Source organism: Columba livia, chromosome 29 (assembly GCF_036013475.1).
Source record: "Columba livia isolate bColLiv1 breed racing homer chromosome 29, bColLiv1.pat.W.v2, whole genome shotgun sequence".
Classification (NCBI taxonomy): Eukaryota; Metazoa; Chordata; class Aves; order Columbiformes; family Columbidae; genus Columba; species Columba livia.
In genome coordinates, this window is record NC_088630.1 from 787026 (window position 1) to 927222 (window position 140197).

Genomic DNA, 140197 nt, shown 5'->3' on the forward strand with positions numbered 1-140197 from the left:
ACCCACAGACGACTTGCCGGCCGGACAGACGGACGCTCAGCGGCGGCGGCCGAAGCGCTGCGGTATCGCCATGGTCCAGAACGGGGCGGCCGGGGGGTCCCAACTGCGGGGGCTGAGCCGGGACAGGACCCCCCCCTGCGGCCCCGGCCCCAACCTGCCACGGGGACAGCGCGGGTGACACCGCTGGCCGGACAGACGGACGGGGACATGCGGGGACAGACAGATGGGGATGGATGGAGGGATGGATGGGCACAAGTGGTGACGGACAAAGGAGGATGCAGAGGGATGGACAGAGGGACATGGAACAGGCACAAGGGGGACAGACGGACAGGAGACAGACTGAGCGCCGTGGGGACAGTTGGGCGGACGGGGAGGGACAGACGGTTAGATGGGACAGACGGGAACAGGCTGAGGGACATGGATGGACACGTGGGACAGAGCCAGACAAAAACTAATAGGGACAGACGGACTCGGGAACACAGGGACAGACACGGGGACACATGGACACTAACAGGGACAGATGGACACTAAGGGAGGCAGACACAGGGACAGACAGACACAGGGACACCCATCCCACTGTCACCTCTGGGTGCCCATAAACCCACAAGACCCTCCCCAATCCTTTGTCCCCCGGTGTCCCCAAACCCCCGGGTTCCCCTGCCGGTGACCCCCCCGAGTCCCCCCCGGTGTCCCCCCGGTTCTCCCGGTCCCGCTCACCTCTGCGGCGGGGGGGTCCCGGGGGGGCGCTGCAGGGACCGGAGCAGCGCGCCCAGAGCGGCAGCGGCGGCGTCGGGCGGTCCCGGGGGGGCAGCAGCCTGTGGGGGGTCAGACGGGGTGACCGGGGGGGGCCACGGCAGCGCCGAGCCCGGGGGTCCCCCCCAAACCTCCCCGGGGCCGCGCTCACCGGGTCGGGGTCCCCGGGGCAGCAGCGAACGGTCCCCAGCAGCAGCAGCAGCAGCAGCAGCCGCGGCCCCGCCATGGCCCCCCCGCCGCCATCCGCCGCCGCTTCTTATAACCGGGGCCGGGCCGGGGGGGTCCCGGGGGAGCGGGAGATCGCGGGGATCAATCCCGGCCCCGCCGCCGCCGGGCGCCGCTAATGAAACGCATTTAACACCCGCCGACAGCCGCTCCCGGGGACGCACCGATGGATGCGGGGGGGCCCGCAACCCCTCCCGCGACCCTCAACCGGGACCGGCGGGGCTGCCCGGGACCCGCCGCCCGGCCCCGGGACCCCCCACCCTGCACAGGGACCCCCCGAAAGCGGGGAACCCCCCCCACGCCCGTTCGGGACCCCCGGCGTGACTCGTTGTCTCCACCGCGTGGCCGCTTCGCGCTCCTGCAGCCCCGACGGAGCGGCCGCGGGTCCCACCCGCTCCCTCCGACCCAAATCCCGCTGGAATGGCCCCAAACGCTCTGCCCGGGGGTGTCCCGGGCCGCTGCGGGTCCCCCCGTGTCCCCCTCCCCGAGCGGGCTCACCTGGTGTGTCACTCAGGTTGGTGACAGCTCCACGGTGTCCCCATTAAGCTCCAACAGCCGGACGGTGTCACCCAGGTTGGTGACAACCCCGTGGTGTCCACATTAAGCTCCGATCGCTGGACGGTGTCACCCAGGTTGGTGACAACCCTGTGGTGTCCCCATTAAGCACCAACAGCCAGACGGTGTCACCCAGGTTGGTGACAACCCTGTGGTGTCCCCATTAAGCACCAACAGCCGGACGGTGTCACCCAGGTTGGTGACAACCCTGTGGTGTCCCCATCAAGCACCAACAGCCGGACGGTGTCACCCACATTGGTGACAACCCTGTGTTGTCCCCATTAAGCACCAACAGCCAGACGGTGTCACCCAGGTTGTTGAGAACCCTGTGGTGTCCCCATTAAGCTCTGATGGCCAGACGGTGTCACCCAGGTTGGAGACAACCCCGCAGTGTCCCCACTGAGCTCCGATGGCCAGACAGTGTCACCCAGGTTGGTGACAGCTCCACGGTGTCCCCATTAAGCTCCGATGGCCAGACGGTGTCACCCAGGTTGGTGACAACCCCACGGTGTCCCCATCAGGCTCCGATGGCCGGACGGTGTCACCCAGGTTGGTGACAACCCTGTGGTGTCTCTAATGGCCAGACAGTGTCACCCACATTGGTGAGAACCCCACGGTGTCCCCATTAATCTCCAATGGCCGGACGCTGTCACCCACGTTGTCACCGCCAGCACTGTCACCCTTCCCAGTGACCACCACCCCGTGTCCCCCCGGCAGGTGACAGCCGCCCTGTCCCCGGCGCGGGTGACACCGGGAGGAAGCAGAAGCCGCAGCCACCGTGTCCTGGGTAATATTTTAATGTTATATTTGCAGCATAAATAAAAGGCACATTACATGTTTGGTACGAGGTGGCGGGGGGGGTGGGATGTGTCCCCCCGTGTCCCCCCGTGTCCCCAGGTCCCTGTGAGGACCCGCTCACAGGAGCCCGTGCCGGGGGGGGACACTTGGGGGGGGTCTACAGCTCAAAACCCAGCGTAAAGAGCTGCGCATCCGTTCGATATATGTCTATATAGTCTGTATATACGCATAGATATGTAGGTTTTATAGATACTACACCCTCCTGGTTACACTTTTTTTTGGGGGGGGGGGTCATTTTTTCTTGGCTTCTTCCATTATTGATCGTCAAAGCTCGTGCTACAAAGCAGCTGGGGGGGGGACAAGGGGACACGGGGACCGTCGGTCCCTCTGTCACCTCCTGGGTGTGTTTTGGGGCCTGAGAGCGTCACCGCTGCCAAAATGGGGGGGGGACAAAGAGAAACGGGTCCACAAGTCTAAAAGTGACACGTTCCCCAGCTGAGCCACTGGAATGGGAACCAAGGGGCCGGTTTGGGGGGAGACGGCGGCACTGAACCCCCCAAAAACCCCACAGACCCCAATGCTGAGGGATCTGGAGGCCGGCGAGGGGCGGGGGGGGCCCTGCGGCACCAACCTGTTGGAAACCCCATCTTTCCAACCCAAAATATCCCAAAGTGAAGCGTGTCCGTGCGCTGGGGAAGTCGGGGGGGGGGAGGAGGAGGAGGAGGCGGCGTTTTCAGTGGTTCGCGTGTTTTCAAGGCGAAAAACATGCAATGAGGGTTCGAGGGGACACCGGGGACATTGGGGACACCTCCAGACCCCCCAACCGCTTTGGTGGGACACACGGCTGCTCTCGGCTCTCCCGTCACACAAAACCGGGTCGTTTTTAGTCCCCAAAGGTAACAATAAGAGGGGGAAGCTGCTGCGTTCCACGCAAACGCTGCCCTGAATTGTCACCTCGCTGTCCCCTCGTCCCGACCCCACAAAGGACGGGGACCCGACCGGCTTTCCATTGCGTTTCCGTCATTCCCGCTCTTATGGACAGACAGACGGACGCTTGGTTCCGAGCGCCTCGTAAATCCTTTTGCTCAAAACGGGGTGGTTTTACCTCTTTTTTGGGGTGGGTTTTCTGCACCCCCAGCCCCTAAAAAGCTCCCGATTCCCCTTTTATTCCAGCTTTAGGGTGTCCCGATCCCCCCCCATGAACACGAACCCATGGGGGTGTTAAGAGCTGAAATACATTAAAGCCGAAAACGCTTTAGAGAAGCAACCGGCGGGTCCGGGGGGGTGTGAATGAAGCAGAAGCGCCAGGGGCAGAAGTGACACCGGTGACACTTAAAGTGACAATGGGGACGAGCGAGAAAAACCAGGGAGAGCGGAGAAAAGGAACCCGGAGACACCGCGGCTGGGAAACCTGGAGAAGACGGAGCCCACGGGTCAGGAAACCGAGCGCTTTGACCCAAACTTGGCGCAAAAGTGGCGAGTGCGACCTGAGGAGGAGGAGGAGGAGGAGGAAGAGCGGGTGGCTCCGGCGCCGCGGGTTTTACCAACGGCGAGGGTGGTTTTGCCGCCGGCGATGTGGAATTGGAAGCGCTGCGGGTGCTCCGGTTGGGGAGCGGCGGCTGCTCCGTCGCCCAGAGCGGGAGATAATGGGGGAAAAAGAGGGAAAAGTGGGAAAAAGAGGCGCCACGGGGTGCGACAGGCGAGGGATTTAAGGCACCGATCCTACGGTCGTTGAGGTTACGGAAAGGAGACGATGGTGGGAATGGGGTTTGTGGGGTGGATTTGGGAGCAGAATTTGGGGCTCGTGGTATTCCCAGCTCAGCACCAATTGAGCGTAGGGGAGCCCGAGCGCTGCCAGGACAGACGGACGGTCCCTTTTCCTTCGGTGTCACCAGCACGTTGACACCAGCAAAGCGTGTCCCCCCCACCGCCAGCCCCGCGTCCCCAACACAAACCCATTGATGGCGATTTGTTGCTTCCAAAACAACCCGTTGGGATCTCGGGAGCGAGTTTGTGGTGGGATGAACCTCAATCCTTCGGCCTCCGGGGGGTTTTGTTCAGGTGGTGGAGCCGGAGCCTGGAAGCAACACGTTGTTCCAATTACAACACACCGACTCAACGTCACAGCCGGGTTTCCCGTCACCGAGAGGACAAGGAGGGACGGGGGGACGCCCCAAGAGCGGAAGCGCCAAGGGGGCTCCCCCAGGCTTGGAGGTTTTAGTGTTAACGCAACCGCTGCTTGAAAATGACCCTTTTTGGGGGTTTTCCAAGCGTTTGGGTCCGATCTGGCGGCTCGTGGAGCGGAGGGTGGCGCCGCGGTTGGAGCCGAACGGTAGGAGAAGCCGTAGCTGCCCTTCAACTTGAAAAAACACCAAACCAACCAACAAAATAAACCAAAAAGAAGAAGAAGAAGAAGAACTGGATCCCGGCGGGGTTGTTTGTGGTGAGTCTCTCCGGTGGGCTCTGCCGGGACATCATCTACCGGCGGATTGGGACTGTGGGGCCATGATGACCGGGGCCGGTGCCGGCGCCGGCAGCGCCAGTTCTGTCCTTTGCGTGGCCATCTGCGCCAGCACCGAGGTGGCGACGGCTTCGGCGGCCGAGCGGGCGCTGAGCCCGTTGGGGGCCGAGCTGTGCTGGATGACGGGCGCCGGGGAGCCCGTGGGCTCCGCGCTCTCCTTCGGGCTCTCTGCGCCGCGGGAGGGAACAGAGGAAAGCACGTTAGAGAGGCCGCGGGCTTAGGAGAAAGCTAATAGGATGTAAATAATACATTTAGATTATGTGTACATGATATGTATGTCAATGAGATGAATACAAGTAAATAAGCAGCAGTTGACTTTCAATGGGGGAGGGAGGATGCGGCTGCTGCCCAAAAGACCCCACGGTGAGGCTTAGGAGAAAGTTAATAGTGTATAAATAATACATTTAGATTATATTTGTATTATATAGAAATATAGGTAAATGAGATAGAATATATAAATATATAAATATATATAGGTATAATATCGAATATAGGTATAAAATATAATATAGGTGTAATATAGGTATAATATGTAATATAGGTGTAATATACATCATATAGGTGTAATATATAGGTATAATATATATAATATAGGTGTAATATATAATATAGGTATAATATATATAATATAGGTGTAATATACAATATAGGTGTAATATATATAATATAGGTGTAATATATAATATAGGTGTAATATATAATATAGGTGTAATATATATAATATAGGTGCAATATATAATATAGGTATAATATATAATATAGGTATAATATATATAATATAGGTGCAATATATAATATAGGTATAATATATATAATATAGGTATATTATAGAATATATAGGTATAATATATATAATATAGGTATATTATAGAATATATAGGTATAATATATATAAATATAGGTAATATAGGTAAAATATATATGAAAAACAGGTAAATGAGATAAATATAAGTAAATAAGCGGCAGTAATTGACTTTCAATTGGGGCGGGAGGATGTGGCTGTTACCCAAAAGACCCGACCATGAAGTTAATTAGAAAGTTAATAGTATATAAATAATACATTTAGATTCTATTTGTATTACATGTATAGGTAAATGAGATAAATAATGAACAGCAGTAATTGCCTTTCAATGTTCGTCGCTATTTGTTGCACAATCACCTGGTTGGCTCTTTATCGGCCCCCAGAACGCTCAGATCAATGAGGGTTGGTACGAAATGCCATGGTTTAATCACAGAGGGCATTAACAGCCTTCCCGGGCACTGCAAAACGTCCTGCAGGGCTGTTTTCTACCAGGTGTGCGAATGTCGTGCCCTTTCCCCAATTGTTTTACCTACTTTGGGCAGGATATTTGTCCTGGGTTTGTTACAAACCAAGTTTCTCTTTGAGTGAATTTGCCTGTCAGCTAAAGCTTCATATCAGCTGCATTTTCCTGGAGAACCAGATACATGTCTTGGTGAACCTATCAATGGAATGCAAACTTATTGATAAGGACAGATGGACATCTCACGAGAGGGACAACGAGAAACCGGTGACCAAGAAACTGACCAACGGTGTATAACATCCCCTTCCTGTGATACTTCCTATAAAAGTGGGAGATCACGAGGATCTCGCCCCTTTTCCCTTTTTCCCCTTTTTCCCTATGGCCGACATTAGGAGAGGACCTTGCGTGTCGTCCCTGCAAACTGAGGCCAAGTGAGAGACTGAATCCAGCTCCGCTTGGCTGTAGAGTCCAGTCCAGGACTTCGGGTGCCTGCCCTGCAGTTGCTGAGACTGTCAAGATTGGGTTTGTATATTTTGTGTTATCTTCTCTATTCTTATCAGTAGCGTTAGGAAAACATCTTTAATCTTTTCCAACTCTCTTCTCTCTGTCCTCCTTCCCCTCCAAATCGCCTGAGCTGAGTGGGAAGGGGGGAGATGGAGGGGCAAAATGGGGAAGTGGGGGGAGAGGAGGTTAACAATACATCTGCCAGGGTTTTATTGTCACCCCGCAATCTAAACCCTCGACAATATTGAAAGATGCGGCGAGCGCGCATTTAAAAACCCACCCGGCGGTGAGAAAAGGTCGAGCGGAGCCATAGAATCGCTTGGCGTCACCCCAAGAAAAGGAGATTTACAAGGTATTAGGAACAAAACAAGGCGAGCGTAGGCGAGGGAACCTGGTGGGTTGTTGTTTAAGGCCCCGCTTAGTCACAAATCTCAATAATAAAAACGGCAGCCGGGAAGGGGAGGGAGGGGTGAATTTTATATGTTATTATTCAGATGTGTGATGAATTCCTGTTGTTGGAAGTGTCAAGTTTGGAGGCCAACAGGATGAACCACATTGCGGAGCGAACACCTGGGGACACCGAGGGTTTCACAACCATTCGAAGCTCCGCGTTGGTCTAACGAGGGGAATAAACGAGCTGTGCCAGGCTCTGTATCTCTGTCTCGCTGCACAAGGTGTTTCTGAGGCCAAGAGGGGGGAAATTGGGGAGGAAAAAGCCTATTTCCTGTGTTTTTTTTTCTTTTCCTTCCTTATTTTCGTGCTGTTAATTTGGGCAGCGTCAGGGGCTCCGTCGTCCCCCCAAAAACCTTCGCGCAAATAACTGCGGGGTGGAATTGTTGCTCTGAGAACCCAGACAGAACGTTCAGCTCCCGGGTTGATTATAATGAAATAGGCATTAAAAAATGTAAAAAAAATATATAAAAAGAGGGTTTTTTTCCTCGCAAAGCTGAGCCGACTGCTGTGAACTGCAGGGAATGAGATGCAGAGCCCCGCGGTGTCATCTACAGTCTGGCCCTTACCGACTTCGGCTTCGCTTGCGATGGTTTCTTGCTCTAAAGCGAATATCGAGCGCTCCCTGCGCTCTGGGGATGGGAGACGCGTTTCTGCAGGTATTCCATGCTAAATACCCGCTCTGACCTCCCTGCCTCGCTTCAAAATGGTGTAACGTGAGTTCAGGTCCAGCCTGGGTGATGTTCTGTCTGGTCCTGCCAGGACTAAGTCCCTCCCTTCACGATTTGTGCGGGTTTTGTGCGCTTAGAGCTAATTAAAGGATAATAACGAGCGGCGCCGTGACTCACCGAGATAGCCCTGTGTCTTCTTCTGTAGCGCAGTGACCGGACAGTCCTTGTGCGCCAGCAGGAGCTGCTTGAGCTGAGCGACTTCGTTCCTCAGTAGCGTCACTTCGTTCTGAGATGGAAACACAAAGACATGGATCATGCTCAGGACAGCGGCCTCTAGCAGGATCTTCATTTACGCGTCCTCAAATCTGTCGTCTCGTTTGTCTTGTGCGGTCTAAGAGAAGTAAATAGTTTCTGGGGTTGGGGAATTAGGGTGCGAGACACGGAACGTGGCGTTTCCCTGGCTGGAAAGCCTCTTGCTACGTTAATCATTTAATCCTGGACATATATTTGCCTGAGCGCTCCTGTTGACCACTCTTGGCTCCAAAGGAAAAGGAACCAGAGCGACAGGCTGAGTCTAAACCTGAGCCTCCGTGAGCTTAAAACCGGGTCTACTCCCCTGAAAACTTTGTGCGGCGGATTATTCTTCTATTGAAAAGTTTGGAGAAACAGCTGAAACTCTGTCAATTCTGTATTTTGGAATGGCCTGAGGAAAAGGTCTTTGCGGAGCCGTCGGCCCTCGGACAATGCTGAGGGGGAACGGCAATGGAAGCCGCGTTTGCATTTCAGACGCACTGGCAGCGTTGCTGTTGAGAGTCTTCGTGCAAATAAGCGACAGGATGAGAGGAAATGGCCTCAAGTTGTGGCCGGTGAGGCTGAGGGTGCAAATTTGGGGTGATTTCTGCCCCAAAGGGCATTGAACAGGCTGCCCAGGGCAGTGCTGGGGTCACCATCCCTGGGGGGGTTAAAAGGTGTTCAGATGAGGTTTAGGGACATGGGTTAGTGCTGGAGTTGGGTTCTGATTGGATCGATGATCCTGAGGGTCTGTTCCAACCAAAATTATGATTCTGTGAAATTAAGGTGATGATGGAGTAACTGAGAAACACCTTGTAGAAGAGGAAACGGCTTCAAGTTGCACCCAGGGAGGCTGAGGGTGCAAATTTGGGGTGATTTCTGCCCCAAAGGGCATTGAAGAGGCTGCCCAGGGCAGTGCTGGGGTCACCATCCCTGAGGGGGTGAACAGATGAGGTTCTTGGGGATGTTTTAAGTGCCAGCATTGGGTGAACGGTTGGATCAATGATCTCGAGGGGCTTTTCCAACCCAAACTGACCCTGCGACCGAACACCCGCGGCCTCCGCGGCGCTTCCACACTCACGCTCAGCTGGATGTTCTGCGTCGTGAGCTCCTCCGCTTTCTTCTCCAAGGAGGACACCCAGAGCTTGCGCTTCTGGCGGCAGCGCGAAGCGGCCGCGCGGTTGCGCTCCAGGAACCGCTGTCGACGCTCGTCCGGGTCCTCGTCGACCGTGCGTCTCCGTCTCCCGCCGGTGCTGGGGGTGGGTTGGGCGGGGGAAACCTGCACGGAGATGGAGAGGTTTGAGATACAAAGCGCTGTGCGTATGGGAGACACGCAGTGGCGTTCAAAGGGTTTGGGAAGAGACGTCAGGTCGCAGTTGGGGTGAAAAAAGGATTTGGGTTTGCACGGTGGGGATGGGGAAAAACCCCGTTTGTGGGTTGTCCTGGGTTTGTTACAAACCAAGTTTCTCTTTGAGTGAATTTGCCTGTCAGCTAAAGCTTCATATCAGCTGCATTTTCCTGAAGAACCAGATCCATATTTTGGTGAACCTATCAATGGAATGCAAACTTACTGATAAGCACGGATGGACATCTCGCGAGAGGGGCAACGAGAAACTGGTGACCAAGAAACTGACCAACGGTGTATAACATCCCATTCATGTGATACTTCCTATAAAAGTGGGAGATCACGAGGATCTCGTCCTTTTTCTCCCTTTTTTCCTTATGGCCGACATTAGGAGAGGACCTTGCGTGTCGTCCCTGCAAACTGAGGCCAAGTGAGAGACTGAATCCAGCTCCGCTTGGCTGCAGAGTCCAGTCCAGGACTTCGGGTGCCTGCCCTGCAGTTGCTGAGACTGTCAAGATTGGGTATGTATATTTTGTGTTATCTTCTCTATTCTTATCAGTAGCGTTAGGAAAACATCTTTAATCTTTTCCAACTTTCTTCTCTCTGTTCTCCTTCCCCTCCCAATCGCCTGTGCTGAGTGGGAAGGGGGGAGAGGGAGGGGCAAAAGGGGGAAGTGGTGCCAGAGGAGGTTAACAATACATCTGCCAGGGTTTTGTTGTCACCCCGCAATCTAAACCTTCGACATGGGTGTTTTTGGCAGCCTGGAGTGTCCTGTGAATTTACAGTGAGAATCGCTGTGAGATCCTGAACCCCGTGAACGTGTGGATATCAGGGGAATTAATGAAAACAAACTCCTGCGCGCCGGTAATGGCATTAGCAGAAGTTTCCTCCTCTCAGCGCTGAGGAGCTAATGCACTAAATGACCACGGGCGACGCAGAGGAAACCGCCTTCCTTTTAATTCCACTTAAGATCATTTAAAAAGCACTTCACACCGTAACGGTTGAGAAGATTCCCCCATGGAGGGGCTGGGAGCGTCGATCCTGCTCTGACACATGTAACCAAGCACCGTCCCTATTTGGGTTGAGCAACTCGCTTCACGAAGCACAAATGTTTTAGAGCGTGAGATTTGCTTTAAAAATTAACATGGGTTAAATTTTCCCCGGGCGCCCTCAGCTAAATGAGGCGAATGGGATGAAAACATCTCGTAAGGCGGCACTTGAAGTGGTTTTATTTCAGGACAACAAAGGGAAAGTCATCAAGGGTCCTGCAGACGTGGCCGTGCCCTCCGCATTTACACCTCGGCACTCGCTGTCGGGCAGCATATGGATATTAAAGTTCTGGAGGCCACTGAAGCGCTGGAGCAGGTGGCCACGCTGATGGCCGCTTGGCATTGGGTTTGCTGGCAGGAGCCGACTGCGTTTAACCTCAGTAATTGAGCGGGGAGAGCGAAATATCCTTTCGAAACTCCCGAGCTCGTCAAGCAAATTAACGCATTGCGCAAGTTTTCTGCCTGGTTGGTGGCTGAGAGCCTCGCCACTAAAAACTGAGGTTTTTAACCCATTCTGCGAAGCGGGAAGCTGTGAGATTTGCCTCTTTTTTCCCCAAAGGCCAGAATCATAGAATCCAAGAGTGTCGGGGGTTGAAGGGACCTGGAAAGCTCATCCAGTGCAATCCCCCCATGGAGCAGGAACACCCAGATGAGGTTACACAGGAACCAGGCGGGTTGGAATGTCTGCACAGAAGGAGACTCCACAACCCCCTGGGCAGCCTGGGCCAGGCTCTGCCACCCTCACCACAAACAAGTTTCTGCTCATATTTAAGTGGAACCTCCTGTGTTCCAGTTTGCACCCATTGCCCCTTGTCCTGCCACTGGTTGTCACCAGAAGAGCCTGGCTCCATCCTCCTGACACTCACCCTTTATATATCTGTAAACATGAATGAGTCCCCCCTCAGTCTCCTCTTGTCCAGCTCCAGAGCCCCAGCTCCCTCAGCCTTTCCTCACACGGGAGATGCTCCACTCCCTCCAGCATCTTGGTGGCTGCGCTGGACTCTCTGCAGCAGTTCCCTGTCCTGCTGGAGCTGAGGGGCCACAACTGGACACAATATTCCAGGTGTGGTCTCCCCAGGGCAGAGCAGAGGGGCAGGAGAACCTCTCTGACCTACTGACCACCCCCTTCTAACCCACCCCAGGTCCCATTGGCTTCCTGGCCACAAGGGCCAGTGCTGGCTCATGGTCACCCCGCTGTCCCCAGGACCCCCAGGTCCCTTTCCCCTACGCTGCTCTCTAACAGGTCATTCTCCAACTTATATTGGAACCTGGGGCCGTTCCTGCCCATGCAGCATCTCCAAAGTAGTGGTTGAAGGAGCAGCAAACCTGGGGTTGAGCCGGGGAAGGGGCATCTGGGTGCTGGACGAGGATCTGGCTCTGCTCCGGCCGCGCCGGCACCAGCGTGCTGGCTGAACCCACCACCAGGTTGCTGCCGTTGAGCGAGGAAGATGCCGTCAAGCTGGCCTTCAGCCTCTGCCAAAGGACAAAAGAAGACATTAATGGGTCTGTTCTCCGTGCTGTTAAGGCTTAAATCGGTTTCTGCATCATCCAAGGTGCTGGGGAACGGGCTCTTTGGGGACTGTGGCTGTTTTGAATCCAAGGAACAAGCGACAGGACAAGAGGAAACGGCCTCAAGTTGCACCTGGGGAGGCTGAGGGTGGAAATTTGGGGTGATTTCTGCCCCAAAGGGCGTTGAACAGGCTGCCCAGGGCAGTGCTGGAGTCACCGTCCCTGGAGGGGTGAACAGATGACATTCTTGAGGACATTTTAGTGCCAGGGTTGGGTTTGTGGGTGGATTAATGAGCTTGAGGGGTTTTTCCAACCAAAATTATTCTACAGTTCTATGTAAGAGGTGGGTTTGCAAACACCTCAACCCCATCTCAGCCAAATAAAAGGAGGTTGGTTGGCCACTGTTCACAAATTAATTTTGCTTCCCCCCTCTCCGCGTTCCCTTAATTTGAGCCACGAAAGGAAAATTCTTCCCTAAACTTTAAATTGAAGAGCTGTGCGTGACAAACCGTTCCCAGGATCCTCAGATTACAGCACAACATCTCCGCTCTTGGCGCTGCCTTCCCCGTGCCCACCTCCAGCCCATCTGTTCTCTTGGAAGCAGAAGCTGCAGCTTTACGAAGCGGCCACGGTTAAGCTGGGCCCGAGGTTTTGTGTGGACAATAAGCCGCGCCTGAGCCTGCCAGAGCCGCAGCGCACATTAGGCTGATGCTCCTGGTGGCATCTGCGACACCTGCTCTCGGTGCGGGGCGTTTTGGAGCAGCAGCGGCTCCTCGCGAAGGCAAAACACAGAAGATCTCTTCTGGAGGAGCCGGTGAAGCCTCAGGGACACCACCGTGGAGGTGACACCTCTGTGGCGTGCATGGGGACACTCACCATTTTGGCTTCGGAGTGAACCGGGAGTCCCGACGGTGAAATGGAGCCGCTGGTGTTGATGGGTGGTCCGGGGATGCCGGGAATGTTGGGCACCATGGGCATGGGCCGCGCCAGCTGTGGGGAGGGAGCGACACGCGGGTGTATTGGAGCCAAAGGTGCTTTGGCAGGCGCGCTGCGTGAGCGGCTCCGTAATAATTCCCCCCGCCGAGCACATTTATAAATCCTGACAAACGCTCAGCGTTTAACTACCGCCATCCATTACGCCGGCTGTCACCAAAGGCCACCAGCCGCTTCTTTGGTGGCCGTATCGGAGTCGTGCGTGGGGATGGGAGGGCAGCTCCGAGCCTCCTTCCTTTCCTCCTTTCCCTTTCTTTTTCCCCTTTCCCCTTTCCTCCTCTTTATCTTTCCCTTGTCCTCCCCCTTCCTTCCCTTCCCTTCCCTTCCCTTCCCTTCCCTTCCCTTCCCTTCCCTTCCCTTCCCTTCCCTTCCCTTCCCTTCCCTTCCCTTCCCTTCCCTTCCCTTCCCTTCCCTTCCCTTCCCTTCCCTTCCCTTCCCTTCCCTTCCCTTCCCTTCCCTTCCCTTCCCTTCCCCTTTATCTTTCCCTTTCCTCCCCTTTCCCTTCCTCTTTCCCTTCCCTTCCCTTCCCTTCCCCTTCCTTTTTCCCCTTTCCCCTTTATCTTTCCCTTTCCCTTCCCTTCCCCTTCCTTTTTCCCCTTTCCCCCCCTTTCCCTTTCCCTTTCCCTTTCCCTTTCCCTTTCCCTGAGGCTGAAGGTTTTTGGCCATTAATGTCTCAAACCCCAAGCCGCGCTCGGCAGGACCCACACGGGCGCTGGAGCGCCGGGGAGACGCACAAACCACCCACCCAACGCAAAACCTGCCCCGAGTTCTGCAGAAACCGCGAGTCGTCCCGCGTGCGCTAAGCACAGCCCGCGAGGCCGACACCGCGCGGGTCTTTAGCAAGCTGGCGACGTTAGGCTTGGCTTTTCCAGCCCGCAAAGACCAACATGTTCTCTGCAAGCTCGACTGGTTTCAGAGCAGGCACACGCTGTTCCAAATGGAAGCGGCTAATCAGGGATCCAGCAGCTCCAGCCCTGGACCAAGGGCATGAGCCATCTGTCCAGGCAAAGCGTTGTGCTTTTCCAGACTTATTGCCCTCTAGTGTGATCCACACGTTATTACCGCCTTGCCAGAGCTGGGCCGTCCGCCCCCTCCTCCTGATTTTGCGCGGAGGGGAGATATATGTTCATTTTTGCAAAATGGAAGTGTCTGTGCGTATTTGGCAGGGGGTAAACTCCGTCCCCTCCGCTGCTGAGCCGCGGTGGAAGCTTTTCTTACCGATATAACAGAAGGCATCTGTACGGGAGGGCCTGGGAGGACGGGCATGGTCTGTCCGTTCGCGAGCTGCACCACAAGCGGGAGGGAACCTGTGGGAGACCTGGAGGAACAACAATTAGTGTTTCCATAGATGATTTCATGTTGTCCTGGCTGTGGGAAACTGCAGCGGGTCTGTGGAATCCTTGACAGAAGATATGGGAGTAGAGATCAGCCTTGAAGATATTAAGATTTACCCTTGAGAAGGGTGGGAGTAAAGGAGTATCCGGAGATATGGAGTTGTACCCGTGAGAGAGAAGGGGATAGAAGAATAACATGGATGACAGAAAAATTAACCAATGAGATGTTAGTGCTGTAACTTGTAACCAATAGTGAAAAGACACATGAACTGGTAGAATTGTATAAAAATGCACTTGTAGCAATAAATGGCATCTATTACTTTCATCTTGAAAGAATTTGGTCCATGTCGTTTGTCCGTCTCAACCGCGACACCTGGCGGCCCCGGGAGCTCGGGGGTACGTGTGTGAATTGATTCGGGTTGGAAGATTTGGGCTCATTTTCCCGGGGGACGGGAAGGGCCCCGCTGGCCGCAGGTTGGGGAGAAGGCGATGGCACTGTGGCAAATTCAAACCACCGCAGGTCACTTTGCGGCGAGAAGCGGCGTTTCCGCGCCTGCCGACACACGTGTGCACCCCGTCTCCGTTCCGGGGCGTCACCAAGCCCACCGCGCTCCGGCCGTTGACTTTCTGGACTTGGCTTTTCTAGGAGAGCGGAGGAAGAGCCGGAGATGATCCGCTCTGGGTGTTGGGGAGGGAAAGGAAACGGTGTTTGCTCGTCCCGAGTCGGTGACAGCGCAGCCGGGAGCCGAGTGGAGGCAGAGAAGAGCCGCTGCGAGCCTGACTATGGGGAGGGAGGAAAAGACATTGCTGCTGCTTCCAATAATTTGCTGCTGCCAAGCGCAGGGAAGGGGACGGACAAAGCGGGATCCTGGCGCTGGCACGGGGTGACACAGGCTGGGGACAAAGAGCGGCCGCGGGTCAGAGTGGGGAGTTCAACGCGCCAATAACTCAGGCTGGAACTTTTAAGGCTGCCTGGGGAATGCCAACGTGGCGGCTTCTCGATTCATTTCTATGGGGCGGCCCGAATCCTCCGAGGAGGCTTTGAAAAGCTCAGCCTAACGAGGGCGAGTTCCAGGGAGGTCACAGCCTCCCCCTCCATCTCTGTCACGCTGACAACCCCAGCGCGGCCATAATGAAGGGACCCTCGTTAAATCCGCAGCCTGAGCTCTCTGCAAAGCCCGTTCTAGGAGGGATCTACCCCCACAGGCAGATAAAATCCTATTAAAGCCCAGCTTACTCCAGCTCTGATTTTTTGTGCTTTTGAGCTTGAGGAGACTCGGTTCCAACCTGCTCTGGGTTAGAAAAGGAGCACAATGCCCTTTCCAAACCCCAGAACAATCACTTAACCCCTTAATGCCTCCAGACAGGATTTAAAACTTTCTGTCGGGAAGTCTGGATTGATGGTGCCAGAGGGGTCAGGGCAAAAAACACACGCGAAAATATGAACTGACAGCCAAAATAATATAAATGGCGCGGTTAATGTAAGGAGCCAGCCTCAAAGAAGGGTAATTAGAGAGAGGCCAAGAGCACAGCACAAAAGCAGCATCCTGACACTCAAAGAAGAGAAGCGCAGCTCAATATGCGTCTCCCGAGGGCTGCGTGTAATGTGTTTCCTGCATCCTCCAGGCTCCTCGCTTTGATTTGCGGGGCCGGGGCTGCCTGATGCGCCGCAGCGAGAGCTCCGGAGCCGCCGCCGCGCATCGTTACGCAGGGAAAGGAGCAGAGTCATTAGATGTGCGGAAACAGAACAGGTCCCGAGGCGGGAGCTGAGCAGGGAGGATGCGGGAGGTTGCACTTCAGAGGCAACAGCTTGTTGGAGAAAATCCCAAAGCCGTTAAAAGATCCAGACGGTTTCCTACGGCCGCCAAAGCGACTTGGGAGCCCCCGGTCAGGCCGCGCTCCCGGCGCAGACAACGAGTGTCGTGTCAACGTGTTTGGGGACTGGGTTTAATTTCTCCCGGCGGTGAGTTTCGCCTCGTTTCGTTCCGCTACGACAATTAGTTCCCGCTTTCTGTACTTCCACCCCCATTCGGCTTCTGGAGGCAGCGCCGCAACGAGGCCCTTATGGCCAAGCAGCCGCAGCGGGAACCGCGGCACCTCGGTCGTTGTGATAATCAAGGAGCTTATTTAGGTAGCTAATTAGTGGCCAGGAAGCCTGACGATGCGCACTTACCCCAGCTGTCTGTTGGCGGGGGGGGCCTGGGTGATGACGGAGGTCGGGGAGGGCAGCGTGGGGTGCAGGGGGTCGTACCCCAAGTGCAGCGGCAGCGAGCCCGGCCGGACGATGGTCGGAGTCGGCGTGGAAATGATGACGGGCTTGGGGACGATCTCCTAGACAAAAGGAGACGTGCTGTTACTCGTTAGCGTCACAATCGCCCGGCCGGCTCTTCCTTTTAGGGTGTTAAAAGAAATTCAGTGAAAATGAAGGCAGCAACTGAGGCGCAAGGGGAGCCAAAGTCACCCTGACATTCAGATTCGGGGATTCAAATTTGGGGGATAATCCCCCTCTCCAGCCCCACGAGCGTCTCTAGGGTGGGGAGTTATTCAGACTCGTGTGTCCCCCGGGCACAGGGACATCTTGGAGAGGATACGTGATGCGTTTGGCACTTTGGCCCCAGCAGAAACACGTTCCCAGGGTGAGCAGCAAGGTCTCCCCATCGGCCAAACCCACGGCGAGGGCTGAACGCAACGTGGCTTTTAGAGAAGCAGCTTTTCTATTCCCTTCTAAAATGAGATGGACCTCACAAGCCCAAATCAGGCCTTGGCACCCAACTAAGAATCACAGAATGGTTTGGGTTGAAGGGACCTTCAAATGTCACCTGTCCCATGAGCAGGGACATCGTCACCAGCTCAGGTTGCTCAGAGCCCCGTCCAGCCTGGCCTGGGGTGTCTCCACCACCTCTCCGGGCAACCTGGGCAGCACCACCCCCTCAGCGGCCAAAACCTCCTTTTATTTAACCCGAATCTCCCCTCTTTTCGTTTAAACCCATCACCCCTTCCTACCACAACAGGCGCTGTTCAAAAGTCCGTCCCCATCATCCCTTTGGCCTCCTCCGGCCCCTGTCTCCCCAGAGCGGGGTGGGGGACAGCAGGGACCCCTGGGGACACCCACCTTGTCCCTGTTGTGCGGGGACGGCGGGCGGGAGGCCGGGCTGTCCGGCGGGGACGAGTCCACCTCCACCGGCTCCTCCTCCTTGATCTTGACGTCCGGGGTGGACGGCAGCGACATGTCCAGGGCTCCGGCGCTCTGCGGGGACACCAACAGGGCTTGGAACGGGGACAATGAGCTCGAGTTGGCTGCGAAACACGCGGCGGCTCCCGGAGGAAGAGCCACAGCTCCGAGTTCTTGCCAAATCGTTATTATTTCTTCGGACCGAAGCAGCATCTGGGAGCCCGAGGCGGAGAGCGAGGCCTCCGTCTCCGTTCGGAGAGCAAAGACGCTCCCTGCCCCAGATGGCACCATTTTGTGGTTTCTCAGTAACACACACACAATTCTTTCCATGGGTTGGGTGGCTTTTTCCCCCCTTTTTTTTTTCATAAAAGCAGAACAGGTAACAAAGCCAAACGCCTGCGAGTTACAGAAGGCGCTTTCATTCACAGAAGAGCCGTAAAGCATTGTATAAATCAGCCTGAATTATTTTATTGCCCGATTATCAAAAGCAAACAAAGAGCCATGCAAGTTATTAAATATCTATGAGCGCCCCATTAAAATAAAACCCGACCATATGCCTGAACCTGGCGACGAGCCACCGGCCCCGGTTCCCGCAGCGCACACGTGCCCCATCGTAACCAGTTACCCGTTTACTGGGGACGGGGGGAAAGGGGCAGGGGGACCAAACTGAGCGGGGACTAAACTGAGCAGGGACTAAACTAAGCGGGGACTAAACTGAGCGGGGACCAAACTGAGCGGGGACCAAACTGAGCGGGGACCAAACTGAGCGGGGACCAAACTGAGCGGGGACCAAACTGAGCGGGGACCAAACTGAGCGGGGACTAAACTGAGCGGGGACTAAACTGAGCAGGGACTAAACTGAGCGGGGACTAAACTGAGCAGGGACTAAACTGAGCGGGGACTAAACTGAGCAGGGACTTCTCCCCAAGGAGGAAGAGAAGACGTGGGAGACGCCAGCATGTGTGACCCCGACTGCGGATGCTGCGTTGGACCGGGATCCACCAAACCTCTCCCTCAATCAGTCCTAACGGCTGTTTGTCCGTCCTGCGCCCTCCACAATCAATCCTTGAGCGTCCAAGCTCAACCTCCTCCGCTTTGCTGCAGTTTAATTCTCCGGAGGGAGGGGAAAATTGCGGCAAGGGGGTGAATCCGGGCGGCTGCGGCCGCTCTGGATGGGGCTGCGGCTGCTCCGCTGTGATTTACGCGGGTGGTGGGTGCGGTAACCGTTTACCTGCCCTCTGCAGCAGAGAATCGCGGCGAGAATCACAAAAGGAGAAGGGATTAACATGCAGGGAAGTCTCGAACCACTTAAAGCGCCTCCAGGGAAGCTCCCGCTGCGCCTCTGGTTTTAATTAACGCGCTGGTGTCGAGACCACCCTTGGAGCCGAAGGACAAAACGCACGAGAGCGGCAGCGAGCGGGTTCAGCGCGGCCGAACGGCCAGAAACGCGGCTCGGGCCAGAGACAAAGCACAGATTCAATTTGGGGAGGGATAAACCCTTCTCCTAACGCCCGCAGAAAGATTGAGACTGCAGTATTCCTAAAGCAAAAAATAATCACAAAAAGAGGGAAATATGTGAGCGGGACGGAGCTGCAGCCCCGGGGCGGGAGGTGGGTGGTCTTAGGTTTCAAATGAATGGGTTGCTCAAGCGTTTGGATGCGAAACCACAAAGGCAAAACCACCTTTCCGCAGCGCTCGGGGTCTGGGCTGCGGAGAACAAAAGGCAGGGAGTCGAGAGCATAAAACGCCCCTCGGCATAGCAAGGAGAGATCAATTCCTGCTTTCAAGAGCCCCGTTAGGAGGAGAGCGGCTGGAGAGCCAGGGTTCGGCTTGAATTCTGAATTCCTCCGTCCCCCATCTCGGCGAAGATTTACGCGGCCGCGCTCCCGCAGTTTATTTCCGAGCAGCGCCGCTGACTGCGAGCGTATGGACGGCCATACATCAATTTAGTAAATGTATGTGCCAGCCTAAGAGCCCAACACGCATCTGCTGCTCCTGGGGAGGGGTGGAAACGGCCTTAATTAGCTCCTATCTGACGAGATCCCGTTGTCCTTCAGACCCGGGGCTGGCGGGGGCAGCGGAATCGATGCCGTTTGCGTACGAGGCGGCTCTTTGTTAGAAAAAGCCCTTTCTCTATGCGAATGTACCCGATACGGCTCCAATTTGAAAGGCGGGCGGCTGAGCTGGGTGCTGTCCCTGCCCATCGCACCCCAGGATCATCATAATTGAGGATTTAGATGCCTGGGGGAATTTTTGTGTTTAACAGCATCCTGTATCTCCCTCCCAAGGTGTGAGGTATTTCGGGTACCGCCTTTCTTCGGTCTTATTTAAAGCCAAAGGAACAATAAACCATTAAACCCCGCTCTGGCCAGGCTTTGGGTTGCAGAACACGCGGCCAAAATCACCCGAATTCATCAACTAAATCCCCGTGTGAGGCAGAATATGAAATCCAAGCCCACACTGTGTTATCCTACACCATGTGAGTGGCACTGGCCCCAATTCCATCCCCCCAAAAACGCTCCTGGATCATTTTCCAGCCCCGTGGCCCCCGGTTCTTGCCTTTTTGTCGTCATCCTCGGCCGCCCTCTTGAAGTCGTGCTCGAAGGAGCCGGCCAGCTCGTTGAACAGCCCCACCTCCTCGCAGTTCTTCAGGAACCGCGTCGGGGTCGGCGTCTGATCTGGTTGGGGCAAAACACCGAAGAGCGGGTCAAAAAAGAGGCTGCAAAATTCACATTTAACACCCCAATCCTCTCCGGGGGGTCTATAACAAGTGTTCTCTGCTTTTGGGGGGGGGAGATAGTTCTTCACTAAGGTGTCATGTTTGCAAAGCAAGCGACAATTCCCAAAGGGGAAAAGAATATATTTGGGATTTTACTTGTCTGTTGAAAGAAATGAAGGTAGAGGGTGGACTAGATGACCTTTAAAGGTCCCTCCCAAGCGGAACTATTTGGTGGTTTAATGAAATAAGGGTTGCAGCGAGTGCCATGCAGTGATTTCTGCAGAATCCCCCGCCCCGGCTTCTGTATCGATTCAGCTGAATTGCGGCTGCAAGGAAAGAATCGGGAGGTTTGATGTCACCGAAACGGATCTGAAAGTACAGAGTGGTGCTGATGTGAAGAGATTTGGGCCCCCGGTGCCGGCTCCGAACATTAAAGCACATCCCGAGACAGACGCGTTTTAGGCACAAAGATCCCGGGGATAGTCTGAGCCTGGGCTGCTGCACAAACCAGTGGCGCAGATGAGCTTGAGCTACACAAAAACCTCTGCGAGTCCCTTCCAACCCTAATTCTTGTGTCGTTCTATGAAATAGCCCATTAGATGTCACACCGGGCAGTGGCAGAGTCCCCGCAGCCTTCGGGAGTGACTCGCTGCGGCAGGACTTAAGCTTTACTTCCAGCCTAACTTCAAACCCTGCCTCTGGGTTTTGTTAATAAAGCCAAAGCCTCTTCCGAGCGCACTTTGGTTCCCTAAAAATCTCTCTTTGTTAAACCAGGGAGCTTTAGCAACTCAAGATCTCAGCCTAAGGGTGTTTTTTCCGGTGCTTTAGTAGCTCTTGGGATCTTCGTGGACCGTTCCCCGTTTAGGATCAACTCAGGGCCTAAATCTCCAGCACAAGTTTTCCCAAAACTGCAGAACCTCCCTCATCTCATTGCTCCCTGATTCCTAATTCCTCCCCCCTGGAATTTCGCCCCCGAAATGCACGTTCCTGTTTCAATGAGTCTCTCTCGGAGGGAGAACAATTCTTTACGACTCTTGTTAGCTTAACGAAGGATCCTCTTGCTCGTTAAGGCTCGGCACAAAGCAAGAGAACAAGAAAAACCCAGACGCAAAATGGTGGCTTAACAAAGAAATACATGAGGAATGTAGGGCAGGGAGTCCACACAAAAGCCTGGCAGCTCCAGAGCTCGGCCTAGGAAAGCCTGGCTTAACTAGGCTTGTCTTGCACTGACCACGGGAAATAAGTTCGGGGTTTATCTCGTTTAACCCCAGATAAACCCACCAGTTAGCCCAGAGAAGCTGGGGAGGGGTAAACCTGACCTACTGCTGCTCCTTGCGCTAAACCCGACCCACCGCTGCTCCTTGCGCTAAACCCGACCCAATGCTGCTCCTTGCGCTAAACCCGACCTGATGCCACTCCTTGCGCTAAACCCGACCCGATGCTGCTCCTTGCGTTAAACCCGATCTGATGCCTCTTCTTGCGCTAAACCCGACCTGATGCCATTCCTTGCGCTAAACCTGACCCACCGCCGCTTCTTGCGCTAAACCCAACCTGATGCCGTTCCTTGCGCTAAACCCAACCTGCCGCTGCTCCTTGCACTAAACCCGACCCGCCGCTGCTCCTTGCGCTAAACCCAGCCTGTCTCAGCCCAGCCGCAGAACACGCGTGTCTGGGACCACGAACAGGAGGATTTTTAATGCTGGGACCTGAGCTGCAGATGAGACCGCACCCAGTGCTGCTCCCCCTGATTTAAACCCAGCTTTAGCGAGCTAAGCCGAGCCTCCCGCTCTGCGCCCTCTTTAGAGAGGGGGTGAGGGAAGGACAAAGCTCTCGAAGTCTTTTAAGGAACGTGAAATACAAGGGACCGAGGAGGCAGGAGAATATCTGCGACCGGCAAGGATGCGCTGCCAGACATATAGAGATGTTTAGAATGGATTTGCTCCATCTTATAGAGGCTGCGTTGAGCGGCCAATCTGCAATCACACTCCGCAGCCTTTTAATTTATTAACTGCCGGCCTAAAAGCTCAAGAAAATTGACACCTGGGCCGAGGAGAAGAACCCGGGTTTGTCCGACTCGGTTCATCGTCCTCAAAGCACAAGCGGCGACGCGAGAGGCCTCCCGGCCGTAAATCTCCCAGCATTAATAAAAAGGGCGAGCGCTAAAAAGAAATAGAATTAAAAAAAAAAATGCAAAAATCCCCACAAAACTTGATACTACCATAAAAAAGGGGAAAAAAAGAGCCTTGGAAGCCTCTGGCTTTGCTCTCCTCCTGATTAAATGCAGATCACAAGGGGTTTTATGGGCGGTAGGGACGTGTTGCAGTGCATCTGGTCGCTGGGATTAATCTGGCGGTGCCGGTGTATTAATGGGCACATACCTGCGATGATGACGGAGTCGGTTCGAGCCGGGCCGAATTTCAATGTCATCTCATGCTTGTGTTTATGAACCGCCAGGTGGTCCTCGTTTGTAAACCTCTGAAACGAAACAATTGCCAAAATGGGGGATAAATGGCGTTTTTTGGGGGGGCGGGTGGTGTTTTACGGGTCCGTCCTGGAGCGCAAATTGCTGCCGAGCGTTGAGCAAAACCAGAGCGGGACAGATTGCTTTAAAAAGCCGCCGTTCCGTGGGGTTTCTGGGGAAGAAATGTTGTTAATGCGGCGGGTTTTAAAGCGCCGGGGCCACGAGGAGACGCGGTGAGACGCGCCGCTTTATCGCCGGGTCACCGGGGGGATGAATTCGGCGCTATCGGGGGGTCACAAAGGGTGTTTTCGGATGGTTTCCGCGCTTTTACGGAGCGGAACGCAGGCGTTTTATTCGCCGCAAAGACGCCGTCGGAAATCCCACCTGCGGGACAATTCGGGGATAAGAAGCACTCGGGGTTTTAGGGGGGAAGGCGGACAAAGGGGCCGAATCGCCCTTGGGAGGCGGAGAGGATCGAGGCAGGGAGGGGGTTAACGAGCAGCATCCTAACGACCCCGCGATGGATTGGCCTCTCCTAATAGACTGCGACAAAGCGGCCGCCGCAGCGTTTTCCTACCGCAGGGTCTTTGTACCGCAGCATTTGACGCGGCGTTTCCAGCGCACGATTCCCCTTTTCCCCTTAGTTTTCTTCAATCCTCTCTTTAAACCACCCACCAAATGAATCAACCCAAAGCCACCTGTTCCGGGGAACGAGCTGGAGCGCGACCCCCCTGTTTTCACTCACTTCCCGATGCTTATTTATGATTTAATTGCGGGTTTTTCCTTCATTTCTTTTCTGGGGACACATTTGGGGACGTCGCATCCATCTTCCCCTGTGCCACCGTTACAACCGCATTATGCAAAGTGTCCCTCAAACACACCGACGGCGACTCAGAACCGGGGCTCGAATTCAACGAGATTAAAGACATCATGGTGTTTAAGGGCGAAAAACAACGAGGTTTCTGCCCGCAGTCCGGCTTTGCCGTAAATAAAGCTTAAATAACCTTTCCCAATGGTTTTGCTAAATACACCCCGACTCGGTTCCGCTCCTTTTCTGAAATAGCGACGCAAATCTCGGCGCCGCCGAACAAAGGGACAAAAGGAAAAGGCGTCGTTTCGCATTGTGCGGTAAAGGGGAGCGGGAGAGCCGCTCCGGCACCTTCCCGGCCCAAAAGCACCCTGGGGTTTAATGGTTTTGGCTGTTGAGAAGGAAAATAGGTGGGTTGGGGCGAGCGGAGAGAAAGGAATCGGGGCGCGAGGAGCGGGTTTGGGGTGAATATTGGTCACAATGCACAGGTTGGGGGCGAGGGAGGGAAAGGGAGCGAAAAGCAGCAAAAGGCAGAATATGCCCCATTCTCCGACTCGTTTTGGAGCGGGCGAAGGAATTTTTAGGGAGCAACCCAGCCTTGCTACCTCTGGATTTATTAGGATCGTTCATTTTGCTCCATCGCGGGGGTTTTTATGGTATTTTTGGCCGTTTTTTGCTTTTTCTAGGGCGCTTTTCCTTCTCGGGGTGCGGTTACGGCTCTATTTAACATCTTTATGCGGCTCCCGGCTCGGGAGCTCTGCGCCGCGCACACAAGCGCTCACAGACACCATATATCTTTCCGCACGCATTCGCAAGCGCCCGGAGCCGGCGGCCGAGTCTGGCACCGGCGTCCTAAATCATGTCATTTTACACACAGCAGCAAGCGGGGGGGGTGGAAAAAACGGGGTGGGGGGGGGGGGGAATGGAATGAGTTAAAGCCGCAGCGCCGGCTTTAATATTTAATCTCCCTCCATCAGCGGCTGACACGCAGCAGTGTTATTTCAGCCGCTATTTTGCGGGCGTTGGGATTAAAAAGATGTAGACGGGAAGCTCTTTAGGGCTCGGAAGCTTCGCGCTGCGGAAAATCAGCCCCGATTTGGGGGTTTTTCGCCAACCGATGGCGTTTGGGGTTGATTGGATTTGATCTGGGTTTATTTAGGCTGAAAGGATCAATGCTTTTTGGAAGGAGGCGCGAGCTCGGGTAGAGCGAGGCCGGGCGAGCCGCATTCTTTACTCACCGGGCTACGACAGCTCCATGAATAAATGCGCTCGTTTAAAAAGTATTTAATAGGACACAAGACTTCCAGCTGGACCAACACACCAGCTCCATTAGAACAAATGCAGGAGGCTCATCTTTAGTCGAGATTTAACAATAAGAAGGGTTTTTTCTGGCTTTTGTCAAACCTACGAGTGTGTTGGGTGTGAAAAGGATGGTTGGATATTGGGGGTGTCCGGGATCGTTGTGGCTCCCAACAGCTTTTTAACCTTGACAGGGATTTTCTGAGCGCACGAGGGTTTTAATAGAGGGCCAAGTGTGGGGCTTGTAAAATAGGGGGTTTTTACCTTGGTGAGCCCCGGTACAGCTGGAAGGGGTGAGGAGCCAAACCTGCCGCCGTCAGGCTCATCACACGGCTGAATTAATAACAATTAACACGCCGTCGTTAATGCAGGGAAGCCAAAGCGCCGCTCCAGCCGTCCCTCCGGCGCAGAAACGCGGTCCAAACACCTGGATCCGGGGAGGGGAACAAAAGGCAACGGCACGTGCGTCGCGACCGCAGCGCCGGAGGTGAAGGCGCCGCGCTACGTGTGGTCCGGCGTGGATAAGCCGAGCTTAGAGTCACCGGATTTAAAACCTCGCGTGAGGTTTGGCTTGCAAAGCCCGTGCTGCCCATCCATCTCGCCCCGACGGGGCTCGGATGGATCCGCGGCCCCCGTTCGCTCGGCTCGACGGCCGCGGTAACGAATGCGGGGTCACGGGCGCCCCTGGGGGCGCGAAGGTGACGGCGCTGAATGATGTGACCCCCTGGCAACCCCCGGGTTCTGGCGCAGATCTGGGCTCCGTCTCACCCATCTGAGCAATGACAACGATAATTCCCTCCCTGGCGGGGAGGCTGTAAGGATTAATTCGCTAATGCGCGTAAAGTGCCCCGATACTGGAGTGATTCATAGGTTTTAAAGGCCGGGGGGACCATTACAATTATCTACCCGGGACCACGTGAATCCCCAGATGGGCCCCTTTCCATCGGCGAGGAGGCGTCGCGAGATAACGCCGCTAAAGACTTGTTGGTTTGAAAGAATGCGCCGCGACCGCGGCCAAACCGGCTGGTTTTTTCACACTTACGGGAGACGACACACAAAGATTTTAGAGCCGGTTCCTCCCGAGGGTTCCCCAGGTTTCCAAAGAGCTCGGAGCCCGGGAAGCGCTCGCGGTGATGTTTTTTGGAGGTGGCTCCGGCTTACCGAGCGCTCCTGGAAAGCTGGTTTTGGTGGTAGCGTCTTATTGCTCGAGGAGGGAAGAGCCGGCGCCTCTGCGAGGATGAGAAGAGCGAGGGTTTAAGAGCCATCGGCCCAAGTATAAGACGTTAAGCAGATCGTGCGTTGCACGTACAGGTGTTTAAAGAGCCGCGGCGCTTCGAGCACAAAGGGTTTTGCGGGAGGGGGAGCAGCTGCAAGCGCAGCGCAGGTTTTATAGCCAGGACGCCCGAGCCAAGGTCATTTCAGCCCCGTTTGCACGGGGGAGGAACACAAAGGAACCTGAGCGGGAGGTAAAGGACGGGAAGGGCGGCTCAGCACGGCGCTCGCGGCGAAGCGATAGGGAATGAGACCCCCGGTGCCTTCGCGAGTCGGGGGCGGCAGGAAAAGCTCGTTTGTGCTCGCTCGGTGCTGCGGAAACACAAAAGGCGGCGAAGTCGCTTTGGAGGGGAGCGGGTTTGGGTGCGTTTTGTGCAGGGCAGCCCCCAAAACCACATGGAAGAGAAACCCTGAAGCGTTGGTTTTGGCTGGGGGGACTGCGGGGGCCCACGTGGTTGTGCCTCTTGCTTTACAAACCTGTGTACATACAAACCCGCGCGCACCCAAACCTGCGCGCGCACCCAATCCGCTGCGCGCACCCAAACCCACGCACATACAAACCTGTGTGCGCACCCAAACCTGCGCGCACGTACAAACCTGCGCGCGCATACAAACCTGCGCGCACACCCAAACCTGTGCGCAACACCCAAACCTGCGCACATACAAACCTGCACACACCCAAACCCGCGCGCGCACCCAAACTTGCACACATACAAACCTGCGCACACCCAAACCTGCGCACACCCAAACCTGCGCACACCCAAACCCGCGTGCGCACACGAACGTGCGTGCACACCCAAACCTGCGCACACCCAAACCTGCGCACACCCAAACCTGCGCACACCCAAACCCGTGTGCGCACACAAACATGCGTGCACACCCAAACCTGCGCACACCCAAACCTGCGCACACCCAAACCTGCGCACACACCCAAACCTGCGCACACACCCAAACCTGCGCACACACCCAAACCCGTGCGCGCACCCAAACCCACGCACATACAAACCCACGTGTGCACCCAAACCTGCGCGCGCACCCAAACTTGCTCATGTGCTGCCCTGTGATTAACTCACGCTCCTTTCCTTCTTTAAAAACAAAATAAGAAGAACAATCATCACCAGAATGTATCTGCAGGCGGCGTTCAGTGCTGGTACCAGCAGCCACAACCAAACAGCCCCAAAGCCCTTTAACAAGCGCTTCCGTTGGGGTGAACGTTGTGCAAACCACCACAATTTGCCCTATTTTTCCCCCCAGTGTTTTGCTCCTACCGAATTAACACGGAGATACTCGGGTTGCTCCACAAACCTCCCCGCAATTTGCAGGCGGAGCTGAGCGGGTTCCGGAGCCCGTCGCGTCCTCCTCGGGCAGAAGGGCAAAGCGTTTCGCCGCCAGGGGGGAAATAATTCCATTGCCGTTTCTATAGCTGCGCTCATCCCAAAGGGTTTCTCGTGCACATGCCCCGCGCCGAAATGCAGGTGTTGCAAAGGGGGGGGCACAGCAACCATCTGGCCTCGGCACACGGAGAGGAGCGTTCGGCCAAGGACACACGGGGCAAACTCTTCAATAAACCCTGTGTTCAACTTTTCTCCGTTATAGAAAGAAATGGAATGAAGTCTCAGGTGGTAGAGAGTGTCCCCGTCACCTCCAGAGCACTTGAGTTGAGCAGCAGGGTGCGAAAGAATAATTGTTAACCCTATGGAGCCAACCGGCCCGGCCAGGAAAGCGTTAAATCCGGCTGGATTTAACCCAAAATGGACAGTGGGTGCTTCCAAAATCACAGCCGGCCCTCCCGAGGGGTTTCTCTGCCACGCACCGAAGGGCCACGACCCAGCCGTCTGTCCTTTTTAAATAGGGGTACACATAGAAAAAGCACCGGGTGCTTGAGGGGGTTTATGGGAGGGAAAAGCCACACGAGGAGCCCTTGGAGGCGCAGCCTAAACCTCACTTTGCAAGCCTAAGCAGGGACCATCAGGCTCCTAAATCCCTAACGGGGGGGTATTTTAGGGCAGTGACAGCGTCCTGTGCTCCAGGGATGCTCGAGGGATGCTCAAAGGACGATCGAGGGATGCTCGAGGGACACAGATCACAAAGCCCGCGGCGCCGGAACCTGGAACGGCGCTCGTTATTTACTTCCACACGGTGGAGCATTTTTAGCCTCGTTTGGCGCAAAGCGAAGGTTATTAAAGCCCCGCGTATTAATTACCGCTGCCACATAAGTTAAGAGGAGAGGCACAGCGGTAATTAAGGGAGGTGAGCGAGGGGGTGGAGCCGCCGAGCGTCAGCGACTCGGGATCCACACCGGCCCCCCCGGGAACCCCCAATAGCTCCGGCGTGGCCGTGAATCATTATTACGTCCCCGAGTCGAATCCCAGCAGCGCATCCACTCTTGAGCGTGACCTTGGGCGAGCCATCAATTCCTTCCCTACCTACCGGGCGGCGCAAATACAAAGGGAAACGGCTCCATCCTTCACGGGGGCGTTGGGAGAGGGAGCCGAGCGCAATGCGAGCGCCGGGAGCTGCGGGAAAAGAGATCAATATGTTAACAAAGGCAATCACAGCGGCGTTTCAAGGTTGGGGATTCGTTAGCTCAGCGTTTCTTCTTCTTGGGGGATAGAGAGCGGGGAAAAGGGGCCGGGAAATCCCTGTCCCACCGCAGGGCTGAGGAATTGGGGAATGATGGGGCGGGGATGGGGGGAACGGGGAATGATGCGGTGGTGCCGTTCGCAGGGCGATGCGGACAAAGAAACGGGAGCAAGCGGTGGAAGGGAAAGGGTGGAAAAGGAGAAGGATTGCAATAAAAAGTCCCCCCCTCCCTCGCAAAGACTGGAGATGTGGCACAGAAACGCAATGCGGGCGCAAAGCTCCGCAACGGCTAAAGGAGCCAACGGCCCCCGTGCGACTCGCGCACCGGAGAGATCATTCATAGAGTGAAAAGAATAGCAGGAAACCCCTTCTCGGCGTGACCCCGAGAAACCAGAACGTAAAAGTAATTAAATGTGAATGGAGCGGATTGATTTGGCCGCAAACCCGCGGGGTTGTGTTTCGGGAGGGTGGATGTGGGTGCCGCAAACCCCACATTGGAATGTGGGTGACAACGGGGACTCTGGGTGTCCCCGCAGTGTTGGGGACACGGCGATGCCGCCCCAGCTGTTGGAACCGCGACATGAGCTTCAAAATGGCCAAGGAAAGGCTTTGAGCCAGGGGACGAGGCTAAAACCAGGACTAGGACGTGGCCGCTTGGTCTTTGTTGGGCCAAGGGGGACGGTGACACATTCCCAGCTGATCCTTAATTAAAAACCGCATCGTTAGCGCATTGTGCCGCGGGCTGAGAACGCGGCGCGACTCGGCCTTGACCCCGAGCGCCACCACGGGCCCCCCATTCAGCTTTTTAACGCGCTGGAAGGTCGATTTCCTCCAATTCTTTGCGATTTTGGGTGCGCGCCCGCCCATTCATGGACCGCGAGCCGCTTCAGCGCCTGAAAAAAGGGGGTTTTGGTCTTTATTTTGCAGACCTGAGGCCAGAACTCCCCGGAGAGGCGCCACGTTAAATACAATTCAAATTAAAGCAGCTCGGGGTTTTATCCCCCATTTGTTAATTAGCGGGAATGAGCTCTATGCAAGCGCAGCCCCGCACAACCAGAGGCGCGGGGGCACAAATTAAAGCCCCACCGCCTAAAATTCCTCATTCCCAGGAGCACAAAGAGCTTCCCGGCACCAAACCGCTCGCTTTGTGCCTCTCCGCACCCTCTTCCCGCAGATTCGGGCCACGCTTTGCTTTCCCGACGCAAAACCAAGCCCCGTATTTCACCGAAGCCGCCGCGGGGTCATCAGAGCTGGGCGGTAATTAAGCTTTTAAAAGCAGAAAGGCAGCGGGAAAGGAGGAAAGCAGAGCAGGCGTTTGGCTCTTTTTGCGCCTCCGAAGAGCCACCTGTTTGATGGGAACGGGCGATTTATGGGCGATTTCCCGTGGCGCTGCTGCTCCCGCCCCGATGAGGCTCCCGTGACCCTCTTCTCGGCTCTTTTTCCCCCGAGATTGATGGTTTGCAGCGGGTTATTGCGGAGGGGTTGAGCTCCGGCTCCATCCTGCAAGCAAGCTCTGCGTCGTTATTATCGTCCCCCCCCTCTCAATTCTGGGTTTGAGCCTCCCCTGCAAGTCGCGTTTATGGGGAAGCAAAACCTCATGGGTTTTACCCCATTCGTTTCCCTGGGATTCAGCCCCCGACACACCGCTCAAGCTTCTCTATGCACTTAATAACCAAATTGAACCCCAAAACCAGCCTTTTTGTGCCCAAATCGGCCTCCCCGGTTGCGCTTTGCGGCACTGCGGTGCTCTGGCTCGCTTCTAATTGCCTCCTTTTGCTCGCTTCTAATTGCCTCCTTCCCCTCGCTTCTAATTGCCTCCTTACACCGCTAAACCCTTTGAGCAACACATTCCGCTTGCAGCCCTTGATAGAAACAGGCGGATAAAGCATTGAAACGGGAGCAGAAAAGCGCGGAGATCGAGGCGAAGGGACCGCGAGCGGCTTCTCCCCCCGCGCTGCTCGATGTCCCCAACACCAAAACGATTCCCCCGCGTCCCCTCCGGGGCTTTGCATTTGTTCCTCCCACCTTATGGGGCTGTAGGTAATAAAACCCGCAGCAAAATGCATTGAATTTGGGCTTTTTTGTGTGTTTCTGGAGCTTACAAATATTAGAGGTTTACAGCAAACGAGACAAAAGCCCAGCTTAACGCCCGAGGAGGCGAATTAATGCAGGCGGTAGAATTAAAGCCGGAAATCTCAGCGCTGCGAATATTCGGGGGGGGTTGCAAATATTTGGGGTGGCAACGCAAAGCAACCAAGACACTCACAGACAAGCTGCTCTATACTTTAAGCCTAGCTTAGAAGCTTAAAATCCAGCCCGTTGAGTATCTATTGTTATAAACGAGCTTTGTAGAGCCCGAGCTGCTCGTCTCTATATCCAAAGGCCACACTAAGGGGTTTAAGCAGATAAATGTGGCGATGGTTTGAATTGCCGACAATGACCCCGGTGGCCGTAAAACCCTCTCCGCTCGTCCCCCTAATAAACCCGGCTCCAACGCCTCATTTATAATGAACCCGCGGTGCTTCGGCAGCAAAAAACACCCTGAACCGCCCCAAAGCCAAACTGACTCGGCATCCTGCAAGAACCTCGTTTGCCGAAGTGGTTTAATTGAGCGGGGCTTACTGCTGAGATTAATTTATAGCTTGTTTGGCGCTGCTGCGGACTCTCCCACCCCGGCCCCTCCGTGCGCGGGTCTTTATTGTCTCCGTGTTTATTCTCGGGGGGGATTTTAGGACTTTAATGTTTTTATTGTTTTAATCCGGCGTGTAAAAGAATTATTGGAGGCAAACAGCTGGCGCAGGGGCCGGGAAGCGGTTTAGCAAGGCGCAGGTGTTAAACAACCCCCCGATTTATCGCGTTTGCGGGGCATCTCGACCCTTTTTGCTTTTCCACCGGGACGCGGTTTGGTCTAAAACCAGTTCTACCGACCCAGGGAAGGGCTGAAACGCGGCAAAGCGAAAAGAACGGGTCGCCGCTTTGTGTGCGCAAAGGGGGTTCTGCAACTCGACCATGTGTTGGGTTTATGCACGGACAAGAAAAAGCCCTAAAGGTGCTTTGATTCCTCCCTTCCCGGCGGGTCTTTGTGCCCCCGTCGCTCCTTCCTAAACCCTCCCCTTCCTAAAGAGCTGCTGGGAATAATGTATATTGGGAGCTTCTGCACCTGGGCTCAAGCATCTAGAAGGGACCTGAGGCGTTAAAGAGGATGCTCGGGGGGTTTGGTCCCCGTAGCAAAAGCCGCAGGGGGCGGAGCGGCCAAGAAACGGCGTTTTGGGGGAAAAGCGGAGGATTTGAGGTGTTTTCTCCTTAGCGGGAGCACCCCCAGCCGCCTCTTTGTACCGTTGCAAAGCTCGGCTTTTGTAAAGCCGCGGTTTGAGAAGCCAACGGGGATGAGAGAAGCACCTCACGGGAATAAAAGAATCAAATGAGGCGAGTTAGATAGCGAAATAAAAGCGGATCGCAGGCTTGTTGGTTACTAATCACTCCACGTGCCAAAAATACCCTGTTAGCGTTTGTCCCAAAGCGTTTCGCCCCAGGCTCAGTCCCCACGGTATTTTTTGCCTTTAAGCGACAATTCGACTGGTTTTTAGGCAGAAAAACCCGCAAATCACGCGCCGTTTGGGAAACAAAAGGTACTGTAACCAAAGCTGGGGGATAAACCTGTTCATGCAGGAAAATACAGAGCGTTCTGGGTTTTCTCAGCGATGAGGAGACACGTAGCGATGAGGTTTGACCAACAAAAACCCCGCAACGCCAAACAGCACCCACGAGGTTGTTTGGAGCATCAGGAAATCAAGACATAAAACCCCCAGAGCTCCAAAGAAGCAGGAAAAATCCAACGCTGAGCTTAAGCCGGGCTTAAACTGCAGCTTAAGACCTCGCACCTTTGCTGAGTGACCCTCTAAAACCTCCAAACGCGGGTGACAAACGGGGTTTCCTTGCGCTGGAAGATCCCGCAGAGTTAAACTCAGCATCAGTTCGCGTTGATCTAGAGCTTTAGGGCTGAGATTAATCGGCCTGGAGGGGAAACTACGTGGTTTTAAAAGTCCTTTACAATAAAAAAAGAGGCAAAAGGGGTCCCTGCAAGGGCCCTTTTTGGGTGTTTTTGCAGCGTTGTCAAGAAATAGGAAAACCCCCCGTCATTATTCCACTGCTGCCAACACGTCCCTTACGTACGTTGCACCAACAGCCCCAATAGACAAGGAATGGGAGCCACAATATCTTCATATTAACATATAGATATGCATATATGGCTGGTTATATAGGAAGGATCCCGGCGCACGCGCGCGCTCGCTCTCATATAATTTATAGCTGCTGAGTCTGCAAGTAGCCCCTGGAAAAGCAGCTGTGCCCTCCCGCCGGCCCAGGGACCTTAAACTCGGTTTTAAGCGGCTCTGAAGGGTTACGAGGCACGGAGGGGCGAACCACGGCTTACCCCCTCGAATCCAGATGTGCCATCGCTTCTCTCCATCGCCGCTGCGGTTAAGAAACCCGAACGAGGGTTTGTGCCCAAGAGCCATCGCGGGGGCAAAAACCCCGAGTTACAACGCGGGTAAACCCGACCTGCAACGGAACTAATGTGAGCTCAAGGTGCTTTTCACCTCTTCGGGCTCAATTTTGCTGCATCCATTGACGGTTTAACAAAGAAACCAGCGCAGAAGATGTCACCCCGACAGACGAAGGCGATGACACAGGTCTCTGCGCCGCTCTAACGCAGCTCCATCCCGGGGGTGTTGGGTGATGGGGGAAGCTCATTCACCTGCAAAATGAAAGGGAGGAGCGCAAAAAGCAGCGGGAAAAGGGGGAGGACACCCCCAGTTAAGTTCCACTTGTATTTATTGTCTAGAATTCGGCAGTTTGGGGCCGTTTTCTGTCGGACAGACGCGCGTCCGCGCGGGCTCCAAACACAAAGAGCTGCTGAATCCCGGCCAGAGCGGCGAGAAAAGATTCCAACCTACAGGAAACGCCGCTATTCAATAATATTTAAGTCTTAATTATATTTTAAAGCGGCCATTTTATATATATATTAAAAAAAAAAGAAGTTCTATGATAGCGCTTTTGTAGTTAAAGGTCTGTCAACATTTCCATTTTAAACCTTCATTTCTAGGGGGTTTATAATTTGGTCATAAAAATTCATTCTAGGCTGGAACTTGGCATAGAGGGGCTCAGCCTAGGAGCAGTATTTTTTATTATCCAATTTGGTTTAAATTGGTTTGGCCATTTTTAAGTTATAGGAGTGTAAAAAATAAACGTTTACTGGTTTCAGATGCCTCGCCGAGCTTGTTATTATTCAAAATTAGCTTTCCTCTCCCCACCTCCAAAAAACACCTTCAGCGAGAGGTGGGAGATCTCATTTCATCCTGCTGACACTCCATGAGTTACAATTCACATTAACTCCCTTCTTTCCACGCTAACAACCCGACGAGTCGCTTTTCCGCGGCCCCGCCGCATCTCGTGCCATCTCGCGCTCCACGTACAGCTGCAAAGGCCTTAATTTGGAATGAATAATTAACTCTGGAAACCCGCATGCCTGTAAAACAACAGCCGACCTTCGAGCGAGATGTTTCTCTGTAGAATTGTATTTCGGCTGCGGCAAATAAAAGAAGCTGCAGATGCGAAGCGCGGCCGGCTCGGGATTCCTCGCCGCGGAGTTTCAGGCGTCTCCTCCCGTTTCAAACACCGGAGGAACAAGCGGAGCTCGCGGCTCGGCTCTCCGAATCGCTCGGGTGCGGGAGGGACACGAGGCAGACGTGACTTTGCATTCTAATGGCTGTGGGTTTAATCCTCGCCCCGTCGTTTGCATCCGCGGCTTTTCGTGTCGGTATCCGGCTGCTCGATGTGTCCTGGGGATCCGGCCCGTTGCTCGGGGCCCTGATGACAACGGGGTTTTGGGGTCACCTGGGGACCCCCGGAGCTGAGAGCCGACGCCGATCGTGCCCCATCGCCCTGCAAGGGGCGGCTGCGGGTCCTGCTCTTGTCCAGCCTCGGTGACCAGCACTAATTACCCTGATTATTAAAAGTCCAGTTTCCAACAGCTCCTACCTTGTTAAATCGGAGGGTGTGAGGAGCCTCAGTTCTTCCAGAAAACACCAAGCGCCGTCCCGCTGCGGCCCCAGACAGGAACATTTCTACTGGAGGACAGGCCGTTATAACTGTCTAATCGCCATTTCCATTCCTTCTTGCTCTAACAGGTTAGATCAGGCTGCAGCTTCTCAAACATTCCATTTTTACCTTTCCGAACGTTCTTAGGCTGCTTGTCTGGCTTCCCCACGTAAGCGTCGGGAATCAGGTCTCGGGAGACAGACCCCACAGAGGCCGCTCCATCAACGCACAAGTGTCCCTGTACACGCTCACATTCAAACCGAACACATTGGGGGCTGGCAGGGAGCTCCGCAGGGCTGAGACGTCCCTTCCCATCTTCTCGTGGGAGTACAGGAGATGAAAGATGTCCTTACCTCGTGCTTTATGCCATGGCTGGGAGGAGAGCGGGACGGCAGCAAAACAAACCTTCGATATCAGAGCAAAACAAAGATGCTTTGTGGTAAAGCAAATGGGCACAGGCGCTTTCTTCCTCTCACCTCTGGGTTGCTCGACACACCTGCCCACCTGCTTCACTACGTTGTTCTGCTGCTTTTAATCACCATCTCTTGTCTTGAACGATGTGAGGAGCTTCAGCCACTGACAGACCTGCAGAGACGAGACTCGGTCCTTGCGCTGTGGAGCTGGTCCCTACCCGAACCTGGGACGGAGATACACGGGTCCAGAGGGACGGAGACACGCGGGTCCAGAGGGACTGAGACATGCGGGTAACCAAGGGATGGAGACACAGGGGTAACCAAGGGATGGAGATACACGGGTCCAGAGGGATGAAGACACATGGGTCCAAAGGGACAGAGATACATGGGTAACCAAGGGAGGAAGATACACGGGTCCAAAGGGATGGAGACACACGGGTAACCAAGGGACGCAGACACACGGGTAACCAAGGGAGGAAGATACATGGGTAACCAAGGGAGGAAGATACACGGGTAACCAAGGGAGGAAGATACACGGGTAACCAAGGGACCAAGATGCACATGTACAAAGAGACCAAGACGCATGGGATGAAGACGTTCAGGTACAAAGGGACGAAGCCGTATGGGCACAAAAGGACCAAGATGTGCGGGTATGAAGATGCACGGGTACCAAGGGATGAAGACACACAGGTACAAAGATGCACCAGTACAAAGGGATGAAGATGCAGGGGTACAAAGATGGGTACAAAGGGATGGAGATGCAGAGGTACAAAGGGATGGAGATGCCCGGGTACAAAAGGATGGGTACAAAGGGATGGAGATGCCCGAGTACAAAAGGATGGAGATGCCCGGGTACAAAAGGATGGGTACAAAGGGATGCAGATGCAGGGGTACAAAGAGATGGAGAACCAGGGGTACAAAGGGATGGAGATGCCCGGGTACAAAGATGAGTACAAAGGGATGGAGATGCAGGGGTACAAAAATGGGTACAAAGGGATAGAGAAGCAGGGGTACAAAGAGATGGAGAACCAGGGGTACAAAGGGATGGAGATGCCGGGGTACAAAGGGATGGAGATGCCCGGGTACAAAGATGGGTACAAAGGTATGGAGATGCAGGGGTACAAAGAGATGGAGAACCAGGGGCACAAAGGGATGGAGACCCAGGGGCACAAAGGGATGGAGACCCAGGGGCACAAAGGGATGCAGACGCCCGGGTACAAAGACGCGGGGTATGAAGGGACCAAGCTGCGCGCGCCCAAACCGCAGCCCAGGCTGCCGCCAGCACTAACGCCCGTCTGGCAATGCCACGACAAAGCGCCGCGGCACCGCGCGTCCCCGTGCACATCTCCACCGGCGACGAGGACAGAACAGGCCCATCTTCATCCGCTCCACACCAGGACTCATGTAGAAGGAATAATCTATATTCGTTTGGATTATACAAGCTACAAAACACACCTAAGCTTCAGTTCCACATTTACCCAATCGCAGAAGCCATTTGTTGCCTCGTATATTACAAAGCAATAGAGATTTAAGGGATAATGGTCATGGCAGCAGAGTATACAAAGCAATAAACTGCTTTTGAGGTTGGTTAAATGCCAAGTGATGCTGAGGCCTCAATGCCATAAACATTATTTCTATTATATGACAAGATAAGAGGATACAATAAACCACAAAGAAGAAAAATCATTTTGTGGGCTCGTGAAAGTTGTGGGCTTGGCGCTTCTCGGACCCGCGCCAGCGGCACCGCGGCGGCCCGGCTTCCCGGGGAATCAATTGGTAGATTAAGGGGGGGTTTAAAAAGCAAACGCTTGTTTGAGGAAATGGCCTGTGTAACTGTAGCGCGGGAATCGGGACCTGAGCCGTGATTTGTGTCACTTGTAAAAAGCAAAATGGCCCGCAGTGGGGAGGCGGCACTGGGGCAAGTCCGGCTCCCAGCGGGATCTATTCGGTGTTATGGCCCCTCCGTTAGTTTGGGCAACAGGAGTGGACCAACGGTTTTATTAATCAAGATATTCCTCTGTTCTGACACTTGGGAAAGCCTCAAGCACCCAGCGCCTTCGGCACAGCGCAGAGGCACATCTGGCTATTAAGCCACGTTTTAGGCTGCCTGCATCAGCCACCGGGCACTTAAGCTGGGTTTAACTCCAGTTTATAAAGGAAAATACGGAGCCGCACACGCAGTGACTTCCCTCTGCTCGTGGTTAACGAAGCATCCGAAGCCGCCGCCTGCCTTCCAGCCCTTTGCTCTAAACGCCTCAGCCGGGCCGGAGTTTTAATTACCTTGAGTTAATGAGTGAGAGCCGTACTTCGCTAACACCTTTCAGCTTGAACGGCCACGCTGAAGTTCACGGCCAACACCCGCTCGCCTTTCACTCCCTGTGTTCTAATTGGGGTTAGAAGATTTTAATATCGATTAGATTCCTTTCACCAAACAGGTTTGACGAAGGCATCGCGGTGGGTATTTCGGAGGTGGATTTACCCCTGTTTGTCTTCGGGGGGAACACGTCCCTGTTGGGGAGCAGAAGAATGTGTCACCTGTCCCCCCGGAGCAGAGGAATGTGTCACCTGTCCCCCTGCAGCAGAGGAATGTGTCACCTGTCCCCCCGGAGCAGAAAGCAGCCCGGCGCCCTTGGGAAGAATGTGTTTTAAAAGCGGCGTACGCGGCGCATTTGGACTCGCCGGTGGGGAGCGATGGCGTCCAGAAGCCAAAAATAACGACCATTCAAGCCCTAGCAACCAAAACATGTTTACGCACGAGCCCAGATGATACGGGGGGGACAGCGAGAGCTGCTCGTCTATTTTCGGTGGCCGGTCCCTCTTCCCCTTCCCTGAAAAACGCAGCCTCTTTCTGCATAGAAACAGCAAAGGGAAGGGAGGAAGAAAGGGGCATATGGCATAAAAGACGAGGTTGGCATCGGCTACGCCGCAAAAGAAGCAACTAATGGTTCGAAGAAATTACACCCGGAAGAGAAGTCTTTTTCCTACACAAAACGCAACCAAAGGTCTTAAAGAACCTTAAAGAATGAAGCTTATTAAGGCGAGTCCGCACGAAGAGGCCGGTTGGGGTGGGTGGTCCACGGCGGCTCCTTGGGGGTCGGGGTTTAGTGCCAAAAGGCAGCGCGAGCTGCTGGGGAAACAACCGCAAATCTGGGTTATTTGTAACAGTCCAAGCTACCGGTTGCGTTGCTCAACAACCCGATTTGACTCCACTTGCCCCAGGAAGCACAGACCCAGCGCTACCCCGAGCTGGTCCATCCACGAGGGTTTGGACGGCTCCGGGTACCACTGCGTGCTGGTAAAAGCTCTTTAAAAGCTTCAACGTGGAGCTGATGCGCAGGATAAAGGGCTAAAAACGCACCTAAAGCAGCGGGACTCGCTGGGAGAGGCTTGAAGTTTGATCTGCAGGGATGAATTGAGCGGCCAGAAACGCCTGCAGCCAGCAGGAATTACAGTATCACAGTATCACAGTGTGTTTGGGATTGGAGGGGACCTCAAAAGCTCACCCAGTGCAATCCCCCCATGGAGCAGGAACACCCAGATGAGGTTACACAGGAACCAGGCGGGTTGGAATGTCTGCAGAGAAGGAGACTCCACAACCCCCTGGGCAGCCTGTTCAGTGCTCTGTCACCATCACTGAGAAGAAGTTTCTTCTCAAATTTAAGCGGAACCTCTTGTGTTCCAGCTTGATCCCATTACCCCTTGTCCTATCATTGTTGGCCACCGAGAAGAGCCTGGCTCCATCCTCATGGCACTCACCCTTTATATATCTATAAACATTAACGAGGTCCCCCCTCAGTCTCCTCTTGTCCAGCTCCAGAGCCCCAGCTCCCTCAGCCTTTCCTCACACGGGAGATGCTCCACTCCCTCCAGCATCTTGGTGGCTGCGCTGGACTCTCTCCAGCAGTTCCCTGTCCTGCTGGAGCTGAGGGGCCACAACTGGACACAATATTCCAGGTGTGGTCTCCCCAGGGCAGAGCAGAGGGGCAGGAGAACCTCTCTGACCTACTGACCCCCCCCTTCTAACCCACCCCAGGTACCATTGGCTTCCTGGCCACAAGGGCCAGTGCTGGCTCAGCCCACAGCACCCGGGATTCCCAGCTGGTCTCCCATCCAAGCACTGACCGGGCCCGACCCTGCTTAGCTTCCCAGATCAGATGAGATGGGGCATTCTCAGGGTGCTGTGGCTGTGTATATTATATATTTATACATATATGTTTGCCAAGTATATCCTGATAGTATCCGAACTAAAACCTGTTTACAGGGGCAGAGCAGAGGGGCAGGAGAACTCTCTGACCTACTGACCCCCCCTTCTAACCCACCCCAGGTCCCATTGGCTTCCTGGCCACAAGGGCCCAGTGCTGGCTCATGGTCACCCTGCTGTCCCCAGGACCCCCAGCTCCCTTTCCCCTACACTGCTCTCTAATATGTAATTTCCCAACCTATACTGGAACCTGGGGTTGTTCCTGCCCAGATGCAGGACTCTACGCTTTCCCTTGTTAAATTCCATCAGGTTATTCCCCGCCCAGCTCTCCAGCCTGTCCAGGTCTCTGATGGCAGCACAGCTCCAGTGTCACCACTCCTCCAGCTTGGTGTCACCAGCAAACTTGCTGACAGTCACTCTATTCCCTCGTCTAAATGTTAATGAATATATTGAATAATATTGGCCCCAGTGCTGACCCCTGAGGCACTGCACTGGATACCAGCCTCAACGGAAGATCATCTTCCACGGGAAGATCTTCTAACAAACACAAATGAACCAGATCGGCAGCCGAGCACGTTCAGATTGGAAATAAAGCATCATTTCGCCTTCCCCAGCGAGAGCGATTAGCGACGAGAACAACTTCACCGAGGGCTGCGGCGACCCCTCCGTGGTTGGGGATATTCCGCATCCAGCTCGGATCATCATTATTTAACGCACGCTCCGGTTTGCAGAGGATTGAAGGACGTTCTAGGAAAGCGTGTGCGAGGTCAGGTTAGATCACCATGAATCACGGCGCTCTGAATTACCCGGATTCCAACATTTCAATATTAACATGAAGAATTGTCAGAATTACCCATAAGCAGCAGGCTGGAACAGCGAAAGGAGGAAGCAACCACCTTTATATGCCATTTGTGGGAGATTGGGGGAGATTAAATTTAAATACATTGTTGTTTGCCTTAATTGCTTGTTTGAATCCGATTTTAAGGTTGTATGATTGAAGTCCTCACATCATTAAGTGCTCAAATACAGCTAATACATTTTATAAATGACTTGCGCAATTTCACAGGCAAAGAAGTTCGAGATAAAAAGCAGCCTGCAAAAAATAATCAGGAAAAGAGGACAATCAGCTGCGAGTGGGTAGAAAACGCTGCACATGAGCCAGAATGGCCAAAAACGGGGACGTTCGGTGTGTTTTTAAAGAGCCCCGAGTCCCCACATGAGATTTTTTGGACCCGTTTCTGCGCTATAAAAACCAAGCGTCACCAAGTTCCCGCACGGCCTCAGGGACACCGAATTATCATTGATTTCAATCAAGAGATGCACAAAAGTGCATTGGAAACACTGAGGATTTAGTGCAGGGGGCACTCCGGGGTCCATTGGACCCCAAACACAACAGTTTGGCAACATGACGCCAGCCGGGGAAACAAAACGCGTGCGCGTCGCTTAATAACTAATTAAAAGCCGTAATCCCGCGCGGCAAACAGCATCTGAGCGTCTTGAGGCTGAAACGCTTCAGAACGGATTAAACCCAAATTAAACCCAATTAATTCTCCCAGTTTTGAACGCATCGCGGTAAAACATCCCTGGTTATAATTGCACGGTAGCGCCGCTAATACGACGCGTTGAGCCGCCAAGAGGCTGCGCCGCCGGGGAGACCTTAAGCTCGGCTTTGGGAAAGCACCAACGCAAGACCAAGTAAAACCCAACGGGTTTCTCAGCCTAGAGAAAGGTCGTATGGCTGGAAACGGGACGCGACTCATTCCCCGCGGTCACCGTTGGCCCCGGGAAAAGCGAGCGAGAGTTTGGTGAGGCCGGAGCCAACCCGGAGGGAAAATTCACAATGGGGCTTTTATTTTGGTGCTTTTTTTCAGAAGCTTAAAATAGACCGAGGCGGTTTGGGGTTCGCGTAACACAAACCGGCAAGCGCCGCATTCTCAGCTGCTTTAGCGAAGCCGCCGCGGCAGCTTCACCGCGAACGCCCGTCCTTTGGTGAAACAGCCTCGAGAACACAAGCGTTACCAGGGAATATTAACGGGAGATGAGCGTTTTCTCCAGGAAAACGCCAGCGGAATGAAACGCGCCACAAAGGCGGCGGGTTTCGCCGCTTTGGAGCGGCCGCGTTGGGTCGTAACCGGGATTTACACCCCGCGAATGCCGCGATCTGATTAGCCGCGGTGATGGCGTAAAACACCCGCTTTAAACTCTTCGCCTGAGCGATAAAACAGCCGCTTTGATTCACGGCGCCGCGTGCCCAATAAAGTATCCCGTAAAGGTACCTGTCCGCAGCCGGGGGCGTTGCACACGAACGGTCTGTCGTCTCCCATGGTTCATGTGATGGGCTCAGCTGAGGAGAGAACAGAAGGAATTGTTAAATAAGCTCAAAAAACTACAAAATACCAAGAGCAGAAGCTGTAATTAACCAACGCGGCGCCGCCACGCACAATAAAGGGGAATTAACCCCAAATTCAACCCGAGTTGGAATCAGATTTTGGAGGGTCCAGGTGCTTCTTGTTCGCGGCTCAAAGGGCTCGTGGACACCAAGGAGGAGCTTTCCGCGCTTGGGTTCCCATCAGCAACGCTACGAAGGGCCAAGGGGCTTTGTGCACGTCGCGTCACCACCCGCGGGACGGGGACAACGCTCGTCGCCGCGAAATTACAGACCCCGCTTCGCCCTCCGCTCCGACCGCCCATAGAAATCACCGTCGCGCAAGCAAAGCCAGTGACAACCTCCGTGCGGGGGGGAAAAACCACGCGAGCAAGAAGCGATCAAATAAATCCAAGTCCTCTCTATGTACAAGTTATATTTTCAATGGGAGCGAGCTCAAATTTGTCATTTAATTAATTAAGGGATTATAGGAGTGGTGCTCCGTTTTACAAGGCAATAATCTGGCTCCCTAGTGGGTAAACTAGGAGGCTGATGGCAGGAGCAGTTTATCACAGATTATAGCCAAGGATAACAAAACGCTCCGGCCTATTATGCCACGAGTGAAGCTATTCTTATTAATAAAAAATAAGAGTAAATAAAGTAACCCCCACCACCTCCAACTCCAGAAGCAACGGTTCCCTCCGCCCGCCGATGTTTTTATAGCGGGACTTTAAAAAGCCATCAGGAAGCCAACGCGACCTCTTGGGGCTTCGCCGCACAAACACGCTCTGGCTCTTGCTCCGAGTTGGGCCGGTTGCCGCGGCCAAGAGCAGAAACGAGACCAGAACGCGGCCAAAACGCAGACACAGGCTCCTTTAGTCAACTTGAGCGCGTTTCCAACCATTAATCCACGCAGCGAGAGGGTGGGGAGACTTGTTATTTATAGGAGCTACGCGAGAAAGCGCTCCAAGAATGCGGCCTCGCGGCAGCGCGCGCTGCAGAAAACGGCCCCGTTTTGCTTGTATTAAGACACAATTAATCAATTATCGCTTAATAAGGAAAAAAAGATGATTTTTCTATTACCGTGCGGCTCAAACCGGCGGCTACAAGGGGTGGAAATCCCCTCCGCGAGGCCGCGGAACGCGTCGGTAACAACCAAAAGCTGCGGGAAAGCGGCTGCCAGGTTTTCTTGGGCAAAAAGGGGCGAGACGGCCGCGGCACTTCAGCCTATGTTTGGATTTATTAAGCGAAACTGCAGGGCCTGTGCAAACAGCACCGCACAAAGGATAAACAGCCCTCTCGCAAATGGAACGGGCCGGCAGCCAAAACGCTCCCTAGCAGAGGAGAAGCGTGGTAATAAAGGGAATAAAGATGGGTAAGAACATCACCAAACCCCTGCAGAAGCGACACGGGGCTTTGCAGAGCTGGAGGGTGGGAGGAGACGACAGCAGCTTTGCAGAAATAGATGGGATCCTGGCAAATGTGGCCCTGGAGGTGACGGTGACAGCGGAGTCTGAGCGGGGACGCGTTAAACAGATGGGACTTTTCACACCGTCCTAAAACTTCACCGAGGTGGAAAAATAACGCGGCCAAACCTTCAAGTTTGCGGCATAAAAAGCTGCAGCTCTGAATAAACCAAGATGCTGAGTCCTTCATCGGCCACCCCGCAATCACTGCTCCTGCTCTAAGGAGAGAAATCAGAGCAGACGCAAAGGAAACATCAACTTGATGACTCTTGGAGTTATTTTACCATCACCTGCGCATTTGGTGGCTGGTTGGACGATGGTATCGGGACACAAACCAAATAAAAGCCAAAACTTGCCATCTTGGAGCTTGATTTTCCCCGTCCCGGTCTTACTTTGCACCCATATTCCTTATGCATAAGAGACAAGGGACCGGGAGCTGCCGCTGGCGTCGTGTGCCAAGGCGAAGCAGACGCAAGAGTCATTAATTCAAGACTTCTTAATCCCCATTTAATCAGCGGTTTGGTGAGTTACCTGCCTAGAAAGCGAAGGCCACAGGTTTGCGCTCCTGGGGGTTCAGGGGTTTGCGTTTAAACGGCGCTTTGGTGTCTTACTAAATATTAAGAGCCCCAGGAATGAGCACGTGGAGGTGGCAAACGAAGCGAGGCATCACGTTTTAGTTTGTTCTGCAACTAACCACAAAAAACTGCCAGCGCGGTGAGGAATCAGCTCTGAGATGGCAGCGAAGTCCCCAAAGTTCAGAACAGTCTGTTTGAAGATGGTTCAAATCACTGGGTTGTGTGGGCTGAGGTTGGGGATGTGTTGATTCCATGGACAAACAGATCTTATCGTTAAACACGCAGCGTGATAACGAGGGAGGGAGAGCGCCCAGGGCACCCAGCCTGATGCTGTTTTAATTAACGGGGGTCAGAGATCCGTCCTTACCGCTGTCGCAGCCAACGGGAGGAACGTCGGGGTCTCGCCACCTCATCTTTATGCTCCCGACGCATACAAAAGCTATTTGAGAAATTAAAGAAATGGATCAGCTGTCACTCCCAGGGCTTTGAGAACACGAACTGAAACGGGGAGCTGGACAACAAACCCAAAGCCAATGGCACTGCGGGCCGCCCGCCAGCGGCTCCAACAGGCGAACAAGCAGCTCCATCCAAAGGTAATCAAAAGATTGGGACCAACACGCTGCAAAAACCCTCAGTTCGCTTCATCTTGCAAAGCGTCAGGAGGATTCGCTCATTCTTTAAAGAAAGATTTAGGTGCTTGTTCGCTGCGGAGTATGACTGGTGTGTACATCCACGTGCTCAGATTTATATCGCATTTAGGCAGGATAAATTGCTTCAATAAATTCTGTTCTTAAGAACAGGCGGAATAAGCAGATGATTGGATACCGGGAGCACATTCCCATTCCTCTCCCTGCAGCCGCGGGACAGTATTTCACCGTTCTGATGATTTTTAGCAGGTTGGAAAGCAAAGAACCGCAGACGGATCACTGAAGCGTGTGCTTCAAAGTTCTACCGGCGCAGCCTTGACGAGCAGCTGCAAAACGCAAAAGGTATTTCCAACCAAAACAGCCTGTGCTCCCCAAGTCTGGATGCGGTTTGTTTTCTCCCTCTCTTAGCTTATTAACTCATGCAAACAACCTACAGGGTGCGTGTCTTGCATCTGGGTAGGAACAACCCCAGGTTCCAATGTAAGTTGGGAATGAGCTGTTGGAGCAGTGAAAAGGGAGCTGGGGGTCCTGGGGACAGCAGGGTGACCATGAGCCAGCACTGGCCCTTGTGGCCAGGAAGCCAATGGGACCTGGGGGGGGTTAGAAGGGGGTGGTCAGTAGGTCAGAGAGGTTCTCCTGCCCCTCTGCTCTGCCCCTGTAAACAGGTTTTAGTTTGGATACTATCAGGATATACTTGGCAAACATATGTATGTATAAATATATAATATACACAGCCATAGCACCCTGAGAATGCCCCATCTCATCTGATCTAGGAAGCTAAGCAGGGTCGGGCCCGGTCAGTACTTGGATGGGAGAACAGCTGGAATCCCTGGTGCTGTGGGCTGAGCCAGCACTGGCCCTTGTGGCCAGGAAGCCAATGGGACCTGGGGTGGGTTAGAAGAGGGGGGTCAGTAGGTCAGAGAGGTTCTCCTGCCCCTCTGCTCTGCCCTGGGGAGACCACACCTGGAATCTTGTGTCCAGCTGTGGCCCCTCAGTTCCAGCAGGACAGGGAACTGCTGCAGAGAGTCCAGCGCAGCCACCAAGATGCTGGAGGGAGTGGAGCATCTCCCGTGTGAGGAAAGGCTGAGGGAGCTGGGGCTCTGGAGCTGGACAAGAGGAGACTGAGGGGGGACTCATTCCTGGGGATCAAGATGGAAAGGGGGAGTGTCAGGAGGATGGAGCCAGGCTCTTCTGGTGACAACCAGTGACAGGACAAGGGGCAATGGGTGCAAACTGGAACACAGGAGGTTCCACTTAAATCTGAGCAGAAACTTGTTCCTGGTGAGGGTGGCAGAGCCTGGCCCAGGCTGCCCAGGGGGTTGTGGAGTCTCCTTCTCTGCAGACATTCCAACCCGCCTGGTTCCTGTGTAACCTCATCTGGGTGTTCCTGCTCCATGGGGGGATTGCACTGGGTGAGCTTTCCAGGTCCCTCCAACCCCCGACACTCTGGGGTTCTGTAACTATTTACCACTTTGGACCCATTTTGTCCTCTCAAAGTTCAAACCGAACAGAAGGAGGTCTTCATGTTTCAGAACATATTCCTATTACCTTAAATCATGTATATCTAGAACTAATTTTAAACTAACCTGTTTGTAACTCCTGGCAATCCAAGGCAGCCGCGAGGACCCCTAATCCAGGCAACGAACCACCACCTCGTTATGAAGCTGTAGAGAGGTTAAAGCGATGCCCAGGTTCACAGATAGGATGATGTTATCTTTAGAATTAAAATATGTATTTTACCCACTTAAACAGGCTCTGGGTCCTTGCAAGAGCTGGAAGGGAAGAGGCTGAAGGTCTCCGCTGAAAGGTGAAGCCTCAAATGAATGGATTTGCCCACCAGACCCTCTGGTTTTGATGAAGAACTCGACTGGGACACTGATCTTGGGCTAAGCTGGTTTTGCTCACCTCAATAACCAACATTTCCACTTATTTCCAAGTTTAAATTCTCCCTGCAGCTATTAAAGTCAGCCCATATGCTGCTTCCCCTCCGGTATCTCAGTCCATAAACTGAAGTGGTCCCAGAGCGTGTTAACTAAGCCATTAAGACCAAACTAGGCCTGTTCTCCTAGTCTAGACAGACACCTCGGGGTAATATTTTAACTCCCTTAAAAGGAATTAGACAGATTACACGGTCAACAGCAGCAATCAAAGCCCAGCCTTCCCGAAAGGGATTTCCCCCAGGACGCGTTGGCACCTCATGGAACCGCTTGAAAACTTCCATTTGGAAGCGGTTTCGCGAGAAGCAGGACGCCCGTTCGCAAAAGCACGTTTGGAATTGACCGGTCCTTCCATCCGCGATGCTCTGTAGCCTTTAAAATCCTCTGGTTTAGCTTTAGAGACTCCGAGTAGCCGCGGTTTTGATGGGCGGCGTTAGTTGGATGCCATAGACTCAATTGACTCGAGTATCGCCACCCACCGCCTCGCTTTCCCAAGCACAGATCACTACAAATCCCCCCATCCTGGGGTAAATAAACCAAGGGATGAGCAGCCTGCGGTTTCTGTTCTTCGTCGAGCTTTTCCGGACCCGTTCCAGCCGAATCCCTGAGGTTAGGAGCAGCTTAAGGCTGAGATTTGTACATCCAAGTCAAGACTCTTCTGGTTCCCAAGAACCAGGAGCAACGGGTCGCTCATCCCCTCCGGGGACGTCGCTGGGGCTCCCACCAACTGGAGAAGCGCTTTGTTTTCACGAGCAACTCAAGTTTCCATTCAAACAAATAATAATACGCTTCTTCCTTAAATCTCAGCGTTGAGATGGAAGGAACTCCCAGGTCATTAATGTTGGGGGATAGAGTTGCGACGAAAAATGCTCTAAAAATAAGGTTCTATTGTTGTGCTCACATGTGACTGTTGTTATTGCTGGAATGCTGCTGCCCAAGGCTCTTCCATCCGCGCCTCGCACGACGAGCTCGGATGCTTCGCATCCCAACGAACCCGCAAAAATTGTTCCGCTGCCCGTTCGCCGCAGCACGAACGCGCCCCGAGTTTACCAGAACAAGCACGCTTATGGTTTATTCCTATAAATCATCAGGGTAAACTTTGCATTAATACGACCACAAAATTAAAGCTGGAGGCTGCAGCGACTATGAAACAAAACCAAAAGAGCTGCAGAGCAGCCTCCTAAAAATAGGCTTGAAGCAGAAGAGGAAAGCAAAGCAAACCGCACGCTCCACTGACAGGAGTCTCGCTCCGCTAAGATTTACTCGCCCAGGAAGACCCGAGTGAAGAACGAGCTGCAAAATGAGTTCGAAAGAGGAAAATTGCTCGAAATAGGGGCATCGAGAGAAAGGAGGCGCCTGGGGAAGCGGCTGCAAGTTCAGCCTGGCAGCAAAAGGTGCGGCGTGGAAACCAAAGGGCTGTTTCCAGCAGATAAAGTGGTGCCTGCAGGTACCATCGAGCCACCTTCACTCCGTATTCTGCCTGCGCATGAGTTTATCTATGGTTATTTTTCAGGTTCTAGCAAAAGGCTTCAAGCCCCCCGGCACCCTCTTACCCCTCCGATTTGCAGCCTCCAAAAGAACAAGTGACTGTGTTACAAAAAGGGGTAATTTAGGGAATGTCAGCGTCAGGTTTAAGAAGTCCGCCAAGCTTGCGGTGATGATGGAAGGAGATGCGGCGAGGAAAAGCAGGATGGGTGCCGATGTTGTGGTGACCGCAGCACCCAGAAAAAGGCTCTTCCAGGGGCGTGAGGATGAGGGGGCTCAGTGGAGATGGACAATGTCACCTGCAAGCAAAGAGGGGACCTGGTGGTTCGGTGTCACCGCTGTGCCACTGCAGGACTGAGATTGGAACCGGTTCACTCTCCGAAATAAAACCCACCCTTCAGAGTCAGGTCTAAAACCCCTCGTGGACACCAGAACAAGCCCAAAGGGGCAACCGATGCAGAAAATGTTTGCCCAGGCTATTAAACAAAGAGTTTAAGAAGGGTGGAGGATGCAGGGAGGGCCTGGATTGGGAGGAAAATCACAGCATTTAGCTGGCGGCAGGAGAAAGGCGGGACTGCAGCAGGAATGGTGTTCTTATCCTAATCATATTTAGAAGAATAGGAGAAAGAAGCCTTCCCACAGAAGCCTTTGTCACCTGGGGTTATCGCGGGCGCCGCGACGGCTCCGGCAGACACGACTCGTTCTGTTCGTGATCAATCACCGCGCCAGAGCGCAAAAGCTACAACCAGCGCTAAGAGTTCGCTTGTGACGAGCCGGAGCTACGTGGGATTAATTCTCGGAGACTAATGAGTCGCGAGGCCATCCCAGATCAATTTGGGTAACGCGGTGGAGACCTGGGAGCGATGCCAAGAGCGTTAACAACCGGAGCCGCGCTACAAACAAGCCCATTCACACGCAAACGGCGCTCAAGACGCCAGAGCGAGCCCCAAGGACAGGCCGTACACGCTGCAGCGGGGGGGGGGAAGAGATAAAACCCACAATAAATGAGATTATTATAGATGGGGCACGGAATGTGGGCTGTGGAATATACAGGACGGAGCGCAGACGGAACCGTGATTGCCGCTGGGAGCTGGAACTGGAATTTGTCGCAATCAGAAAACAAACAGCTTTTTGGGGAGAGAACGCCAGAGCAAGGCGTTTCTACTCGCTAAAAGAGAAGGAAGTAAAAGGCACCGGCCCAAGCTCTCCAAAATAGTACGAGATTTCCCACTAAAATGCAAGGAAGGAAACGTGCTGCTTTGAGACCGTTCCAGGAAAGGCTCTTTATTATGCTGCTAAGTGCGCTCATTAACAGCTCTCCGCTTCTTCCTGCCCATCCAAACGAGTATTCGGGGCGCTCAGCGGGTTGTGATCAGCCCAGAAAACATGTGGAGGGGACCCCAGTCCTGCCTAGACCGCTAGGCCGGGCTTTAGCGTGCGCATTCCCACGCTAATGATGTGAAACACCGCGGTGGTGACTCACAGCACCATAAGCCATCCTAAAGCAGGGTAACTAACGAAATAGGCCGAGTTCTTCCTTAAAAAGAAGAGAAAACCAAGAAATGAGGTTATTTTAACATCTCGGCTCCTTGGCGCAGGGTCAGCTCTACAGACAGAGGGTGAGGTGCCCAACCTGCTTCTAGGTGGTTTTTAAAGTCCGTTTGGCACTTAATTTCCACTGGGGAACGACTGCGGACTCTCAAACTAAATTAGGGGCTTGGGAACAACCCTCGCTCCGCACCTTTGGGTGCCCGGGTCTCTGTTTGAGGTGTTGCGAAAGGCTGGAAGTTTGACAGGGAGAGGTGACCGAGCTTGCTGCAAACACCCAGGCTGCCGTTAGTCCCGGGTTTTGCCTTTAAACTTCTTTTTGGGCTGCGGGGGAAGGAGTGAGAACGTTTGCTTTGCAACCAAAAAGCTACAAGAGAGCTTGAAATTGGCTGGGAAAGAAGGGCCAAAAGCTGACGCTGTAAAACCTGCTTTAGAGGCAGAACGTCCTCACGCTTTATAAGCTTGATAAAGCAAACGCGACTGTATAAACTGGAGTATAAACGTTTCCTGAAGGAAACGTCCGACATACACAGCACTGAACAAGCGGTTCGGAGTCAACCTGCAGCACAGGGTAGGAGCAAAGTCCAACCACTCACTGGCTGATTGTGTCTTTCTGGGTGCTCAGCACAGCTCTGGATGGATCCCCATCCGCAAGAACATCCCCAAATACCATAACACCCGCCTCAATAGCACCAAAAATGTTCAGCGTCCTGGCTTAAAACAGCCCTGGAGCTTCACCAGCTGCGGTCGCTGCCGTCAGAAGGATTTTTGCTACCAGACGTGACAATTGGCCCTAAAATGACTTCAAAAGCATCTCAAAGGGGAGCAAATTTAAGAGAGGAAAGGGTCAAGCCTCCCGTGAAGCCACGGGCGCGAACAAGGGTCCGAGCGATGGGCATTGTCGGCAAAGGGAATAACACAGGGCCCGAAGCAGAAAAGCTTAGAGCAACAACCGAGAGCTCCGGGGGCTTCTCCCAGCATGGTCCTCCCACCTACACAACGGAGCTGTTTATTACCCTCTTGCAAACAGTGACGAGTTCACCGTTACCGTAACAAAAAGTGTCACTTGTGAACGCTGCCTCTCCACGCGCAGGACAAAAACCATTAGAGAAGCCCCGTTGTCCGAGCGGCTCCTGGCGCTGGCCGCCCTCCAGATCTGATCTGGCCCGGGCTCCCATTTCGGAGGAAGGTGTTGGGGAAAGTCTCGTGTCATCTCACACACCACGGGCAGCGCTAAGGACGGAGAGCGTGGGGTTTTTAAACATCTATGGGGAGCATCAGGGTGAGAAAAGCAAACGAGACCGACCGCCAGAAGCTCGAGGGGTGTGGGAGGGTCTTCAGGAGGTTCTGCTCTCCGACGTCGAGCCGACGGACGCTCCTCGGGTTCAGTCGCGCTGACCGCACGTGTCCTCCTGCTGCTCCTTTCGCTGTCGGATTCCTGAGGGAGAAGAAGCTGCTGCTCTTCAAATACCTGCTTTAATCCTGCCAAACATCGCCGAAGCAGCCGTAACTTGGCAAAACGGCCTCCGACGCGGGCGAGGTTTCTCTAGTGAGGTGCCAAGTGTCAGATTTCTAATGCGAAAAGGCATCTGCCCAAAGGGTTTCGAAGCCTTTGATGAAGACGAGGTGAAATCCAACGTAAAGCAGCAAGTCAGCAGCTTCCCCAGGCAAGAAGATGGAGAGAGACCGTCCCTAAGTCACCGTCCCATTACTCATGAGCCAAAGCTGTGCTGCTTCTCCCCATTTCTGGAGGCAAGATGGACTCAGTGGGATGTCCCCAAGATATTTACACCAAGACGCAAGGGAGAGACCAAACTGCAAGAGCCCAACGGAGCAGAACTCCCTGGCAGCCCTTAATCAAGTCTTTGGTGGGGGCGCCTTGCCAGCTCGCATCAAATACAACAAGCAGCAAGGCCCCAGGCTCAGTTTATCACCTAGTTGTTCCTAAACCTCCTCCTCAATGGGAGGAACCACCTGGAAATCCCCACGCATTTGCACCGGGGTCGGATGAGCGTCCACGTTGCTCCCACCACCCCCAAAATCAGGCTGGACCCCGTGGTTTTAGCGAGACGCAGATACACCCGCCACCAGGAGCACGGTGACAACCTAAGGCCACGGTGACAAGGTGACAACCCGCCCATACCCAACTCCAGCCAAAGCCACGTGGCACAAACCATCCCCACAACCTCAAGCAAGAGTTTCTTCCCCCTTCACCCCACAACCAAGAGAAGCCTGGAGGAAAAAGCCGCTCCAGGGAAGGTCGCCGGGTAGGAACCGTTCCTGGCGGCGCTTGCAGCGGGGTGGGATTTGCGGCTCTGAAAGCGAAACCCCCAACGCACAGACGCAGCCTCGGGATCCCGGGTCGCCCGGCGCTGCTTCAGTAGCGACGATCCATCTTCAGCTGGAAACGTCCTCCCAGCAGGGACAGCGGATTGCGAGAGATCTACTACAGCACAGAGAAATAACTCACGCTTAAGAGAGGCAGGAAAAGCCTTCGAGACCCACTGTTGCTTGCTGAGCGGGGACAATTAGAAGAAAGGCATGACGAGCCTTAGAAAATGCATTATTTTTACCTAGGAAATGCCTAAGTGAGCTGGAAACCGGAGTCTCATTTCCTGAAATTATTCAGCCGCTTAAGAGCCCTTGTTTCAATGAAAAAGAAAAAGCTGCTGGAAATGGGACATAAGAGCCCAAGTCAAGCTTGAACATATTTTCCCCACAACGGTGCGTGAATAGTTTTAAAGGAAGATCAAAGTCAAGGCTGTGCAGGTTAAGAACAGAAGAGTCTCTTATGCAAGCGACTACCTATGGATAAAACTCTTTGTCGGTGAATTAAAACCACCCAAACGGCACCGGTGGGTCGGGACAGAACGGCACGAGGCTCCCGCGTGTACCTGCGGGCATCAAGGAAAGGTATCTCGTCTCACCTGTGATTATTCACATCGCACGTGGGCAGTTTTATTTATCCAGCATTCAAAGGCGCACGCATTTTATGGGCTCGTTATCTGATACGTGAGCCCTAAAATCAGAGGGGAGCAAGAAATATCCCAAATAGGAGCAATGGCTAGAAAGCCGGTACGTTAGCGGGGTTGCTGAAGTGGAACCGTGTGCTGCCGTCGGGATGATTGCGCTTTAGCGGTGAACAAAGCGATGATTTTCTATATATAATAATTTCTATAATTCAAAATCTTACACAGGTGAGGATACGGCATCCTAAACGTGGCTCATACAAACGGGCGCTCTGCGTGCATTCAAAATAGAGAGCTTGGTGAACATCGAAAGGAAAAGAAAGGAATACGGGGTACAAAGGTGATAAAGACGCACTGGCAGAAGAGCGAGCATCCCTCAGGAAACTCCTCACCACCTCCCGCAAAGAAATACAGACTTGCTTATTGAAAACGTTGCCAACACGGGACCATAACAAGACTCCTAATCCCATGAAGGCTGTAGATGAACTTCCTCAATTCCACTTGCACGTTTTTGGGACCCAACGGTTCATTCCAGGAGACCCCTGGTGACAATTTGCCTGCGGATCTCAGCTCCCTCTGCTCCTTCTCCGCCTCTATTTTACCAATACTCAAATGAAAGAGGAATGTTCCTACCACCAGAGCAGCGAAGCCGTGGCCGGCTGCCAGGTTTACCTTCAGATCCCGCTCAGCACGAGGCAGAAAGAACCTTCGTATTCGGCTGCAGGATGAATTGGCAAAGCTTCCCCTGCCCACACGCAACCGACTTCACCTTTGTTTCCCAAACCTCGGAGCGTTTCCAGCATCTTCAGCCGCAGACGCGACCAACTGTACCGCTAGAAACACGTCTATTTTATGCTCGTTATGCTCACTAATTGCGAACATCACCTGCGTCGTGATCTGAAGATCTGTCCCCTTCGCCTCAGCAGCCTCAGCACCAGCGATGGGTTTTGGCAGCGGAACCGAAGAGTTCTGCTCCGCGTCTGGTTCGCTCGCTTTGGAAACGGTTAAAGGGCACAGGGCAGCTCGCTATGGTTATTATGATTACTGTTATTGTTTTAAATGGTGACAATGGTATCCAGAATGAGGCCTCTGCCAGCCAGGGCTGAAAATAATCTCCACGAGCAAAATAATCTGTAAGAAAGGCAAGATGTGCAAGAAACGCAGCGCGTCCCCAATGGGGTGAACCTTGCGGCTTTACACCCTATTGAACTCCAGCCACAACCTGTATTTCCTACTAAAGGAGCACAAATAGCTTTTTTTGGGGGGGGGACAAAGGGAGGAAAACTTCATGCGGCTTTTCTTTGAGGTGCTTAGGCTGCCGTGGCTCACAAAGAGCGCGCGGAGCAAAGGCTGTTTATTCATGAAGCGGCTTGCAAGGGCTGGCACCGCGGCCCCAGGGCGGGACGGCGAGTGGCGTTCCAGCCCCGTTCCAACCCCCGCCAGCCAACAACCGTTCCAACCCCCGCCAGCCAACAACCGTTCCAACCCCCGCCAGCCAACAACCGTTCCAACCCCCGCCAGCCAACAACCGCGGCTTCTTCCTCACCACGACTTCACGAAGCGGCCGGTGTCGCCGGGAGCTCCGCTGGGCGCTCGGCCCCACGCGGGACGGCGGCAACAACGAGACGGGGAGGGAGGAAAACCCAGCCCAGCCGAAGGCGCAAAGAGCTCAGAGCCAAAAATCCCGCTCCGCTAAAGAACCCCCCCGCGGTTCAATCCCGTTTGGGCTCGGTGGAACCGCACGGCGGTTACGGCGCTGAATTGATCCCGGTTCGAAAAGCAAACGCTGAATTTTGGTGTTTTAAAGCGTGTGATGTAAAGGCGGCTGCGCTGAGACAAAACAGGCAAGAAACCTCTTGGATTATTATGAAATTGAACTTCAGAGGAGCAACAAAGCCAAAATCCCACGAGCCAAGACTAATTGGAGCAAAACACACTGTAAATAGCAGCTCTAATAGGGACAACAAACCCGAGTGAGCAAATATGAGCTTACAGAGGAACCCCAGCAGATCCAGCACCTCCAATGGCTGGAAACTGGGAAATCCTGATGCAGAGGATAACATAACAATAAATAGTGAAGTTACAGGGGTAATAAATAATGAGGTTAAAGGAAGAAACAGGTCCCCAGTCCTGAAGGTTGATTATTTAAAAATAAAGGCATTTTGCCTTAAAATGCATCATATTTGGGTGCTAAATGACATGGGGAAGAACGGTTTGGGAAATGCGGCCTCAATTCTTGGCGCTAGAAATGCAAAAAAGGCCCCGAGAAAGTCAGAAGGATAAATAAAACCAAACGGAACGCCAAAGAAAAGCATCGCACGTGCCGCAGCAGAACACGAGCCCAAAACCGACGCCAAGCAGCGACCGGCGCCAACAACGCTGCGAAAAGCCGGCTTTACTAAAACCCGTCTCAAAACGCTTCCACCGCAAAGAGGCGCCGACCGGATCCCAACGAGGACGCGGCCCCGCTGCGAACCCTCCGAAAAGCTCCGTGTCCTCTGAAGCGCCAAGAGCTCCGGCGCTTTGGCGGGGCCAGGAGGAGGATTCGGGTCCTTCCTCCCCAACCATCCTCTTGCGCTTCCTCTCTGCGACTTCCCCATCTTTCCTGCCTCGAGCTATGGCCGCAAAGGCCCTTTCACCATCCTGAGAGCGTCCTCCGCAGTCGGCGCCTCCTCCGGTCGGGCACAGATAAATAGGAATAAAGACATTAATAAGAAGCTTAATATATATGTATTTTTAAGCCACATCCTTGTCTTCTCGCCACCTTCCCGCGCGGTGTATCTAAGCAACAACCACACGGATTGTACGCCGCTTACAAGTTAATTCAGATTAGTAGCAGCGCTATCAAACAGCTTAAAAATATATAACAACACTTGCAGGTGTTCTTCTGGAGAAGGTTGGAAAATAAGGAGCCTTGAGAGATAGAAAAACAGGTATAAATTAATACTAGAAATACACCTAATTGGGGAAAGTTAAGATAGAGTGAAAGGCAAAATACAAGTGGAAGGTTTAACACCTTGGCAAAGTTTTCCCGCCTGGAATCCGAGCGGAGAACACGGAGGGAACGTCCCGCTCGCCGGTGCAAACGGCGCTCGGCTATTCGGTATCAGGAGGATATCGGCAAAGTGGAAAGCGTTCAGGAAAATACGGTGAAGCAGCTGGAGGGACTGATTTACAAGGAAAGATTAAAATGACTGAGCGGTAAATACGGTGGACATGATGATTTTTAACAGTTAGCTGACGGGCAGGTGCCAAAAGGGAGAGGAAGCGCGTAGCATGCTACAATCACGTATAACCAAAGGGCTGGCACGTAATTAAGGAAATTCACGGCTGTGTAAAGTTCTCAAAGCATCCAGGTCTATCTGATACTAAAAGCCTCCCACTCCTCAACTCCCAACCAACTTATAGCACCAGAAATAAAGCGCCGGTCTAAGGAAAGCCCAGCCCGGCCGCAGGAATCCCTACAAACCTCGCGGGTGCCACGGAACCCACAGCTTTTCTCTCCATGTTTTTACCACTTGAGAGCAAACAAGCTCTCCAGCGGCCTGCAGCCCGCAGAGTGATTAACCGGCAATGTTAATTACGCCGCTCGTGTCACAGGAGGTGAATGCGAGCGCTCGCTGGAGGGAAACGAGGAGCGGGGAGGTGAACCCAGCTCGTTTTCCAAAGGGGAATGTGGCTGTTGAATTCACCCACCTCCCACAAACTTCCCCTCCGCGTTCACACAGCGAGGTTATTCTTAGTCTCCGCTGAGAAAACCCCCATCCAAAACCAGCGTCCAACAAAGCCAGTGGTTGAGAGCTGCTGCTGAATTCCTCTCCAGAAATGACTGAGTTTTAGTGACAACTATTTTAAAACCGCTTGCAAAGAAGCAGACAAGCCCTTCAGACCGTGCCCGGCAGAAAGTCCCTGCCCAACAAGCACCGTCATAAGGCAAAATAGATTGGCAAGTCCACCCAAGTGTTAACGAGACTTTTGTGCTGTACTCCCAAGCGTTAAACTGATGTCTTTAGAGGGACCTGAGCAGGGAAAGAACTTCATACAGAAAGGTAACGATGGGACTCGGTGAAGAAGAGGCGGCAAGAAAGGGGTAGAAAGAGCAAAACCGGAAAAACCGAGCAGAACAAGGAGTTTTTGTTGTCGCACGTGTTTCATGTCCCACCTGAAGCAGCCGCTCTCTTTTCCTCAGCAAGGCTGAGGGGCTCCGGCCCAACCTCCTGGCAGCAGAAACAAAATAGCTCTGAGACGTGACCGGGTTGTGCTGGCAAAGCCGGAGTGTTGAGACACTGTGGCCGGGGTAGTTTTGGCAGGGGCGGGGGGAGCTTTAGAACTGAGGGAACTTGGGGGGGTCTTTGGAGGTTGTAGATGTGGAGGAACGTTTGGTGTGCAGGTCCTGGGGGACCCCGAAGAGATATGGGGTGTCCTGGGGGACCCTAAAGAGATACAGGGTGTGCAAGTCTTGGGGGCCCTAAAGAGATACAGGGTGTGCAAGTCTTGGGGGTCCCTAAAGAGATACAGGGTGTGCAAGCCTTGGGAGACCCTGAAGAGATATGGGGTGTCCTGGGGGACCATGAAGAGATACGGGGTGTGTAAGTCTTGGGGGGACCCTGAAGAGATATGGGGTGTGTAAGTCTTGGGGGGACCCTAAAGAGATACAGGGTGTGCAAGCCTTGGGAGACCCTGAAGAGACACGGGGTGTCCTGGGGGACCCTAAAGAGATACAGGGTGTGCAAGTCCTGCCGAGAGGCGAGAGCACGGTGAAACCTCAACGCTCCCCTGAGCTCTCAAAAGTCCCCCCCCAGTGAGAATTAACGGGTGTTTCACACTTGGGGAGAAACTATTAGTTCTCTAATTCCTGCTGTTTGCATTTGGTCTGTTACTCGGTGCTGTGCGACCCACTGATCCTCCTGGGACAAGGCTGAGTCCCAAACCCCCCCACACCCCGCACACCCCAACCTATACCCTTTACCCATAGGCACCGACAACCTCTCCGCACCTTTCCCACACCAGTTTGCCACTGGGAGCTCCCCCCCCCAGGCCTGGACAAACCCCCCAGCTGCCCCAAAACAAGCACAACCCCCACACTGAGCCCCTCTTCATGCAGAGGGGGACAGAACCCAAATTCAAGGGGTTCCCCTGTTTAACCCCTGAGGGCCATGTATCTTCCATGCCCCAGGACAACCCCATTCTCTTCAGGGTCCCCCCAGGACACCCCATATCTCTTTAGGGTCCCCCAGGACACCCCATCCATCTTTTGGTCCCCCAAGACTTGCACACCCTGTATCTCTTTAGGGCCCCCCAAGACACCCCATATCTCTTCAGGGCCCCCCCAAGACTTGCACACCCTGTATCTCTTTAGGGTCCCCCAGGACACCCCATATCTCTTCAGGGTCCCCCAGGACCTGCACACCAAACGTTCCTCCACATCTACAACCTCCAAAGACCCCCCCAAGTTCCCTCAGTTCTAAAGCTCCCCCCGCCCCTGCCAAAACTACCCCTGGCCACAGTGTCTCAACACTCCCCAATACCTCTCCACGGTTCACCCCCACAATCCCACCACAAGACCCCCCCAACCCTTTAAAACCCCCCACGTTTACAAACCCCCAAGACATCCCCCCCATTTGCAATCCCTCAAATTCCCCCCAGGGCCCCCACCCCAGGGGTGCCCCCCACACCTCGTGGCTCCCCACACTCTTGACGCCCCGTACCCCGCTGGTCTCCCCAAACTTCGACCCAAACCCCCCACCTCCCCGGGTTTCCCCACCCCGGGGCCCCCTCGGCCTCCGGGCTCCCCCCTCCGGCACCGCCCGGGCCCCTCGCTGCCTCCACCAGCCCCGCCCACTCGGGGCGGAGCTTCCCCCATCGCGGCGCCCCCTGAGCCCCCATTGGCCGCGCAGCCCGCCACTCCGAGCTTAGCCGCGCGTCGATTAGCCGAAGGAAGCCGTCAATCATGCGAGGGGGCGGGGGTGGCAAAGCGGCTGCCTTCACGAAAACTCGGGGAGAGTTGTGTGGGGGGAGGGGTCGGCCGGGGCTCCCCGCGGCTCCCCCCGGGGTGAGGGGGGGGCTGTCCCGCCGCTTCTCTCGCCGTCTTCCCCCGCCCGGGGCGGCACAACCGAGCCCGGGCGCTGCCGGTTACCTGAGGGACGGCCGGGCCGCGCCGCCGCCGGGGCCTCGCGCTGGTGCCTCTCGCGCTGGGGTTCCCGCCCCCCGCCCCCCCCGCACCGCCTCTGCCCCGCGCCTCCCTGCGCGCGAGACTCTCGCGAGACCCGAGGGGACTTAACGACGCGGGGACCAATCAGGGGTGTCGGGGGGCGGGGCCTCTTGCTGGGGTGGGGGCTAAGGAGACCACGCCCCCAGGCTGCGGGGACAGCGCGACACGGGGACACCCCGACAGGGGGACAAACCCAGAGCGACACACGCTGAGCCCAGGGCACCCCGATACCCGCACCCCAACACGCACGAACACCCCAAACTCCCGGCCCTGCGGGTGCCAGGTCCCCAGTCCAGGTGTCCCCAAGGGGATGATGTCCCTGGGGAGGGACAGAAGGAGGTGACAGGCTCCCGGGTGTCCCCAGGGATCAATGACATCCCCAGGGATCAATGACATCCCCGTGGGGACGCGGCTGAGGGCTCAGGGTGGCAGCAGGGCTCAGCCCAAGGGGACAGTGACCACAGGGCAGCACAGTCCCCAGCTGCGCTGTGCCCCAGTGTCACCCGCACACAAGTGACACCGAACGAGGACACAAGGACACGAGGAGCCGAGACCCCGTTATCAAACCGTCTTTATTCCCCTCCCGCCTGCACGGGGCCGGGGTTGGGGTTCTCCTGTGCCCTTCAGCCGGGATTCTCGGCTGGGCAGGGGACGGGGCGCAGGGGCAGCGGCTCTGTCACTGTCACTGTCACTGTCACCGGCTCCATCACATGGCGAAGAGGATGAGGAAGGCCACCATGAGGCAGAACAGCCCCATGGCCTCGGAGAGGGCAAAGCCCAAGATGGCGTACGAGAAAAGCTGCTGCTTCAGCGAGGGGTTCCTGCGGGGACACGAGAGGCCGGTCAGCAGGACACAGCGGTCCCCAACCCCCCCATTGCCACCCCCCGTGCGTCACCCCCCCAGACCTGGCATAGCCGATGATGAGGCTCCCGAAGACGGTGCCGATGCCAGCGCCAGAGCCGGCCACCCCCACGGTGGCAGCGCCGGCGCCGATGAACTTGGCGGCGGTGTCGATGTCCCGGTGGGTCGCGCTGGTCTGGATGGGCCGGGGGGCGCCCGCCTGCACCTGGGGGGTGACAATGCGGTGGGTTTGGGGGCTATAACCTCACCCCAGCCCCCTCCAGTGCCTCAGTTTCCCCAAACTGAGCTCCTTGCAGCCTCTCGGGGAGCCCCAGAGCAGGCGGGGGGCACAGTTGTGTCCCCATGTCCCTCCCAGGGCACCCCCCCTGCTTCCCAGTGCCTCCCAGTCTGAACTGGGTGCGTTACCTGTTCCCGCCGCGCCTCGGGGCTGCTCAGCACGGGGGCGGAGAGGGGCTGGCACAGCACCCGCGAGCTCCTCCTCACCTGCAAGGCACAAAAATCCACCCGGCGTCCCCTGAGGCCACCGCTGTCACCTCTGGGACTCCCCAAACCTGCTCAGCGCCTCGGGGCGCCCTGTAATTAGCAACCATCAAGGGATGCTAAATGAACTTTAACCACAGCAGCTCCGGGCTCCACGTGGCCCAGGGTGGCTCTAGACCTGCAAAAAGTGTCCCCAAACCTCTCCCCCCGCTGTCCCCAAGGGGGACACGCGGAGGGGACCCCGAGGACAACGGGGTTTGTCGCTACTCACTAGCGCAGGAGCGGAGACGAACTTTGCGCAGGCGTACATGGCGAGGGGACCGAGGGACACGGAGGGAGGGACACACGGGCGGGACACGGCTGGAAGAGACAGACAGACGGACACCGTGAGGAGACGGGGGATCCGGCGCCACGGCTGCGGGGTGGCCCCAGGGGGACTTGGGGACACACAGGAGGTCAGGTGGGGCAGGTGACAGCTCCATGGTGGCAGTTTAGGGCTCAGGAATTTGGGGTCCCAGGGGGGTTCACATGGCCGGGGGGGCAACAGGAGCTCAAGGGGCCCCTGGTCCCCTGGGGCGGCTCTTGGGGGGGTCACAGCCTGGGGACCCCCAGCCCTGGCAGGGGACGTGGGGACTGGAGAGAACAGAGAATGAGGGGGACCCCAGAGTGGAGGGAGGTCACCCCAGAAGGCAGCGTGAGGGGATATCGCCCCAAAACGGGGGGGGGGGGGCACCCCAAATCTCGAGGTGTTCACCTCAAAAGTCAGGAGATCACCCCAAAACTCCGGGGGAGGAGGTTGACATCCCAAAATTCAGTGTGTGTTTGGGGGTGTCACCCCAAATCTCAGGGGGTTGACACCAGAACCCAAAGCAGCTCCTTGAGGGGCGATCGCCCGCCTCTGTCCCCACACAAAGTGTGTGTGGGGGTCTCTCTTCGCTGTCCCCCCCCGCCACGCCAAGGGCCTCCCGTCCGTCACCCCCGAGGGGGCCTCCCCTCCCGTGTCTCTGTCCCCCCCCGCCCCGATGGGGTCTCTCCCCGCTCCCCGTGTCCCCACCAAGGGGGTGTCCCCGGGTGTCCCCCCCTCACCTGCCGGACCGGCGGCGGGCAGGTCGCGGAGGCAGCGACTGCGCATGCGCCCCCGGAAGCGCCAGCCGGAAGCACCATTGAGAAAGCGCCGCCTGCGGGCCGGGAGGTGGCGGGGCCGGGGGCTGCGCGCCCTCTGCGGCGGCGGGGGCGTGGCCTAGAGCGAGGGGGGCGTGGTCTAGAGGGAGGGGCATGACCGCGCACAGCGCCCCCTGGCGGCGGCGAGGGGCGCTGCGGGCGCGATTGGGGGGGCACGAGTGTGTGTGTAGGGGTGCACGGGGTTGGGGGGGGGACGTGTCTATGTGTACACGCGTGTGCACGTGTGTGCGCAGTGGGTGCTGGGGAGGTTGTGTCACTCCAGAGGGTTGGGGGCCCCCCCAGGGTTTTGGGGGCCCCCCAGGGTGATGGGGGGTCCCCAGGGTGATGGGGGGTCCCCAGGTTGCAGGGGGGACATGGCTACCCCAGGGTTCTGGGGGTCCCCCAGGGTGATGGAGGGGTCCTCAGGGTGATGGGGGGGTCCCCAGATTGCAGGGGGGGACGTGGTCACCCCAGGGTTCTGGGGACCCCCACGGTGATGGGGGGGTCCCCAGGTTGCAGAGGGGGACAGTATCACCCCAGGGTTTTGGGGACCCCCAGGGTGATGGCGGGGTCCCAGGTTGCAGGGGGGAACAGGGTCACCCCAGGATTCTGGGGGCCTCCCAGGGTGATGGGGGGTGCCCAGGTTGCGGGGGGAGACAGTGTCACCCCAGGATACTGCAGCATTGGGGCACCCCACGATCCTGGGGTCACTGTGACACCCCAGGGTGCTGAGGAGTCCAAGTCACCCCATGGTGCGGGTGGGGGACAATGTCACCCCAAGGTGGTCGAGGACCAGGGCACCCCATGGTGCTGTGGGGCCCCCCGGGGTGCGGGGGGGGGCCAGTGTCACCCCCGGGGGGTGGGGGCGCGGGGGCTGTCAGGCAGCCGGATTGATGGGCAGCCCTAATGCGGGAAGCCATAAAGGCAGAGAGAGCCGCTATTAATTAAATCATTGGTATAATTAACTTTCATTAAAGGAAAATCAATAACGAGGAGCCGGGATTGAAGGGAGGCCATCCATCAGCACCCCCCCCAATAGAGGGGACACGGGGGGGGCGCGGGTGTGCGGGTGCAAGGGACAAGTGTTCACAGGGGTGGGAGTGCACAGGGGGGTGAACGTGTGTGTGCACATTGGGGGGTGCGCACGTGTGCGAGTGCACGCGGAGGGTTTGCACGGGGACACATGTGTGTGCAAATGAGTGTGTGTGCACGTGTGCACGTGGAGGGTTTGCACGGGGACACGTGTGTGCAAATGGGTGTGTGTGCACATGTGTGCACGTGGAGGGTTTGCACGGGGACACGTGTGTGCGCTGGGTTGTGCGCACGTGTGTGTGCACAGAGAGGGTTTGCACGGGGATACGTGTGCGTGTGCACAGGGGTGTGCACGTGTACGTGTGTGTGCACGTGGAGGATTTGCACGGGGACACGTGTGTGTGCACACAGGGGGTGTGCACGTGTGTGTGTGCACAGGAAGTGTTTGCATGGGGGCACAAAACCAGCCCCACCGCCCCAATTCCCCCTTTTACCCCCAAACCTGCCCCAATTCCCAATTTACCCCCAAACCTGCCCCAATTCCCCCTTTTACCCCCTAAACCTGCCCCAGTTCCCCCTTTTACCCCCAAACCTGCCCCAGTTCCCCATTTACCCCCAAACCAGCCCCACCACCCCAATTCCCCCTTTTACCCCCAAACCTGCCCCAATTCCCCATTTACCCCCAAACCAGCCCCACCACCCCAATTCCCCCTTTTACCCCCCCAAACCTGCCCCATCGCCCCCAGTTCCCCCCTTAAGCCCCCCAGGTTGGCCCCCCCGCGGCCTGTCCGTCCGTCCGTCTTTGTCCGCCTTTCCTCCCCCCCTCCTCTTTTTCCTCCCTATTTTATTTGTATTCCCTGATTTAAACCGCGGCTCCATTTGCTGCCACTGACCTTAACGGCTTAAATTAAAAAGCAATGTTCTGTGCGCGCCTGCGAAGCCGCCCAGCCGGGAGGATTTGGGGGGGGTTAAGGGCCCCCCCCCGCCTCCCCACCCCCCCCACCTCACCCCCCTCCTCGGGCTCTGATGGTTTTAATATCAGCGTAATGGCTTTGACCTTGCGATTAATACCGGGATTTGCGAAGCCGCCGCGGCGTGACGGCAAAGCCGCCGCTTTGAGGGGGTTTTAGGGGGGTGTTGCACTTTTTTTGGTGGGGTGTCGCACTTTTTGGGGGGGTGTCGCACTTTTTTTGGGGGGTTTTGGGGTGTGGGGGGGGTTGGTGGGGTGTGGGGAAACTGAGGCACCTGTGGGGGAATATGGGGGTGCTGTGAATTGGGGGGGAAGGGGATGGGGGCTGGAGAGGGGTTTGGGGGGTACTGGGGGTTGCAATAGGGGGATGCATGGGGGGGTGGCACATACGGGATTATGGGTACATATGGGGGTTCGGGAGGGGCACAGGGGCTGCGGGGGTTACCGGGTGCCCTCGGGGTGGGGGGTACCGGGGTGGGGGGGCGGCCCCAGCTCTGTCCGCTCCTGGTCCCCGTCCCTGTCCCCGTGTCCCCGTGTCCCCGGTCCCGGCGCTGGCGCAGTCGCCGCCCGCGCTGCATCCTAATGAGGCGGGGGGGTGGGGAGAGGAGGGGGGGTGGGGAGAGGAGGGGGGGCGGGACCGGGACCGCGGGGACACCGGGGACAGGAATGGGGACAGGGATGGAGGTGGGGACAGGGAAGGGATGGGGACAAGGGATGCAAAGGATGGGGAGCAGGAAGGGGATGGGGACAGGGATGGGTACAGGGATACAGGGACAGGGATACAGGGATGAGGACAGGGATGGGGATGGAGATACAGGGATACAGGGACAGGGATACAGGGATGGGGACAGGGATGGAGATGGGGACAGGGAAGGGGACCAGGAAGGGATGGGGACAAGGGATGGGAGGGATGGGGACAGGGCTGGGGATGGAGATACAGGGGTACAGGGACAGGGATACAGGGATGGGGACAGGGATGGAGGTGGGGACAGGGAAGAGGACCAGGAAGGGATGGGGACAAGGGATGGGGACAGGGCTGGGGATGGAGATACAGGGATAGGGATACAGGGATGAGGACAGGGATGGGGACAGGGACACAGGGATGGGGACAAGGGTACCAGTGGGGGGGGCAGCTGCTCTTTTGCCGTGGGAGGGTAGGGGTGGTGGCAGCGCAGCCACGCTGGGACAGTGGGTGACACCGGGCTGTGGGTGACACCGGGCTGTGGGTGACACCAGGCTGCAGGTGACACTACGAGATGCGTGATCCTGCATCCCGCCCAGATTCAGGCAGCACCCAGGCAGGGGGACCAGCTGATGTCCCCAGGGTGGCATCCAGACAAGGTGACGCATCACAAATCCACCTGGGTGGATGCTACACAGGAGCAGAGCAGGACTGGTCACCCCACCACCCCCAGAGCACCCAAGACACCCACAAAGCACCCAAAATCCCCCTATGCCACCAGAGGAGCACCCTTGGGTACACCCTTGGGTGCTCCCACCTCATCTGTGGTGCTTGGCGGGCAATATTTCCCTACCACGTTTGCACCATGGGGTATGACCAGCATCCCCAGGATGATAACCAGGACCCCTGGGGTGACAACCGGGACCCTCAGGGTGACAGCTGGAACCCATAGGGTGACAACCGGGAGCCATAGGGTGGCAACTGGAACCCATAGGGTGACAACTGGGACCCTCAGGGTGACAGCTGGAACCCATAGCGTGACAACCAGGACCCATGGGTGACAATCAGGACCCTCAGGGTGACAACCAGGACCCATAGGGTGACATCCAGGACCCATACGGCGACAACCGGGATCCTTAGGGTGACAACTGGGACCCTCAGGGTGACAACCAGGACCCATGGGTGACAACCAGGACCCATAGGGTGACATCCAGGACCCATAGGGTGACAACTGGGATCCTTAGGGTGATGACCGGGACCCTCAGGGTGACAATTAGGACCCATAGGGTGACATCCAGGACCCACAGGGTGACAACCGAGACCCTCAGGGTGACAGCTGGAACCCATAGGGTGACAACCGGGACCCTCAGGGTGACAACAGAGACTCATAGGGTGACAACCGGGACCCTCAGGGTGACAACCAGGACCCATAGGGTGACATCCAGGACCCATAGGGTGACAACCGGGACTCTCAGAGTGACAGCTGGAACCCATAGGATGACAACCGGGACCCTCAGGGTGACAACTGAGACCCATAGGGTGACAACCAGGACCCATGGGTGACAACTGGGACCCACGGGTGCCACCGAGGCGGGCGCCGTGGCCGGAGGGACGTGCCGGTGGCCGCCTGGTGCCACCGCGCACCTATGTGTGAAATATCACCCCATAAATCCACGCCCCGTTGTGTCTTATCGCTTAATTAGCCTGTGGAACGACGTGATCCCGAGGAGCCCAAGGGGCTGGCGTCATGGGGGGCGTGAGGATGGGGGGGATTAGCGACTGGTGAGGCGGGGGGGCGGATTTTTGGGGGGAATTCAGGGGTTTTTGGTCTCCTTGGTGATAAAGGGTTGAGATGCGACAAATTAATCCCCCGGGATTTGGGGCGCGCACCGAATCGTGCCGCAAATCGCCCTTAACCCCCCCACTGTGTGCCTGAGCCATCCCTATCCTCTCATCCTAACAGCAGCTCCATGGAGCCTTTTTGGGGTGAAAAGGGACTAAAATGGGTCCCCCCACACCCACAATGATGAGCAGGGGGTCCCCAAACACCACCCAACACCTCTGGGTGCCGCCGCGCTCGGCTCCATCTCCCGACCTCCCTCCACGGGGTATTTTCTTCTTCTTTCTTTTTATTTTTACAGGCTTTTTTTATGACAAACTTTACTTTACATCTGACATTTAAAAGCTGATCGGATCTTCCCTCCAGGACAGCAGGAAATGGAGATATTTATTGGGGTCTCGGCGATGCTGGGAGAGCCGCGAGATTTACTCCGACAGCGCGGCAGGATTATAGATCTCGTCTGCCCGGCCGGTGCCGCGGGAGGGGACGGCGATTTACTGGGGACCTGGAGCTCTTTGGGTCCCCTTGGAGGGGTTTTGCTGGGAAGCGAGAGCTGTTGGCTTTTCCGTGTGTCCCTCGGTTCTTTGGGGACGTTCCGCAGCTTGGGGACAGCACCCAGGACTTGGGGACACGTCCCATGGTCATGAATGAGGGGTTTTTTGCACCCGGGGACCATTTCTTGGACCTACAAGTCTCTGAGGTTGGGGACGGTGTCTCAGAGCTTGGGTTGGTGTCTTGGGATGGTGACTTGGAGTTGGGGACATCTTGGATGAAGGGACAACATCTCAGACCTGAGGATGGTGTTTTGGGAGAGACTTGGGCTGGAGGATGGTGGCCCTGGTTGGGGACAACAGCTTGGACTTGGGGACATGGTTTGGCTTGGGAGGTGGCGTCTTGGGTCAAGGGGTCTTGGAGCTGGGAATGATATTTGGGGATGGGGGACGGTGTCTTGGGTTGGGGGACAGTGACTTGGACCTGGGGTCACATCTGGGGTGAAGTGACAGTGTCTCAGACCTGGGGACAAGCCCAGCGTTAAGGACACCCCCTCATCCTGGGGACATCTGCGATGTGGGGACATCTGTGATGTGGGGACACGCTTTGGGCGAGGGACGCTGTCTCAGAATGGTGACAACACCTCAACCCTTGGGGACACCCCGAGGCCCAGGGCGGGTGTTTCCAGCCCTTTGGGGACACAACAGCTCCCAGCTTGGGGACACCAGCAGGATGTGGGGGGACACGGGGACCGGCCGCGCGTTCCTCCCGTCACACTCACCTCTCCGGCAGCCACCGGTACATCACGGTCCCTCCTCGCGCCTAAAACCGCACAAATCAAACATTATCGCTGCCTTTTCGCGCCCCCAGCACTCGTTTTCCATCACTAACAAAGGAGATTTCCCCGGCCTGGGAGGGAGGTCACCGCTTGGGGACCCCCCAGGGACCCCAAAATCCTCTTCATTTGCTGCATTTGAGCACAAATATCCCCGGGGGGAGTTTAACCTGAGAAGGTTCTTTGGCTTCTGGGCTGATTCAGCCCCAGCGCTTCACCCCCGAGCCGTGGGGGTACAGGGTGAATCTGGGGACAACCCCCCCAAATTGGGCCATCTCTGAGCCCGAACGCCCACCTCATTCCCAGCAGCACCAGGAAAGCCAGGTTGAATTTGGGGTTCAAAACTATTGGTGTGAGTGTGACCCCCATATGAGTGTCACCTCCATATGAGTACAATGTCCCCATATGAGTGTGACCCCACCCCATGTGAGTGTGACCCCCCCATATGAGTGTGACCCCCCATATGAGTGTGACCCCCCCCATGCCAGTGTAATACCAAGGTGGGGTCCAGCGGGGCCGGGGTGGGGTGACTCTGCAGGAAGGGGGATGCTGAGGGGGGTCCGGGGATGCTGAGGGGGGTCCAGGGATGCCATGGGGGTGGCAGGGATGCTGCAGGTCCAGGGATGCTGTGAGTGGGGGTTCAGAAATGCTGGGGGGGGGACCTGGGATGCTGCAGGTCCAGGGATGCTGCAGGGGGAGCTGGGGATGCTGCAGGTCCTGGGGATGCTCGGGGGGGGACGGGGATGCTGCGGGTCCAGGGATGCTATGGGTCCAGGGATGCTGCGGGGGGACCCGGGGATGCCGGGGGGGGGGGGGCCCGGGGATGCTGCGGGCTCCATGGCGACGGTTGCCGGGTGACAGCGGAGCCGGCGGGGCGCGGGGAGCGGCGGGAGCGGCCCCAGGAGATTGATGGGAGCGGAGCGGCCCCGGGAGCCACCGGTGAGTCACCGAGTCACCGCCCGGCGCGCCGGCGGCCCCGGGGGCGGGGGGACACGGGCAGGGGGGCAGTGCGCGTGAGTGGGTGTGCGTGAGTGGGTGTGAGTGGGTGTGAGTGTGATGCGTGTGTGTGCATGAGTGTGAGTGTGCATCTGTGTGTGTGTGTGTGTGTGTGCATGTGCGTGAGTGCGATCTGTGTGTGTGCATGTGAGTGTGCATCTGTGTGAGTGTGATCTGTGTGATCTGTGTGTGCATGTGTGTGTGTGTGTGTGCGTGCATGTGTGAGTGTGCAGTTGTGTTTGTGCATGTGTGTGAATGTGCATCTGTGTGTGTGCATGTGAGTGTGATCTGTGTGTGCATGTGTGTGAGTGTGCATCTGTGTGTGTGCATGTGTGTGAGTGTGTTCTGTGTGTGTGCATGTGTGTGAGTGTGCATCTGTGTGTGTGCCTGAGTGTTAGTGTGCATCTGTGTGTGTGCATGTGTGTGAGTGTGTTCTGTGTGTGTGCATGTGTGTGAGTGTGCATCTGTGTGTGTGCCTGAGTGTTAGTGTGCATCTGTGTGTGTGCATGTGAGTATGTGTGAGTGTGTGTGCATCTGTGCTTGTGCATTTGTATATGTGCATGAGTGTGAGTGTGCATTTGTGTGTGTGCACGTATGTGTGCATCTGTGGATCTGTGCACTTGTATGTGTGTGTGTACATGCGTAAGTGTGCATGCATGTATGTGCATGTATGTGTGTGTGCGCATGTGCACGTGTGTGTGTGTCTGTATGTGTGTTTATGTGTGTATGCAGGCATGAGTGTGTGTGTGGGGGATCTGTGCACATGTACCCCTGCACACGCGTGTGCACAAGCTGAGCGTGCAGCCTGGGTCTGTGCACGTGTACCCCTGCACACGCGTGTGCACAAGCTGAGCGTGCAGCCTGGGTCTGTGCACGTGTACCCCTGCACACGCGTGTGCACAAGCTGAGCGTGCAGCCTGGGTCTGTGCAGGTGTACCCCTGCACACGCGTGTGCACGCACATGCTGGTGCCACCACCTCACCATTTACACCCCTTCTCCTCCTCGTGCACACATGACGCTCCCCCCAGCTCCACCGTAACCCCGATATTTTGCCTCAGCTGCACTCCCTTTATTTTTTGGGTGAAAAGAGGGGCTTTTGGGGGGCTGGAGCTGCTCTGCGGGTGGAGGGGGGGCGAGCTCTCGGCTCTTTCTTCCTCGTCTGCTCTCTGCACTGCACCACCATGCTACGGAAAATAATATCCCCGCAGCGGCGAGCGGGGGAACATAAAATAAATGGGAAAAGAAGAAGGCAGCGAGAACCGAGGGAGTGTGAGGGGGGGCAGAGCTGGGAAAGGTCACCCCCTCTGGGAAAAGCCACTTGGGGACCATCCCTTACCATGGCATGCCCCTTTATCCAGTCCCCCCCATCCTGCAGCTGGGAACCGTCCAGAGCCCCAAAACTGCCCCAGCAGAATAATAATAAATAACAATAAATAATTAAAATTAATAATAAGTAATAATAGATACCGCCACCCCATGGAGCAGATGGTTTGGGTGCCCGCGGGTGGGTGTCGAGGTGCTGGCGCCGGGCGCAGCTTCGTTAAGGGCCCCCAGTTCCAGCAGCGGAGTGAGGAGCAGTGATTTATAGGCACCAAGCTCCCCCATCCGTCCCCTGACCCCCCTGCCCCGCAAACCTGCAACAAAATGCTGGGGGGATTTGGGGAGGGGGGGGGGGAGCAAGAATCAATCTGGCGTCTTTTCTCCCAATATTTTCTGCTGTTCCTTTGTTCTCCCAACGAAGGTGTCGGGGCTGCGGGGGCCGCCTGCCGGCTCCTCGGCTTTTCCCACCATTTCTAGATGATTTTCCTTCTCCTTTGGGGTTTCCACCTAAACTGGGATCTTTTTTGCCCCCCGTTGGCCCCTCTCTGGACCCCCCATCCCTATTGGGGTGTTGGGAGTGGAGAGGAGATATGGGGATGGGTTGTGGGATGGGGTGATGGGACACGGGATAGGGTGATGGCACATGGGGTGAGGTGATGGGACATGGAATGGGGTGGTGGGACATGGAATTGGATGGTGGGACATGGGGTGGGAAGGTGGGACACAGGATGAGGTGGTGGGACATGGCATGGGTGGTGGGACATGGGGTGGGGTGATGGGACATGGAATTGGGTGGTGGGACATGGGGTGGGGTGTGGGACATGGAATGAGGTGGTGGGACATGGGGTGGGGTGATGGGATGGGGCTGCATCACCAGCCGGGCCACAGACACCCCTGGGTGCCCCACAGGGCCAGGATGGGCCCCGCAGCACCCAGGGGTGCTCAGGGGAAGGGCTACAGGACAGGGGGGCACCCATGGGTGCTCGGATGGTCCCAAGGACGCGGTGCGGGGCAGAGCGGGGTCCCCTGGACTGGGATGGGCGGGGGGGGGGATGGAGCCAGCAAATCCCCATTTTCGGGCCAATTGCTCCCCCCTCCGGGCTCGGCCAGGAACGCAGCGAAGCCACCGCCCCGGGACCCCCCCAGGACCTGTCACCCATCCGGGGGATCCCCAGCGCCCCAAAACCCCAGCGACCTCAGTCCCAGCATGACCCCCCCAGCACCCGCCCCCAGCGAGCCCCTGCTGTCTAATAAAGGTTCAGCTCACTGGCCTCTTTGCCTAATTCCCCCCAAATTTGCCCCAATCGGCGCACTCTGCGTGTTTTCCCCCCATCTCCCAAATTTGCTTGAGAAATCCCCCCAAAAAGGGCAAAATTTATTTGGGGGGGGCGGGAAACTGGATGTTGGGCTCAGGGGGTGCAATGGGGTCCCCTCCTGCTGTCACCCCCATCCCAGCTCAATGTTGGCATCCCCCAAGCCAGGGCAGCGGATTTGGGATGACACTGAGTGCCCGGGGGTCCCGCGGCCACCCCGGTGTCACCTCGATGTCACTGGGAAATGGGATTCGTTCCACCAGCCCCGGTGACAAAAGGAGGGGACAAGAGCTGCCGCAAAATGAATATTCAAAAGAGAAGGAAAACCCATTAAAACGGCTTCGTTTTCATCCCCATTACAGCCCATTAAATCAACGCCGAGGCAGGGAGGAAGGGGGGGACAACCCCGCATTGGGGGAACACAAATTGAGCCACAAGCTCTGCCCTGGGGACACCTGTGACAACACGGCCCCTCCAGCACCTCCCTCCCTTCCGTGCCTCAGTTTCCCCACGTGCAACCCCAGCTCGTCCCATCTGTCCTTGTTTTCCCACCCAAAGGGAAATGCGGGTGGGGTTTAGTGGGGGTGAAGCTGCTTTGCTGCATTTTGGGGCTGAAATTTGTGCCCCAAAACCCCCAGAACTTCGAGGCCGCGGTGCCACCCGAACCCCAAAGCCGATAGAAGTGGAGCTACCACCGGCTCCGTCGCGGCTTTTATGGTGCCGAACGCCAATAGGGGTAATACAGGGAGGTCGTAAAGCTGCCACGGGCAGAGCTGCAAAATGGCCGGGGAGACCCATTTTGGGTAAAAAATGGGCCAAATAGGGAGCGGTGCCCTTGGCGCTCTCACCCTTCCCTGCGGGAAAGTGCTCTAAGGGGGGTTTATCCCCTGGGGGTGCTCTGGGGATCAGCTCCTGAACCCCATTTCTCATTGTCAAGGTGGGGGGCACCCAATGTGACACTGGTGTTGGGGACCCAGGCATCTGGGGGGCCCAATGTGCCGCCCGGCGCGTGGCGTGTCCTCGTCCGGTGGTGCTGGTGTCGGGCACCCAGGCGTCCGGGGAGCCCAATGTGCCACCTGGCATGTGGCACGTCCTCGTCCGGTGGTGCTGGTGTTGGGGACCCAGGCATCCGGGGGTCCCAATGTGCCGCCCGGCACGTGGCGCGTCCTCGTCCTTCCTGCCGTCCTCGGCGGGTACCGTGGGGACCACTTTCCAGCCCAACGGCCGCCGCGTTGGCCAGGGATGCTTGGGAAGGGGAAGAGCAGCCGAGGGAAGGTTTCCATGGCAACGGCCAAAAAAACCCCCCAGGAAAGCTGTCGGTTGTGCGGTTCGGGTAAGGGCCGTCATTTGTATGCAGGCGGGCGCGCTGCGCCTTGCAAAGAGCAGAAAATCAAAGAGGCGAAGGCGGGAGCGTGGCTGCTGGGGGGTTATGCGGGAGGTGGGGGAGCGGCGTGGCCCCCCTGGTGTTTAGTGCTGTCCCCGGTGAGGATGGGATGGAGATACAGGGATGGGGACAGGGATAAAGGGACACAGGGATGGGGCAAGGATACAGGGATGAGGATGGAGATACAGGGATACAGGGATGGGGACACAAGGACACAGGGATGGGATGGGGGACAGGGATAGAGGGATGGGGACAAGGATACAGGGACAAGGATACAAGGATGGGGACAGGGATGGGAATGGGGACAGGGATACAGGGATGAGGATGGGGACAGGAATACGGGGACACAGGGATGGGGACAAGGATACAGGGACAGGGTTACAGGGATGGGGATAGAGATGGGGATGGAGATACGGGGGGATACAGGGATGGGGACAAGGATACAGGGACACAGGGATGGGACTGGGGACAGGGATACAGGGATACAGGGCTGGGGACAAAGATACATGGACAGGGATACAGGGATAAAGGGATGGGGACAGGGATGGGGACAGAGATACGGGGATAAAGGGATGGGGACAGGGATGGGGACAGAGATACGGGGATAAAGGGATGGGGACAGGGATGGGGACAGAGATACAGGGACAGGGATACAGGGATAAAGGGATGGGGACAGGGATGGGGACAGAGATACAGGGACAGGGATACAGGGATGGGCACAGGGATGGGGACAGGGACAAGGATACAGGGACGGGGATACAGGGATAGAGGGCTGGGCGATGCCGCAGATCCCCCCCCCCAGGAGCGCAGATGCTTTGCAGGGGGTGTCCCCAGATGTCCCCAGATGTCCCCAGGATCAACGTGATTTACGGGCCAGACATCTGGCTGCTGCCAGCGCTTTGTTCGGCGCGGGCGCCGCAGCCCTTTGTCCGCAGCGCTCCCAAAACGGGCGCTTTTCGCCTTTTTTTCCCTTCTCCCCGCAGTGTTTTAGCCTTTTCCTGCTCATTTTCTGGGAAAAGGGGGGTGAGGACAATAGGGACACGGGGGTGTGAGGTGCCGCGATCGGGGTGTCACCGCAGCTTTAAGGTTCGGGGTGACGCGGCGATGCATCCCAGACACCACAATGAGGGGCAGCTGTCACCTGCACCCCCAAATTCACGTCTCACCCTTCACCCCCCCCACCGAACAAACGTCCAATTTGAGTTAAAACCACCCCAAAACACAGCAGAGAAGAGCTGCCGAACGCTCACTTGGCCAAAAATGCTCCATTTTCTCCCCAAAATCAACTTAATTCCCTCGCAGCGACGCCCCGGGGAAGCAACAAGGATGACGGCAAAATCACCTTTTTCCCATCAATTTCCACCATTTCTTTCCTGTGTCTCATTTTTGGGCAGCGCCGTGTTCTGCCACAAGCACCCCCGCCCATAGCGATGCCTCTTTTTTGGTGGAGAAACCCCCAATTGGAGCATTTTCAGCCTTAACGTGCGAAATGCGGGAACATCCACCTGCGGGTCCGGTTGGAGGAGCCTCGACCCCCCCATTTCAACCCCAAAATCCACATTTTCCCCCAACGCCAAGCGCATTAAAGTCCATTTTTAAGCCTCAATTTTACCCAGGGAGGATTTTGAAGCATCTCGGGGTGCGGCTGCTGGTTTGGGGTTATTTTGCCATTCCTAAAAATCCACTTTACAACTCACTTTAAACTCCCCAGCTTGAAAAATGACCCAAAATCCCAAATATTCACCCCAACCCGTATTTTCTCCACTTTCTATCTATTAACCGGCGTTTCTGCTCCTTGCGGGAGGCGATGGAGCCTCAACCGATGCCGGCTACGTCGCCCTAATATATCATCTTTATTTCCCGTTATAAGTGACAAATTGTTCTGTGTTTTACACCCGATCCCTCCAGGCAAAGGGGCTGCGGGATGCGCTTTTTCCCCCCTTTATTTTTCGGTATTACCTGGGGAGGCCCAAAAAAACCCCATAAAATCAAATAATAGAATAAAACCAAGTTAAAACAGTCCGAACGAACAGACCTGGTGGTAACGAGCACCGCGGAGATGCTCTATAAACCTCAGCAATGCTGCAGGGATGGGGAATAAAATGCGACCGGGAAAGGATTTTCCCCCTTAAGTCGTGTTATTCCCCCCCAAAAAACCACCAGGGTGGGGGGGGGTTCCCGCATCCACTTACACACCCAAAATCCCGCTTATTTCCCCACAAAATGCTGCAGGGAGAATGAAAACCCCTCATTGGAATAAATGATATGCTTTTCTGTATTATTTGCCGTGCAAAGGTTTGATTATTCTCCTTAAAACGCCGTTTCCGGAGGGATTTTAATTGTCTTTGGAAAGGTCATGATGATGCTTTTCCCCCCCACCTCCCCGGGTTCTATTTGGTTTTATTTATTTGCCCCCCGGGAAAGCGGCGTCGGGCGCGTTCGGCTTGAAAATCCGCCGCTTCGGTATAAATAACGTGGCTAAAACTCCAAAGAAAAGGGGGAAAAAAGGAACATAAAGAGCTTATTTTCCGGGCTGAAACCCTCATGTCTTTGCTGTTTGCTCCGCGCTCCCCGCACTGCAATTTATTTCCTTAAATCCATCTTTTTCGACCTATTTTTTAATAGGTTTAATTGTGGGGGGGGTTAATCAAACCCGTCGCTGTGGAACAACGAGACGGGCAAACCCCAAGAGACCCAAAACCCCCGCGAATCGCCCCATTTGGTGCTCATTTCATCTCATTGCAACCCCCGGCTGAGCCGCCGCATCCCAGGGCATCATTTTGGGGTCCAACTTGCCTTTTCGGGGCAGGTTTAGTGGCCATTGCTCTGCTTTCAGTAGCCACGCAGCTGGGGGTATATTTGGGGGGGTGGGGTGGGAGGGCAAAGATGCGTTTTCCACCCTGAAGGCGCAAATTTGGGGGGAAACGGGCTAAAAATGAGCAAATCATCTCCCGACACCGCGCGGTCGGGGGATGCTGCAGGTTTTTCTCCTCCCGTTTTATGGGCGATTCGATCCGTTTCTGGGCTGTTTATAAATATCTTTGTCTATAAAAAAAGAAGGAAAATATATATATAAAAGGGAAAGGAGCCGTCGGCCCCGGGCGCTTCCATCGGTTAATAAATTAAAGTAGGAAACGAGACGCGGGACAATGGAAAATACAGGGGAAATAGGCTTTTAATGGGATGTAACGCGGCTGGGAAATGTCACCCGTGGGAGGGACGTTCGGGACTGGGGAAGGGGACCAAGGCCATGGGGGTGGCGGTGGCAGAGGGGTGAACCCCCTGCTTTGGTTCGCCTGGCTCAAAAGAGCAATTAAACGGTTGCATCGAGGGAAAATGAGCAATTAGGGATTCGACGCAACCTGTGAATATGGACACGGGGACCCCCAAGAGGTGGGAAAAGCCCCATATCCCCCCCAGACACCCCAAAAGGGGCTTTTAGTGCAATTCATGTCCCGTTTCCAGGCTGGATTCCCCCCCCCCAGATGCTTTATTTCTTAATTCTATGAGATGCGGCCAAGTCCGAACGCTGTAAATTTGGGGGTACCGGAGCGTTTCTATAAATCACAAAGCCCTTTGGCAGTGGATGCGATGATGTTTTGGGGTCACCCCCCCATCTCCCCAACCCCATTTTCTCCCAGCTCTGCAGCACCACGAATAAATCCCGCTTTTCCAGCCCGATTCTCCATCCCGCTTCGTTTTCCATCCCGGTTTTCCAACCGCTTTTCGACAGGGGGAGCGTTGTGTCCGCTCATCCAGCCCTTATTCCAGAGCACCTCGGAATATTCGGAGCGAGCTCTCTCGCCTCCTCGCCAAAATCCAACCCGATTTGGCCAATTTGATTAATAACAAGGAGGAAACACTTAAGCGGTCCCGGAGGAGGCGGCTGGGAAAGGGGGAGACGCTGCAGCGACGGCTTCTGCAAAACACTGGAGCACAAACTCCATTAGATATTAAAGCCAAGCAGAGGGCAGCGAGCCCCGGGGAGGCGATTCCAGCTTTGCAACCTGGCCAAATTGGGTAGAATTCAGGCAAATCCTGCCAAACCCTGTAAAATGCTGCAAAATCCTCCGCCGTTTGCAGAGCAGCATCACCCACGGATGCGGTTTTGTTTTTGCACCAGGACATCCCAATCTCAGCTTTGCTTTTGCACCACAACATCCCCACCTTGGCTTTGCTTTTGCACCACAACATCCCCATCTTGGCTTTGCTTTTGCACCAGGACATCCCCATCTCAGCTTTGCTTTTGCACCATGGGAGCATCCCCATCTCAGCTTTGCTTTTGCACCAGAACATCCCCACCTTGGCTTTGCTTTTGCACCATGGGAGCATCCCCATCTCAGCTTTGCTTTTGCACCACAACATCCCCACCTTGGCTTTGCTTTTGCACCAGGACATCCCCACCTTGGCTTTACTTTTGCATCTTAGTTTTGGTTTTGCACGGGGCGAGAATCCACGTTGCAGCTTTGATTTTGCACCAGGGGAACCTCCTGATCTTGGCTTTGTTTTTGCACCACAACATCCCCACCTTGGCTTTGCTGTTGCACCAGAAGATCCACCCCTTGGATTTGCTGTTGCACCGGTCATTTCGGGCGGAGGAAAGAGAAGGAAAGAGGAGAAATACGAATTAAAGAGATTTAAATCAGCCTGTGTGCTGACAGTGGAGAAAAAAACCCCAAAGAATTAAAAAACCCGGGGTTAATTCTATTCTACTTGCTGATCAAAAGGCAAACTGGCTGCAGGCGAGGAGGGAGCGGGTTTGTTGGGTGGAAAAGGCGGCGGTTTCGCACAATCCGCAAGGGTTTTACCTCTCCAGGGTGCGTTTTCTGAGCAGCCGCCTCCCGTCTGGGCTTTGCTAGTCCCGGCTTGCCGCTGCGTTTCGGGCTCCGCGCTGGGTTGGGCTCCTTTGTACGTTTTCCAGGGCAATGGAAAAGCCGCGAGGGCGCCCGGGGAAAAGGCCCCGTGTGGAAATCGGGGGTTTGTGCAGGGCTGGGGGCGCTGAGAGCCCACGGGGGCCTTTTGGGCTTTGCTTCTTATGGAGGAACATCCCAGCCTTGGTTCTGGTTTTGCACGGGGGGGAGAATCCACGTTGCAGCTTTGGTTTTGCACCAGGAGAACCTCCTCATCTTGGCTTTGCTTTTGCACCAGGAGAACGTTCCCATTTTGGCTTTGCCCTTGCACCAGGACAGTGCTCCCATCTTGCCTTTGCTTTTGCACCAGGAGAATGTTCCCATCTTGCTTTTGCTTTTGCACCAGTAGGACGTTCCCATCTTGGCTTTGCTTTTGCACCAGGAGAACGTTCCCATCTTGGCTTTGCTTTTGCACCAGGAGAATGTTCCCACCTTGTCTTTGCTTTTGCACCAGGAGAATGTTCCCACCTTGGCTTTGCTTTTGCACCAGGAGAATGTTCCCACCTTGGCTTTGCTCTTGCACCACAGGAACCTCCCCGTCTTGGTCTCACTTTTGTACCACTGGTGCATCCCCACCTCAGCTTTGCTCTTGTACCGCTGGACCATTCCCATGCCAGCTACACTTTTGCACCGGGGGAACATCCCCGCCGTGGTTTGGCTTTTGCTTTTTGCACCTTTTGCAGCTTTGCTTGAAACCTCTTCACCTTGACTTTGCATTCGCACCAGGAGAACATCCCCATCTTGGCTTTGCTTTTGCACCAGAAGAACATCCCCACCTCAACTTTGCTTTTGCACCAGAACATCCCCATCTCAGCTTTGCATTTGCACCAGGACAACATCCCCACCTCAACTTTGCTTTTGCACCAGAACGTCCACATCTTATCTTTGCTTTTGCACCAAAACATCCCCACCTCAACTTTGCTCTTGCACCAGGAGAACATCCCCACCTTGGCTTTGCATTTGCACCAGGAGAACATCCCCATCTCAGCTTTGCATTTGCACCAGGAGAACATCCCCACCTCAACTTTGCTTTTGCACCAAAACATCCCCACCTCAACTTTGCTTTTGCACCAGGAGAACATCCCCACCTTGGCTTTGCTTTCGCACCCCCGCACTTCCCCACCTCGGTGCACCCAACCACCACCACAACACCCTCACCCCTCTCCCGCGCCCACACGGCACCAACCTCCCCACCAGCTCCGCCGGGCGGTTCTTTGCACGAATCGCAGGGGATGCCCAAGGGAAACTTCACAATAAAAGAGAAACAATGCGTGGAGAGCACGGTTTTCCCTGCGCCCCGTCCGGGCGCAGCGGGCGGCTGGAGCCGGGCGGCCCGGCCTGTCGCGGCATGTTCCGCGCATATTTGGCGGGTGCGTTGGTGAGCTGGCGCATCCCTTTGGGGCTCCGCGAGGCTCCGGGGGCTGCAGAGCAATTACCCCCTTCTCGTTGCTGTGATTTCGCCAAAACAAACCCCCAAATTTCCCTGCCCGCCCCAAGCGCGGATGGATCCCGTCTCCATCCTCCACCCGCATGGAGGAGAGAGGAATCCTGTGCCTTGCGCTTTTTTCTGCATTAAAATTAATACAAAACCTTAATGAAATGATGAAAAAGGGGCCGCCGCGCGCCCGAGCCGCGGCCGCCGCGTTAACCTGTAATTAACGCCGTGATGAAATCCAAACAGGTTTCGCTCTGCAGCGAGTCCATCTCGCCTCCCAGTAAACTCTATCTTGCTTTAATTGGCTCTCATTTGCATGAAGACAATTATCGGCCGCGTTTTTGCCTCTGGAAAGGTTGGGAAAGTTAAACGGCTGGGATTTGTGAATCACCGCGTCGCATGTGGGGAGAGCTGGGGCTTTTGGGTTTTGGGGTGTAATGAAATGGCCCAGGAGGTCAGAAGGGAAGGGGGAGCCTGAGGGATGGGGTTTGTCTGGGGAAAGAGTCAAGGTTTGGGGTCTTGGGGGGGAAATCAATGCCCTGATACCCTGGTGATGGGCTGGGCCCAAGCATCACCATAATGGGTTGAGATGCATCAAGCCAGTGGGAAAACACTCCCTTAACCCCCACATGATATTAAAGGGGGGGAGAAATGCTAAAATGAGGGTTCGCCGCGGTGTCCAGCACTCGCGGGTGCATCCCCAGCCCCGCTGCACGAAGCAATCCTTGCAACTAAAGCACGGCTTTGCCTTTTTCTTCCGTCATTTACTTGCTTTTTAAAGCCAAAAAAAGCACATTAAAATATAATAATAATTTTAAAATCTCCCTCCTACATCCCATTGGGGTTTCGGGGGTCGGGGCGGGCGCCCACGGGAGCTGGGCCACGTGGCAGCGTTTGGGCGAGAGCCGTAAATCACAACCAGCCGCCGAGTGGGAAAACCGAGGAGAAAACCCCACGGCGGCTGTGGTTGGAGCCGCTTCAAGCTCAGGGGCACCCAGGGCCAGGACGCCTCGGGGTGCCCCTAATTTGGGGACGCACGAGGGACGGGACCCCTCTGGTCACACAGCTTTTGGGTGACATCGCATGGGTGCTGCATCCAAGCGCTCACCCAAAAGGTTTTGATTTTTGGGGGGTATTTTCCAGGAGCTCTTGATCCATCTGGCGTTCTTCCAGCTCCTCGAATAATTTGGGAGCATCCCAAAGAATTCGCGGCATCGTTGCGTCTTGCTATGCGTGCTGTGGTCACTAGATGGGGAGATAACAGCTTCGCATGAGCTGCAGGAGCTGCTGCCTGCTCCTGCCTGCTCCTGCCTGCTCCTGCCTGCCTGCCCGAGCTGGCATTTCCAGCCAGGAGCTGGAGTTGGATGGGCGCTGCACCCCAGCACCCATGCAATGGGCACCCGTCAAACCATGTCCCAGCATGCCCAAGCTGGTTGAGATGGGAGATTGTGGTCTAGGGCTTGTCCTGGCCCCACGGCCACCTGGATCCTGCTGCTTCCAGGGGTGGGAGATGCTGGAGGGTCCCCCCCAGCACCTAAAGATCCATCCTGATGGGAGAAGCTGTGGGAGATGCAATGGGGTGGTGACATGGTGCTGGGAGGCGAAGAGGACGGCAAAGCCACCGCACAGCACCCAGATGGGATGCTCAAACCCAGCACCCCTCCCATTCTCCTCATCCTCATCTCCCCCTTCCCACGGGGGTCCCCGTTTTGGGGCACTGAGTCCCCCCCTTGGTGGCAAGTGGGGAACAACCAGCTGGAGCTGTATCTCGCCGGTGCCACGAGCCTCCCCTCTATCTCGCCTCCCCAGGCATGAGTTATAATGTGCAATAAAAAAGGAAATCAGTGCATTGATGCCAGTTAGTGTGACTAATCCCAGACCCAGCCTATTAACTGGTGAGTGGAGCATCCGTCTCGGCTCTCATTAGAAACTCAGCCAACTACCCAGGGATAAATCTTGCGGCGCATGTGGGCGCGCGGCTCAGTGGTCACAGCGGCCAGGTTGCCGGGGTTTTGCTCCTGGAGGTGGTTTTTGGGGCTTTGAAGGAGCCAAAAGGGCGTTTGGGCTTTGGATATTAAGTGCAGGATGCCCAGGGGTGGGGAAGGACACATGGGGCCTGCCCCCAGCATGGGGTTGGGAATGGGGGGCTGGTGTGTCTCAGTGGGGGGTGAGGAAGGGGGAAGAGCTACAGGAGCGTCCTGTGCAGATGGAGGTGAGGGGGGAAACTGAGGCATGGAGCAATCGGGCATCGCAGCACCAGCAGCATCCCAGCGCCAAAACATCAGTACCAGCAGCATCCCAGCACCAGAACATCTGAGCACCAGCAGCATCCCAGCATCAGAGCATCTGAGCATCAGAGCATCCCAGAACCAGCATCATCCCATCACCAGCATCGTCCCAGTACCAGCGTTGTCCCAGCACCAGCATCATCCAAGCACCAGAGCATCTGAGCACCAGAGCATCTGAGCACCAGAACATCCCAGCACCAGCAGCATTTGAGCACCAGCAGCATCCCAGAACCAGCACTATCCCATCACCAGCAGCATCTGAGCACCAGAACATCCCAGCACTAGCAGCACCCCAGAACCAGCATCATCCCAGAACCAGTAGCATCCCAGAACCAGCAGCATCCCAGAACCAGCAGCATCCCAGAACCAGCAGCATCGCAGAACCAGCATCATCCCAGAACCAGCAGCATCGCAGTAACAGCAGCATCCCGGTAACAGCAGCATCCCATCACCAGCACCATCCCAGCACCAGTATCATCTTGTCATCAGCATCCTCCCAGCACCAACAACACCCCATCGCCAACCACCTCCTATCACCACCGTCCCAGTCCCCGTCCCCTGAAGGACACGGTGGCTCTGCCGGGCGCTGCCGCTCCCACACGTGCCCGTGTTTGCTTCATCTCCAGCTCTCGCCATGAATCTCTGTGCGATTTATGGCGATGCGTTATTTATCTTTTCCCTCCCTCATTCGCCAGGCCGGACGGGAAGGTCCACACTTTTTTATAGCACAATAAAGCCCACACAGCGAAGAGAGTGAGTTTGAGGAGCTTTTCCAGCTACGGGGATGTCGCAGGAGGCAAAGCAGAGACCTGGGACATCACAGCCACCCATACGAGGAAGAGAGGACTCATGGATGGAGATGTAACCCACCCAAACCACCTCCCGGAGACGTTTGGTGGCATCTTGCAGAAGACTGTGGCTGGGATGTGGGTCCTTGTGCCTCAGTTTCCCTCCTGGCCTCGTGCATTTGGGCCTTGCAGCTTTACCAACATGGCCATCAGGGTGACACGGTGGGGACACCTCTCAGCAATGACCATACTGGTGTGGTCACCCCTCTCCCCATCCAAAGCCAACGGAGCTTGGGCTGGACCCAAATTAACTCGCTTAAATTCCAAACCCTTCCACAACCCCTTTGTCCTGGCAAAGCTCCACCTCCAAACCCCACCTTCGTCTTGAATTTTCAATAAAAATCCCATTAAATTCGCTCCCAGCCCAGCGATGGCGCAGACGCTGGCTTCCAGATGCCTGGTGCTTTACGGGAACACCTCCCCGTTAAGCTGCCAGCACCGCGTTGGCCGGCGGCGTTGATTTAAAAGCACCTTACGGCTGTTTAACATAAAGCCGTCGTCTACTGCCTTGAGCGAAATCAATAGCAAAGCAGGTTGGGATCAATTTGAAAACACCCAGATCCAGGGCCTGGCCGCCATAAATCAATATCAAGATCAGGCGCGGAATTAAACAGGCACAATCTGAGGGGAGATGGCGAGATAAGATTTTCCTGTGTGTTTCTGAGTACGGCCAAGAGGCGGACGCTGCGGTTGCATCGTCCTGGTGTTGCCCAGAGAGCAGTCGCAGGGTTTGGAGGCCAATGCGGGAGGTGGAAAGGGACCTCTGGTCCCTCCACACCAACCATGAGACAAATCTGGGCTCTAGTTGAGTCTCTTTGGGGTGTCACAGTGGGACTGGGCTCAGCTGAGGCTGCAGGGACCAGCGACATTGGCAGGAAGGGACCTTGAAGGACTCTTGGCCAACCTTGGACTGTTAGAGATGACCAAGGTTTGAAGACATCAAGGATGGAGATGCCAAGGATGGAGATCATCCACTTGCTCCCATCCTCCTTACCCCACACAAGCCCTTGGGGCTGGGCCAGAGTCAACAGGGAGCACAAGGACCTTCCTGGTGGCTCCTCAGACCTGGCTTCAATGTCACCCCTCCAATGGGACCAGCTGGAGGATGCTCTTGGCTAGAAACCACCACCGAAGATCAGGGAATTGAGACCCAGCCAACGCATCTTGGGTTTGGACAATGTCCTCTTCTCCCCAGCTGGGAGCAGACGTCACCATTGGGCTTGAATCAGCCAACTTTGGGCGGTTTTCCGACTCACCTGCACATCGCAGCAGACGCCGGCATCCTGCTGCCTGCTGCCGGGCCTCCTCCTGGAGGACCTCAGTCGTTTTTGGCAGCGAATCATAAAATCCCAGGCGTGGGTGTGTTTGTACAACCCCCCTTCCCACAGCGGCCACAGTGTCCCCGCAGGGAGCCGGCCCTCGCCTCTTGGCTGGGGCTCATCTGGCATCACCGCACTGTGAGTAGTCGCCTTGTCAAGGAGCTTGGAGCGTCTCCAACCTGATGGTTTTCATTTCGTTGTCAGCTCCTCGCCAGCATCCGGCCTCCTTGGCTCTGCGGCAGCGGCTGACGGAGGGGGAGCGTCCATGCGGTGGGAGGGACCTGCCAGAGAGGGTGGTGGGATCACCCTGACCTTCTGAGCACCTCCCAGCCTGGGCTACCTGATTGGCTTCATCATTAACCCTTTTTTATCATTTTCCGCGGAAATACTGGCTTTGGAGGTGGAATTGTGCTTTCTGGATGGTCCCAAAGCTGCTCAACCACCACCGAGGAGATCCGTGGCCCCCAGTATGGTGCACATGTGGTGGGGCTGATACATGCGGTCATTGCGCACGCATGTTGCACCACACACTTGGTCGCCTTCAGGTGACTCTGGCTGCTCTTCCAGCACCAAACTCAACAGCATCGTCAACTCAATGGTGTTGACTTGGTAGCCCTAAACCATCATCGTCACAGATTCGGTGACCTGGGGGTTAGGGGTTAGGGTTAGACACGCAGTCATTGCACATGCGTGTTGCACCACACGCTCGATCACCTTCAGGTGACCATGGCTGCTCTTCCAGCACCAAACTCAACAGCACCATCAACTCAACGGTGTTGACTCAATAGCCCTAAACCACCATCATCACAAATTCACTGACCCAGCCCCCCATGTTGAGGACACAACTCCTCATCCTCATCCAACCACCAGCTTGGCCAAGCACCCACATCTCCCACCTCGTTAACATCAAGGGGGATCAATGGGGTTTTGGTGTCACCCAAACACCTTGACCTTGGACCTTAAGTCCATTTTGCATGGACTTAAAGGCTAAAATGCCACTGGAGGACCAGCCGGGCGCGAGCCGCCTTATCGCTTCTGCCGGCTGCAGCGTTTGGGGCTATTACAGTAGCATCCTGTACCGCCGGCGCTTTATAAGGATGGATGGTTAGATAGAGATAATAAAGCCCAAGAGCATTAAATCTTTGCAAGACACCGGCCACACTGCCTCATCCACCAGGCTGAAAAGGCTATATATGTTTTTCATAATTCGTAATTACTTTTTTACAGTTCTCTCCCATAACTCTGTCCATCATCTGGGTCAAAATATACAACGTGTGTGGGAGTAAAGAGTCATAAAAACGTGAAAACAAACAGTTTGTCTTCAGGGAGATTAACGCGCAGTTAAAAGACCCGTTTTAACACCCTCTCCATGCCGTCAGCCAATTAGCCGATATAATGGGCTCCACTTGATATTTTCGGTTTATTTTATTTCGCAACGATACCAACGCACTTAATTGGGAACACATGATCCCTAATTGGCGGCGGTGTCATCTCAGAGGTATGCAGCTTATGCAAGAGAGCGGGGATTTGGGGCTAATCCACAGGGCATCGGGCAAGGGAATTTTGCTCGGAAATGCAGCCCCTGGTAAGAAACCGGAATTTTGGGTGGAAAGACGAGGATCCTGGATGGCAGACGGAGCAGCGTCGGGTCCACAGATGGCAAACTGTGGGTTTTCTGATGTCTACAAAGGGTTGAGGGTCTTCCTTGGGGGATCTTTCTTTGCTAGTTCAACAAAATCTGGCAGATTTGGGCATCGCTGCCTAATCCAGTTGGCGGTGGCCTCCAGGTTCCAAGTTAACAGATGAAACACACTCACATGCAGAGAACAATTGTATAAATCACCTGGGTTTTTTTACCCCTCCACCTTTTCCCTTTTTCTGCTTTTAAAATAAATGACGTCAGAGCTCTCTCTTAAAATAATAATAATACTAATAATAATAAAATAAAGAACAACCCACAACCCTCTTTCTGCTCTTTGAGAATCCCTTAAATATATATATATATATATATATATATATAAAATGAAGAAATTGGAACTGGTTTGCAAACATCCCATTCATGGGAGCTGGAAAGGGGCCACGTTTGGCTCCGCCAGAGCAGAGTCTTTTCTTGGCTGCAGATCTGGGGCAAAAAATACCTTGTGTTTCATTTCTGCGCCGGCTGGAAGGGACGCGGGGCTGGGGGGACGAGGCGGGGAAGGATTTTGCCCCAAGAGAGGAAGCCGAAAACCATAACTCCTCGGGAAAGTGATATTTTTGGAAAGGTGGCCGCGGCTGGAATGCGGCTCCTCGCGGCGAGTGACAAGGAGGAATTATGTTGGGACAGAGAATGGCTTTTCTTCACCCTCCCGCCCGGCTCGCATCAGGGCTGGCACCCAACTCTTGTGTTTGTTTTGATTTTAGGGGAGGAATGGCTGCGTTTCCCAGGGCGGTGGGTCTGCAGCACCGTCCCTCCCCATGTCCCATCCCACGTTGTCCTTGCCCAGCAGCCAGACCCCATCTCCATCCCCACGTCCCCTCACCAGCCGTGAAAAACCACTCGCTTCAATAGATGTGGCCACCAACGGAGCTTTTCCACCCTCTATTCCCTTCCCAGGGCCTATTTGCTATTAATATATTGTATTTTGCTTTAGATTAATCCACGTGAGCAGGAAGCAGCCCCTGAGCAGGACAGACCCTTTTTAGTCCTTAAAAAATAAAATCTGGTTGTCGGCAAAGGATGGATCCCTAATGCCTCCCCCATCCATACTGGGACAACTGGGGTTAGAATCATAGAATGATTATAGTTGGGAGAAATAGCCAAGAGGGACTTTTTAAGAGATGGTCATGGGGTCCTGACTTGTTTCTACCCTCCATGACATTAAAGAAAAGGGGTTTTGGCCCCTGGAAACCACCCGGGGAAGGGCTGGAGGGTGGTTGTCCCTATCAGAGGGGAGAGAGTGCATGGGGTTTGTAGCGTGGAAAGTATAAGGGGGGGGGAAAATGCATATGGGAAGAGGAAAAGAAAATAAAAGGAGAAAAAAAGTAGGAAAATGAAAGCAAGTGATGACTAACTAGCTTTGGAGAAACATCTGCAGAGTGTTATGGACATGGCGCCGCCTTCGAACCAGACACGCTCGGCTTCACCTCTCCCGGTGGAGCCCTCCAAGCGCCTTTTAGAAACAACGGCTGAAGGGGCCGGGATGGGAATTTGGTGACTTCAGAGTCTTCTGTCTGGCCAAAGTTTTGGCAGCTCCAGTGAAGGGGAACCAAGCGTGAGCATCCCGAGGAACCTCATCCTGGTGAGGGACACGAGTCCAGGGCCGTCGAGTTGGGTTGTTGAGTTTCCATACTTGGTGGCACATCGGTCACCTCTTGGCCACCCGCAGCTGGGCTTCATCATCCTCATCATCCGGAGTTCCCCACAAAGCCATGAGAAAAGGTGGATTTTGGGCCATCTCTTCTCTCCGTTCACCACCAATAGATAATTTGGAGGGGGCTTGTAAATCAAATGACCAACTTGATGTCACCTGAGAGTCATTCCGGGCTGAAATTGGGACCGGTGGCAGGGGAAATCCCAACTTGGGTCCATCCGGATGGATCTTGGGATGCTGGGTGGCCAAGCAGCTGTGGAAAACAGCCAAGAAGCTGTTTCTATCCAACGACTCGCAATCTGGCAACGGCTCCATCTGCGCAAAAAACTCCTTCATTTGGCTACCAGGCTGTTTTCCATCCCAGGGTTATTTCTCCAGCTTGGGTTCATGTTTATAGTGGATTAACCTGCTGTGAGGAGCCTGGGTATTATTTATGGCTAATTATTGGCATTTGGCTGGCTGGGACGACTGCAGGAATACGACACCACGGTGCTTACACGGCTTGTTCCAAACCGAGTCCGGCTCCTCTGTCTGAGCGTGTGTGTTTATGATGCCAGCTCACGTTATTTTCATTCCCTCTTTCCCACTAATAAACTTCTTTGGTTGAACCAGACTTTGAGAAGATGGGGGGGAAAAAATCCTTTGCAGAAGATGTTTTGGTGGCTTTCCAAAGAGCCATTGTCAAGAAATCCAGGGCGCAGTGTTGCTCCGCGATGGAAGGAGTTCAGCTGCAGCGGATCCACCGCATTTGCATCGTATTAACTCCGGCTGCCAAACGGCTCCGCTCTTTGCATCTGAAAATAATAAGGCTGGTGGAATAATAGTCCTAAAGAGCATTTTTTTCAAAGCGACTTTTTAAATACCAAGGGCCAAGTGTTGACAGTCAAGGATTCGGCACGGTTGGGAGGAAATGTCTGTCGGTCCAGCGCAACCTGGAGAACTTCCGGGAAGGGGCGACGTCCTTCAGGTCACGTCCCTGGGAAGAGCTGGAAGGGGTTAAATGAAAAGTTGCCAATGGTTGGGAAGTTCAGGATGGTTTTACCATCTTGAATGCCAATGGTTTTACCATCCTGAATTACCAATGCCCTGGTGGGCAAACATCATGCTGAACTGGCGAGAGTTTCTTCTATAGGGTTGGGTGGAAAAGGCCAAGAAAAGAGAGAGATTCACCCCTTAGACCAGCGGCAAGTCCATAAGACATTTTATGGGGAATTCATCCCATTGTGGCCACCAAACCGGGGTTTTGGGAGGTCTCTCACATGCACATGGCGCATCCAAGGGGCTGCATCCATGGGGAGATGATGCTGGAGTGTTCCTTCCAGGTTATGCCGCATATTTTCCATTTCTTCCCAGCTGCATCGCTGATTTTGGGGATAAGGTTTTCACGAGTTCTCGGCGAAGAACAACCAGATGACCTCTCGCTGCTGGCAGAAGCTGCTTTTTCCTCCCCACGCATCAGCACCACAAAATCTTCTATTGCCGCGCCTTGTTGAGCAGTTTTTATTTATTTCTGCAAAATCTTAAATAAACCTGTTTTTTCAAAGCACCTCTGGAACAAGGGAAATGTATTATTATGGTAATTGTCTTGTGCTAATTATACTTATTACTATAATAACCGTTTTGTTGTCACACAAATAAAGTGGATTACATCATTTGTAAGTGCCAGAGGCAAAGCGATGGCTCTGGAGCAGCAAGCGGGCGAGTTCTGCGGGTTTTTTCCTCGGGTGAGATGGTGCCCAGCAAAGGCGCCTCCAATTCGGGATCCGTGTGGAGCTGCTGGATCCGTTCGATGGGAAGGACGGAGCTGCAAAACTGTTTGGAGAACCATTAATAAAGGCAAGATGATGGGAGGTGTCGTTCCTCCCACGCTGGCCTTGGTCACCTCCCTTATCCTTGGAAGGATTTCGGGCGCGATTGCGAAAGCACCAACTATCTAATCCGCTTTGTGGCCGCTTAAGTAGATGGTGGATGAGATGCCACCTCTCCCCCACTCACTGATGCTTGGACGCTGGGGATTTGGGATCCCGTGGCCCCTGGAAAATCCCGATGGTGCAGTTGGAGCCGTGAACGTCTCGGCGTGTTGCAGCAAGTCAGCTTCACCTGCGTTCCCTACTACGTGAGAGTTCTTTGGGAGGACGGCGACGGCCAAGCCGTGCACGCACTGTCCTGCCCACCGCGGGTGTTGAGGTTTGATTGCGGGGTGACAATAAAACGGCGGCAGATGTATTGTTAACCCCCTCTCCCCCCTTCCCACTAAGGACAGGTGATTGGGAGGGAAAGAAGGACAGAGAGAAGAGAGTTGGAAAAATTCAAAATGTTTTCCTAATGCTACTAATAAAAGTAAAGAAAATAATATGAAAGATATAAAACCAATCTGGAAAGTCCCAGCAACTGCAGGGCAGGCACCCGAAGTCCCATACTGGACTCTGCAGCCAAGCGGAGCTGGATTCAGTCTGTCACTAGGCCTCAGTTTGCAGGGACAACTAGCAAGGTCCTCCCCTAATGTCGGCCATAGGGAAAAAGGGATGAGATCCTCGTGATCTCCCACTTTAAGGTGCAGTATTACGTGAATGGGATGGAATACTTACTCGGTCAGATTTTGGTCACCTGTTTCCTGTTGCCCCTTTCGCGGGATACGCATCATTCCTCATCAGTCCAGCGACCTCGCACATCATTGCTATGTCTACCAAAACACGTGCCTAACTTTCAGGAAAGCAGCTGATAAGAAGCTTTAGCTGACAGGCAAATTCACTAAAAGAGACGCTTGTTTTTAACAAAACCAGGACAGCGGGGTTTCGGGGTTCACGTGGTTTTGGGGGTGAATTTCACCCATCCAACCCCCAGCTCAACCCTCATTCATTTCACCCATCCTCCTCCTCATCACCTGCATTAAAATGAAAACCAAACCCAACACCAACCCCCAACCAACTGGCTCCTCATTTTCTAGGATATTCAGCAAAAGCAGGTGTTTTGCCTTTTTGTGTGTGGGCGCACGTGCGTCTGTGTCTCTCGCCTCCTCTCTCGCGCTGATGGGCCCCTGGAGCTTATTTTACACGAAAGCAACACAGGTTGATGTATTTTTAAATGGCTTGATTTTATCACCCTGCTTAATGATTTGTCGCGTTATTTATTAGACAGTGTGATATCCAGAGGGATTCATCGCATTAACGTATAAATAATGTGGCAAATAGTTCAATAGAGCCATAAAAAAGGGGATTTAGAAATAAATTGACCTATGTTTGCTACATGTAAACGAAGGTGGTGAATGATAATGTGTGTCATGCCCTTAAGCGTGAAAAATGGGGGCCGCGAATAAATCAGAAAGTTTCTTCCGCAGGTCAAACCGTGAAGCAAAAAAGACAAAAATGCCCAACTCATGGGGTTTTTACCCAACTTGTGTCCCCGCTCGGGCTGTGATGGTGTCTGGATGTGGCCATAGGTCTTGGGGACGCATTGCAGGAACCCAAACGTGCTCTGAGCTCCACAATAAATAAACCCCTATGTCCTTATCAACAGCTGATGAGAGCGACAACGCAGCCTGTCCACATTCCTACGCCAAGCTCACAATATCACCTGATACTGGGCAATGATTATTTTTCAATAGCTTTTCCCATCCTTTCCACTGTGGGGAGTTTTTCCTTCAGCCACGGGGAACAAATCCAGCCCTGGGGTCACCCAAAATCCCGCAAATCACCCGAAATTCCGCGCTCGGCTTTGGCGCTATCACCTGCCAGAACGATATGTGATCCCGGCCTCGGTGCCAAATGATTTTACTCCGCAGCTGTAAGACAGATCGCCTTTTTCCCCTCTCTTTTACAATGTGCTATGGTTTAATTATTTAACACCGCGGGGATACGCGAGATGACACGGTTGTGCAGGAGAGCGCGCCAAGTCCATTGATGGATGGGCCGGGTGAAGGGTGGATGGCGGTGCCAAGCAGCAAAGGGAACTTTTTAATGGCATCAGGAGGGTAGGAGGGAATTGGGGCACCCCCAGGTGGGTCACAGCCCCCCCAAAACCTCTTGGTTGTTGGCACCAACCCGACTTGGCCCAAAGTAACCGCAAGTGTCGGGCTCCGCAACGTTGAGGTTTGCAAACTCCAGGCTCCGTTTCAAAACTTTGGCAATATTGAAAAATGACAAAAACTTGGAAATTCCACCTGAGTATCCCAGGACTGCCAGGTTTAAGCCTCAGAACCCCTGCCAAAGTCAGGCTTTTCCCTTTACCTGCAAAACCAGGGCTCCGGCTTTGGCCTCGCTTGCTCTCCCATTGCCAGCGTTGAGCTGGTGACTCAAACTCTCCTCCTCCTCTTCCATTTTGCACGCACAGAACCAGCGTCGCTCATGGCCATGGGTTGGGAACATCCTCCAGTTCATGGCTTAAACACTTCTGCCTCAGTTTCCCCCGCTCTGGCTCACAAACCTGCTGTTGGAGGGCACGGCAAACCTGGATAAGAAGAGATTAATATTAGTCATGCTTCAGAGGAGATTAAGAACTAAGCAATCAAATTTGTTCCTTTTTTTGTGCTCTGCGGGGCAAATATCATCTCCTAACCACGTTTCTGGGTCTGGCTCAATTTAACCCCAGCATCAAATCCCTTCCTCCCCCAGCTTTGGCATTTTGGGCTCCTTCGCGATGTATTTATTAACCTAGTGCACGGGATGAGTTTTCCAGCAGGTAAATGCATCCACTAGGCAAATATTTCCTTTCTTCCCCCTCCTGGCTGCCTCCGGCTCTGGGAGAAAAACAACCCTCAATGGCTAAACCTTCCCAAAACCTGGAACCAGCTCAGAGACCCCTTCCCAGAGAAGGAGGACGAGATCTTCAGCTTCCTTCACGAGGAATAAACGCTCATTTTAGTAGCCAATTTGATTCACTTTTCAAGGAACAGGTTTTCATGCTTTGTGCATTTATTTCCTAATTTTATTACGCCATTTAATTAGATCATGCACATTGGTTTTATTGTTAAAACATGTCCTTGTTTTCTTTATAACTGGATTTCATGGCACTACAGGGACGTTTAGGAAAATATCACATTCCAGCATCGACCGTCGGAATCAGACCTAGATCCGAACGGAGCTGCCGGGTCGTAAATCTAGTCACAGATGGAAAAAAAAGCGGGATATTATTCACAGCATGCGGAGAACTGGCGAGTCCAGGAAACGGGGGGCGCAACACCCCCTCCGAGCCCTTAAATTCCAGCCTGAGGAGGGATGAAGCAGAGCAGCAGATCCTTTGCAAGGACACCGAGTTGTTTGCAGGATTCCTATTGACGCGCTGTCGACCATCGGGGGCCGGACCCCTTCGCGACGCCCCATTTCACGGCACCGCGGGTGCTACCGAGCTCACCCTCTCCCCCATCCGAACTCGCTCCGGCTTCCCTTTGAGTTCTTCTCCTGCCGAGGAGCCGCTTTTCCCACGTCCCTCGCAAAGAAAAACCATGTGCGACCCGAGCGGGTTGGATTAAGGCGGGTGTTTTAAGGGGAGGTGGGGAGGAAAGGGAGAGTTTTGCTCACCGCGGGTCGGAGCAGATGGCTGGAAGAAATGAGGAATGGTTCTGGGAACTTCCCCCGGGATGCCTGAGAAAGGGGGGGAAAAACCAAGAAAAAAAGGAGAATTAAAAAAAAGGAGAAATCCACACAACTAAAGACACTTGATCAGACATTTCTGGAGGTTGGCTACAGGAAATTGAGACCCTGGGGCTTTATCTCCGGGTTCCTGAGGGCTGGGGGCTGGCGGGGGGCTGAAAGGGAAACGGCCGCAAGCACAAATCAATTAGTGCTGGGGAGAACTTGAGCTGGCGCAGACGGATCCGTTCGGGGGAGACACGCAGCGAGCCGGGCTGCGCTGAGCCGCAAATCATTGCCGCGTCCAGAACGCCGCGGTGGTTCCGCGCCAGGCTGGAATTCACGGCAGAGCGGGGGTCCCACTCCTTTTCCTGGCTCGGGACCACGCGATGGAGGAGCCGCAACCTCCACGTGCACCGAAAAGTCTGGATTGTGGGTGCGAATTGGGGTGTCAAGCAAAGGGATGTCATAGAATCACAGCATCATTTTGGTTGGAAACAACCCTCGAGATCAGCTGGTCCAACCATTAACCCAACCACAGCACCAAAGAGTTTGGCTTGTGGGTGCAATTCGGGGTGTTTCCCCCAGATGGGGTGTTGAGCAAAGGGATGTCATAGAATCACAGCATCGTTTTACTTGGAAACGACCCTCAAGATTAACCAGTCCAACCATTAACCCAACCGCAGCACCAAAGAGTCTGGCTTGTGGGTGTGATTTGGGGTGTTTCACCCTGGATGGGGTGTCGATCAAAGGGATGTCATAGAATCACAGCCTCATTTTGGTTGGAAATGACCCTCAAGATCAACCAGTCCAACCATTAACCCAACAGCAGCACTGAAAAGTCTGGCTTGTGGGTGCAATTCGGGGTGTTTCCCCCAGATGGGGTGTTGAGCAAAGGGATGTCATAGAATCACAGCATCGTTTTGGTTGGAAACGACCCTCAAGATCAGCCAGTCCAACCGTTAACCCAACACCAGCACCTTGGCCTCGTGCACCCCCAAAACCAGCCTCAGTCTCATGGCTGAATGGGATGAGAGGAGTTTGGGGGTGATTTCTGGATTCCAAGAGGTCTCAGCTTCTTTTTGTTCTTCCCAAATGCCATCACCTAAGGAGGCACCAAGAGAACATGAGGGATCTGGTGAATCTAGTGGAGCAAAGTAGATGCTGGAGGGATGCAGAGGGAAAAGGAGACCCTGGGGAGGAGGAAAAACACCCCGAGGAAACCACGTCCACTTCCAAAATCAGACGTGTTCTCCAAAGGAGAGGGTTAACCCCAAGCTTGGACACACAGACACGTGAACGTCCGTCCCATGCAGATGGAGAGCGCAGGGATCTCACTAAAGCGCCGCTGGCCCTGCGGATCTTTCTCCAAAAAGTCCCTGTATCAACCTATGTGGTGCAAAAGTCTCTTTTTTATCAGTCTTCAGCCCCATCCTTGTGCGTTTTGCCTCTTGGAGACCAAAAACCCAGTGGACATGGCCCATGGAATCAGCACCTCCAACCAAGACGCTTCATCCCTCCCAATGGAAAGACCTAAAGGAAACGGCCTCAAGTTGCACCAGGGGAGACTGAGGTTGGAAATTTGGGGTGATTTCTTCCCCAAAGGGCTGTTGGGTGTTGAACAGGCAGTGGTGGAGTCACCATCCCCGGAGGGTTGAACACATGAGGTTCTCAGGGACAGCAGTTAGCGCTAGGGGTGGGTTAACAATTGGACTCCATGGTCTTGAGTGGCTCTTCCAACCAAAACGATTATATAATTCCAACACTCTTCAACCCCTGCAACACCCATGGTGGGGTTTATTGCACACCCCCGACACGAGGCCACCACCATAGCCTTGTCCCCGCCAAGGACGGGCACCCAGCAGCCCGGGAGAGCCGCCCCCACCACCCGAGCACCGCGTCCTTTCCATCTGCCCAGCCGCCGTTTTTACAGCCCGGTGTAAACCCAGCGGCTCAGGACGTGTCAGCCCTGATTTATACCGGCATAAACAGCGAAAAGAACTAATAAACCCACCCCGGCGAGGCGCAGGTACTGAGCTCCGTTCCGCTGGCAACGGGTCGGCGGCACCCGCCGCAGCGCCGCTTCAGCCCCAGCCAGGCTGAATTTGGCCCGACTTGTTTAAAATTCCTTTCTCTGCACACAAAACCATTTCTTTCTCTTTTTTTTTTTCCCTGCGAAGTTTAGCCTTGGGGAGATTTATTTCCTTGTTAGCTCGAGATTTTCCTATTAGCCCATCTCAAAGAAACATGGCTGCATTTTCTCCAGCGCGCCAGCTGTTGTGCGAGATGCAGGTACATATTACAGCCGTCATTAAACGGCCTGTCATTCCCAGCTTTCTAATTACCATATGAATAGAGAGTAGCACGAACAGAGCGGCCGATTGTTCCACTGCGACTTCCAAGGGGAAGCAAAATGGAAGACGCCGCCATCGCGCTCGGGTTGTTTTCCCTTCCCAAACCCAATCGGCGAGGAAATTCGGGTGGGATTTGGCCGCGACCGCAGCGCCGTGCCTCGTTATTTTGAGGTGGTTTTGCGATTCTTGCAAAAGGCAAAGCCCCCCCGGTGCATTTGCCGTCTCCCCCTCTCCTCCTTCCCCACGTTGGTTGGCTTTAAACATGTAATTTAGCAAAGCAGCACAACCTAAAATGAGGGAGGACAAACATATGGTAAAGTAGATGCAGGGAATATTCCAATAAGCAGTAATATACTGCGAAGATGTGTCCTGGTTGCCGTCAGCAGAGGGTTGTTCATTTTTTCGTTGCAGTAATAGCTCCCTCCTTTGTTGCAGGAAGTCATGGTTTAGTTTTGCAGAGAAATCATCTTTTCCATGCAAAAAAAAAAGAATATATATATATCAGCACTGCTGTGCCAGGGTCACAAAGAGCCCAGCGGCAAGTGGCAACATGTTTAGCATCCAGACACCCTTGATTTGCAGCACCTATTACTGCTATTTTATAGACTGGGAAAGAAATAAAAATACAACAAAAGAACGGCACAGAGGTACCAAGGGCTGGGCTGGGGAGAGGGAGAGACAAAGCTTTGCTCAAAACGCCATCCAAAAATGAGCCAGAGTATGGTTTTGTGGTGCGGGAGAGATGCCGGCAGCGATGCGAAGGCTTCGGCATCCATTTTGGGAAGGTGTGGAGGAAGAGGATGCTTGGCCGTGGGTTGGATTCAGTTTTGCTAAACGATTCCATGACCAGAGGTGTCCTGTGATGTCCTTTCTCCTGGAGGCGCCACCTCCGCGGCAGCCGCGTGCACTCGCTGGTGCCTCAGGGAGGTGACATGTCCGTGAAATTTGTGAGAAACAAGCACTTTTGGGGGTTCTACCCAACGCAACCCTCTACAGGGGCAATTTTCCCAATGAAAGGCAAAATTCGAACTTCATGGCATCCCCTCAAAATCAACACATCAAGGGTTTTGCATCCAAGAGAGGGTCAGCTTTAGGGGTCAAGGGCAGCTCAGCAAGAAGACCCCTGCAAAGATGTCTCATCTCTCCCTCTCAACATCAGAGAGAGTATTTGGACTCAATGGGACCACACCAACAGCCACATTTCTGCTGGAAGGGTGCACAACCAAAGACACCCACCAGGATGGTGGTTTCTTGAGGGTGTTGGTCCCTTCTCCCAAGGAACAAGCACCAAAACCAGAGGAAACAGCCTCAAGTTGCACCAGGTTGAGGTTGGATCTTGGCAACAATTTCTTCCCCAAAAGGGTTGATGGGCATTGGAGGCTCTTAGGGACACGGGTTAGTGCCAGGGCTGGGTTAATGGTTGGACTCAATGATATTGAGGGGCTTTCTCAACCCAACTGGTCCCATGATGACAAACATCTGGAGGTGCAGAACCATCAGGATGGATTGAGGAAAGTCAAGGGCCCGACCTCTGCCGAAGAGGCCACGGCGAGGAGGAACGAGCTCGCAAACCGCCCGCTCTCAGGCTGCTCAGGTTTTATAGAGAGACCCCGTCCCCTTCACATCGCACCACAAACCCGGCGGCATTCCTGGGATTAACGACTTCCAGACATCCCCCGCCTGCAGCCGAGGAGGAGAAGGCACAACACCAGCCGGCGGCCTCGGCTGGAAATGGGGCAGATCTAGAGGAAAACGGGGTTTTAGGGGGCTGGGGGAACAACAGACCAAGAGAGCTGCTGACTAGAAGCCACTTTGCACCTCCCAGTGCCCTCAAGTGGAGATGCCGAGAGTTTTCCTTGAAGATGGATGAACCCACCCAGGTGTTGTGCACCCGTGGGTAAAACAGGGTGCTCTGGGATGAAGGTACAAAACCACCTCAGACCTTTTGCCCTTGAGCAACACCCCCTCATTTTTTCTTTAAAACTGAGCAGTTTCAGACACACAGTTTGTCCTTTAGCAGCGAACCCCCAAATTCAGCGTCTCCCACCATCGCCCCCTGGTTTTGCGGCGCAGCTCTGGCCCAAAACGGCCACACAAAAATGGGTGTTTTCCTTCCCTCCCCTCTTTGTTTCTCACCAGCTCCATCTGCCCGGCTCCCCACCTGAAGGCAGCGCGGGTCCTCTGTGGCATCTCAACGCGTTGCCATGGAAACGGTAATATCCCAACCCGAGGATGATGACTCGGAGTGGGAAGGGAACAGCAGGAAACAGTTTCCATGCAAATATCCATCGCAATAAAAGGCCAATAAATAAACAAGCCAAGGAACTGGGGAGAGTCGAGAAGACACAGGAAGGGCTTGGAATATAGCATTTTAAAAAATGGGATGCTGGCTCGTTACCTGCAGCTCCGCATGCAAATGAGCTTTGTCTTAATTGCAGCTCCGTGAGATGTGCTGGCAGAATGGTGGTACCAAGCAGGGGTTAATGAGAGCCCCCTGTGCCCACATTAGCTCTGAAAGGCAATCAGCACCAGGCCTTAACGAGCTCTGGGCAGTGAGGAGGAGTGGGGTGCTGGGAGCCCCTTTGCCCCACATGGGGGCTGTTCTGGATGCTCTGGGGTGGCCTCACTAACCAAAAAAACTGACTTTTTTCCCCAAAAATAGTGCACAGACCCTAAGGGGTGGTGGCAGCCTCGGAGGTTTTATATAGTCCCAGAGGGGGCAGCACGGGATTGGCTGCGAACTGGGGCAGTAGCACGGGATTGGCTGGAAGAAAAGCCAGGTGCAACACAGGCTTGACTGGGAACACAGGTGGCAGCGCAGGATTGGCTCAGAACTTGGGTGTTAGCACTGGATTGGCTGGAAGTGAAGCCAGGTGGCAGCATGGGATTGGCTGGTAGACTGGCCAAGTGGCAGCACAGGATTGGTTGGAAGAAAAGCCAGATGGCAGCACGGGATTGGCTGGAATCAGAGCTCAGTGGCAGCACGGGATTGGTCAGGAGCACGCTGAGGGGGTGGGTGCAGTGGGGGGATGCTCCATGGGGCAGCAGAACCAGGGCAGGGGGAGCACAGGCAGCCCCTGGAGCAGGATGTGACCCCCACCAGAGCAGCACTAGAAGGGGTTGGGATGCGGACAGGGACATCCCCAGGGCTTCCACATCCTCATGTCCACCCACAACCCCCTGGGGCACCACAGCAAAGCACCCCAGGAGACCCCCAGCTTGCCCACCTTTGGGATACCCCAAACCCCCACATATTGGACCCCACTGCAATGTGGAGCCCCCCAGCCCGGCCGGGATGAACCCGGCACCAGCGTGTTTGAGCTTGCAGCATCACTCCAACCACCGAGCCCCGGCTCCACGGCGCATCCGGGGAGCATCACGTACGATATCGTGCAAGAAGCTCCTGGACGTGGGCTGCCGAGGAGAGGGAGGAATGTGAAACGCAGGGTGAGGCCGGTCCTGACAGTGACCTTGAGCAAGTCATGGCCCTGTGCCTCAGTTTCCCTGCCCGTAATGCCAGAATGGCGGCGCTGACACCTTCTTCGGAACGTGGTCCCATGAGGGCTCGTCATCTCCGTGCTCGTCTTTGGCACCTCGGTGCCGTTGTAAACGTGACCCCCATGGGGGTTTTGTAGGTGTAATTTTGATTTGTGTAAGCGGCCACACCTAGAACCAAAATATCTGTGCCTGAACCCAACCTGTGTGCAAGGCAGGTCTTGGATTGACCGAAATTGGGAGGAAAGGGAAGGGAAGGGGAAAGAAGGAGCATTTTTGGGTAAAATGGACCTTTTGGGTGCAAACTTGATTTGCACGCCGTTACTGATTGTGTTTGGGTGGAGAAATGTGAAAGTACAACTGCCTTCCAGCATCTCCACAGCTTCTCTCTGCACCGTGACGGCCACGGATGCAACACAGCCTGGCAACCAGGCGCCCAGAGGCCACCGCGATGGGCGCCTGTGGAAGAGCTGAGCCAGGGTCAGTCCTCAGTGGTATTTTCGGAGTCGAGCCGCTGCCTGCTCATGGTTACGGGCCCCAAAGGCAGGCGGGCGGCAGCCAAAGTCACCTCTGAGCATCCCCGGTGTGGGGATTTCCTAAACCGAGATGATATCTGCACCTGCGGGTGAAAGTCCTGCACGGCCGCTCATTCATGCATTTGCCCCGTGGGGTTTGATCCTGAATTAGCTTCACTCTTGGCCCCACCTGCCCTTTCTGGGCTTGCATTTACCGAGCAGCGACACTTGGGGTGCTGCCGCCCCGCTGTCCTGGCCACCAGGGCCACCTCCACCTCCAGAACATGCCCAGAGATCCGGCTCTGTCCTCCCTCCCCCTGGACCCCGTTTGTTCCCAAACCTCCGATTCTCTAATTTTCCTTTTAAAAAAAAAACCATTAGGGTTATACAACCACATTAAATGTCTCCTGACGGACAAGAAAGGACACGAATCCAACCTTTCATCATTCCCACCCCCAAATAAATCCAGACAAGGTTCCTTTGTAGCAGCTAAGCTGAGACACCTTAACATTTCCCTGCTAGCAAGCTCCAAGTTTCTTTACTCACCATATATTTCCCCTGACAGTTTGTACAGATACTTAAGACACCATATAATTATCATCACAGCTAAAAGGCAAGGGCTGATTTATTTGTGACAAGCACCACCTTTCCGCGATGACGCCATTGACACTTACACCGAGGGTTTTTTTGGCGTGGGGAGGTGCGGGGAAGCAGGAGCCAGGCTGCTTTCTCCTCTTTTTTCTTTTAAATACATATATTTTACATGCTCATCCTTTTCCCCGCGGGCGCTTCGCTGCGAGACAACAGGCACCGGTCCCAGGACCGTCCCCGAGCCCCCAAGGGTTGTGTGATTTCACGGCTTGGGCCAACGCAGGTCTCTCCGTCTGCGCTTTTTTGACTCCTTGGCGTGTGAACAATGCGTGCACTTATCTCAGTACTTATTTAGTGCCCAGCTCCACACCCTGAAATTGCCTGATTATAGCTTTCGGAGCCTGTGTGATGCATTGGGTTAGGCAAACAGATGTGCCAAGCAGTCTTGTTGAAAACCCACATCCAGGCAGCAGCTTTCAGCTCTCTGGGTTGTTCCCTTTTTTTTTTGCCTTTCCCCTCCTCTCCCTCCCCCTTTTTCCTTTCAGAAGTAGCTCTAATAATTGCCTTCACATCGCTCTCAGCGAGGGAAGGGCTGGGGAAGAAACACTCAATGTTTCAGCCATTTGCCAGTAATTTTCACTCCGAGGAATGGGCCCCCTCCATAGCCAAGAACTCATGACTCTTTTGCCTGGTTGTCTCCTTGCCTAGAACAAACCCACCCCTTTGCCTCCTCCCTGCCTCCTCCTCCTCCGAGCCAAGCGCCAAGACGTCTCCTCTCAACTCATGACCTCTTCAGGTGCACGTCTCCACACGGCAAGAGCTGCAGGGGGAAGGCGAGCAAGCCTTGGCCTTCTCCAACCCAACCTCTACCTCTCCAGGGCACCTCCTAACCCTATGTCCACCCTCAAAGCTCTGGAAGGGAGAGGCCAATGTGTTGGCCCTGGTATGGAGGCCAGGAGACGTTTCACCCCAGCTTTGTGGCCTGAATGCGTCCTGCCTTCTTTTGGAGCCAGTGGAGAGAAATGGGCACCTTCTAAGGGCTGTCTGGTCCATCTAGGATGGCAAAATCAGGATGGGAGGAGGTTTTTTTGGAGGCACCAGTCTCTCTGTTGAGTAAAAAGACGTTCATGGCTGTTGATAGACAAGATAAGGTCTTACCTAAGAGGGCAAGCAAAGATCTGACCAAAAACTCATGGTTCCTCCAGATCCTCCTCCCAACCCAGCTCTCAAGGTGGGAAACCTCCACATGGAGAACAAGCCCTGTGAGACCCGGACTCCCCAAACCTACCCACTGGGACCCCAGTATCACAACCCTGAGCCTCGCTTTGCTCTTGAAAGCTGCTCTCTGACACACCTAGCCAAGGTCTCATGGCCCATTGGTTGGGTTCTTCTCCTTGCCTTGTTGTGATACTTCAAGGGCTTGTTTTAGACTTGGGCCAATGAGGAAAGTGCAGCTTACAAGCACTTTTTTGTTTTCTCCCAGCAGATGTAGAGACTGAGGTGGCACTTGGTGGCACTGGGGTTTGAGGAGATGGTGATTTGGGCACCTACTCCAGGCACCACCTCCATGAACGCTGGTGCTTGAATCCCATGAGGAACCTGCCTTGTTGTTGAGATGAAGACCAACATGTCGCTGTCATGGTTGGGGAGAATATGGTCCAGGAAGCCTGGCAAGAGACTCACATGGAGACATCTTCCCCGTGGTCTTCTAGGATTAGGTGAAATGATTGTTCAAGGCCTCAATTGGGTTGCACACACATAGGTGTCTGGAGTTGTTTCAGATGCTCCAGAGTATCTGAGGCATCTCACAGAGCAGGTCTTGTGTGGCACAACTTGTGCCATTCAGGGCAACAACATGGCCGGACCCCAACTCAACAAGCCTGATGTCCACCCACCTGTAGAATCACAGAATCATTTTGGTTGGAAAAGACCCTCAAGACTGAGCTCAAACGTTACCCCAGCCCTGGTACTACCTGAGAACTTCATCTCCATGTCTGTCCAACCCTCCAGGGATGGCGACTCCAGCACTGACCTGGGCAGCCTGTTCAATGCCCAACAGCTCTTTGGGGAAGAAATTGTTCCTAAATCCAACCTCAACCTCCCCTGGCACAACTTGAGGCTGTTTCCTCTCATCCTATCACCCACACATGAGCCAAACTCATTCCCACCCCATCCCTGCTCCCTGCCCAGGTAACACCGGACTCCTCACTTAGAGAACGAGGATGGATGGGTGGTCCCCACTCATCCTCCTCCATTCCTTTCATACCACCACGGGCACAGCGAGCACCGCTGCTGTTCCCAGAGCTAATTTCTCACTGAGAAGCTCCTCACCCTGCCTGCCCTCCCTTGCCCACTCTCACGTGCAGCGACGGGCTCAGACTAGCTCCTCTCCCGGCAGCAGCTCCGGCGGCTTTCTGAGTCACCCCAACGTTCCCGCGTGCCCCGGAGAAGACGGGATTTCAAGGGCTCAGCTTGGTGCCTTCGCCGCCCGTTTGCATCACTGAGCTCCCCTTTGGAAGTGGCGAGTTAAGCCTGTATATCCCGGCTTAACTCCAGAACAAATCTCTTCCCTGCCCCACCTCCTGCTAATGCTGAAAGGTATTTGAAGAAAAAGAAAATGGCCTGGGATTGAATCAATGCTCCATGGAGGGGAAAATAGATGAAATAAAGAAGAGAAAAGAGAAAAGAAGAAGAAAAAGTAGAAAGGGAAAAGAGAAAGGGAAAAAAAGAAAGAAGAAAAAAAGAGAAAAGAAAAAGGAAAAAGGAAGAAGGAAGAAGAAAAAAAAGGAAGAAGAAAAAAGAAGAAGGAAGAAGAAAAAAGAAAAAGGAAAAAGTGAAAAGAAAGAAGGAAGAAAAAAGAGAAAACAAAAAGGAAAAAGAAAAAAAAAAACCAAAGAAAAAGGGATAAAAAGATTAAAAAATGAAAGAATTTTTTTTTAAAGTATTAAAAAGGGAAGGCAGATGCTGTTTGCACCCTGGAACTCCATCCGGGCAATGCCAGACTGCTGCGCATGTTCGCACCGGTTGATGTGTAAATGCGAGGGACCAAGTGACCCCCCCGCCGCATTCAATCAGCACGAAATGCCACCTCAGCCCATGCCACCCCATGTCCGATTAAAATCCTGTCGCATCCACATTTCAGCAGGTTCCACCCGGTTCCCGCCACGGGCGGCGGGGAGAGGTGCGCACACGCAGAGGACAATTCAGCTCCGCTATCTCGGGTACCGATCTCCGGTGATTCACGCTCTGCAGGTGTCTCTTCCTCACCTTTGATTCTAACGGGAGTCTTTGATAACTCAGCTTTTATCGCAGACAGGTCCTGCCTGCGCGGCTGCTTTTGAAGCCTCGTTCGAGAGCGATCTGGAGGATAAATCAGGAAAAATGCTGAGAACAACCAGGAGGCTCATAAAACACAACCCTGCTTGTGCAATCTTTGCGGGGACTATAGAGAAGGGGAAGCAGGAGGAGCAGCAATAGCTGCTTCATGTAAAAATTTGCTGAAAAGGGAAGAATAACTTATATTTTCTGTCTGCTGGGGGGCAAGAGAAGAAGCCGTAAGATTGAACAATATGTGGCAAGCTGAGTCGTATCACTGCACCAATCCAGGCTGCAGAATCATAGAGTTATTTTGGTTGGAAGAGACCCTCAAGATCATCGAGGACAAACATTAACCCAACTCAGGCCCTAAACCAAGAACAGGTCCTATCAGACCATGGAGCAGTTTTTGTGCCTTGAAGAGACTAAAATGCGGGAGGAAAGGGAATTTTTGAGTCTCAGGCAGCAGCTGGGAAGAAAACCACAATATTTTGGTGGGTTTTCCTATGATTGCACTACTTTATGAGATTATATCTACATTAATATTAAACAAAGCCTAACACTGAGCTCTCTGTGAGGACTATGCCATCTGAGCTGGTCTAAAACCGGGCTACTGAAGAATGGCCTTGGAGGTCTCAAAAATTCTTGTTCTTCAATCTGTAACAAAAAATGGGGCATTACAGCCACTTTTAGTTGAACCCCTCTTGAGAATGACCCAATCTTTACTGCGCTCAGTGCTATAGAAAATACACCACATAAAACGGATTTGCCTTGTCCTACTGGGTTAAATTTAGGAGTATAGACAAGGTCTACCTGAAAAACTCTGACTTTTCCCCCAGGGGTTCAGAAATAGATGAATTAAGGGCAGACGTTGGCCAACGTGGTGGTGCAAAGGAGCTGAGGTGTCCTGCATCCCCAGCCTGTGGCTTCATGGCGAAACCTCCCAACTCTTGCATTGTTCTTGGCCCAAAACCGCTGTAGCTGCGGGCCCAAGCGGTGCAGGAACCATAGGCTGGATGTATGAAATTCGCTCTTCAAACAAACAAAACAAAAAAGAAAACACCCAATCCCAGAAAGGCAAAAACCAAGGAGAAAGACCTTGGGTGGCAAAACCACATGTTTATAGCCCTTAGGCTTTGACAGATCGTTGGCTTTTGAGCCTTTCTAGCTCCACAAAAGTAGGAGGCAGCCAGTTCCCAAAAATGTCATTGCCAGCATTTTGAGAGACACATTTTTGGCAGGCCGGCTCACGAAGACAGGCCCTTTGTCACCACAAAGTGCTCAGCGGCTTGCCCACATGTTGACGACAGCTTTGAGCTTCCCGTGTCTTCTCGGAGGCTTTTCTCCAGAGGAAGGGTGCCGAGCCACGGGCGCGCTGCGGTTTGTGGGTGGAAACGCTCCCTGCGTGCAAGGAGGAATGTGGAAAACCTGAACCCACAACCGCGTCAAGGCATTGGCCATGGTAGGCAACCACAGGCTGAGCTGCCGCCCAAGCCCTGAGCCTCTTGAACTTGGGAGGGTGGTTTTCCGTCGTGTTTTGGGCTCCCTCAGTGGAAATCCTTGACCGCCTGGTGTCAGAGGAAGGCTATGGAGAAGTTTGGGCTTTGCCAGGAGGAAGAGGAGACATCTCCAAGATCTCCTGGTGTCCAGGCATCTTGGGTGATCCAAAGGAAGGGAGACACCCACCTGGAGGGTGGGTCTTTGCATCTTCCAAGAGTGGTCATGTCTTCAGGAGCCATCTCAAGACCTACAAGCACATCTGCTCTGTGTTCAAACACCCCCTGGAGTAGCTGGGAGCAGGATGGTCTTCACATACCAGGTGTGTCCCATCCCATAGCTGCCCATGATGTGGCCAAACATGGGCCTTGAACCACCACCGGCATTTAAGCTGATGACTGTTTGGAAAACTCCTTGGAAAAGTCAATGAAGAGCCTTGTCCCTCTGTCTCAGCAGCTCTTCCCAAGCCCTCAAGACCAGATTTTGCTTTGGGACCTTTCCTGCCTCCCATGTGGGACTTTTCCCCTGCATCCCAAGACTCATTGGGATGCTGCTTACAACCCCTGATGGCGTGAGATGCAACTCAACCCCAAAATGCTGAGATCTCCTGGTTTGGACCTGCCCTGAGCACTTTTCCTCCCCATCTCTGAAATGATGCTTGAAAAACTCCTGCTTAGCTCTTACCTGGTTGCAAAGGGAAATAAAATCACCCACAGCAGGAGCCACGGCATCTGCAGGAATCACATTTGCAAAGCAGGGAGGGACCAGGGAGGAAAATAGTGCAGATCTGTGTGTAGGCAGTGGGAAAGGATTTTGGACATTAAAAGCCATTACAGCACCAGGCTGGGATAAAATAATGTGGGAAATGGAGGGAGAAAGTCAAGAAAAAGGATGAGTGGATAAGCAGATGGATGATGAAGCCGCGAGCAACCTCATCTGACCCCATAGCTGACCCTGCTCCCAACAGGAGCTTGGGCTTGGGACCTCCTGAGATCCCTCCCAAGCCAAATTACCCCAGGATCCAACCCAAATCACCCACGATCTAACCCAAATTACCCCAGGATCCAACCCAAATCACCCACGATCCAACCCAAATTGCCCCAGCATCCAATCCAAATTACCCCAAGATCCAACCCAAATTAACCCAGGATCCAATCCAAATCACCTCAGAATCCAACCCAAATCACCCATGATCCAACCCAAATTGCCCCAGCATCCAACCCAAATCACCCAGGATCCAACCCAAATTACCCCAGAATCCAACTCAAATCACCCACGATCCAACCCAAATCACCCAGAATTCAACCCAAATCACCCCACGATCCAACCCAAATTTTGCTATAACCCCCGCACGCCCTGTAACGCTGTCCCACACCATGGTAATAAATCCGAGCGTGCTCCTGCCTCTCCCTGCAGGAGCTGTTGCACAAACCAAGGGGTTTGCAGCACGCGAGACACTAAATAAAAGGTGCAAAATCCTTGTCTGGTTGCCCTCCCCGGGGCCATTTCGGTGCCATCCCAGCCCCAGAGGCTTGAACGCATCCCTGGAACCGGTCCCTGCCTTGTGGTGGTGATGGGCTGAATCAGCTCAAGGCAGTTCTTATCCTGACATGTCTAATTGATACCTTGGGTCCAGGGTGTCATTAAAACGCTTGGATAATCGCTACGGGTACAAAAAGCCGGACTGTCAGTGTCGGGAGGGTGATTAATGTTCCCCAAATCCAGCGTTGGGGTGTGGGAGGTGGGAAGGGGGGGACAGAGGGGACGGGGGGATGGAGCGTCACCATCCCTGCAGGGAAGGGCCCTTGGGTGGGGGTGTCCCCGGGGGGGTCGGTCTGGGCTCCTCCAGCCTGGCTGCATTGGCACCGTCAGGCTCGGCGGGTGATTACGACCTCTCGTTTAATCTTTTTTTTATTAGCATCAAACATCCATAGTCTTGTAAGTACATGTGTTCTCCTTATTGACGCGAGGGAGCCTTTGATGCTGATTTACGGCGGCGAGGTGCAGCCAATCTATAATTGTACCCTGGAAAAGGGGGATATTAAGGAATTAAAGGCATTTCTGCAGAGCCAGGCGATCTGATCCCCCTTTCTGCCACCGTCCTGCAACGCTTGGCTGCGTCTCTCCCAAGGAAAGGAGGTTGGACCCACCATGAGCTCAAACCACCCCTGGGTTATGAGGACAAGGCGACTCCCCAAAACCCCTTGTCCTTGGAGGTGAAAACTCCACCTGGAACAAGAAAACCTGGGGGAAATGTTGTTTGGCTACCCATAGGGAGGGAAAAATACTTAATTAAATCCCATAGTGAGGAATGGGGAAGGAGGAGGTTGGAGGAGACCCTTACGCGCCACTTTTGGGTGTATTTGCTCCTCCGGTTCCTCGTGCCACCGCGATGGGCTGGAGGCATCGGCAGCGCGACAAACAGGTCATCACCGCAGCGTTTCCTGGCAGAGAAGGCTTTGCCGCCGCTAAAGAGCTGGGTTGGTATATAGGCCACCGAAAGTGGAGCAGATTCAGTTAAAACCATCTATTTTCTTCTTAGCGCCGAGTTCAACTCCTCAGCAAGTAGGTCACCCCATGTTTTTCACAATGGCAATTGCTCTGGGACGGGCTCGAGGCCGGACTCCCTGCGATCCCTTTTGGGGCAATTTGGGGTCCTCTCCCCTCTTGTCTGCAAATAACACACAGCAAAGCACGTTCGCCTGCTATATCTCACTTCAGGCATCCCTGAGCTCTCTCTGAGCAAGCAGTGATGGGGAAACTGAGGTACAGCATGGCAATAGGAATAATTTGCACCAGGGCACAGCCCGGGTGGAAAGAGCACCCGATGATGTCAAATTAGACAGCCGGCTTGCCAGACCTTTTGCCTTTTGTGAGTTTTTTTCACTTTCCACCAGTATTTTTCCCCTTCATTTCTTCCAACGGGTCATTTACTGAGTCAGAGATCCCCCGAGCGATGAGCTCATGGAGTGGCTGGCGCACGGCGGAGCCGGGGACACGGGGACACGGCACCGCCAGTCACTCCGACCCGTGCCCCGCTCACACCGACACGTTCTCTCCCCGCACCCCGTGGGTACAAACCTCACCTGGAGGCACCGAATCCCCTGGGACGTCACCGTTGCGCTCACCACCCCCGGTTTGCCGCAGACGGCATCAGCGGCTGCATCCGCACGCAGCAGATTTACAACCACCCCATCATCATTCACTGTCAAATTAACAGCTGAATCAAAACAGGAGAGAAAGCCAGCGTGCTTCCTTAGGCGTCTTTCCCTAAATATTCCCTTTTTCCCCCTAATAAAAGCCTCCTGGAGCTGCCCTTCGTCTCTCTGGCCTCCAACCAAAGCCTTTGGTGACTGGAGCATCCCGTTCAGGATGGGCCATCCATGCAGAAACCCCCCTGCCTGGGCGCGCCAGATTTATACCGCCTTCGAAACATAAATGTCAAGTGATGGGGCTGCGTAAATTACTTTTAATAAGAATAATGCTGCGTCTCGCTGGCATGTTAATACATATATTACCCATGCTGAGCGCGGAGGGCTCAGCAGGACGCTTGAGCGTTTAATACACTTGTTCAAAATGCTCATCAGAGGGAAATCAGTGGCTCCCACTGGCAAACCCCGACGTGCACAGCTCAAGCGTGGAGCGCTTAATGCTCTCTAGCTGGGTCACAGGCACATGCATCCCGAGCGGCCCCGCGCCGCTGGCACAAAACCTCCCTGTAAAACCCAAAATCGACAGTTTTCAACATGAGCGGCAGCTCCCCCGGGGGCGATTTCAACTGGGGGTTCGGGGTGGGCAGAGGTTGGGAGTGAAGGGGATAAATGCACAACGGTGCCCACATCCCAAAGGGAATAAACCAGGGCGAAGCTCCGCTCGGACCGTGTTTCCCCAAAGTCCACGTGGGAAAGGTGCTCAGGCACTAATCCCCTTAACAACCCCCCTTAATCCTCCTCTATCTAAATACTTCCAGTGTCCAGGGCCCCTTTTAGCACCCTCCTGCGTCTGCCCACTCTGAATGAAGGGCTTTGACACTCTCAAGACTTCTTTATATTTTGGAGAGTGTTTTTCTTGCCAGAGTCGCACGCAGGCTGTGAAGCATGAGCTCCACCATCGCCTCATTGCATCCGCGGGCCGGAGGGCTGGAGAAGAGATTGATTTACGATTCCTTAAAAGTGATTTATGCTCTTAGCAGAGCGGAGCGGCAGAGTCCCCCCCACACCCCCACACCCCTTCTCTGTTGAAAGTTTTAAGACAAATCCACAGGCAACCTCCCAAATAACAACCAAAAGGGGCTTCCCCCCCTGCAGCCCTCCAACTGCCAGTGCTGCGACTGTAATTACCCAACCTGTAATCAAGGTAATTTGCACGCAGCAAGACCCGGAGTTGCACATGCCCAGCAGAATTTTCCAGCCCGTTGCAATCCTGCAGAGCAGGGCGAAATGTTTTATAGGGAAAATCCCGCCACGTCATTCTATTCCTCGGCGTCTTGCGCAAGACCCCGGCGCTGGGACAGCAGCGGGAGAGAGTGCCATCCAGCCGGATTTAAGTATTAACTTAAATTTAGGTGATGCTGAGCTATTATAGGTAGATGCGGGTTTTCTCATCCCCATTTTGCCTGGGTCGGCCCCCAAAAATCTCTTCTGAGCCCATCGATGAGTCTCAGCTGCTTTCTTAGAGAAATGATCACTCCTGCTCTGTGTGTGTCCATGTGAGCCAGTGTATAAATTCCCCCCTATGTCTTTTAGACCTGTTGGCTGTATTAATATCAGTACTGAGCTAAAGGTCTCAAAGGTAATTAAATTCCTACGATATTGATGTAACCGGGTGAAGGCGAGGGACGGTATTTCTATCTCGGGGAGGTCTGGGTGAGCTCCACACCAGCATAACCTTTGGAGCCTCCGTGCCAGAGAGAGACGTTAATGCTGCCCAAAGCCCAGCAGAAACTTCACCTGGTGCCCAGATGGAATGGAAAAGCTATTTTTCAGGTTGTGTTTTAGCAAGACTGCTCAAAAAGGTGAGATATGAACAACCAGCAACCATGTTTCCCCCATCCCAGGATTCATGAGGTTCAAACAGCACCCCAAAAAATAGAAGTGTTGTGTCATGGGGAGCTTTCACCCAACCTCAACTCCCCTTCGGTGCCACCGTCCCCAAGGACATCACGGGAAGCGCGTTGGGCATCCTACAGCCATGAATAAAAGCAGGAGGCTCCTTCCATCCTCCCTTCCCAGCGATGCTCTCCCAGTAAAACCAGTAGCGGGATGGTGATGCGAAGTTCGTACCAGAGCCCGGGTTGCGAGGAATGAGCCGCCAGCTCCCCCTGGCTCATAAATCCCCATCCGTCCCACAGCCCAGCGTTATCATTCATCTTTGAGTCCACACAAATCAATGTGGTTGATGGCTGCCGTCTGCGGAACACCGCTTTTTGCTGGATAACGCAGCATTAGCAGCTGGAGGGAGAGGCCATTTTTAAAAGCTGCCAGTAAAGTGTTTTACAGGACGGCCAGTAATTTATTTTAAAATAAATAAGTCCAGCGGAGCAATGACAGGAGGAAAGCAAAACCGCTGGTGCCCGGCTTTCCCCGAATTGAGTTATTCTGCTGAACAATAATTGTTGGTTTCTCCTTCGCACTTTTGAGCATTTCTGCATGACTACATCTGCCGTGCAGGGTGAACCTCTGAGATTTGCTGGGGATTTACATCTTGGGTGGTGAGCCCTCAACACCTGCAGGTTCCCCAAAGAGAAGGCGAGGATTTACATAGTGATTAAGCAAGGGACAGGGGCTCTTGGCCAGAGCTGGCTGGAGTGGAAGAGCCAGAGCATCTACCAAAGTGGAAAGAAGGCCTGAGCCAGCCTTGGATTCACCCACATCCCCCATGGTAGGACCAAAAGCATCCGGAGCTTTGCAGGATGATTTTGGGGCTTGCTGGAGTCAACGGGAGAACTTGCAGCCTGGTTCTGATGGGTCTTACATGGGATCAGGTTTGGTTTGTAGTTAAACCATCTCCTGCAACCAGTGCTTGGCCTCTCCAGAAAGATCAAGGCTGGTTTCTTGGCCCCATAAGGTCACAGTGAAGCGTTCTGGGATATACGGGGTGAACTAAGTTGGAGCAGCCAGAGCCTGCCCAGTCCCATCATGTTCACCAAGGGATCTGTGTAAAGACATGTTGCAACCTTGAGGTCTCACCCTTGCTCTGGGTGCTGCCCATAGGTCATACCTGAAGCAACTGTGGGTGCTGAGAACCTCCCAAAATACAAATAGCTTCAGCAAGGCCAAGGTTTTGGGACAGAAATGTCAATGCACAACATCATGGCTACGCAAAACTTTGCAACATCAGTCAAGCAAGATGACACCTTGGGCTCTGCGCTTCCCCCAGCCCTCACGTCATGCCCAAAGCTCACCAAGGCTCAGCTTGGCTCCTTCTCAAGCTGACCCCAGTTGAACCAGCCCAGCCTGGGGAAGCTGCAAAGCCGCGTTCACGCTGTTGCGTCTCCTGACCTGATAATCCCTCCTGGAGACGGCAGAGCTGGGTGGAGGCCAACTGGGCACCTCTTCCCACACTTCATTCCACATTTAACCTGCCCACAAACAGCTCCACAGACTCCAAAGCATGCACCTGGGGGGTTAGACCCCTCCTCTCCTCTTCCTCTTTCCCAGTGGAAAGAATTATGGATGCAGAGGAAAGTTATTTCCATTTCAGATGCGATGTCTGCAGGATGCCTGACGCTGCCGACTCATGTCCACGTTGATCTCCCTACGTGTTTGCCCAGGTTAATAGGGCCTGCCGAAATCTACCAGGGGAGATGGTGTCTTTGATTTGATGAATGGATGTAAGTGGAGAAAACAGGTATATTTTCCAGCTTTTATCAGACCACCCAAGCATTTCCCAGAAGAGGCACCCCTGGCCTCCATTAGCTCATCCCTACTTCCGATCCTCCAAGCTTATAAATTTATCTAATGCATAATCTCTGGGGATGAGGGATGAAATATCACCCTAGCTGTTACAAAAAAGGGAGATGGTAAAATCTGTTGCTCGCAGGGAACATTGAATCTCAAGTGCTGGAAGACCAGCTCAGGCAAATCTCCATCGGGAAGGTTTTCTTCTTGAGCCAACATAACCAAGTGGGTGAGTTGGTCCCATCCCACCTCATTGACCGTAGTAACTTCAGGATAACAACCCCTTGGGTCTGGTTGGAAGTGGGCCTTGAGGTGAGGAATCCTCTCCTCGTTCACAGCTTTGGTTTGCTTTTATGAGGTTAAAACCAGCTCAGTGAATGCCTGAGAGCCCTGTAATTCCCAGCAACCCCAAATCTACTTGTCAGATAGGGATAAAACCATCCTCTGCATGCACTGGTTCTTAGAAAGCTTTTCGGCTGGAGTTGTCTGAGTGTTTTGCCACGGAAATCACAGCCGTTATCTCCATTTTATAGAATAAAGCAGGAAGGGGAAAAGACATGGTTGAGGTCACCGGTGAGATGATGGCAGAGCCAGGAACGGTCACGTAGCAGATAAGCTGCAAGGGGATGGTTAAGGGATGGTTAAAGAATGGTTAAGGGATGGTTAAAGAATGGTTAAGGGGTGGTTAAGGAATCTTTGCAGAGATGGGCAGAGCAGGTAGACCTGCAAACACAAAGCTTTCCAGATGTGGCTGCTTTCAGCTCAAAAAGCGTCTTGCTAGGTACAACTGGTCCCTTGAGAAAAGTTGCTGTGTGATGGGAACGGGCTAAAACGAGGATGTGAGAATCAACCTGGATTTGGATGAAATTAGGAAACACCGTGGATATGACAACGTACTTTGAAAGGACCCTTATTTCTGGTGTCCACAGCAAGGTGCGCTGCTTTGGCAGGGAGAAACAAGGTGCGAGCTGCTATGGCTCATCCCCAGAGCTTAGTCATGGAGTTAAAGGGTGGTGTCATCAGCCCACAAACCAGAAAACTCCCCGGTCTGATTTTCATCCCGGCATGATGACAGGGGCAGATGGAACGGGCTTTGCCTCCCCAAAGCTGTTGAGTTGCCAGAAATCCTATTTATTGCCCTTCTCCATGCCCTGCAGAGGGAAGAAGACATTGAGTGCGCACAGAACTTTGCAACCACAACCTCACCAGGCAAGAGTTGAGACCCCTGATTTCTATCCGGGCTCATGGTACAAGGTGCTGTGCAGACACGGGACCAAAGAGGAGCTGCTTATTAAATAGAGACTCATTATACCCAACTTCTCAAGCCCTAGTAAGTCTTTGCCCTGAGCTGAACGTGCAACAAACAGCCCAAATCTCTCCTGTGTCTTCAGAAATCACAGAGCCAAGGGTGCCCCCAAATCCCAGCCGCCCTCTGCTCAGCTGGGCCGGTGCCACCGGCTGCTGTGGTTGGTTTGAAGCGCTGCAGAACTGGTTCGTGTGTGACCGGACAGGCAGCTCCCACCTCTCTGGGTGGATAAAGGGGTGAGTTTTCTTTGCGTCCCCTCTAGTCACCCTAATCCATCGCGATGACGCCAAGTAACATCCGTTTTGCTGGGAGGAAGCTTCGCTGCCCAAGCTCCAAAACCCCAGGGTGAAATCATGATCCTCTGGATGGGATGGTGCATTTTGCTCAAGACCTATTGGGGCAATCAAGCTGTCCTGGCTCGTGGCACGTTGGGTACAAATCCCTAGAAACAACAGGTCTGACCCTTTTAGATGCTGAAGCCCAGCCTGCAAATGGCTTGGTGGCCACACATTTGAAACCCAAAGCCACCACTGTCTTTCACCACATCTTTTCCTTCCCCCCAACCTTCTGTCTTATTTTCAGCTCACCAGCCGGAGACTTCAAAAGAAAAGCTCTTTGCAAACAGAAAGGCAAGCCTGGCTCATCCTGGCAGAGGCTGTTTGGAGCTGGATTTGGTGTGCGTGGGTATGAGCAGCCACCGGCTGCCGTGAATCATGGGGTTGCAAATGCTGAGCAAAGGTTCACTCCCCAGAGCCAAGTGCTGTGATTCAAGAAGCAGGAGTCGTGCAGGAGGCCGTGGAGATTTGGGGGTTTACAATCTATTCCCTGCAACCAAACCCTAGGTTTGGGGGAGATTTTGGGGAATTGAGGGCTGGAACTCGGGCAAACGAGGAGCTGGGTCTGGAGGATCATTTCACAGGCTTGAGGATGTGAGAGAAAGAAGGAGAAGGAGAAGGAGAAGGAGAAGGAGAAGGAGAAGGAGAAGGAGAAGGAGAAGGAGAAGGAGAAGGAGAAGGAGAAGGAGAAGGAGAAGGAGAAGGAGAAGGAGAAGGAGAAGGAGAAGGAGAAGGAGAAGGAGAAGGAGAAGGAGAAGGAGAAGGAGAAGAGAAGACGGAAAATGGAATGGAAAGGAAAAAGGATTAATATTTCCTTTAATGCTAGTAAATTGAATGCCCTGGGGGGAAAAGTACCTGTGAGTTCCCTCTCCAATGTTTGTTTTTGAAAATATTGTTACCAAACATGAACCATGGGCCAAACCCAACTGGGCGTAAATTGGCGCTTGCCCCAATTGCCAGGCTTGCCTTACACCACCAACACATTTGGCCCAAGGAAGATTTTTTCTTGGCAGTTGGAGCTTCCAGCCACGCCAGGGCTGAGCTCTCCCTGGCCCGATGCTCTGATGAAAACTCCCCTTGTTTGGCTTCAAAAACCAACACCAGGCGGGAGCGTTGGATGAGCTGGCAAATAAGCCAGCGCTTGGGTTGGGCTTTGCTCCTCACATGTGGCAGGCTGAGCAATTAATAAATTAGCAATCCAGAAATCAGAATAATATCTGTAGATGCAAAATGTGCCACGGATGGACGCAAGGGAGACCACGTTGGGGGAAAAAGTGAACATTTTTGTGTGTGCACAAGGGTTGGCTCTTGGCTTCGTGAAACCAGAAACCCTCCTTTTGGCTCTAGCGCTAACCTAAAAGTTCCACGTGTGTGTTGAAGAATAAACCGCTTTAAGTTGTGGGATTATGGAGGGAATTTACCTTTTCTTTCTGTAGCCGTTCTCATCGCTGCTCGTCCCAGCCCGTGTGAATCGGAGCCCCTGCAACGAGTTGGGACTTATCTAGGCAGGCGTTTCACCACCGCCGAAACTCGGCAGGGAAACTCAGTTGAATGGGAAACGTGGAGAAATTTGCCCACAGACCCATCTCTCCTATTACCCACCTGCCCCTAGTCTCAATTTTCAAAGGATGTCCCCCAAATTTCATCCAGTGGGATTGGAGACATGGGAGATTATATTTTCTACCTTACATCTAAGCCATTTAGGGGCCAAAGAGTTAATTCCTTCTTGGCTTGGGCACTTTTGGAGCTCCTGGAATTGTTCCCCTGGTGATTTTCCAAGCTTTTGGAAATGGAATCTCTGGGCTCCAAGTCCCTTGGCCATTCGCTGCCATTTCGCTCGCTACCGACTCGGAAAGTTCTGCTCTAGCAATGGAAATAAATAAGACAAAAATGTCCAAGAGAAGGGGAAGAAGAAAAATAAAAGCAGATTTGGAGGAGGGGAGAAAGGTCTGGGAGAGGGATATTTCCAGAGGCAGCGCGTCATGGGAAAAATCTGTCGTTTGACTGGAAAATACCCATGCGAGGTACAAGAGTGGGGAGGTTTCTCCCGCTTGTCCAACCGGAGGCATTTTTAGCTGTGGGTGTGTGAGAGTGGGGTCTTTTTTTAGCTTTTGTTAATTGGTTCACATAACCACAGCCAATCCCATCCAACTGAACCTCTCCAGCGGCTCCCAGGGCATTTTCAACCCTTCAACCATCCCTCCATCCCTCTTCTCTCTCCCTGCGGCTTCTAACCCCATTTTGTCAATAATATGGGGTTGTCTCCAACCATCAATTTTTAAGCGTAACCCCAGCCCGGGTCAAGAGGACACTTTGTTTAAACCAAATGAAAGTGCCATTTTCCTACCGAGAGGACTATTTCACAGAAGCGCGAGTCATTTCTCTTCCTGTTGACATGTTTTATTTCATTGAATTACGAATTTAGGAGGCAAAGAATGGGCCTGAACGTCTCGTAAGGGAGACGATTCTTCATAAAGGGCTGTTGCGAGAGGGAAGCATTTAAGGCAGAATGAATCCCTCCTCGCATGGGGAAACACACGGGGTGGTGGAAAACATAAAGAAATTAAAAGCAACGACCCTATAAGGTGGTAAATTGTAAAGTAGTTGTTTTATATAAAAGCCCTCAAAAGTCCTCTACGCCTTGTTTAGGAAATCAGGGTTTTTTGGCAGCTGGGCATGAAGAAAAGGGAAAGAAAGAACAACAACAAAACGTCAAGTGAAATCTTCCCACCAAGAAATAATTCATCCAAGATTTCATCTGCAGGCACATCCAAAAGCAATTACAGGAGCCTCATTACCATTATTTATTGAACCACCCCCTCTAGCTAAAGGAAAAGCAAAATACATAACTAAAACAAGAGGGAAAGGCCTCTTATAAAAAGAGTTAAAAGTCCATCAAGGCTGCAGGACCGTGTAAAGGAAAACCAACAAAGAAACCGCGCTGGAAAGCGGATGAAATCCTTGTGTGGTGCCTCGGAGGCAGATGGAAACCATGATGGTCAAGCCCAGTTGTGTGTCCAGAGGTTTCTGGTTGGGTTCGGATGCCCTCAGAGCTCCTCCTGACCATAAAATATCCTGGAAACACAATATACAACCTGGGAAATACGCTGGAGAAATAGATATGAGGTGCTGTTGTAGAGCCAGGATGTTTCTGTTCCCTTTCTCTGAGCACACGTGTTGAAGGTAGTGGAGAGTATCAAGAGTGGCCAAAATCCACGTTTGAGTGTGGTGGATGTGATGAATGGATGGATGGACGGATGGACAGATGGATGGAGGGATGGACAGATGAATGGATGGACAGACAGAGGGATGGATGGATGGATGGAAGGAGGATGGATGGATGGATGGATGGATGGATGGATGGATGGATGGATGGATGGAGGGATGGACAGATGGCTGGCTGGCTGGATGGATGGAGGGATGGACAGATGGCTGGATGGATGGATGGATGAAAGGATGGACACACAATCCTGGTGGACCTTCCCTTGCATTTCAATTCCATTGATAATTTTCTTTAGAGACACTCATTTTTTTTTTTAAAGAGGAATTTGATATTTTCAATAAAAATGAGAATTAATGCCAAAAATAAGACAACTTGGGGGTGAACCCTCGTGCATGACAGCCCTGTTCCCCATGTCCCTCCTCCCCAGCTCCTGCTCCCAACACACCTGCATGGCCAGAAGGAAAAGGGGGTTTTCCCAATGAGAGCAAAACTCCCCGACACCTTTGAAGTCATTCTTATGCTATGATGGATATACTTGTGCAACAGACCTCCCGCCTTGAACCCCTTCGGTCCCCTCTCCTGTGAGTTGTCTCTGGGTCCTTCTCTCCAAGTTTTAAGCATAAATCAAGTGATTTACTCAAAACCAGGAGTATAAATCAAGACATTTTCCCCAAATCAGGCACTGGAGTCACAACTGTGTGTCACAGAGGAGACGAACACAAGTGGGCGTCCCACCAGAACAGCATCAGCCCCACCAGGGCAGAGTCGGACCCGGGTTAGAGGGGAATGGAACCAGATTGGGATGGTGTAAAAAATACCCGACAGCCCAAGAGAGAGAAAGGAAAAATGTGTGAGAATGGAAGAAGTGAGATGGGGCTTCTTCTTGAGATAATAATGAAATTAAATTAAACAAAATAAAGCCAAATAAAATAAAATATTCCTTTTTCTTCTACGTTTTTTTATGTAGGAGCAGAAACAGAGAAGAGCCCCAAGCAGCTCCCTCACCTCCCGCCCCGCTCGAAAATCGTCCATCGATGGGTCTTTAAAAGCCAAAGTGAGAGGTGAAAAGGAAAAGACCCGAGCACTTAAAAGGCAAAGAAAATCAAGCCCGAAGAAACGATTTCCTTCCTTAAACTAATTATTAGCAGCTCAAGACGAGCGCTGCGGCTTCGCGACTGATAAGGATCGATTTATTTGTTCTTTCCTAAATTAATAGGTATTTAAATTGGAAATAACGGAGGGGGAAGGTGTGTTCACTCGAGAGTTTGATGGATCTTAAACTGAAATTCCCGACGAAGAAGATACATAAAAAGACCTGATAAAATAGGGTTTAAGAATTGGTGCACTTTGTGTCCTTACAGAAAATCACCGCTCGAAACCTCCAGGACCTTTTCAACAACCTATTTTAGCTCTTTTTAAAACATTTTCTTATTTTCGGTGATTTTTCCCTGTAACACTTTGAATCTTTCCCACCAGATAACTTATCTAGAAGTTCAGAATACAGCTTTTTGGGAAGGAGAAAGGGAGAAAACTGATAAAAACCGGGTATTTTAGGGCTTGTTCACTCTTTGTGTTATCTCCGATAAAGTTATTTAATTGTTTTTTTAATTTATTTGCTATAAAGCCTCAAACGACCTGCACAGAGCACCAGGTGAAAAACCACTCAGGACATCGGAGGGTGATGGTTTCGCATTTTTGCCCATTTTCCCCCATTTTCGCGCAATTCCGGAGCCCAAAGTGGCTCCATCGCTCGTCCCAGCGCGGGTGTTTTTTAACGGAGCATCAATTCCTCACGATATTCCGCGTTTTGTCAGAAAAACAACCGCCTTGGGTTTGAAAAATGAATCAAACGGAATCTGGAGGAGCCCAGAAAAGCAGAAAATGTGGGGAAAATTAGGCCTTTGCTGGGAAAAAATATAAACCAAGCAACCAGAACAGGGAAAATTGGGATAGAACAAAGTGGGGAAGACGCATGGCGGTGCCTCCCCGTAACTCATCGCCTCTGGGCGGGGGAGAGGCGGGTTTTGCCGAGTTTAACCCCAAATACATCATTTTTGTGGGGGTTTTTTGGTGGGGAGAGGCGGGCTGGGGGGAAACAGCGAGAATTGTTGCTCAAACCACCCGGGAATGCCCGGTCCGTTATTTTCTGCCAGTCGCTGATTTAATTTCTTTGGGCATTTCAGAGCGTCTGTTGGTTTAAAATCATCGCCCAGAGAATCTTTTGCTCTAATTAAAATGTAAAATCTGTGCCAGACACCCAAGAGCTCCCCCGCAGCCCCCACCCCGTACCCCATTCTAATGCTCAATTAACATGTTAATCGCGGTTAATTAGAGCCGGGAGGATCCGCTTTAGGCTCCAGCCGACTCCCCCAAATCCTGGGGTTCCCCCATGACACGTCCCAGCTTCCCAAGGCAGGGAGGTGCCACATGGGGCTGGACTTCCCCATGGGGAAAAGGGCTGGGTGGTGCCGTTATCCCATCTATATGTTTCTGTATGGAGCATGTGTGTTTACGTGTGCAAATTACACGCGTGTGTAAGTGTGGGGTATGTTTGCGTGTGGGTGGGTTGCAGAGGTGTGTGAGTGCGTGTAGGGCTTTGGGTGGCTGGACAGATGGATGGATGGATGGATGGATGGATGGATGGATGGATGGATAAGTCAATGGATGGATGGATGGATGGATGGATGGATGGATGGATGGATGGATGGATGGATGGATGGTTGGATGGATGAGTCAATGGATAGATGGATGGATGGTTGGATGGATGGATGGATGGTTGGATGGATGGATGGATGGATGGTTGGGTGGATGAATGAGTCAATGGATAGGTGAGTCAATGGATGGATGTGTAGATGGATGGACGGACAGACAGGTGGATGGATGGATAGATGATGGATGGATGGATGAGTAAATGGATGAGTGAGTTAATGGATGAGTCAATGGATGGATGTGTAGATGGACGGGAAGACAGGCAGGTGGATGGATGGATGAGTGAATGGATGGATGGATGACAGAATGCATAGGTGGATGTGTGGATGGATATGTAGATGGATAGGAGGATAGACACATGCGTTGCCATGGAGTGAATTAAGAATGGGGTTCAAGCCTGGCTGGGAGTGGAGGTGACCCCCGCACAGCTCCACTGCAGCAGGAGCAAGTGGAACGGTGTGTCTTGGTCATCACTCCACTCACAATGTCCCTTGGGCAAGAGACAAAGGTCTGCTGTCCCTGGAGGTGACACCTTTCCTTCCTGGTGTCAGCTGGGATTCCATCCCGCTTGAGGACAGACAGACAGGGAGAATGGAAATGTTGGAGATAATCACATTTTCCACCCCAAAAGCTGCCTCAGAATCCCCAGATTTACCTAAAAAAAGCAAAGGTGAGTAACCCCCAAAGTCACTGCTTCAATTAATCCAGGGCAGGCAACTAAACGAGCTTGATAACACTTAATTAAATTCCCCCAAAATGTATGCAAATATGCGTGTATATATACATAACCACAGGCATAGCCATAAATACATATATATATGCGTGTGCGTAGGCATAGACCCTTTTATCCTGAAATCTGTGGCTGTATATACAGGAGCAGGAGAAGAGGAACAAATCATCTTTAAATTGCTTAATTTCCCCTTCATTCAAATGATTCCACGGAACGGAGAGAAATCGGAGTCACTTCTGTTCTCGTTCCGCATGAAATGCAGGATTTGGATCCTTTTTGGGGGGTGTTTGCACCTTTTTATATGGCGATTTGGGGCCGTTCCAGCCCGTGGGAAGTTCAAGCCACGCACAATCTAAATTTGTGGGAATAAACCACCTTTATCGTGCAGTTTTCTTGCCTTCATCCCCCTCTGGCTGTAAAAACCAGTTGGAGCGAAAAATGACATCGTGTATTTATCCTCCTAAATCCGCACTCATGACATAAAACCGGGGCTTTAATCTTATTTTTGGTTTATTATTATTATTAACGACCCGGGTTGCTTTCAAATCTCTCAAAAACCCCCATTTTTTCCGTTGAAAACCCCCAATCCTGCCCAAATCGCGGTGATTTTCCCAGGTGTTGGCACATCCTTGGAGTCTTCACAGCGCTGTATGAGCGAAAAACAACCTCTTTACAAGAAGGAATCAAGCCAGGAATGTGCAATAACCTCAAAGCCCGGCTGGAAAAAATCACGCAGAGATATTTTGGTGGTATTTGGAAGGGGGGGGAAAGGAATTTTACGGGTGAATATTTGGAGCCGAGAAGATTGATAGAGGCCGGTAACCCGTGTTTATGTGTTGGGCAGGGCGGACAGGGCTGCAAGAGCAGCTCGGTGGGGAATGAATCCCGGTGCCCACGAACGGCTCGAAAACATGTATATTGGGGGAGGGAATAGATAGATAGATAGATAGATAGATAGATAGATAGATAGATAGATAGACAGACAGACAGACAGAAGCGGGCGAAAGGAAGGAAAGCGATGAATTAATTGCAAGAAGAATTAACTCAAGGAAGATGCCAAAGCAATAGCGTGGGCGACACGCAGGGAAAATCGTTTTCTTCCACACAACTTATGCGCATTTTTTATTTGAACACCCAATAACAGGTTCTCTATCTTTTTAGATAGTGACTCTATTGATCTGCGTAGATAAAACGTGCTTTATAGCCGGAATTTGGCCGAAAGTTGATCATTTTACTCTCAAATCTTCAGGCTCTGTTAGCAGAAATCGTGAGAAGGATGAGTGGAGAGAAGAAACCGGAGGAGGGTCAGAAATTGTACATTTTCTTTGCTTTTTTTCTCCATAAATAGCTCTAGGACGTCCCCAGCTCACCAGGTGCATTTGCATCTAATGATATTATTTACATGAGGTTAATTGAACGCGGGGTGATCACTGGAGAAGCCGCCCGACCACTTTCCTTCCCATCACCAACACATTCGCGGGAGCTCCCCCGAGTTGCCACTGAAATATCAATTAATTTCCCCATTTCTCTCCCCCTTAATTCATTTTTTGGAGCAATTTAGCTCCAGAATTCAACCCTTGATAGCGGATTATGAATTCTTTGACTCTCCAAGTTGATTTATTTATAAAGATAAATCCCGTCCTAAAGAGCTGAGGAGCCCAAATGTCCCTGTGCGAGTCACCAGCCATTATTTAAAGGACATAATTAAATATTCCCCATCCGAAAGACACAACCTGCGGTTGGACTTCCCAAGACGAAATCCAAAGCAGGACCCGCGTTATCTGCAATTATTCTGCGGAAAAGGTTTGATAAGCGGCTCTTTTGGGGTCGTTTGCTTGGTTTGATCTTTTGTTTTTAGCAAAAAGAGGAACGTTGAGTTAATTAGGAAGCAGATTAGAAAGTGATTTTCGGGATAGGCACATCAGGACGGACAGAACCAAGGGAGCGAGGATGTACTGGAGAAAACAGCTGTAAGGGAGTGGCTTATATATATCTACGGTATATAATCCATATAGAATAATCGCATAGATAGAGACAGGGATGGTGGAGGGATGAGTGGCAGAGCAGAGCAGGATGAATCCTCACCCCAACTCACACTATGTAGGAAAAAAAGGGCACAATTTCTATGGAATATATATATATTAAGATAAACCACCGTGTTCTTCAGCACCCAGAGGTCCCCAGGAACAAAATTACCATTTGATGCCGTGACAATAGGAATTATTTGTATCCATATTTGGGGTTTAACCTTGTGAAAGAAAAGTTTCAGCGGTTCTTAGAATTGAGGATAGAATATCAAAATGAAGTGGGTGTTATCAGTTGTCGTGCAAGATGAACAGCCATAGATGGGGTGGAGAAACAGTCCCACTCTGGGTGAAAATCCAGGTTATTCGCATCCAGGAGCATAAAGATCCTGCAGAAAAAGCCAAACGGTCCATCCCACACAACCCGCCCATGTTTTGAGGGAGAACACGGCGATTTCAGCCCCTCTCTGCCCAGCTGGTGTCATTTAGCACTTGATTTCCCCAAGCATTTCTGCTTTAAAATTCAGCCCAGCGAATGCTTTTCTGAACAGGCTGGGATCTCTCCATCTACCAACAATGTTTTTCGAAGAGAATATCGAGTTTGGTAGGTTTTTTCCCATTTTTTTGCCTTTTTTTTTGGCTTATTGCATAGCTATTTCCCCTAGATAATACATAATAAATCCCAGGTTTTTCATAGCTACGCTTCTCCCAGCACGATGTTGCTTGGAAATGTAGATCGCGTCGCTCTTTTATCCTCGATATGGACACCGGTTGTGCCTATTCACCATTTATTTTCCTCTATTTATCATCAGCTTAAACCCCAGTTTAGTTCATTTAAGCTCGGCTCCTACCCCGGCAATGAAACTCTTCAGTGTTTCGCTTTTGAAGAGGTGGATAAACTTGGCCAAGAGCTCCCAATCCCTCTAAATAGCTCCAAGGAATGAAATATTTGGGCATCGAGTGGACCAAGAAGTAAATAATTAGGGTGGGAGAAAACAGCCCTGAACACACAGCTCTCATATAACTGGCTCTGAATAATATTTGGGGGGAAAAAAGGTTTCTTACATTGGCCTGGTGTCACGCTTGGTCCTTCCGAACGCAGCTTGAGTTAATTCCCTATTAGGAGATGGGGGAGAAAACAACCCCGGATGGCTGCAATCCCACGGCCAAAAATGCTTTAAAACCCTCTGTATTTTAGAGCAACTACAAATCAATACATAAAATTACGTTTAGGAGGAAAATAAAGCGTCCTACAGCACCTGAGCATCCCCAGCTCCTCTCCCTCCTCCTCTCCCCGAGAATATGAGGCCAAAACATGATGAGAAGCGCTAATTACTCTCCAGATCGCACTTGGTTGACACCAGCCAGACCAAATGGCCCCTTTTTCTTTTGTCGGTGCTTCAGGCGACCTCCTGTTTTAACTTGGAATTGAACTTGGACTTCCGACCAGACAGGGGCCCTAAATTGAGGCAGATATTTTATTTGTCTGTCTCTGAATCTCGGAGCCGAGAAGCACCTATTGCAGCGTGGAAATAATAACAATAATTAACGGGGGGGGGGGGTGGAATTGCCAAGAGCTGGGACATTCCACAGTGGCTGTAAAAGGAGGAAAAAAGCCATTATTTGCCTCAAAATGCTGCCGTGCGAGGATGGGAGGGGAAAAAGGGGCTGAGGGGTTTGGGAATCCCCGCGTTGTCCCCCCTGGGTCAGATGAGTGGGACTAAGAGCTATTTAGCCCTTTCCTCTTCTCCCTCTCAACTTGAGCGCGGTTTTTTGAGGCTAAACCGCGGTAATAAAGCCACGGGGATGGTTTGGCTTTGCAAATCCACCTCTGGCCCTGCCTCGGGGCGGAAGGTGGGGGGGGTTTAGAGAGATTTTGGGGTTTGTTTCCAGTTTCTGGATGGCAAAACGCGCGGAAGCCACGGCAAAATACACAAAGGGCATCCCCAAGATTTATCGCACCCCCCCATGCTGGAGCGGGGAGGCTTGGGGGGTGGTAGAAATAAGAAGAACAAGGTGAAAGCAAAAAAGCCTGAGGGTAGATCTGCTCCAAACAGGTTGCGGGAATCTGACAGGTTAGGAAGGAGAGAACCGGATGGTCTCGGGTCAACTCTGCATCTGACACCACCCCAGACGGTTTGATCCAGGGTGGGGGCGAGGGGGGGAAACCTGAGATGCTGTTTCCGTCCTTGTTTCGTCTTTCCTCCCCGATCCCTCTCAAAGCATTTAAATTAAATAATAGGTAGGGTTTATATATATATATTTAATTCCCTGTGTAAACATCTCCAGTGCAAGAGGAGGATGAAGAATTGGTGATAATCCCAATGGCTGGAACAAATGTAAGTCTGATGCAAATCTCCTTTCCCCCCCTTTTTTGGTCCGTTTTTGGGTGGAACATGTCAAGGCAAAGACTGTATTTAATTTCTCCTTTTCCTGCGCTATTTTGAGCGTTGCTTTTGCACAAAAAAATATGCTACCAAGGCTTGGCCACAACCTCCAGCCTCCCTGGTTGGATTAATTCACAAGGAGGGATGTTAGGGTTTATTTTTCCCCTCTCGAAAACAAAAGCAAAACGCACGCAAAGTTTGGGAAAACAAGTCGCTTTGGCTTGGATTTATCCAAAGCACATTTCGAACGAAGCCTGGGAACGTTCTCCTTGGACTCCTGTGCGAGAATATGAGGTTTAGTGCAGTTTCCTCACTAACCCGGGACTCCAGTGGGAAAATCGGATGCTCGTCCAGGCTTTCTCATACCACGGGCTCTAATTTCCCCGAGGGCTCAAAGAGCGAAAATTCCTCCCCAAAATGAATGGAAAAGGAAGTTTTCTCCCCATTTCTAGGTGGGGATTGGTTTTGGGTGCGTTTTAGGGGCTGTGACAGCGGCTGGAGCTGATTTTCCTTCAATAAACCTCCTACCTTGGCCGTTTCCCTTTGTATGGCTGGAGGTGGGAAAAATCCTAAATGCGATTTTCCCCCAGAAAACGGGGCAGCGAGGAGGGGGGGGTTAAAAATTTCAGGCAACAATGGGGGGGGGGGGGGAATAGAGGAAAATAAGGTAAAAAGGGAACATTGAAAAGAAAAATACCCACGATTTGCGGTGAATTATTTCCATCTCTCCCTTAATTGAGATAAAGAATATGTCCTTTTTTCTTTATTCTCATCCAACCTCTATATATAATATATATATAATTTTTTATATATTTTTATATATTTTCCTCTAGCACATGTAGACAATAAAAAGGGATTTTTATAATAATAATAACATTCCACAATTGATTAATTTGATTTTCTTCCCTATTTCCCCGGCCTGGAGCAGCAGCGATGGACTCTGAGCCGCGTAGGTGTTTGCCCACAGACACATCAATATATTCAGGGCAGCGATATGAGGGGAAAAAACCCCTCAATTTGCCTTAAATATCTACAAATCAAATCAGCTGTTTAACAACGCGCTCTATTGGGAACTTCACTATCTCCGGCTGCAAACGCGCCTTCACCTGCAAAACTGTGTTCAGCCCCATATTTCTTATTTTAAAGGGGAGGGTGGTAATAAAGAAAATGGTTCATTTACAGGAAACTGCCTCAAAACCAGGGAGCTCAAGGTCGGAGATAAGGTGATGAGAAACAATTTGCAGTTTTGCAAAGAACAGAGCTGGATAAAAAGGGGATATATATATATATTTCCCTCCATGGAGATTTATCTGTTTTTCTCTTTCTTTCCAGCAGGAATAAAGGAGATAAATACATTGAATTTATAGCAGAATGTGTCTCCAAGACGGCAGAGAAAGCGAAGGGGAACCAGGCAAACCCATCCGTGTCTTCCCCTCGGAACCCGCTGGTAGACGGAGGAGGAACCGCTCCCTGCACAAATATCCACATAAACCCTTTTTCCGGAGTCATTTGCACCCTGGAGCCGCCGTGGGGCTGAGAGGGAGGAATTTAGGAGTCAATATGATTTGATATTGGACGATTTTCCCCTCCTATATCCTTAATTTGGACAATAAGTGCTGGAAATGTGCTGCAGCGAGGGTGCGGTGGGAGCGATGCGGAGCCTTCCAGCCTTTTCCTATAGATGCAAAATATGACACTTTAAAATACAGGTTGGGAAAAAAGATACTATTAAAAATAAAATTTAAAAATAGATAAATAAAACCACGATGGGGGTCTCACATCTGCTCCCATTTCTAATTTCCCCTTCCTATTTGGATTTTTGGGTACCACTCTCCTAAGCGGTTCCACATAAGTGTGGCCATCCCTGGGCTGGTTCGGCTTCATTAACCCAATGACCACGGCGGGGAGAGCGGAGAAATGAGAAGAAATCACCTAAAAAGCGCATTTTTGAGATTAAACCCCCCATTTCCGAGCTCAGGGGTGGTTTGCACATCCAGCCCCCTCCTCCCTTCCCAGTCACAGGAAAACACCGGTTTAAATGCGGTTTGTCTCCTGTTACCTCTAGAATGAGACCTTTCCCCCTTGTTTTCTTTCTTCTCCTTTCGCCTTGTTTTCTTCCCTTTTCCTCTCGTTTCCTCCTCTTTTTTCCCCGTTTTTCACTCCCTCCCCCAATTTTCGTCTTACAAACCCCCATATTTCATTAAACCGCTATTTCCCCGCATAACGGAGCGGAAATGTCTTTCCGCAAACCTACCAGGGGGGGAATTTGCTGTTATTTTTTGTTATATTTGATTATATTTCACGCTCCCACCTCAAACCCGAGCCCTGCCCGCGCATCCAGTTCCGCCTCTATTACCCTTATCATAAATCTTTACATTTTAAACATAGAATCCCCTTCCCACGCTGCGCAGATCGGACACACGCTACAAAACGTTCACTGCTTCATAAAAATTAAAGGCGAAAAAGACAAACAAGGGGGAAAGAAGGTTGATTTTTGGTGATTTGATTTTGGTTTGTGGCGGGCACCCGGGTTTAATTTAAGTCTTATTTCTTGCTCGGCTTCTTCCATCAGCGCCATGTGGTTCTGGGGTTGGCGGGGGGGCTGTTTCTGCTGGGTCATTTCTGGATGGACTCACAGTACTTGGTGGAATTCAGGGCATTTAATTTCATTGTTTCACTATTTCATTTCACTATTTCATTTCACTATTTCATTTCGTTATTTCATTTCGTTATTTCATTTTGTTACTTCATTTCGTTACTTCATTTCATTTTCCTACTTTATTTTTTTAACTTTACCCCCTTCTCTTTTAATTCATTTCCTTATTTTATTCCATCCCACTTCACTCTTTCCCGTTTCTTCTCCCGTTTAGCGCTTTTCCTCCCTGCCCATCGCAGCCTTTTCACGCTTCCACCTTTAAACCCTCGGAAGGTGCCTCCGAGGCCGCAACGGCTCCAAATCCACCCCCGACGCTCGGGGGGACCCTCTTGGGCTCCTTCGCCTTGAACTTGGACTTCGGCGGCTCTTTAGGACGCGGACAATCCCCCCGGCCCGCTCGGAGTGGGGCAGGTTGATTCACTGGCTGATACCTCCCCTCCTCCAACATTTGGGGGGATTTGTGGGTTTTTTGCCTTTTTCCAGCACCCCTACAAAAAGTTGGGGGGCAAATACTGCTCAGGCAGAGCTCTCCTCCCTTCCCATAGCTTAGGGAACTATATTCCTAAAAATATCCATTTTCCCCCCACACTTTTTCCTCTATTTCTATTTTTTTTGGGATGCTGGGGACGTCTGAGCGTCCTCCCTGCCTTAATAACTCCTCCCAGGGGGGGACCCGAGGGCTACGACCCCCCCCCCTTCATCCCCATCCCTCCCAGCCAGCAACCTGCCATTTGTCCATGTTTTAATCCCCAATTCCTTCGCATCCCGGCCTGGGTTTATTAATTAATTCCTATATTTTACAAACGCTCACAAAGCAGCCGGGACCAACAGCACCCGCCCCGCCCCGTGTGGTTCCCCCCCCACTTTGTCCCTACATGGTTGCTGAAATATTTAACATCGAACAATTAAACATCAATAAACCTCAATACCAACCCCCCAATGCGCGCTGGGATCTAGCAGGAGAATGAAGGGCTGGGGGGGGGTGGAATTTAGGCCGATTTTTGCTGTGTTTTTGATTTTTTCGAGGGAGGGGGCAGCACTTTGCGAAGGAAAAAATAGTTAACAAGTTCCACCCGCCAAAAAATCCCGAAAGGTGGGGAGGATGCTTTTTGGACACCCCCTGGAAGCATCGTGGGGTGATTGTGTGTCGTTTCACCCTGAAATACCGCAGGTGGGGCGTTATCGTGTGCACCAACCCCCCTCGCCCCCCCCAGTATATAGCGCTTAGAGCATCTTTCCTCCACGCGGGGGGGAATCATTCAAGGGGAAGCATCTGTGTCCCGTGTTTGTGTTCCCCGCGGAGTTCGGGGTGTGCGTGGGGACACGGCATGGTGGGGGGGGACACGCGTGTGCTCTTTGTGCCGACCGCACACCACCCCCCCCGCCTCGAAACTGGGCGGGCACCACCTTTAATGAATGGGGAGGGTGGGAAGCAGCCAACCAATGAGCGTGGCGGTGTGGTCACGTGGGCGGGGGCGGGGGCGTGGCCGAGGCGGTTTTCTTAATGGAGCGGCCGCGGCGGCGGCGGCGGCGCATGCGCGCGGGGCGCCGATATGTTGGGGGGGTCGCGGGGCGGCGGGGTGCGGCGCGGAGCTTCCCCCGACGGCGGCGGCCGAGGAAGAGGCGGAGGCGGCGGAGGCGGCGGCGGGAGCGGCGGGAGCAGCTCGGCATGACATGACGGCACCGCTCGGCCTCCCCCCGCGCTGGCCCGACGGCCTCGCCTGTCGCTGCGAGGACGCCCCGCGGGAGAAAAACCGCATGGAAGGGTTGGGGCATTGCCGGGAGATGATGCCCCACGCGGGACTCGCTGTACCCACGGCCCCGCCGCCGCCGCCACCGCCGCAGGGAGCCGCGTACGCTGAGTTGGCGGCCACCGAGCCACCACGGCAGTGCCCGTCGGGGGCGGCTTCAAGTGCGGCGCTGGGCTACGGTTACCCCTTCGGTGGGGGTTACTACGGCTGCAGGTTGTCCCACTCCCACGGAGTCAATTTGCAGCAAAAACCCTGCGCTTACCACCCCGGGGAGAAGTACCCCGAGGCCGGCGGGCCCCTACCCGGCGAGGAGCTGCCTTCGAGGGCCAAAGAATTCGCTTTTTATCCTGGTTTTCCCAGCTCCTACCAGGCTGTCCCTGGCTATTTGGACGTGTCGGTGGTACCGGGGCTCGGTGGTCACCCGGAACCGAGACACGACGCTTTGCTTCCCATGGAAGGTTACCAACACTGGGCTCTTTCTAATGGCTGGGATGGGCAAGTGTACTGCTCCAAAGAGCAATCGCAATCTGCACACCTCTGGAAATCACCTTTCCCAGGTAGGCTGCTCCGGGAACCGACGTGCTCTCCTGCTTCCCCAACCGCCAGCTCCCACCGGAGGTGGGGATGTGCGTGTGTGCGGATGAGTGTGCATATATATATATACATATACAGATAGGTACGTGTGTGCCTGGATATGTAATTAAAGGGAAAGAAATGGCTCTGGAATGCCTCCTGTGCAAGGCAATGTGTATGAACATGTATGGGAAAGAAGGTGAAGCAATCACTTCTGAATCAAAATACACGCCATGAGCTTGCTTGGAAAGTAACTTTGCAGTTTAATTCTTCCCTTTCTTCTCCCCTCCCTCTTGTTGCCTCACCTAAAGAGCGTCTCTCTGCGCCTTTCTCTTCATCTGCCCCTCTGCTTACCGCTTATCTAAGTGCAGGAAGCTTAAAAAGGCAACAACGACACCAAAATATCAAAAGCCCTTCTCTAGTGGTTCCGTCGGATGAGAAGTGTCGGCGGCTGGGACAGTAAATCATATCACAATTACACACCATCATAGGAATAGGTGTCAAGTGACAAATGAATGTGTTTGGAGGGGAAGGAGGGAGGCAGAAGAGGAGCGGGGGGGCTTCTCCGCCAGGTCAGGCCGACCCTGCCCGAGTGACAGGGAAGGCAAAACACCTCCCCGGAGCATCTTTTAGCCCCTCGTTCCCTTCCCCTCCTGCTCCCCCCGGGCCCCGACGGCCGCGGGGGGAGGAAGGTGATGGTCAGTGCTGCCTCCCGGGACCCTTCCCCAGCCCCAGCGTTGGGGAAAGACGCAGGAACCGGGGGGAAATAACCACAAGAAATGGGGCGGGGGGGAACACTATAGCATCTTGAATGGTGAGAAGGGAAGAGTCACGTTGGTCTTTTGGGGGGACAACGGGGGGACACACATCGGTTTCTTTATTATTCGGGACAAAGAGGGACAGAGGAATGGGCTTTCCGGGCAGATTTTTAGGGAGGGGGGGCGGAATTTATCTATGTATTGTTTGCTGCACGATGGATGGGGGCTTTTTTTTTTTGGGGGGGGGGGGCGTCCTTCCATTCGAGCTTTATTCCGCTTTCTCTCCCCACCGCCTGGTGAACCCTCCTGAGAAAGATTCCTGCCACCCCCGCCCCTAAATGGCATTTGCACCACCCTCAGCACCCCAATTCCCCTCCCAATGAGCCCATCGCCCCCCAAAGCTCCCCCAGGGGTTCCCCAATTAACTCCTGTCAGCCATAATTAAGGCTGTGCTGCCACCGAGCAGAACTCGCCTCCATCTTCCTGCTCCAGCCAGCTGGGTCGCACCTTTGTCACGCAGGTCCCCCCCCCTCAACCCTGACAGGGGGCTCAGAATGGACTGGGGATGCCCGAAAGCTTGGGGGGAGCTTTATCTCCCCCTCCAGGACCCACAGAGCGCGGAAGATGCTCCCGCATCTCCGCTGAACCCCTTCCCCGTATCGCCAGAGCATTTCCCCCCTCAACCCCCCGGCAAAAGCCACCGCAGAAGGGGGGTTGGGGTTATTTTGGCTGGATTTGCCCCCCCGAGGCTTCCAAGCAGGCGGGAGGGGTCGGGGTGCGGGGATGCACTTGTCCGTGCACCGGGCTCGGTGGTCGGGGAGCGCATCGGGGGGGACCCCGACAAGGTGCGCGGGTGGGTGGAAAAATTACAAAATACAAGGAAAAATAAATGAGGGGGGAGAAAAAGGAAGAAGGAAATTGGGGAGGAACTCCAGATATTGCCCGAAATCTCCCCCTTTGGAAGGTCCATTTGATAATCCGCCCGCATTAGTCTGCGGGTTGACTTCATGCTCCTTGTTCCTCAGCGTGGACAGTGTCGCCAAGAAAAACAGCCTTTCACCACGTGAATTATTAATATTATGTCATTATTACTATTATTATAGTATCATTCCCCTCGCTGGGTGCATTTTCTGCCTGTCTTGTCCTTTTTCCCTTCTCTTTCTCTCCTTTTCTCCCTTTCCCTTCGCTCGCATTCCTCCACTCTTTATCCTTTTTCCCCCTCTCTTTCTCTCCCCGATGTGCAGAAATCCCCACCCCACGCCTCAAAACGCAGTGACCCCCCTTTTCCCCTCTTCCTTATGTTTTGTTGTTGCTTTTCCCCCCCCTTTTATGTTCTTTTTTGATCCAGACGTGGTCCCCTTACAACCCGAAGTCAGTAGCTACCGGAGGGGCCGAAAAAAAAGGGTCCCTTACACCAAAATCCAGCTGAAGGAGCTGGAAAAGGAGTACGCGGCCAGCAAATTCATCACCAAAGAGAAGAGGAGGAGGATTTCGGCCACCACCAACCTGTCCGAGCGACAAGTGACCATCTGGTTCCAGAACCGGAGGGTGAAGGAGAAGAAGGTGGTGAGCAAATCCAAGACAGCGCATCTCCATGCCACCTGACACAGGTTTGGAGGAGAAGGGGCACGAAAAGGAAGCAAGAAGCGTAAAATATATATATATATCTATATATATATTTATCTGGTAGTTTGTATGATAAACATAATCGGGATTCTGCTGGTTCCAAGTCATTATTTAAAATGATATTAATAATAATAATAATAATAATCGACATTCACAAATGCACACGCGCATCCTCCCTAAAAAACCCGCACCGAGCGCATCTTTGATTTGTCCCCGCTCTGACTGTGAAAACCCGCATTTCGCTCTGAGAAATCCACCGATAAGGTTCAACTGTGTATATTTTTAAAAAGAAAATAATTATAATAATAATAATTAATAATAAGCTAAGAGTGTAGTTACGTTAAAGGAGAGATGAACTCTGAATGTCGCCCTGTAACGCTGTATAGTCCGACCCCCCCCATCCCTCCAGTTGTTCACATCTCAGGCCATTTCACCCACCGATGTATCAATGTATGGAGAACCTATGGCAAAGTGCATCAGCTGCACTAAGGACCGAAAAATGAGAATTAAGGCTGCTGTTGTGGCAAGAAAACCATCGCTCGGTATCACTTCAATAGCCCGACCGCTGATTTTTAGGTCCCTGATGGAAGTGAGTTGCTGTACGAGACTATTTTTGGTACGTTCTCATGAGGGTTCCTATATCTCTGCCATAAAACTGGAATGTCTGTTCTCCGCCGACAAGATGGAAAATGCACAATGTTGTCTTTGGGGTTTGTTTCTTTCCCTCTCTAAGCCGGCTGGTTATCGACAGTGTTCTTTGGATATGTAAAAGCGCTTTTTTTTTTAATGTCTTGTATATGTATATAATATTGTGGTGTCCAGATGATAATGTACCGACTGCGGATGACATTTCTTACGAATAAATCTCTTTTGTTGTTGTCGTTTGGCCTTGAGGAGAGGCTCTTTGTGCCCCTCTTTGTGTCCTCCCGCATCCCTCTGCCCACCACCGCAAATACGGGGGAAAGCCGGCAAATTTGGGCAGAAAGCGCTTACTAAAGGGCTCCGTGGAAGATGAGGGGGGCAGGTGAATGTCCCCAAGGAGGGTTGTTTGTAGGGGGAGTAAAAAGCGGAGGAAATAAATTAATCCAACTATATTTTTGTAGTGTTTAACATCTTTTTGTCCTTCTTTCCCTCCCCCCGCAATCACGGCGGGTGAAACCGCGATGACTTTCCCGCGACGCTTCTAATCTCTTCAAATCTCCCTCCCAAAGGACGCGCTTCGCTAAACCTGTTTGACTCCAGATCCAAATTTCCCCGCTCCGCACCCCGCGGAACTTCCGCGGCCCCGAGCCGAGCGGGGAGAAATACGGCAGAGGAAATTGTTTCCATCGGCGGATTACAATCTCCCTTAATATCTGCTGGATTTAATCACCTCGTTAAACGATGGAAAGGGGAGGGGAAGGGGGGAGAAAAGGCTTTTAAAGGGATGTAACCTAAAACAATGTTATTGCGGGTTAAATTTGCATTGAGTGCGCGCATATATTTAAGTGAGGGGGCAGATGGGGCGTGCACAAGCTATAGAAAGCTATAGGAAAAAAGAACGTATTGGTGTCCACAGAAATGTGCGCGTATACACACTGGGTGTCCAAGCTGATATGCAGAAGTGCGTATATATATTATATATACACTTATATAATGGCATGTGAATAGAAGTGTGTATGTCCGGGGTTTTTTAATGATCTGGGTCTCGGTGTACATATATATAAAATATATAATGTAATATATATATATAAAAAATATAATATAATATAATATATATGTTATATATTTTATATTGTGTCTATTATCTATATAATATATATTATATATATATTATATATTATATATATTTGTGTGTGTATATATATATATATATATGTATATATATATATATATATATAATATTACCTGTATGTGTGCAGGGCTTGACGGTGAATGTATTAAATCTGGGTATCAAGGCGATCTGTGTATCTCTGTATATAGGTCTAACATATATAATATAGCGCATACAACAATCTATCTATACTATATCTATAAATTTATATATATATACACGCAAGTGCAACCCTCTAGATTATTGTATGGAATGGTAGGTGGATAATATGTGTGTTATATGTATGAATTTATATATATACGCAGTGCAACCCTCTATATCATCGTATCCTTCTCCACATCTCCGGCAAGGTGGGACGCGGCTTTGAATAATAATACAAATTAAGTAATAATAATGAAAGTGATCACAATAACGGGGTGAAACGGGGGTTGGATCCTCCCCTCCCAGCTCCTCATCCCCTCGGGAGGGGTGAAATAAAAGGGGGTCCCGATCTCTTCCTCCCCAGCCCCTCATTTCTCCGGGCGTGGGGAGAGACCCGAGCTTGATCTGACCGTGTTTCCTGCATTTATTGTGGAGAACTCCAGTGGTTTGGAAGAGCGGGCAGTGATTTAATACTTACTATTTTATTTTGTTCTAAAGATGCTCAGCTAGGAAATATCTCAAACACCCGAATAACCCACTATAGCGGGATTAAACAGCTGGTGAAACCTGCCCTAACGCTCCAAAGCTACGAGAATATGTGGTTTGGGTGTAAAAAACAAGCGATGTGTGCAGACACTGCAGTGCCTGAGAGCAACTCCAGACAAGCCCGAAGCCGACACCCCGACAGCCTGAGCTGCTTGCCGGGCTCTGCCTTCCTCGTTGTACCTGAATTCACCAGGTCTGGAGGGGAGAAAGAAGGAAGGAAAGGATGTAAAGAAAGGAAAGAGTGTAAAGAAAGGTAAGAGTGTAAAGAAAGAAAGGTAAGAACGGGAAGAACGGGAAGAACGGGAAGAACGGAAAGAATGGAAAGAATGGAAGGAAAGAAAGGGAAGAAAGAAAGGAAGGAGGGAGGGAGGGAGGGAGGGAGGAAGGAAGGAAGGAAGGAAGGAAGGAAGGAAGGAAGGAAGGAAGGAAGGGAGGGAGGAAAGAAGGAAGGAAGGAAGGAAGGAAGGAAGGAAGGAAGGAAGGAAGGAAGGAAGGAAGGAAGGAAGGAAGGAAGGAAGGAAGGAAGGAAGGAAGGGAGGGAGGGAGGGAGGGAGGAAGGAAGGATGGATGGAAGGAAGGAAGGAAGGGAGGAAGGAAGGGAGGAAGGAAGGAAGGAGGGAAGGAGGGAAGGAAGGAAGGAAGGAAGGAAGGAAGGAAGGAAGGAAGGAAGGAAGGAAGGAAGGAAGGAAGGAAGGAAGGAAGGGGAAGAGTTGATTCAACTGAGGTTATTAAGCGAAGGTTATTGGAGACAATGAGGTGATATGGATATTTTTTTTCTTTATGCATGTGGATAATTGAGCCCAATTTATTCCGGAGTTTCCAGTTCTGGGGGTTTTGGTCAATTGCTGTTTAATTTTGTTGGAGGGTTTGTGTGCCGGTCGCTCTTTCAAATCGTGGCAGAGGAATTAAAAGAGGGGCCGGGGGAAGAAAACAAACTCAAGATCGCAGAAGAAACAAGACATTCATTCATTGCCCCTCAGGCCGCCAAGGGGGGTTTGATGCGGATATTGGCGAGACCAGAAAACCGGGCGCCCTTCAGCCATTTCCCACGGTAGTTTAAAATATCTTGATGGTTTTGTGTGTGTCGCTCGACCCCTCGGGGCTGGACCCCAGTCCGGAGATGCGGGGATACAGGCGGGATGTGGGAGGGGGTGGAGACCCCCGGGAAGGGGGACCCGCTGTGCTCAGAACCTCGGGGTTCAGCCCCCTAAGCTGGAGTTGAGTCTCCCAAAGCCGTCGGGGTTGGAGTCGGGTCAGGATTGGAGCCTCAAGGGCGGAGGGAACCGGGGAGCTCCGCATGGACAAACCTTCCCGCTTGGTCCTCCTTTTTATCCTGGTGTTTTGGGTGAAAAAAGAGCGTTTTTTCCAATGAAAAGAAGACACCAGCTGAATTTTTGAGGTAAATCCTCCCGCCGATCGCGGACACGGTTGATTTGGGTTGCTTTATTATTTTTTTTCCCCAGAAATACGGCAAAATATCATCTTCAACTCATCCCTTCATCCTCTTCCAAGAGCTTCGCAAGGAGGAAAATAAATTAAGATTAAAAATTGCGCGCACAACAACTCGTGATTTCCCCGCTGAAATTCCGCGGGCGCGGAAGCCGAGCTCCCCTAAGAACACAAACCCAACTAATTTCTGCTTCTCCCCACTTATTTCTTCCCCTCCCGCGTTAAGAAATGACCGTGGGCATCACTTTTTTCTCTTTCCGTGGCTTCTTTATCCACGACCCCCCTGCCCGGCGCTCGTTGCGTGTTCGGGCAGCGGCCGTGACGTCACGGCCGTGTTACCCTTGACCGTGACTGGGCGCTGTTTGACCTTGACATGAGGGGACGGTGGGGGGACCCTCACCCTTGATCTTCCCCTCACCCGCCGGCCCCAAGCGGCTCCCGCTCCTGTTTACAGATAAACAAGGTGTTATTTCAAGTCTAGACAGGCGGGCTAATGGCCAACAATAAAGCCCTGAAAGGGAAGTTTGCCCAAGTTTAGCCTTTTCTTTCCTTTGTAGCGAGGACTTGGAATAACTCCCCAACCGCAGCTTTATGGTAAAATCCCGGACAAGGGATTCCCTCCTTTTTTTTCCTGTCATTTTCTTTGTTTCTATTGTCCTTTTTCCCTGCGTATTTTTTTTTTCCTACTGCTTTATTATTATTTTTTAATAAGTATAAATCCTAATCCGGAGGGAGAATTTCACTCTCGCAACCCTGTGCTCAGCTCAGAGGTGAGTATAACTGGTTCACTTTCTATTTGTTATGGGATCGCCTGGTCTTAAATACAAGAGATTTAGCAGCAAAAGAGACGAGATTTCTAAAGGCTTTGCCAAGCAATGATTTCCTAACCCTGACAGCCAACGCGGGTGTGTGTACACACAGCCCACAGGCTCCTCCAACGCTGTGTAGAACCCGCCTTGCCTACGCGGTTGAGCAGATTTTGGGGGGAAATCCTTGTGTTTCTGGGTATTTTAGGATTCTATCCAGCAAAATGTTGCGTCTCCTGTCGCCTCCAGATCGGGGGATGATGCAGCCGGGCAGGAGCTCCAGCCCACAGGTTGGACCAGCCGTGGGGTTATTAAACTCCTTTTCCTCCCCACCACTTTCTCTTCCCTTTCCAAGGAACATGAAATAAGTGAGATCAGGCTTTTCCGCGGGCTCTCCAATGGCGATTTGCTCAAGCCTCGTGAATTCTGGATCGCTAAGTGGTTTGTTGTTGCAGTTGTTGGGGGTTTTCAACCCTCCAAGGGAATTCCAGCGCAAAACGCCACTTCTCGCCCAAAACAAAGCAAATTTCCCAAGTTGGGATTAAACCTTTGCCTTACAAACGATGCAGGCATCAGTTTACATTAATCTAATAGGAGGAGAAGATCCTCTGCTGGCAAAGCTGGGGAAAAATAGAATGATATTGCAGGCATTTAACTATTCCCTGCACCGAGGCTGGGACCTGCCTCCCTCAAAACTGAAAGCTGCCCCAGATGATTTGTATCTCGGATGAGCTGAAGTGTCGTGGACGTTTTTATTCACATCCATTTACCACTTTTCCGTGTTATTTATTTTTTCCCACATCCTATGCATTCCATTTTATTACCCTCTTACATACGTATTATCTATATAAGGCGTCTTGTACACTTATTTATCTAGAAGGTGTCTATAGAAATGTATTTTCCACATCAGAAAAAGTCGCCGGGGCAGGTTTCAGTGATATATAGCAGCCCCGAAATAACAGTTCTGTAGGCTTCCCAAAGCCTGTCTATACTTTATACCCCGTGTCATGTATCTATATATTTATCCTAAATACTTCCTTTTGGACCCTGGCAGCGAACTCCTTGTTCGAGTCACCGCAACTCCCTACAACTCCCAACCAATTTGGGCTGAAATTCGGCTGAGCAGGAAAGCCGAGCCTTGACGGGAGCTGCTTTTCCAACCTGCAAACGCACAAGGAGACCTTTTCATTTGCTTTTCCCCCCTCTTTTTCCGCACAGAACGACGCGATAGATACGTTGCCGACTATTTTTGCCCGATGAGGGTTAAATTTCATGATGTTTTCCGGTAGAAAAATGAAAGTGGGGTTAAGTCCTTCCCATCCAAAACGTGAACACGTTGCTGTGGCCATTAGGCTGGGCTCATTTTCATTGATTTTATTTGAATTTTTATATTGTCTGTCTTGAAGAGACGAGGCTGGAGGGTGGGGGAGAAAGAGCCTGTGGAGTGGGAGCCGGGGGAAGATGAAATGCGGGAGGAGAGGAAGGGGAAATGCTATTTCTGACGAGGTTGCGATGGTGCCAAAAGAGCAAGGGAGGAGCACAGGGCTAAACCCCCCAAACAGGAGCAAAAAAAAAAGAGGCCAAATCACAGCAAAGTCAACCCAAAACGTGGGGTTTTCTCCCCGTGCAGGGGGTGATGCTCACCCGAGACAGTCATTAGCATAAGATGCCGATCGTATTTACTACACTAGACAGTGACCTTGAACTGAGACGTTGCAATTTGCTTTTCCAGCGTCTTTTTCTCTCCCCCTTTTTTGGATTTCCCGGCTCCCATGGACAAGCAGTTTCTCCCCGTTTCTTCCCACCGGCGTTTCCCCAAAGCCGCCTCTGTAACCTGTGGAGGTGGGAAAAACCTAAACCCTCCCCAAGGTTCCAAAAAAAGGTCTTTTAACCTGAAAACAGGGATTCCTGCGAAGGGGAAAAGGCTCGGGGATTTGTTTTGCAGGGCTGGGCAACTCATGGGCGAGAGGCAAAAATAAAAGCAGGGTTGCTCAAAGCAATAGGAGGTAGAAATGGGGGTGTATTTTGGCAAAAGCGGCGCTCGGGGTGGGCTGTGGATGGAGCAGCAGCGGTGCCAGCGCCTTAACCGGGAGGGCTCGGCTCAGCCTTTCGTTTTTAAGCTCGGCTCAGCTTGCGCTGAGCAGTAAGAAAAAGCCCAAGCGTTCAAGCTGAACTGCGAAATGTATTTTTAATGGGGAAGAAACTCCCGGGGAAGCGCAGCAGCTTTGCTGAAGGGTCCTTAGAGGTTTTTATCCACCCCCCCCTCTCCTCTCTTTGGACCTGCTGTCTGTTTGCAGCCTGATTCAAGGCCACCAAGAGCAGGGAATCACCCTCCGCGCTGCGCATCGCTTAATATATTTCTGAGCACGGCTGTAGCATTTCCCGGCTCTAAAATAAATAAAAGGGGGGGGGGGGGAAAGGGCAAATAAGGCAAGCGGGGGTGCTTTTCTCCCTCTCCCTTGCTGTGATGCCCACGTTGATATTACAGCTTGCGCTTCACTTGCTCCGCAGCTCAGCCCTTGCAGCCGCCTCCCCAAAGATTTCATTGGAAATAAAGGTGAAATTTTACTCTTCTTTGTGTTGTTTTTTTTTCGCCCGGCAAAAAACAAATTGAATAAAGAGGAAAAGAATAATAATAATAATTATAATAATAGACGAAGAATCCTCTGAAGGAAATAATGTCCGGTGGAGAACAAAGCCGTGCAGCACCCGGGTGCGTCTCGTCTGGGGGATTTAGTGGAGGGAAGAGCAAGGTAGGGAAGGGTTTTCTTTAAAAAAGCAGCAAACAAAGCCAATTCAGATGGCAACCCCCGGGATCACGTGCTCATTTTGATATAAACTATTCCTCCCCACGCTTGCGAGCGCTTCTTCTGCAGCGAGAAGACACGGGGAGAAGCTGCAGCTTTCCCATTCCTACCTGCAGGGAGGAAAATTCCTTGGCAACGTTTAAAACAAGAAAATAGCGCTAAACTTTCATTCTAGCAAAATATTTCTAGTAGCCGTATTTCTTGCTTCGCGGGCAAAGCGTGTAGGAAGGTACGAACGTATATCTGCAAGGTATGTATGTAGATGTGCCAGGGAGGAAGAGGGGTGGGAAATATGGAAAAATAGGGTTTCCACCTTGAGGAGCTGTCCGTGGGAGGCGAAAAAAGCACCTAAACAAGTTGTTTTCTTGGCACTTGGTTTTTCTTGAGGGGCTGGGAAGGGGTTTAGCCCAAGCCCAAGTGTTTCGCCAGCTGTGGAAAGGAAATGATTGAGAAATAGATAGAATATGGGTGAGGGGGGTTGGTGCTGGATGGAAGGGGGTGGTGAGGGGAGTGCGGCTGCTCCCGCCCCCGCGGAGCGGCCTCCGCCCCCGCGCAGCGGTTTTACCTCTACAGGAGTATTTACGGTACTTTTGCAGAGTCAACCTGGCAAGGGGAGAGCTGGGGAGTCGCTCAAGGCGGCGAGGAATGCAAAGCCATGCAAAAAAACCCCAGCAAACGGGGGGGGCATTTGGGTTTATTAAAAAGATAGTCATTAAAGAAAGCCGGGGCGGGGGGAGAGGAGCAGGAAAAAAGAAGAGACAGGAAAAAATACTCCAAAAACCCCACCATAAACCACCCTCAAATATCTTTGCGTATTCCATACAATGCACCTTTTCCTGTATATTTTCTACGCCCAACGTATTTATTTCGCACTGGAGGAAGCCAATATTGATTTATTTTTTCATCCCTTGTATTTCTTCGCAGCAGCTCTTTTCAGTACGAGCAGAAACGATGGGTGGGAGGGAAGAAGAGCTCTGTGCTGTTTCGAGAGTGGAATATATATATGTATCGCTATAAGGTGGCGAGGAACCAGCTCCCTGTGTGTGTTTGCACCTCTGTTTTCAAAGGTGCGGACCAAATAAATGGGAGGAAGGCTCTAATTTTGATTCTTTCCCAGAAAGCAGGCAAAAAGAAATGGGATTTGAGCACATATTCTGTACGTATGTGCGCCTTGGCGCATATGGAATATATACCGAGTAAATGAAGGCTATATATAGTCGTGTTCTTCTGGCTGCTTTATTCGACACAGATCATTAATAAAAGCAATTGAGGATTGGTAAAAAATCTTCCATCCCTCCTTGAGAGGCTGCATTTCCCAAGTCCACGACAAAGGCACCGAGTCCGGGAGGAGGGGGCCAAAAATGATCATAATCGTGCTAAAACAGAGTAGAAAAGGTCGCAAATCGCCCCCAACTCTCCCATCCCACCGCGCGTAAATAGGAGCCTGTTGCGGGCACCATCATTCGTCTCCTTAAAAAGCCCGTAAACTTTATATGACACAATATCTAATAGTAATTTATTGGGGAGATATTGTAAATTCGAACTGTTTTAGTTAATAAAGTAGCTAATTAATGAGAAGCAGCCCCGCTTTTGCAGAGGGCGGAGGGCCTCGAAGTGTTGCCGGGGGAGGGGTGCGCAGCGGTTTTGGGGCAATACCCTCGCCTATGGATTCTTTTATACTAAATATGACATTTTAGGGCGTTTCGCGATTCTCAAACCAGCGATGCAGTTGCCTTTTTTTTTTTTTTAATAAAATGCTTTATGGGATTTTTTTTTAATGATGGGGGTTAAAGGGGGGGGGGGGGGAAGAAAAGGCGTAAAAAGGCGGAACTTGCTGTTGTGTTTTGTCTCGGCTGCCAAGGGATGGGAGGGCCCCCCCCCTCCCTCCCAGCGTAATTTGGGGCTCACGTGACCCCCCCGGACCAATGAGGCCGAGCCGTCGGTTTAACTATGTTTAATGTCAGATAGCAATAAAGTAGAAGCTTTCGGTCAGGCCCGCGGAAATGGGCGAGCACAACCTCCTTAATCCCGGCTTTGTGGGACCTCTGGTGAACATCCACACGGGAGACACCTTCTACTTCCCGAATTTCCGTGCCTCCGGAGGGCAGCTGCCCGGTTTGCCTTCCCTCTCCTACCCCCGGCGGGATAACGTCTGCTCCCTCCCCTGGGCATCCTCGGAACCCTGCAACGGGTACCCCCAACCCTACCTGAGCAGCCCCGTCTCCATTAACCCTTCGTTCGGTCGAGCCTGCGATCTCGCCCGGGTGGAGGAAAGCAAATGTTATTACCGGGAAACCTGCTCCGAACCCAGCG

General features: G+C 53.1%; 4 protein-coding genes, 2 long non-coding RNA genes and 2 pseudogenes across 16 annotated transcripts in view; 4 read left to right on the plus strand and 4 right to left on the minus strand.

The window, feature by feature from the left end:
- Window positions 1-2314: 2314 nt before the first annotated feature.
- On the minus strand, window positions 2315-58544 carry LOC102089088 (cyclic AMP-dependent transcription factor ATF-7). 8 transcript variants are annotated; one of them, XM_065043513.1, is made up of 14 exons: window positions 58416-58507; window positions 56442-56496; window positions 41564-41631; window positions 25881-25948; window positions 22530-22626; window positions 19992-20110; window positions 17373-17507; window positions 16434-16591; window positions 14145-14244; window positions 12810-12923; window positions 11751-11897; window positions 9112-9309; window positions 7917-8025; window positions 2315-5020 (listed from the first exon to the last, which is right to left on the minus strand). In XM_065043513.1, exons 3-14 carry the CDS (start codon window positions 41616-41618, stop codon window positions 4806-4808), a joined length of 1515 nt encoding a protein of 504 aa, XP_064899585.1. In that variant the 5' UTR covers window positions 41619-41631; window positions 56442-56496; window positions 58416-58507; the 3' UTR covers window positions 2315-4805. The 8 variants fall into 8 exon arrangements, with proteins under 8 accessions (XP_064899585.1, XP_064899586.1, XP_064899588.1 ...); XM_065043514.1 differs by lacking the exon at window positions 56442-56496 and having other exon boundaries at window positions 58416-58544; XM_065043516.1 differs by lacking the exon at window positions 25881-25948.
- On the minus strand, window positions 39160-39278 carry LOC135576710 (5S ribosomal RNA; annotated as a pseudogene).
- Window positions 45067-45184, plus strand: LOC135576712 (5S ribosomal RNA; annotated as a pseudogene).
- A 499-nt stretch (window positions 58545-59043) lies between the features above and the next one.
- On the minus strand, window positions 59044-61051 carry ATP5MC2 (ATP synthase membrane subunit c locus 2). 4 transcript variants are annotated; one of them, XM_065043526.1, is made up of 5 exons: window positions 60919-61051; window positions 60104-60192; window positions 59758-59835; window positions 59397-59551; window positions 59044-59311 (listed from the first exon to the last, which is right to left on the minus strand). In XM_065043526.1, exons 1-5 carry the CDS (start codon window positions 60962-60964, stop codon window positions 59197-59199), a joined length of 483 nt encoding a protein of 160 aa, XP_064899598.1. In that variant the 5' UTR covers window positions 60965-61051; the 3' UTR covers window positions 59044-59196. The 4 variants fall into 4 exon arrangements, with proteins under 4 accessions (XP_064899598.1, XP_064899597.1, XP_064899600.1 ...); XM_065043525.1 differs by having other exon boundaries at window positions 59397-59557; window positions 60919-61047; XM_065043528.1 differs by lacking the exon at window positions 60104-60192 and having other exon boundaries at window positions 60919-61011.
- A 2993-nt stretch (window positions 61052-64044) lies between these two features.
- LOC110356020 (uncharacterized) lies at window positions 64045-96794 on the minus strand. The gene is made up of 5 exons (XR_002409058.2): window positions 96331-96794; window positions 91528-91590; window positions 90238-90457; window positions 66791-66831; window positions 64045-66308 (listed from the first exon to the last, which is right to left on the minus strand). It is a non-coding gene; the product is annotated as an uncharacterized LOC110356020 (long non-coding RNA).
- Window positions 96795-121123: 24329 nt separating this feature from the next.
- Window positions 121124-125424, plus strand: LOC135576643 (uncharacterized). Its single transcript, XR_010468435.1, has 3 exons — window positions 121124-121175; window positions 122861-122910; window positions 124291-125424. It is a non-coding gene; the product is annotated as an uncharacterized LOC135576643 (long non-coding RNA).
- Window positions 125425-127126: 1702 nt separating this feature from the next.
- On the plus strand, window positions 127127-131215 carry HOXC13 (homeobox C13). The gene is made up of 2 exons (XM_065043529.1): window positions 127127-127922; window positions 130045-131215. The coding sequence occupies exons 1-2, from the start codon at window positions 127289-127291 to the stop codon at window positions 130299-130301; spliced, it is 891 nt and encodes a 296-aa protein (XP_064899601.1). The 5' UTR covers window positions 127127-127288; the 3' UTR covers window positions 130302-131215.
- An 8557-nt stretch (window positions 131216-139772) lies between these two features.
- HOXC12 (homeobox C12) overlaps window positions 139773-140197 on the plus strand; it is a 2230-nt gene continuing 1805 nt past the window's right edge. Inside the window, exon 1 of the mRNA XM_005514729.3 lies at window positions 139773-140197. This exon is cut by the window's right edge and continues 255 nt beyond it. Within this exon, the coding sequence (XP_005514786.1) occupies window positions 139888-140197 (310 nt within the window). The 5' untranslated portion in view covers window positions 139773-139887.

What these genes read in the sequence shown, in the direction of transcription:
- LOC102089088 (XM_065043514.1), bottom strand. Translation starts at nt 41,618, where the DNA reads ATGAACCATGGGAGACGACAGACCGTTCGTGTGCAACGCCCCCGGCTG. An exon ending in AGATGCCTTCTGTTATATCG is followed by an intron (nt 12,924 to 14,144) that starts GTAAGAAAAGCT and finishes CCCTCCCCACAG; the next exon opens with CTGGCGCGGCCCATGCCCAT. An exon ending in GAAGACACAGGGCTATCTCG is followed by an intron (nt 5,021 to 7,916) that starts GTGAGTCACGGC and finishes CCCGCGGCGCAG; the next exon opens with AGAGCCCGAAGGAGAGCGCG.
- ATP5MC2 (XM_065043525.1), bottom strand. Translation starts at nt 60,964, where the DNA reads ATGCGCAGTCGCTGCCTCCGCGACCTGCCCGCCGCCGGTCCGGCAG. An exon ending in CCGAGGCGCGGCGGGAACAG is followed by an intron (nt 59,558 to 59,757) that starts GTAACGCACCCA and finishes GTCACCCCCCAG; the next exon opens with GTGCAGGCGGGCGCCCCCCG. An exon ending in CTCATCATCGGCTATGCCAG is followed by an intron (nt 59,312 to 59,396) that starts GTCTGGGGGGGT and finishes GTGTCCCCGCAG; the next exon opens with GAACCCCTCGCTGAAGCAGC.
- HOXC13 (XM_065043529.1), top strand. Translation starts at nt 127,289, where the DNA reads ATGACGGCACCGCTCGGCCTCCCCCCGCGCTGGCCCGACGGCCTCGCC. An exon ending in CTGGAAATCACCTTTCCCAG is followed by an intron (nt 127,923 to 130,044) that starts GTAGGCTGCTCC and finishes TTTTTGATCCAG; the next exon opens with ACGTGGTCCCCTTACAACCC.